This window comes from Carassius carassius, chromosome 1, assembly GCF_963082965.1.
Source record: "Carassius carassius chromosome 1, fCarCar2.1, whole genome shotgun sequence".
In the NCBI taxonomy this organism is placed as follows: domain Eukaryota; kingdom Metazoa; phylum Chordata; class Actinopteri; order Cypriniformes; family Cyprinidae; genus Carassius; species Carassius carassius.
Genome location: NC_081755.1, coordinates 28928584 through 29072762, shown reverse-complemented (window position 1 = coordinate 29072762; position 144179 = coordinate 28928584). Strand labels below are relative to the sequence as shown.

The 144179-nt window shown below is 37.6% G+C and overlaps 6 protein-coding genes and 1 pseudogene across 11 annotated transcripts in view; 5 read left to right on the top strand and 2 right to left on the bottom strand.

Annotated features, from left to right (window-relative positions):
• The first annotated feature begins 8055 nt into the window (after positions 1 to 8055).
• On the top strand, positions 8056 to 27195 carry LOC132124281 (cytosolic Fe-S cluster assembly factor nubp1-like; annotated as a pseudogene).
• A 2364-nt stretch (positions 27196 to 29559) lies between these two features.
• Positions 29560 to 44588, top strand: LOC132144377 (MHC class II transactivator-like). Of its 2 annotated transcripts, none has more exons than XM_059555126.1 (20): positions 29560 to 30137; positions 33889 to 33939; positions 34051 to 34104; positions 34191 to 34217; positions 34875 to 34952; positions 35044 to 35094; positions 35223 to 35357; positions 35444 to 35536; positions 35619 to 35669; positions 35755 to 35868; positions 39150 to 39215; positions 39295 to 40978; positions 42148 to 42327; positions 42482 to 42547; positions 42630 to 42710; positions 42808 to 42891; positions 43034 to 43117; positions 43226 to 43309; positions 43612 to 43695; positions 44044 to 44588. In XM_059555126.1, the coding sequence occupies exons 1-20, from the start codon at positions 29816 to 29818 to the stop codon at positions 44117 to 44119; spliced, it is 3465 nt and encodes a 1154-aa protein (XP_059411109.1). In that variant the 5' UTR covers positions 29560 to 29815; the 3' UTR covers positions 44120 to 44588. The 2 variants fall into 2 exon arrangements, with proteins under 2 accessions (XP_059411109.1, XP_059411110.1); XM_059555127.1 differs by lacking the exon at positions 29560 to 30137 and adding an exon at positions 33181 to 33525.
• Positions 44589 to 55099: 10511 nt separating this feature from the next.
• LOC132144361 (dexamethasone-induced protein homolog) lies at positions 55100 to 56490 on the bottom strand. The gene has a single exon (XM_059555125.1). It carries the CDS (start codon positions 56070 to 56072, stop codon positions 55815 to 55817), a length of 258 nt encoding a protein of 85 aa, XP_059411108.1. The 5' UTR covers positions 56073 to 56490; the 3' UTR covers positions 55100 to 55814.
• A 126-nt stretch (positions 56491 to 56616) lies between these two features.
• Positions 56617 to 113084, top strand: LOC132144331 (protein CLEC16A-like). 3 transcript variants are annotated; one of them, XM_059555124.1, is made up of 24 exons: positions 56617 to 56803; positions 57398 to 57526; positions 57609 to 57742; positions 57836 to 57984; positions 59824 to 59929; positions 63511 to 63634; positions 63795 to 63969; positions 64567 to 64617; positions 64720 to 64833; positions 77490 to 77721; positions 78976 to 79096; positions 87331 to 87431; positions 87983 to 88102; positions 89732 to 89841; positions 90620 to 90664; positions 92299 to 92349; positions 93118 to 93246; positions 94070 to 94190; positions 101021 to 101172; positions 102606 to 102810; positions 103179 to 103289; positions 104939 to 105064; positions 107535 to 107641; positions 111127 to 111262. In XM_059555124.1, exons 1-23 carry the CDS (start codon positions 56625 to 56627, stop codon positions 107618 to 107620), a joined length of 2871 nt encoding a protein of 956 aa, XP_059411107.1. In that variant the 5' UTR covers positions 56617 to 56624; the 3' UTR covers positions 107621 to 107641; positions 111127 to 111262. The 3 variants fall into 3 exon arrangements, with proteins under 3 accessions (XP_059411107.1, XP_059411102.1, XP_059411094.1); XM_059555119.1 differs by lacking the exon at positions 107535 to 107641 and having other exon boundaries at positions 56618 to 56803; positions 77490 to 77673; positions 111127 to 113084; XM_059555111.1 differs by lacking the exon at positions 107535 to 107641 and having other exon boundaries at positions 56618 to 56803; positions 111127 to 113084.
• Positions 113085 to 118048: 4964 nt separating this feature from the next.
• Positions 118049 to 119607, bottom strand: LOC132144320 (suppressor of cytokine signaling 1-like). Its single transcript, XM_059555101.1, has 2 exons — positions 119393 to 119607; positions 118049 to 119004 (listed from the first exon to the last, which is right to left on the bottom strand). The coding sequence occupies exon 2, from the start codon at positions 118931 to 118933 to the stop codon at positions 118328 to 118330; it is 606 nt and encodes a 201-aa protein (XP_059411084.1). The 5' UTR covers positions 118934 to 119004; positions 119393 to 119607; the 3' UTR covers positions 118049 to 118327.
• Positions 119608 to 123844: 4237 nt separating this feature from the next.
• On the top strand, positions 123845 to 131852 carry LOC132144296 (phosphatidylinositol N-acetylglucosaminyltransferase subunit Q-like). Of its 3 annotated transcripts, none has more exons than XM_059555084.1 (11): positions 123845 to 123978; positions 125172 to 125881; positions 125972 to 126103; positions 126667 to 126787; positions 127079 to 127205; positions 129050 to 129203; positions 129741 to 129852; positions 129931 to 130011; positions 131080 to 131194; positions 131410 to 131471; positions 131698 to 131852. In XM_059555084.1, exons 2-11 carry the CDS (start codon positions 125205 to 125207, stop codon positions 131848 to 131850), a joined length of 1734 nt encoding a protein of 577 aa, XP_059411067.1. In that variant the 5' UTR covers positions 123845 to 123978; positions 125172 to 125204; the 3' UTR covers positions 131851 to 131852. The 3 variants fall into 3 exon arrangements, with proteins under 3 accessions (XP_059411067.1, XP_059411073.1, XP_059411061.1); XM_059555090.1 differs by lacking the exon at positions 123845 to 123978 and adding an exon at positions 124603 to 124875; XM_059555078.1 differs by lacking the exon at positions 123845 to 123978 and adding an exon at positions 124604 to 124867.
• A 3195-nt stretch (positions 131853 to 135047) lies between these two features.
• LOC132144285 (ras-related protein Rab-40C-like) overlaps positions 135048 to 144179 on the top strand; it is a 20151-nt gene continuing 11019 nt past the window's right edge. Inside the window, exons 1-2 of the mRNA XM_059555067.1 lie at positions 135048 to 136271; positions 143591 to 143651. Of these exons, the coding sequence (XP_059411050.1) occupies positions 136130 to 136271; positions 143591 to 143651 (203 nt within the window). The 5' untranslated portion in view covers positions 135048 to 136129. The remainder of the gene's footprint in view (positions 136272 to 143590; positions 143652 to 144179) is intronic.

The window sequence follows — 144179 nt, the reverse complement described above, 5'->3', positions numbered from 1 at the left end:
TTTGTACCAAAAAACAAAGGCTGTAACAGATGTGCTTTTGAACAATTGTGAGGTTTTTTGTTTCCATATGGAGTCTGTCTCATAGTTTTGATTACAGGGGAATACTCCGCCCAGCTGAAACTGGGAAGAAACTTGTGTTTGACCCAAGAATGTCTTGTTGTTCTGCCATTTTAAGTGCTTTAGGCTGTTGCTAACACCCTCTTTTGGTTCTCAGAATGGAAGACATTTTTTCTTTTCTTTAAAATCTCTGGCTGTTTATATTTTTCCTCAGACATTTCTATTAAACCTCTTTCTGTTGGTCTGTAGACATATAGTGACATATTTTCATAATTCATCTCTAGACATGTGAAGAAATAAGATATAAGAAAGTATTTCCCTTTGGATGAACTCTGTCTTCCTCCTCCTCCTTCTCTTTAACAGAGGATAAATATCCTTTATGATAGAACTGTGCCTATATCTTAAACTTTTTTGCATTTTTCTTGTGTGTCCCAAGCTACTTTTTAAAGAAATGCTGGTGGTTTAGTAGCTGTCTGCAGAATCTTGATGAATATAGCAGCCACTTGTTTTGATGGTTGAAAATAATTGCCTGCAGCTGGGCAGTTAAAAAGTCAGGTCTTCAACAGTATTGTTGTTGTTGTTTTGAATGTTTTTGCCACCCATTAATAGCATGAACTTAATTGGAAGACAAATTTGATCAGTATTTAGGTGTTCATTTATGGTGTTGTGCCAGTCACCAGAAGGTCTGTGTATGGTTTAGGAATAGGCCTTGAACAAACAATATTTGGTTTATGATTCCAAAAACCCCAGAAGTGAACAAACTATTCAGCACTCATTAGCTTGGTTTCCGTCCATATTGTTATGGAATTGTTGTGATATTTAGGGTATCCTTTATTGGTGATAAACACTGATCTTTCTTCTGATCCTTTTTTCTCTGCATAGTCAAGTATTAAGAAGGTATATATTTATTTTGGAATTCTGGAAAGCTTTACATGTAGTATAACTTGAAAGGGATCAATAGTCATTGCCAAAAATAACATTATTTGTGTATTTGGTTTAATGCAATGTGTTTATGCGGGTTAAAGGGTTAGTTCACCCAAATATTAAAATTATGTATTGTGTTATAATTTTATAATATTAAATATATGTATAATGTATATAATGAAAACATCTTCAAAGTAGTCCATGTGACATCAGAGGGTCAGTTAGAATTTGTTGAAGCATCGAAAATACATTTTGGTCCAAAAATTACGACTTTATTCAGCATTGTCTTCTATTCCGGGTCTGTTGTGAGTGCGACTGCTTTGACTGTTGATGTACGACGCTGCTGACGTGTTTTCTGGTGCACCCAATAACAAAGATAACACGTCAGCAGCGTCATACGTCAGCAGCGTCCCTGCAGTGTTGTGAACGCGCTCACAATAGACCCGGAAGAGAAGACAATGCTGAATAAAGTCGTAATTTGTGTATGTAATTGTTGATGTTTTTCTTACCTTTCTGGACATGGACAGTATTTCGTACACACAGTTTTCAATGGAGGGACTGAGAGCTCTCGGACGAAATCTAAAATATCTTAAACTGTGTTCCAAACATAAACGGAGGTCTTACGGGTTTGGAACAACATGAGGGTAAGTTATTAATGACATAACATATAAATGACCACGTCATTTTATTAGCAAAAGCATTTGCGCCCACTTGTGTGCCCATGGGCGTGCTGGTCTAAAAAAAGAGGTGTGTTCAGGCACCTTGCTATTTTAAGGAGCTGAAAATAAACTGTGCCATAGACCAACTCAAACCTGGTCTAAAGTCTAAAGTCAATTGGCTATTGATATTGGCAATTGGCAATATTTTTTTGTTATTTAAAGAGCGCGTTGGTAGATAATGCGCCTCCTGGCGGGTCCACATATATATTTATATATATATATATATATATATATATATATATATATATATATTAACAGACTCATCGCGCGGAACTTTGGTGGATTCCTGCTTGTCCCATAGATGATCTGCTCGCAATGCTTTAACATCGCACACGAGCAGATTGGTTCAGCTTTGCCACCAACAAATTTCGCTATGTAAATAGCGATCCGCCCTGGCGCGAGCGCATCTGGCTCTTAAAGGGAATGGGAGATGACACTCTGATTGGTGTATTGCGCCCATTACACATTCGGAGAATAGGGACAACTGATTCCAAAAATGCGCCCCGGCGCACGGACCGTTTTTCCATTGTTAAAATAGCAAAAGTGGGAATATGCTTAAAAATAGCATATTAAAATAGCTTTGCATTTAGATCGTTAAAATAGGTCTGTCACGTTCGGTGATATAGGAAACAAGGAGAGATCCAATTGCAGGTATGATGTTTATTTCAGGGAAAATCCAAAGGGGTAAACAGTCCAGGCAGGGTCAAAACCAGAATATCCAAACAACATGAAAACAGACAATAACACACGGCAAGGGCAAGACTACGGAAAGCATGAAACATAGACAAGGACTCCGTGACACAGACGCAGACAGACCGGGTATAAATACACAGAAGGATGATGAGGGAACTGGAGACAGGTGGGGAACAATCAATTAACTCAACAAGGAGGAAGGTGACCAAATAAGGGAACAAGAAGTGATAAGGTGACAGACACCGTGGGAAAGGAGGACACCTAGTGGAAACCCAGGGAACACAACCCAGACACTGTGACAGTACCCCCCCTCTACGGAGCGGCTCCCAGACGCTCCACGACAGACACAGGGCGGAGCAGATGACCACCACGTCCTTGTGGTCGATGCCGGATTCCCCCAGGGCGGAGCAGAAGACCACCACACCCCTGTGGTTGAGGCCGGAGTCCCCCAGGGCGGATCAGACCTCCGTGTGGCCGGACCAGCGGAACGACAAAGCTCTGGTAATCCCCTGGTGTTTCTTCTGGACTCCAGAAGATCGGTGCTGGCCTGACTCTGCTCACGAAGATCATTGGTGACTGGCACTTGTTCATGAAGATCACCGGTGACTTGACTCAGTCCTTGAAAATCACCAGTGACTTGACACAGTCCTTGAAGATCACCAGTGACTTGACTCTGTCCTTGAAGATCACCAGTGACTTGACTCTGTCCTTGAAGATCACCAGTGACTTGACTTGACTCTGAAAGGTCAACGGTGACCAACCTTGTCTCTGGAAAGTCCATGGTACCTAGCCCTGGCTCTGGAAGGTCCTCAGTGACTAGCCCCGACTCTGGAAGGTCAGCGGTGACTAGCCCTGACTCTGGAAGGTCAGCGGTGACTAGCCCCGACTCTGGAAGGTCAGCGGTGACTAGCCCCGACTCTGAAGGGTCCACAAACATCTGATTCGACTCTGAAGAGTTCACTGTAACCTGACTCGACTCTGGAGGGTCAACTGGAACCTGACTCGACTTTGGAGGGTCAACTGGAACCTGACTCGACTCTGGAGGGTCAACTGGAACCTGACTCGACTCTGGAGGGTCAACTGGAACCTGACTCGACTCTGGAGGGTCAACTGGAACCTGACTCGACTTTGGAGGGTCAACTGGAACCTGACTCGACCCTGGAGGGTCAACTGGAACCTGACTCGACTCTGGAGGGTCAACTGGAACCTGACTCGACTCTGGAGAGTTCACTGGGACCTGACTCGACTCTGGAGAGTTCACTGGGACCTGACTCTACTCTGGAGAGTCCACTGGGACCTGACTCGACTCTGGAGAGTCCACTGGAACCTGACTCGACTCTGGAGAGTCCACTGGAACCTGACTCGACTCTGGAGATTCCACTGGAACCTGACTCGACTCTGGAGAGTCCACTGGAACCTGACTCGACTCTGGAGAGTCCACTGGAACCTGACTCGACTCTGGAGAGTCCACCGGAACCTGACTCGACTCTGGAGAGTTCACTGGAACCTGACTCGACTCTGGAACCTGACTCGACTCTGGAGAGTCCACTGGAACCTGACTCGACTCCGGAGAGTTCACTGGAACCTGACTCGACTCCGGAGAGTTCACTGGAACCTGACTCGGCTCCAGAGGGTCAGCTGTGACTGTCTTCCTGTTGCAGCGGCGCTGGGTTAGCGGCCATCTTGTGCTGTGGCGCTGGGCTGACAGCCTTCTTGTGCTGTGGCGCTGGACTGGCAACCATCTTGTGCTGTGGTTCTGGACCAGTGGCCAATTTGGGCATTGGCGCTGGGTTAGCGGCCATCTTGTGCTGTGGCGCTGGGCTGACAGCCTTCTTGTGCTGTGGCACTGGACTGGCGGCCATCTTGTGCTTTGGCTCTGGACCAGTGGCCATCTTGGGCATTGGCGCTGGGTTAGCGGCCATCTTGTGCTGTGGTACTGGGCTGGCGGCCATCTTGGGTTGTGGCGCTGGCTCAGCAGCCATGACGTGAACCGTTTTGGGAACCTCTAGGATCTTTGACAGCATATCGAAGTAATCAAGAAATGTGTCAGCGGCCATCTTGGGCGTTGGAGCTGAGCTGGCAGCCATCTTGCACCGTGGCGCTGGACTGGTGACCACTTTGTGCTGTGGCGTTGTGCTAGCTCCATATTGCCTCGTGGCGCTGGGTTGGCGGCCATCTTGTGCTGTGGCGCTGGGCTGGCGGCCGTCTTGCTTCGTGGCGCTGGGTTGGCGGCCATATTGCCTCGGGGCACTGAGCTGGCGGCCATCTTGTACGGTGGTGTGAGGCTGGCTTCCATCTTGCCTCGTGATGCGGGGTTGGTGGCCATGCACCGCAGCGGCGCTGGGTTGGCGGCCATCTTGTGCTGTGGCGCTGGACCTGCGGCCATCATGGGCAGTGGCGCTGGCTTTCTCCACCCGCCATGGTGAGACGGCGGCTCTGGTCCCTCCCACCTGAGCCCCGAGTCGAAGGGGGGCCATGGTGGAGAGCAATGTTGAGCCTCCTCTCGCCCACCTCCTCCTCGGCGACCTCCCCTGGTCCCGCGAAACACGACCAGGTGGGATCCCTCAAACCGATTGCTTCTCTCCCGCTCGGTGGGTGGGGAGTGGCTAACCCTAACCCTAAATTTCTTTTTTTCAGGAAATATCTTTTTTTTTTTTTTTTTAAATACAATTCATATACATGTCTACAGGTAAAGTAAAATTTTAAAGGGGTCATTTGACACAATTTCAGGTTTTCTTTTCTCTGTGGAGTGTTATGAAAATTTTGGCTGATACCGCTAACCGACAATTCCTTAATTTACATAATTTTTGAGAGCCTGATTACCAAAAAAGTCTCACCATTAAAAGGCATTAAACACTTCAATATAAATCAAACATAGAGCAGCCTTACAAATAAATAAAATAATGCTTAAATAATGGAAACAAATATGTTAATGCTTAACTAGTTGCTCAACTAGTTGCTGAGTCTTAGGTCTTTACTCACAAGTTGCTCAAGTTTAGGAATAGGAATGTTGTCCCTTATTGTCTAATACAGGCTTCTAGTTGCTCAACTGTCTTAGGTCTTCTTTGTTGCATCTTCCTCTTTATGATGCGGACTCGTGTCTCCAATACGCATCAATCCACAAATGACTTAAGCTGTTAACTTTTTTTAATGTGGCTGACACTTCCTCTGAGTTCAAACAAACCAATATCCCGGAGTAATTCATTTACTCAAACAGTACACTGACTGAACTGCTGTGAAAAGAGAGATGAACAACGAGCCGAGTCAGATAATGACTCGTTCACGAGTCAAGAACCGTTTCTGTCAGACGCGTCCGATTCGAGAACCGAGGAGCTGATGATACTGCGCATGTGTGAATCAAGGGCAATCATCGGCAATGACGTCATTACGTCGAGCGTAAAAGAACCGGTGAACCGTTTTCTTCAACCAGTTTATTGAATCGAACTGTCTGAAAGAACTACTGGTGATCTGAAAACTGATGCAACCGGTTCTTGACTCGTGAACGAGTCAGTCTTTTGTTCGTTATCTGGCTCGGCTCGGTGTTCATCTTCAGTTCTCTCTTCACAGCAGTTCAGTCAGTGTACTGTTTGAGTAAATGAATTACTCCGGGATATTGGTTTGTTTGAAATCAGAGGGAGTGTCAGCCACATTAAAAAAGTTTACAGCTTAAGTCATTTGTGGATTAATGCGTATTGGAGACGCGAACCGTTTAAAACGATAGAGTTTGATTTGGTGAACTGGTTCAAAAAGATCCTGTTACATCGAATGATTTGTTTGCGAACCGGATATCACAAACTGCTTTGTTTTGAACTCTCTCTCACAACAGACACGGAAGAGAAGACGATGCTGAATAAAGTCGTAGTTTTTGCTATTTTTGGACCAAAATGTATTTTCGATGCTTCAAAATATTCTAACTGACCCTCTGATGTCACATGGACTACTTTGATGATGTTTTTCTTACCTTTCTGGACATGAACAGTATACCGTACACACAGTTTCAATGGAGGGACAGAAGGCTCTCGGACTAAATCTAAAATATCTTAAACTGTGTTCCGAAGATAAACGGAGGTCTTACTGGTTTGGAACAACATGAGGGTAAGTTATTAATGACATAATTTTGCTATTTGGGTGAACTAACCCTTTAACAGCATGGGATGTAAGCCCTATACTCGCAAATTTGAATGAAAGCAAGGTTAATGTCTCTTTGCTTTTCTAGGACTAGCATATAGGCAAAATCTGCTTCTGGTCTCAAACAGGCCCGTTTGTGGATGTTCCATATTCTCTCAAGAGGTCTGTGGGATTCTTTACATTTTTGTAAAGATGTGCTTTTTCACTCCTCACTCATCATATATTTGATGAGCCCTGAGGGTTTCAGACATTGATTTAAGAAGACCAAGTAAAACACAGAAGCATGTAGATTTGTGTTTCTAGCCCAAGAAAGAGGGAAGTACTGGAAAAGAAGAGCAGTTGCCAGAAGAAATTATTCAGACTCTGGGAGGAAGTGGTGTGACTTCCCCTTTAGCTCAGTGGAAGAATCTCTGATTTATGCCACTATAGTCTTAGACTCCCTACAACCCTGCTCACTGAGCGTCCATTTCCTGAGAGAGCATGAAAGGGAGAGCGAGGTTACCTGCTTGATTCCTGTGGGACTATTAAGTGGCGTACTGTGCTCCTCCTCGTTTGCAGCTTTCACACCAAAGTATGCTTTCAGTACATTTCCTTCAGGAAGCAGAAGAACAGGGAGGGAGAAATAAACAGTGTGGCCTTACAGAGGGTGTGTTTTAAGTGCGTCCTTCTTAATTCATTATTAATTCAATTAACATTGTTTATTTCTGATCCATTTAGGTGCATGTCATGTCTTTGTTGCATCAAAAGAAAGGATCCAAAAAATCAAATCATCAGCACATCTGGAATTTTTATCATTTCCTATAATGTCCACAGATCAGTCACACTAACAAACTCTTCCTCTGGTGTGATTATCTAAACATGCTGCAGTATAATCCAATGAAGAAAGCAGCTCTCCTGAGGTCTATTGTAAGAGAAGAAATAGAGTTTTGATGGTCTTCTATACAAAAGCCAACCCTCTAAAAGATTCCCAGGTTTTTTTTTTTGTTTTTTTTTTCGTGCCTAATGACATTTGCATCTGTTTCTGTGAGGCCCTGTTGAGGTGTTTGCAGAGATAGATAGATAGATAGATAGATAGAAGCTTATTTTTTACATTTATAATGCTTCGTTTGGTACAATGTGATCCAGTCTGTTGGCAAACTCCGATAGTTTGTTTGCTATATAATCACTTTTAATGAACAGAATACATTTTAATCCCCCGGCCTGCTCTAATAGAAGTGTTCTGGATCTGTTGTCACGCATGCTGACTCAAATTGAGTGCCTGTTCTTATGTCATGGACATCTGGCCCAAAGTTCATATATAACTATTAGGTCTTGTATACACTCAACCCTCACCAAATCAAGGATGTACACTCAGAAATGAGACCACAGACGTGATGTTTTCATTCATACCACATAGGCAATGGAAAGGTTATGTTTCCCGGTCACAGCATGGTAGAAGTGAGATTCAGAGATTAGTTTAAATAGCCCAAAGATGTGTTGGAGGTGGTTGTGGTCTGTGTTTATAGAGCTGGAACTGAAGTGATGGTCTTATGTAATGACTGAGTCAGTGCTGGTCAGACTGAAGCTGTATGTGCGTCTGTGTGAGTTGCTGACTCACTAAACTGTGCCATTCTGACATCTTGTGTTAACATCATTGTACTGCGGTGGTGCAATTTTCATTTGTCTTTAAGAAACTGTTTTGTTTTGCCATGTTTAATACTGTAAATAATATGAGGAAGGTACTTGTATGAACTGACCAAATTTTCACATTTGATTTTTGCCACAGGATTTTAGATACAGTAATTGTTCGACTTAATTATTAAAGTCTGTGTAAAAGCAATTCAGAGAATTGTTTGTAAACATATTATAAATGTTAGAAATGTATTGGTGAAAACTCATTACAGAGACTGTGAATGTGAACTATGTAGTACTGTATTATGTGGTTAGACCGTTAAACCACTGTGCGGGATTTTTTTGGGGCGAGCCTGAAATTATGTCAGGATGATGCACTGTAGCCACTGAGCATGGGCCTTCCCCTAACACTATAATAACTAGAGAGCGCATTAGCATCAGTGGTTCATCTGCTCAAGCGTGGGTTACTCTCAGACTTCAGTTTGTTAGCTAGCTATGCCTTAGTCACGTAAATGTATATTTCACGTATGACTGTGCAAATCCAATTAAACTGCTAAAGGGTGCATCGTTTCAAGTATTTGACAGTTGAGAGAGGTAGCAGGTTTCCCACGAGTGGGCGTGGTTTCAGTGATTTTGATAACTCATTTTATTTACTTACCTTTTTTTCTTTATTCAAATTTGGCTGGGTGGTTAATGACACTTCCTTTGTAGTGTTATAAACTCAGAACACATTTAATATCGCTTTACACAGACTTTCAGTGTCTGGGTAAAAGGCACATCCTTATTAATCCATATCCTCAGTAAACATCCTTGTACCAGTTTCTGTGCTTGACTTTTTTTATTTTCCTCTTCCAGGTTGCACTGCTAGATGTGGACATCTGTGGGACATCTATACCAAAAATAATGGGGTTAGAGGGGGAGCAGGTATGTCGAATGTCTCTGGTTTGATTGTGCTTCTTGCTTGCGTCAGAAAGATGATTGGGAATCTCATGCTTTGCTTCGTTTCTCTGTAGGTTCATCAGGCTGGTCCCCAGTGGTGAGATCTTTTAAATCTCTCTTCTTTTGATTTGTATTTCTCAAGTATTTGGCATTTTTACATACAGGTATGTTCTCTCTGTCTAGTATGTTGAGGACAACTTGGCCGTCATGTCCATCGGCTTCCTGCTCAGTAGTCCAGATGATGCTGTTATCTGGAGAGGCCCCAAAAAGAATGGTTGGTATTGTATTTTAGCCCTGTCTTCTGTTGTACACATCAGGAATATTCAAATGTTAATTTTTTAAGTAGTTTAAATGGCCTTCCTCAAAGTCATGCAGTCATATGCACCCCTGATAGTGAAGGTCAAAACAAGATGGGCAGCCTGCACAATCCCAAAAAACCATATGACCTATTTAATTCTACCCAGAATGCTCTACTTCAGAGTTCTAGGGGAATTCAGGTACCTGATGAATAGCTACAGCCCTGACGTTCTAAACTGCCAAACATCATGAAACTTAGTTTGAATGTCTGTCCAAACCGAGAACAAAGTAGAATTTGTTAATTATTAATGAGTGAAATGAGTACGAGATTGACAGTGTTACTGATCAGTACATTCTAAGTGGTGGGAAAATTTTTTTTTTTTAAATATATAAATCTTGTCATGCAAATATATGACCATCGTTCCAAACTGTTGATTTTTATTTATTTATTTATTTTCATGTAGTGTCATAATGAAACTTACTACCCTGATATGATTATAACCATTTGTAACAATAACAAATATTAAATGACACATCATATAAAAAAGTCCCTACTAAATATATGCCCTCCTAAATAATAAATAAATGATTCATCATAAAGAAACAGTAGTCCTAATCACATTCTCAGTGTAAAGGACAACAGCCAGTGGGTGTATGAGGTGTAGGCAGCCATCATGTGATTGTTGGTTCTATGGTTAAGTATATCGTGGTGATGCATGTTTGGTTTCATGCAGCTGTTTTTAAGTGACATGTTTCCGCTTGGTTAGTCTGTTTAATCTTGCTTAAGCAATATTTCAGTATGCAGGTTTGTAAATCTCTGCCAGCTGGTGTACAGTAACTGATGCTTCTTAACAATCTCTTTGTGATTAACTTTAGTGTAATTAAATAAATAAATAAAAAAGACCTGTGTTCCAGTGGTAGCTAAAACCAGGTCAGCATTAGCTTCCTGCCACAATAAAACTCTACGAAGCAGAAGTACTGCTTTCAAAATTAAAAAAGGGTTCCTTTCTAACAGGACAACACAATGCACATATGACTATTAGCGGAACTTGGATCAAATGTTGAACAACAACAAAAAATGCATTTTATGACGTTCATCTTTCTTTGTGCACCAGACCTGAAAGTATTACTTTTTTAAAGTGTTTTATACTTTACGAAACACAAAGGAACAGAAAAACGGGTGTCATGTTCCACGGTGAGATGCTCCGATGCAATGAGAGCACATGGCTCTGTTTATCTCAAGCACTAAGTTAAGTTTCGACCGGATGGGTTTCACTTCCGTGAACCCTGTATTTTAACCACTGTCTGATATATAAGTGTCTCATCTGTGATGAGAACTGGTTTCCTTTACTGTGTGTTTCACAGGTGGCCTTGAATATAGCTTCCTTGAGAGTTGAGATAGAGCGTTGAACAAGGTGTTAAGTAGCTTCATTGATACACATACGGGAGCTGAATGACTTTTGCTGTAGAACTTCAGCTACACGGAAATATGGCAAACAATAGCCGTTTTCAAGCACATTCATCTGATAAACTTAATAAATCAGGTGGAAAGAGCTATTATTGTTGTTTTTCTTTTCTTTTCTTTTTTTAATTTCAGGAAGTACCACTGTGTGATTCAAGGCAAGTTGACGTGTTGTCTAGTGTTTTGTGAACCTCAAATCAAATGCACAGCTCGCTTTTTGTTGTTTTGGGGATGCACCTGAATACAAATGGACAGAAGGTTAAAGGAAAGGTCATAAGGCTTCAAATTCAGGACATTTTTATTTAAAAATAAAATGAAATAAACTTTTTTTTTTTATAAAATGTAAACAAGTAAATGCAAGGTTACAGTGACATTTGCATGTACCTTTTTACCCATTTAGTCCCGAGTGCTCTTTTTTTTTGGAAGACTGTAACTATGTGTTGTCATTTGGGTTGAGGGTTTGGCAGGACAGTGATTGTTATGCAACATGGATGCCTTTGTGTGATACGTTCGGTTTGGTGTATAATATTGCTGTGTTAGGTGTGTATTTACTCTGTTAGGTACTCTGTTACCTATGTGGATTCTATTTACTTTAGAGTTGTGGGAAAGGCTTATTTTAAGTTACTCTGGCCTTGTCTGCCTGGAACAGGCATCAGAAAAACAGGATTATACTCTCTAGCTCAAGACCATGACTAAAATGTATGACACAAATGGTTTCATGCATACAACAACAAACATGATGCAACCCATGATGTCTGATTCATAAACAGGCGACTCTTGTGAACAGGTACTTTTTAAAAAATTCACGCAACTGCCTCACTAGTGAGTTAATGGAATTAATCTGGCTCATTCAGTCCATAATTAATTACAAATTTAAATGGTATTAAAAAGCATTCAGATGTTTGTCACTGGACATCTGCCTTGCACCTTCTATTGTAACTTTTAAAACAATGTTGAGAACATATCTTTAATCCCAGGCATTCTAATTGATGTTTTATTGTTTTATAGGTTTTCTTGCTTGTCTTATGTTTTAACTTTGATTCTGTTCAGCACTTTGGCCTGCTTTGCTGAGATAAATGTGCTATATAAAAAAACTTTACTTACTTAATTGCCAAGGTAAAAATGGTTATTATTTAACATAAGAGGGTGTATTGTTGAATTAAGGGAAAGTTAAGGGAAATTTAGTTTTAACCATACAAGTTAATTCATTGTGGTGCACATCAAGTGTCAAAACACTAGTGTACAAAAAGAAGGATTTTAAGTTCAGAGTCCTCTTGAGTGGCAAAATGGTTCGCTTTTCTGATTTTCATCGAGATTGCATCTGACATAAGACTGGAGTGCTAGACAGTGCAGTTTTTTTGCAACATGATATTTTCATTTCCTACGAAGTTGCTTTGAAACAATACGTGTTGTGAAAAGGCCTATACAAACAAATGGGAACTAAACTGAACTGAATTCCGGGCCATGTTTGTTATGGTGCATTGTTACATTTTCAGTCTTTTGTTAATGTTTAGCCATGATAAAACAGTTTCTGAGGGATGTGGACTGGGGAGAAGTGGATTATCTGATCATAGACATGCCTCCAGGAACATCTGATGAGCATTTGTCCATCGTGTAGTATATCAGCGGCACTGGCATCGATGGAGCCGTTATCATCACCACCACACAGGTGAACAGTTACTCAAAGAAATGTGAAACGCTGTGCATGTTCCAGGAAGTTGCTTTTACATCTTGTGATATAAAAATAAAATATTAAAAAAAGATTCAAATGAAAAGATTTGCATAGAAAAAAACAGATGTATTGACGTGTGAGGAACAAGATGCTTTCACACTTTACTGAAAGTTAAAAAAAAATTGATTTCCTGCACACTATAAGTGAAGGGGAACTCAGTGGTGTGAACAATTTATAAAAAAGAAAAAAAAGTTATTTATGTCTCCACACGAGTTGCACTTCTTAGCTGTGCACAGGCTGAAAGAAGCCATCAACACATTTTTCAGAACTAAGCATTTGAGCTTTGCCGTTAATTTTTAATCGAAGAGGATAAGTGTTTTGAGGCTTCCACTGAAACTCTGTGATAGGTCACATAAATGCACTAAAACTTCCTTAAATGTATAGTTCACCCAAAAATGAAAATTTCGTATTTATCTCCTTACTCCCAGAGCATCCAAGATGTAGGTGACTTTGTTTCTTCCGTAGAACACAAACATAGATTTTTAACTCAAACTGTTGCAGTCTGTCAGTCGTATAATGTCAGTAGATGGGAATCACAGCTTTGAGAGTCCTAAAACATACACAAACCAAACCAAATGACGTGCTCAGGACAGCGGTAAAAATCAGAGGTAAAAAAAAAAAACAATATAAATACTGTTCACTGTCTTGCACAGACGATCATTTTGTGTCTTTAACCCTTGTGGAGTCTTTGGTCATTTCTGACCGTAATATTTTATGTTTTGAATAGGGGTGCACGGAAATTTCGGCCGCAATTTTCGGCCGAAATGGCATGATCAGTTTCGGGCCGAAATAAAAAAAACAGCCGAAAACGTAAACCGAAAATGAATGTCACCCGCCCCTCCCATCCGTGAGCAAGCGCTTAGGTTTCACTCACGGTCGAGCTGTTATCACGCGTCTGCCATGTCAAAGGGCTGTCACAATCAAAAAAAGCTTGTCACAAAAGCTGCACAATCGATCGGACCAACCAACACAAGTTTCGAAAACGAAAACAGGGAATCGATTTTAACGGCCTTCTCTCGGAGCGCGTCCAGCTCGTCACTATACGCTCGCAGCGAACGCGCGTCACACAGCAACTGCAGGTTCTGACACACACACACAGAACCTATTAGTGCATAATATCAATGTAGCCTTCAGTAATGTTTTTCATTGATGTTATGGCAGTCCACATTGCTGTCTTGTGCGCGTCTCAAGCGCCCTCTTTACGTTCGCCCTAATCCCTGTTTAGTTGTCGGTGGATTTGCCTATATTTGGCGTTGAAAAATGGATCAACGCCAAATATAGGCAATTTACTAACGATTCAATGAACACTTTGCCTATGTCTCAAAAATCGAACAGGATTTTTTTTTCACAAAAGTGACAGCCCTATATGAGAGGACACCAAAGTTGCAATATGTAACATTTGTTCTGCAAAAATCTCCAAAATTGTGTATTTTTTTTTGCACAATTTTTAAAAAACTATTTTATTTGATGGAACATAAAACTTGAAGAATAATTATTATTTATATTTATTGTAAAAAATATTTTATGTTTTGTTATGTAACTGTTAATAAAAGTTTGATTATTATATTGTGATTTTTCAATTCAGATCCATTAAATCCAAGCAATATATATATACGTTTTTAAAAGAAGCCATTTTCGGCTTCAGTTTCGGTTTTCGGCCAAGTGCATCCTAAATTTTCGGTTTAGGTTTCGGCGCAGAATTTTCATTTCGGTGCATCACTAGTTTTGAAATGTTAAAAATCACAGCTCCATCAGAATGATATGAAATGCAGTGACTTTTATGGCACTTGGGGTGTGAACACACAAAAAATTGAGGGCATGATTCGAACAGTCTACATGGGCGTAAAAAAAATAGTAACACTCAAGGTCTTTGGTCAAAAATGACCGACCATAGGAAATGAATGGAAAATAGACAAAAACACAACAATTCAGAGTAGGGCTGTGCGATTAATCAAAATCGAATCGAAATGGCGATTTGAGATGTTGCGATTTGCTAATCGCAAAAGACCTCCGTGAAGTTGGCACCCCATAAAAAGAAATAATCACCAAAACTATCTCAAACCAGCGCAGTTCGTTTGTGCCGATAAAACAAACACTGTATCTATTTACCTTCCATAGATACATCCAAAATATTTTCGGAGGCTGTGACGTCACTCTCCACCCCAGTTCGTCTAAATCGCACAAAACCGGTGTCATTCGTTTGTGCTCGATTTGTGCTGGTTTGTGCTGTTAAAAGAAACCCTGTAACTATGACCGTTTTTTTTATATAACAAAAATAAACTTTTTACGAACAGTGACGTCACTCTCCACCCCATGGCGTCCAAATCTCTCCAAACCGGTGTCCTTCTTTTGTGCTCGATTTGTGCTGGTTTGTTCATCATAAATTGTTCCATTCTCTAGTTTAGACATCACAAAATCTTTGGAGGAGAGGTTGACGACCTCCGTGAAGTTGGCCCCCCACCCAACGCAAAACGTCAGCAAAATAGTATCAATCGTTTCTGCTCCGTTTGTACTGCAAAATTTTTTGTTGTGCCGCTTTAGTTTTTTAGATATTAAAATGATATTTATAGGACATTCTGAGGTCACTCAGCCCCCCACATACTCCAAATCCACCCCAAATAGACTCGTTTGTTTGTGCCTAGTTTGTGCAAGTTTGTGCCAGTAATATTTTCATTTGTGAGCTTCAGTTTTTAAAATATTAGATAATGAATTATAGATGGTGGCGTCACTCAACCCCACACATGCTCCAAATGTACCCAAAATCTTCTTAGTTTGTGCTTCGTTTGTGCTGGTAATATTTTCGTTTTTGCTACTGTTTTTTTTTTTTAAGATTTTTTTTTTCTAGTCAACTAGTCCCATTTTTATATTAAATTGATTAATATAATAACCTATTAAACCATCCTTTAATGAATAGGCATTTATAGCCTATTTCACGCTCAAGCGTGCATAGTTTGCCACAAAGCACTGGAAAGTAGGCCTATTGATTGAATGCATAGGGGAAAAAGAAGACATTGTAATTATTTTGCTGACGTTTTGCGTTGGGTGGGGGGCCAACTTCACGGAGGTCGTCAACCTCTCCTCCAAAGATTTTGTGATGTCTAAACTAGAGAATGGAATAATTTATGATGGTTCTCTCTACGGCCGGTTTGGGGCGATTTGGATGGCATGGGGTGGAGAGTGACGTCACTTTCCCGAATCCAAAGTGTTATTTCAAAGGAAGAGGACAAGATACAATGTTTATCGTAACAGCACAAACCTGCACAAACGAATGACACCGTTTTGGAGAGATTTGGACGCCATGGGGTGAAGAGTGACGTCACTGTTCGTAAAAAGTTTATTTTTGTTATATAAAAAAAAACGGTCATAGTTACAGGGTTTCTTTTAACAGCACAAACCTGCACAAATCGAGCACAAACGAATGACACCGGTTTGGAGAGATTTGGACGCCATAAGGTGGAGAGTGACGTCACTGCCCAGAATTGTTTTTGTTATTTCTAAGAAGAAGAAATATATTTGAAGTTCATTTCAACAGCACAAATCGGGCACAAACGAATGACACCCATTTTGTGCGATTTAGACGAACTGGGGTGGAGAGTGATGCCACAGCCTCCGCAAATATTTTGGATGTATCTATGGAAGGAAAATAGATACAGTGTTTGTTTGAATGGCACAAATCGAGCACAAACGAACTGCGCTGGTTTGGAGTGATTTGGGTGACATGGGGTGGAGAGTGACGTCACACGGTCAAAAAAAGAATGTTTAATATCTCAAACACCAAACCAGCACAAACGCTCGTTTCTGCGGCACAAATCAGCACAAACGAATGACATAGTTTTGGTGATTATTTCTTTTTATGGGGTGCCAACTTCACGGAGGTTCGCAAAAGCCTGCGATATGGATGTGATATTACTCTGTTCCAGAGCATATGCATGACTCCCAGCCTTGAGTGACAGTCTTACTTACCAATAGAGTAAGTGCACCTTTCTCCCCAATCAGCTCTGCTCTAGCCAACTGTGTAAACGCCCACCATAAAAACAAACAAACAAACAAAATAAAAAGGAAAGCAGGAGAGAGAAAGAGTGGGATTATGGCGTCTACAGGGTCAGGACAATAGGCAAATTAAAACTAAAGAAAAACGTTATGCAACTTAAACTTTGAAAAAGACAGATAACGAACAAAAAAGATAATTTACAAGAGCTGCGTCACAATGTATATCAAGAGCATCTCTTATTGCATGTTCGCTATTCCCAGTTCAGAAGACCGCACAAAAAGCCTGTGTCTCTGAATGCTTCTCATACTCGCTCCTCTCTTCCCCACGCAGAGCAAATTTATTTATTTACTTTTTGCAGGAGCTCTGTGCCAAGAGCATAAGTAGTAAAAAAAAAAAAGGGCACAGAACAGTATGTTCCTTAAGGTCATGCATCATGTCATTCAATATTTGCTTGTCCAGGTTTTTCTCATGACCAAAGACTGTACATAAATGGAAGTCTCTCTACCCATTTTCCCCAAATCTCTCGGACAGGTGCCTGTTTGTCATTTTGCTTTCCTGCAGCTCTTGTTCTTTTGTCATCAAATCTCCCAACCCTTGACAGTTGATGGAATGTTCTCTCTCTCTCTCTCCCTCACACACACACACACACACACACAAACAAATGAACTGTAACATTTTGAGAATGTAAAATAAAATGAATAGATCAAAAGATTACATATCCAGAGTGCAAAAGATAGACATTGTATACATGTCATTGTATACATACTTGCATACACACACAGTGAGGCTGAGATTCTGTATGCAGGTAACAGTTATAGTAGTTAGTATACACAGCAGTTACATAGTAGCCCGCATAGGATAAAGTTAGAATAGTATTTATAACTCTTATTTTATTATTTCTCTTTTTATATTTACTGTTTAATTTTTTTTATGTTTCCTGTTTATTCGAGCTTGTTTGTTATTGTTGTTTCCTTTCGATTACTATTCCTTCCTTTTGTTAGTGTTCAGTGCTAAATGTTTACATAAACTGTTATGTTTGAATGAAATGCATTTTTTTAATTAAATTCTGAATAAAAAAAGGTTAACAAAATGCTTACTTGTGTTCTCTCTCTATTGTAATCAAAATGCAAAAACTTTAAAGCAAATAATGCATTAAATCATTATTTATAACAAAAAAAAAATCTAAAACTATACAAAAAATACTCTTTAGAATGTATTATTATATATTCAAGTCAACTACTTAATATGAGTAAGCAATTATGTCTAAAAACAAATTATGTCTAAATAAAGGGAATTCACAAGCCTCTCTACAGATTCCTATACTGGCAATAAGTGGTTGCACCATGCACTTACATGTTTTACTTTCTTTCCTCTGACCAGGTGGCGCTAAAAAAGTCCTAGTCTCTGTTTTAATCTGAAATACAACATTTAAAAATAACGTTGAAAAATTAGAAGAAAAAAAAAATCTTGTACTATTATGAGAAAAATTGTTCATAATTATTGCAGAAATATTCATTAATACCTTAAATATTTTTACAAAATACAAATATAAAATAAAAAAATATTCTTGAAAAAAATATATATTCCATTGATTTTACTAGGGGCCAAAAAAGTTAAATTTCAGGTGTCCGGTCACTTTTGACCGTGAAGACCCTGAGTGTGACTCCCAAATGAGGCCCGCCCAAGGGTTAAACATCAATGTATTGTCACAAACTGCTGGGTTTAATTTGGTTTTGTTTATGTATGTTTTTTCTCAAAGCCGTGATTCCCATCCACTGACATTATAGGACCGATAGACTGCAACCATTTCAGTTAAAAATCTCTGTTGGTGTTCTACTGAAGCAACAAAGTCACCTACATCTTGGGTTCTCAGGGGGTAAGCAGATAAACATCAAATTCTCATTTTTTGGGTGAGCTATCCCTTTAAGTTCAATGTTTGTAGGTGTTAGGGTCACGCTTGTTGTGGCACTTTGCTGCCATCACTGCAAATGAGGAGAAAAGTAACAGCCAACATAAACAATTTTGCTGTATTTGTAATGCGCTTATAGGAATAACATGTAATAATCCTTATTAATATGTAACTATGTTTTGACTGCGGCATAATTTTTGTTTTTTATTGTTCCCTTCTGAAATAGGAAGTATCTTTTCAGGATGTGAGAAAAGAGATACGATTCTGTAAAAAGGTCAAAATACCCATCATAGCTGTGATTGAAAACATGAGTGGCTTTGTTTGTCCTAAATGCAAGGTACAGTAAAAGAGTTTATATGCAGTATCTCACATCATATCAACACATCATACATCACTCTTGATGTTTTCTGTTTGTTAACAGTGTTGCAAGTGAATTTTGTTTGATGAAGTTTGAGATTGTCATCTTTTTGTTTTATTTCTATCAACATTATTTTCTCACAAATTGAGATATTTTAAAGATTTTAAAGGCCCAATTATCTTTTTTTTCTCTTTTTATTTATTTTTTTTTTTTACCAGGCAGATACATTTAATAGGGACTAGAGCTATTAAGCTTCAAAGAGGATGCGAAAGCACCATTAAGTATCAGGACAGAAGTCAGTTGGAGTTAATTGATCATATGATGATTTGTGACTAGATTGTATACTTAGTTTGCAGTCAGCAAGGTATTTTATTGAAAACAATACTTTCATTCATCAAGGATGCATCAAATTAGTTGAAAGACATTTATAATGTTACAAACGATTACTATTTCAAATAAATGCTGTTCTTTTGAACTTTCCATTCTTTAAAGAATACAAAAAAATAAATACAGTTTCTACAGCAATATTAAGCGGCACAACTGTTTTGAACATTGCTAATGATAATAAATGTTTTCTGAAGGATCATGTGACACTGAAGACTGAAATAATGATGCTGGAACTTCAGCTTTGCCATCACAGGAATAATTGACATTTTTTAAAGTATATAACAATAGAAAAGTTATTTTAGTTTTTCATATTTCAAAATATATTTTTTTGTTTTTTACTGTGTTTTTTTATCAAATAAATGCGTAAGAGACTATTTTCAAGAACATTTTGAAAAATCTTACAGACCCCAGACCTTTATATGTGATTATAAGTTGTTATTTACAGATATTATCGTAATTATTCTTTTTGTAGCATCCTTAAAATGAATCTGTTTTTACAGTTCATAAAAACACATGAATAATTAATTCATAAATCTGAATAATCTGGTTATAGAGTTCTGACAGCCAATGGAAAGGAAAGGTCATGGAACAACATATTAAATTCTGTCCTCTTTGCCACATGAAGCTGTTGTACAACATAATTACAGTCGTGGCCAAACGTTTTGAGAATTACATAAATATTGGAAATTGGAAAAGTTGCAGCTTAAGTTTTTATAATAGCAATTTGCATATACTCCAGAATGTTATGAAGAGTGATCAGAAGAATTGCATAGTCCTTCTTTGCCATGAAAATTAACTTAATCCCAAAAATCCCTTTCCACTGCATTTCATTGCTGTCATTAAAGGACCTGCTGAGATTATTTCAGTAATCGTCTTGTTAACTCAGGTGAGAATGTTGACGAGCACAAGGCTGGAGATCATTATGTCAGGCTGATTGGGTTAGAATGGCAGACTTGACATGTTAAAAGGAGGGTGATGCTTGACATCATTGTTCTTCCATGGTGACCTGCAAAGAACTAGTGAATATGTATAGTGGACTGCTGAGGACTGGGGCAAAGTCATATTCTCCGATGAAGCCCCTTTCCGATTGTTTGGGGCATCTGGAAAAAGGCTTGTCCGGAGAAGAAAAGGTCAGCGCTACCATCAGTCCTGTGTCATGCCAACAGTAAAGCATCCTGACACCATTCATGTGTGGGGTTGCTTCTCATCCAAGGGAGTGGGCTCACTCACAATTCTGCCCAAAAACACAGCCATGAATAAAGAATGGTACCAAAACACCCTCCAACAGCAACTTCTTCCAACAATCCAACAACAGTTTGGTGAAGAACAATGCATTTTCCAGCACGATGGAGCACCGTGCCATAAGGCAAAAGTGAGAACTAAGTGGCTCGGGGACCAGAATGTTGAAATTTTGGGTCCATGGCCTGGAAACTCCCCAGATCTTAATCCCATTGAGAACTTGTGGTCAATCCTCAAGAGGCGGGTGGACAAACAAAAACCCACTAATTCTGACAAACTCCAAGAAGTGATTATGAAAGAATGGGTTGCTATCAGTCAGGATTTGGCCCAGAAGTTGATTGAGAGCATGCCCAGTCGAATTGCAGAGGTCCTGAAAAAGAAGGGCCAACACTGCAAATACTGACTCTTTGCATAAATGTCATGTAATTGTGGATAAAAGCCTTTGAAACGTATGAAGTGCTTGTAATTATATTTCAGTACATCACAGAAACAACTGAAACAAAGATCTAAAAGCAGTTTAGCAGCAAACTTTTTGAAAACTAATATTTATGTAATTCTCAAAACTTTTGGCCACGACTGTAGACTTGAGTTGTGTGGGCTGCTTTGATGATCCCTTTGCATTATTTTTTAAGCTTGTATATTCCATTGTATTTGTATGGGAAAGAGCAATTAAATTTTCTGTTGAAAACAGAAGTCATTAGAGCAAGGAACAACACAAGTGTGACGAAATAAAATATTGCATTGTGTAATGACCTGCCACATCATATACTGTTTTTTGAAATGCCTTCACTTTCTGTTGACAGAATACATCACAGATATTTCCTCTGACCACATGAGGAGCACAGAGAATGTGTGAAGAGCTAAATCTCCCTCTTTTGGGCAGAGTACCCCTGGATCCACAGATAGGTACAGAGAGCTTTAATATTTTACCATTCACAAGGAAGTGATTGTTTTAAACCAGATTAAATACAACAGCAAAATATCATTCTACATTTGTTCCGCATTAAGTGGTCAGGACATTAGGAAGTTTAACAATTCACATTATGTGAGAGTGTTTCCTTGTTTTCATAGTATTTACAGCGTGTAGTCAGTGAATCAAGTGTCAAAAACTCCCTATAGTGGTTCTTATAAAGCGTCTGAAGGAAAGTCTGCAGCCAGCAGTTTCTAGTTCTCTAATTGCACTTCTGTATTTTGCTTTTCAAGGGAGAAGCTGTGACGAGGGAAGGTCTTTCCGAACTGAAGTTCCAGACTCTCCTGCTGCAGTGGCCTATCAGAATATTGTCCAGAGTAAGTCATCCAAACCCCAGCAGGCATCTCTAAAACAGACCTGCCTCAAACATAAGCTGATAAATTGCCATTACTAACCATTCTGGTAATGCTGCTTTAGTGTGTTACCTAACAGTCTCAAGTACTGGTTTGACAAACCAAGAATAGCAAGTTTTGCCCGAGGTGAAGAGACAGTGTGAACTAAATAAAGGTTAGGAGACACATGACACTAAAGGAAAACAACTGCAAAGACAGCAGACGTTAAGACATTAAATATATTTACACTTTGATTGAGCTCTTTGATTTCCCCATTCCTTTTATGAAGAACCAGTTTTTTTATGGTTTTCAGTGAATCAAGAAACTCATTGGGCATAAGATATTTAATCTTGATTTGAGTGTCAAGAATACCCAAAATAGCTTTCTGAGAACTTCTGTATACAGATCTTTTCTTCCCCTTTTTTGTTCCTTGTAGGGTTAGTTCACCCTAAAAAGAAAATTTGGTTGTTTTACTTAACCCTGAGGCTTCCTAGGTGTATATGACTTTCTTCTTTCAGACTAATCCAGTCTGAGTTATTTAAAAATGGTCTTTGATCTTTCATGCTGGAACGCAGCAGGTGTTGCAGTGCTTCAGTCCAAAAGAAGTTACAACCCGAATTCCGGAAAAGTTGGGACGTTTTTTAAATTTTAATAAAATGAAAACTAAAGGAATTTCAAATCACATGAGCCAATATTTTATTCACAATAGAACATAGATAACGTAGCAAATGTTTAAACTGAGAAAGTTTACACTTTTATCCACTTAATTAGCTCATTTAAAATTTAATGCCTGCTACAGGTCTCAAAAAAGTTGGCACGGGGGCAACAAATGGCTAAAAAAGCAAGCAGTTTTGAAAAGATTCAGCTGGGAAAACATCTAGTGATTAATTAAGTTAATTGATATCAGGTCTGTAACATGATTAGCTATAAAAGCTTTGTCTTAGAGAAGCAGAGTCTCTCAGAAGTAAAGATGGGCAGAGGCTCTCCAATCTGTGAAAGACTGCGTAAAAAAATTGTGGAAAACTTTAAAAACAATGTTCCTCAACATCAAATTGCAAAGGCTTTGCAAATCTCATCATCTACAGTGCATAACATCATCAAAAGATTCAGAGAAACTGGAGAAATCTCTGTGCGTAAGGGACAAGGCCGGAGACCTTTATTGGATGCCCGTGGTCTTCGGGCTCTCAGACGACACTGCATCACTCATCGGCATGATTGTGTCAATGACATTACTAAATGGGCCCAGGAATACTTTCAGAAATCACTGTCGGTAAACACAATCCGCCGTGCCATCAGCAGATGCCAACTAAAGCTCTATCATGCAAAAAGGAAGCCATATGTGAACATGGTCCAGAAGCGCCGTCGTGTCCTGTGGGCCAAGGCTCATTTAAAATGGACTATTTCAAAGTGGAATAGTGTTTTATGGTCCGACGAGTCCAAATTTGACATTCTTGTTGGAAATCACGGACGCCGTGTCCTCCGGGCTAAAGAGGAGGGAGACCTTCCAGCATGTTATCAGCGTTCAGTTCAAAAGCCAGCATCTCTGATGGTATGGGGGTGCATAAGTGCATACGGTATGGGCAGCTTGCATGTTTTGGAAGGCTCTGTGAATGCTGAAAGGTATATAAAGGTTTTAGAGCAACATATGCTTCCCTCCAAACAACGTCTATTTCAGGGAAGGCCTTGTTTATTTCAGCAGGACAATACAAAACCACATACTGCAGCTATAACAACAGCATGGCTTCGTCGAAGAAGAGTCCGGTTGCTAACCTGGCCTGCCTGCAGTCCAGATCTTTCACCTATAGAGAACATTTGGCGCATCATTAAACGAAAAATACGTCAAAGACGACCACGAACTCTTCAGCAGCTGGAAATCTATATAAGGCAAGAATGGGACCAAATTCCAACAGCAAAGCTCCAGCAACTCATAGCCTCAATGCCCAGACGTCTTCAAACTGTTTTGAAAAGAAAAGGAGATGCTACACCATGGTAAACATGCCCCGTCTCAACTATTTTGAGACCTGTAGCAGAAATCGAAATTGAAATGAGCTCATTTTGTGCATAAAATTGTAAACTTTCTCAGTTTAAACATTTGCTATGTTATCTATGTTCTATTGTGAATAAAATATTGGCTCATGTGATTTGAAAGTCTTTTAGTTTTCATTTTATTAAAATTTAAAAAACGTCCCAACTTTTCCGGAATTCGGGTTGTAAATAAAAAGCACCCATCCATAAAAAAAGCGTCTCACACGGCTCCAGGGGGTGAACAAAGGCCTCCTGTTGCAAATGGATGCGTTTTTGTAAGAAAGATATCCATATTCAAAACGTAATAATCACTTTAATCTAGCTCAAGCTCACTGTTGTACATGGAAGCAGTTCTGGCCGGATGATGTACTTTATGAGGTCAGCTCTGTGCATGCGCTGTTCAGAAGTGACGAATGCAGAATCACATCGATGAGAGCAAAACAAAACAACGGTCGCTAATTAGAAGTACAAAACGAGGATTTGCAAAGAAAAATGTCAGATGATTTTTTCGAGAATGCCAAGAGGAGACTTTGCTTCCTTTGATCTTGTAACCAAATGTTGGATTTCAGTAGACTCACCTGCGCATGCGCAACGCTGACCCTATGTGTCATCTGCCGAAAGCTGCTTCTGTGAACAACTGTTGTCGCAAGCTACATTAAAGGGATGGTTACGTTTTGAATATGGGTATTTTTCTTATAAAAATGCATTGAGGAGGCAGGAGGCCTTTGTTCACCCCCCCGGAGCTGTGTGAGACAATTAATTTTTTTTATGGATGGGCGCTTTTTATTTCACTTCTTTTGGACTGATGAACTGCAACACCTACCTAACTGCAGTGATAGAGCTTGGAAATGCCAGGTCCATTTTTAATATAACTCTGACTGGAAGTCACAGACACCTAGGATGTAAAACACAGCTTAATTTTCATTTTTGGGTGAACTAACCCTTTAAAGACATGGCACTTAGTATATTTCTCTTTATTTGTATACACGGATGTGCCACTAGGTGTATTTGTTGTTTAATGACATCTTCAGATCATGTGGTATAAACTCATACGTACAGCTGCTTTAAGGGGTCAGGAACTGGAAATCAAAATTTCCTATTTATAAATAAACATCCTGCAAGTTTCAGAACTCAAAGCTTTCTCATTAGTCTAAAAACAGCTTATGTTAAAGACAGTCTGCCAAATGACAGATTGTGGAATGTACCACTGTAGTACACTAGTATGTCATACACACCGCTTCCACAGAAGAAGATCAATGTCTGCTTCTAAATCGCTGCCTGTTTAGCCCACCCACCGGTTTGCGCATGTAGTACTGTAGGCAAATGATAAGAGAGAAAAACACAGGTCTACACAGAACCTAACGATAAACTTGATTTGATGAACCGCATCAGTAAGAACTTGGTCTTTTGTTCACTTAATTTTATCTTGAGTCTACTGTACAATCCACCACACATATTCAAACAGAGTGTTCTGATGAGGGGGCCAAAACAGGACAGAAAATAGCCTATTACTTCTAAATTGAATTTTGATGTAAAAAAAAAAAAAATTCTTGATTTGTAAATTGTTAGTGGACTTCAGAGAACTTTAAATCAAAAATGATAATAGGGGAAAAAATGTGATCTGAGTGATTTTACTCACTGCACAGATGCACAACTGTAAGAACTGTAGTTTAGAACTTAAGGAGAATGCAAAAAAAAAATAATATAAATGAATGAAAATTAATAAAAAATGTATTATGATGTAGCTATTAAAATTTACAAATAACAACAATTTATGTATTTGTGCTTTTTAGAAAACTGATTGTCAACCGTGGAATTTCATAATATTTTATAAGTTTTAAAACCCTCATCTGACCTGTTTTTTCTTTAAGAATATTTGTTGAATATTTGTTAAATGATGAACTCAAATGCAGCAACATAAAATTTGTGGAAAAAAAAGGGATCCGTTTATTTTTGTAATGATGTAAAAGTATTAAATATCACTTTTCATGCTGGGTTAATTGTTAATAATATTCACTGTAGCCAGGTTTTGTACATTTTGCCCTTTTGCTGGATGACCAGGTACTGTCAGTCACTATGGTGATAAGAGGAAAATCCTGCTAGATGTGTGCTGAAGTACTTGCAGATTTCTTCACAGACATATCTAACACATCCTTCAATCAAGCTACAGTGTATATCTCATAAGAGAATAATTGTTGAAATATAGACAAAATACTACACTACCAGCCAAATACAGGACAATTTTTATATTGTGGAATATTAGTATGATATAAAATAATATTTTTCTATTTTAATATACATTAAAATCTAATTTATTCCTGTGATGCAAAGCTGAATTTTCAGCATCATAGCTCCAGTCTTCAGTGTCACATGATCTTCAGAAATCACTCTAATGTGATGATTTATTTTCTGTGCTGGAAAATGTTGTGCTGCTTAAAAAAAGTTCAGAACCTGTGATACTTTTTTTCAGGATTCTTTGATGAATGAAATGTTAAAAAGCAGAGAATTAAAAAAAAAAAAAAAAATATATATATATATATATATATATATAATTTTTTTTCTCTAACAATATACACTACCGTTCAAAGGTTTGAGGTCAGTACATTTTTATTCTTTCTTTTTTTGAAAGAAATTAAATGTGTTAAATTGTTAAGAGGTGATAGCAAAGATTTATATTGTTAGAAAAATTTATATTTTGAATAAATGCTGTTCTTTTTAACTTTTTATTCATCAAAAAATCCTTAAAAAGTATCGCATGTTTACAAAAAAAAATTTTGGCAGCAGAACAGTTTCAACATTGATAATTCGAATAATAAATCAGCATATGAAAATGATCTCTTAAGGATCATGTGACACTTTATACTGGAGTAATGGCTATTAGAAATTCAGCTTTGCATCACAGAAATAAATTAGTTTTTAAAGTACATTGAAATAGAAACTATAATTTTATATTCTAATAACATTTTGCAAAATTACTGTTTTCTTCTCTATTTTTGATCAAATAAATGGAGTCTTGATGAGCAGAAGAGACTTCTTTAAAAAACATTACAAGTCTTACTGATCCCAAACTTTTGAGCGGCAGTGTATGTTCACAGAAATCTAATCTCAAGAAAATAATGCGTAGCTTGTGAGAATCCCCCCAATCCCGCCTCCCCCACTTTTTTTAAATTTATTTAGAAGCAGATTACAGAAGTGAGTATTCGGTAGAATCCGGATATCTTGTTATTTTTACTCCAATGTTGTAACACAAAATGGACTTTGGCCTTCACTTGTGCTGACAATAACAAAAAAAATATATATATATACATATAATTTTTTTTTTTTTCACAGAAATCAGAGATTACTGTTCTTCCCATTCTACACCAGATGATCCTTGTTGACGCAGAAATGTACATCAGATCTTTTTCCAGCCAACTGGGGTGCTTTCTGCTCAACACACTTGCTCACCTTTATAAACTAATTTACAGAGCAAATGGAAAATATTATCTAAATTCCTGGGTTCCCTTCAAATCACAGATTTAAGATTTGAAAAATAATTTGTTATAATACATCAAAAATAGAATTCATGTTGTACATTAAAAGTGCAGATCACAAGTCACCATCCAATCCAAGAATCCAAATTTGTAAATTGTAAAGGATGAAACTGAAACCAAAATATAATTATTACCATAAAGACAATGGGCATGTTTCAGCAGGCCAGGAGAAATTATGTCTATTATCAGAAAAGGTAATAATGTGGTCCATATAGTGGCTTTTTCCGTCACTTAAGATAACAATTTCTAAATCCAGTCTGCACTAAATCTGTTTTTTTGTTTTCTGATGAATAAAAAGCAAGAACACCTGTTTTATGTGTTACACATACACACATAATGTATACACTTGCACCTTTTTTGTGTTGTTTCTTGTTATATTGTATGTCAAACCAACGAATCCTTTCTGATATACTTCAGAGTATTTATATTATTCTTCATAAAATATTCATAATGCTACCATAAGTGCTAAATTTCAGGGGATTTCCACTTTCAGTTTACGAAGGCGTTTGCCTGCCAGAGCAGAGTCATTGTGAGGTTTTCAAGGGTCTTTATACAGGATCAAATATGTTTTTTGAGCTGCATCCAAAAGTAAAGGCTGCTGTCTGATGAACAGTGTGGTAGTGTTTCGTTTTCATTTGGCTGCAAACTTACTTTCACTATTAGACGAGCCACTGGCACAGTTCACCTCAAAGCATCTGCCACACTTTAACTCACAGCTGCCATTTTGGGCAAAATAACTGACATTTATGAATTAAATTCTCTTTTCGGCTTCTCCATCGCATGCCATTTATGCTTGTTACAGTCGTGGCCAAAAGTTTTGAGAATTACATAAATATTAGTTTTCAAAAAGTTTGCTGCGAAACTGCTTTTAGATCTTTGTTTCAGTTGTTTCTGTGATGTACTGAAATATAATTACAAGCACTTCATACTTTTCAAAGGCTTTTATCCACAATTACATGACATTTATGCAAAGAGTCAGTATTTGCAGTGTTTGGCCCTTCTTTTTCAGGACCTCTGCAATTCGACTGGGCATGCTCTCAATCAACTTCTGGGCCAAATCCTGACTGATAGCAACCCATTCTTTCATAATCACTTCTTGGAGTTTGTCAGAATTAGTGGGTTTTTGTTTGTCCACCCGCCTCTTGAGGATTGACCACAAGTTCTCAATGGGATTAAGATCTGGGGAGTTTCCAGGCCATGGACCCAAAATTTCAACATTCTGGTCCCCGAGCCACTTAGTTTTCACTTTTGCCTTATGGCACGGTGCTCCATCGTGCTGGAAAATGCATTGTTCTTCACCAAACTGTTGTTGGATTGTTGGAAGAAGTTGCTGTTGGAGGGTGTTTTGGTACCATTCTTTATTCATGGCTGTGTTTTTGGGCAGAATTGTGAGTGAGCCCACTCCCTTGGATGAGAAGCAACCCCACACATGAATGGTGTCAGGATGCTTTACTGTTGGCATGACACAGGACTGATGGTAGCGCTCACCTTTTCTTCTCCGGACAAGTCTTTTTCCAGATGCCCCAAACAATCGGAAAGGGGCTTCATCACAGAATATGACTTTGCCCCAGTCCTCAGCAGTCCACTATACATATTCACTAGTTCTTTGCAGGTCACCATGGTTAACAATGGAAGAACAATGATTTCAAGCATCACCCTCCTTTTAACATGTCAAGTCTGCCATTCTAACCCAATCAGCCTGACATAATGATCTCCAGCCTTGTGCTCGTCAACATTCTCACCTGAGTTAACAAGACGATTACTGAAATGATCTCATCAGGTCCTTTAATGACAGCAATGAGATGCAGTGGAAAGGTTTTTTTGGGATTAAGTTAATTTTCATGGCAAAGAAGGACTATGCAATTCATCTGATCACTCTTCATAACATTCTGGAGTATATGCAAATTGCTATTATAAAAACTTAAGCAGCAACTTTTCCAATTTCCAATATTTATGTAACTCTCAAAACTTTTGGCCACGACTGTACAGTAACTTCAGATCTGCACAGTCAGTAGAGCGTTGTTATGCGAATATTGTGTCTTGGTGTCTTCCTACCTCCATATAAGGCTTGCAAAATCAATGTTTTTTGTTGGGTTTTTTTTTTCAGATGTATGTCAAAATCTACATTTCATTAGTGGAGTAGAACACATTGTGCTCAGTATAAGGAAGCATTTCACTTATGGTAGTATACTAGAGGTAGGGGTAGGGATCTGTTAGTGGCATGTATATATATGTAATCTCTTCCATATTATTTCCTAGTAACAAAGGAGAAGTGAGATGGAGATGTGGTCTCTTGATTTGTCCAAGCACAGCACATTAGCGCCATTAGTTTTCTTCTGGAAAATTACATGCGAAACTGTCCTCACCTGACCTGGCTAAAACTGGTTGTCCTTGAACACAGCGTAGAATTAATCAGACAAATGGAGTCTGCTGAGGGGATTTTTTTTATCCAGGAACAAAAGCACAGATAATTGGCTTTGGTGTGACAAGGAGGAAATGAAGCATTGAAATGAGCTGGTCTCGCGGCTGCTGTCCAGTCATGGTTCCATTTGAGGAGGTACTGTTTCAGGTGAGAAAAGCTTTACAGGTCAGCCCAAGCCTACTGCACCAGCTTCTCAGAGAGCTACACGAGGCCAACGTCTTCTCTACCCAGTATTACCAGTCTCTCTACAAGGATGGGGACATTGGAAAGCAGCGTCTGTGTGAAATCTTTCTCAACAATGGAGAAGATCTGGCCAGAAGACTCTCTTTGCCAATCTGGCAAAACTGGGACATCAGCCAAAGCATCTTGGATTTGGCACTCTCCAAAGAGGAAGATTTGGTTCCTTCTGGTGAGTTAAATATTTTTTATTTACACATTCTTTGTCTACTCATGATAATGTATAATATTTTACACTAACTTGTTATAAATGTTTTTTTGTTGTTGTTGTTGTTGCATTTATTGTTCTGTCAATCTGTGGATGCTTTTCATTCCACAACATTTTCTTTATAGTGGAAAAAGGTTCTTTAGACTGTTAAAATGTTCTTAACACTAAGAAATAGACGTTTTGAGAACTGTTCACTGAAAGGTTCTTTGCAGAAGCGAAAATAGTTCTTCCATGGCATCGCCGCAAAAAGCCACTTTTGGAAACTGAATTTTTGAGAAATATATGAACATTTAGCTTTTCAAACAACAATATGAATATTAATTAGTTGTTTGTATTAAATCAAACACAGCTGCCATTTTGGAGCAAAAGCTTAATTGAATAATTAATGGCCAATATAAAAAAATGGCTTTATTAATGAAGAATTTTCCATAATTTACTCCCAAAAAAAAAAAAAAGAGCACAATGGTTGGCACCGATAGCCTTGTGTTTAGCGTGCTGGGATACAGCGCAACTTCACTCGTGGTGGCCCGAGTTCGAATCCCGTCTCGTGCTCCTTTGCTGATCCCGCTCCCCTCTTTCTCCACTCAGTTATTTCCTGACTGCTCTCTACTGTCCTGTCCCAATTAAGGCATAAAAAAGCCCCAAAATAAAGAGCAAAGTGTACTGTATTAATATGAAGGAATTTCCCGATTTTATTATATTTTTTTACAGGTGTTTTTGCTGGTTTTTGAATTTTGCACTGCATTATGTTGTGTTTTAGCGTCACAGAAATGTTAATGTGTATCATGTGTATTATATTATGAAGTGTAAATGTAGTCATCGTCTGTCATTTAAAATTCACTTAAAAGTTCTTAGTATTAAAATGCAGATCACTTTCTCATGTGCATTTCTCAGTCACAGACAGCTGTACTTTATTCACAATGTTCACTCTCACAGACAGTTAGGCTGTATATGATGATGGACCCTGTTTGTCAGAACACTGTCCACAGAAACAGTGCACAATAGTGTCACTGACTGAGAGGTGGCACATCTTACCCCAGTGCCAGCACAGTTTCCCAACTTCATTGCCAGTTCTGCCAACGTAAAGACTAGATAAAATGCATCAAATGTCTTACAGTATGAGAACTTGAGGATAAAATGCTTGATTGTTTTATATGAATAATAATTAAGTTATAAGGATAGTTCAACCAAAAATGAAAATTTGTTCAAATGTACTCATTCTTAGGCCATCTGAAATATAGATGGCTTTGCTTCTTCACAGATTTAGTGTTATTTAGCAATTCATCAATTGCTCATAAAATGGATCCTCTGCAGTGAATGGGTGCCGTCAGATCAATGGATCAAATAACTGATAAAAACATCACAATAATCCACAAGTAATCCATGGGATTTAAGTCCATCAATGAATGTCCTGTGAAGTGAAAACCTGTGTGTTTGTAAGAAACAGATTCATCATGGCGTTTAACTTTAAACTCCCGCTATTGGCCAAAATATCAGTCCAGAATCCAACACCTTCTCCAGTGAAAGTTTTCTCCTTTAGTCCTCTCGCATCAAAATCCACCTTCATATTTGTTCAGGACTTTTTTGAATTTTTATCACATGTAAACTTTGCTTAATCTGTGCATATTTCTCTCCTGATTCAGATGAGATTGCGTTTTCACTGGAGAGGTAGTGGCAATGTTTGTTAGGTAAAAACATCTTAATCTTGGATTTGTATATGAAGGACATTCAGCTTTTGGCTTCATTTATGTAACCTCCTTTGACCCTTTGCACAAAGAAAGACATCTCTAGAACGGCAGTGCAACAAGAGGGTGTGAAAATAACATTTAAAACAACACTGCAGCATACTAGCCCAGCAGTGAAACTCAAATGTACATGTAAATACTGTCCACATTTACTTTACCTGTTTAATATTGCTTTGTTGCAGCTCACAAACCGCAAGTGCGTAACACTGCCTGACAGAATACACATGTAATCGGATCTCTCACAGACACTAGAGTTGCTTTCTAAGCACGCTGTGTGTTAGTCACTGAAGTATTTATTTATTTTATTTTTTTGTGGAGATTGCTGATCAGAATGCAAGAGGACACTGAACGATGTCAGAGTGAAACCCAAAAGGTGCCACTAAAACTTCTAATGGTAGACACTCTTCCTCTGTATAACACATGACTTGACTGTGAGATATCGTGTGGTAAATTAGGGTGAATGTGATGTCACCAGCAAGCTATGCCGCTTGGCAAGACAGATTAGGGTATGGGCACAGTTAATACAAAACTCAAAGTCAACAAACAACTTGTCGTTCCAGTCTGTGATACCTGCACAATATTTTTGTTTCACTTTAGGAAGAGGCAGGGTGGCATCAGATGTTTTTTTTTTAACTTGGAACTTGTGTAAATGACTTATTTTAGTATTTTTTCTGACTGGTTGGTTGGTTTTGGAAAGTCAAATATTATTGACATTATAAAAGCATAAATGTTTGTCGTATATAAAACCAGTCCATTTAAAATAAAGGGCACAGTAGAAAATGAAAAATACCTGCCACTCCTATGTATGTGCATTTCCGCATAGGAGTGCCTAGCTCATATATAAAATAGGGATCAACATGATTTTCTTTTCTTTATTTTTTTTCTTTTTTTTGGCAGCTTCTTAAACAATAAAATAAAAAAAAATAAGTGCTATCAATAAATACTCTATATATTTTAGAGTTCCTTACGGTTAGATTATATACTAGCCTATATCAACCTGTTGTAGCATTTAAGATCTATTTGTTACTGTAAAATGTAGGCTACTGACATTAACTCTTGGTAAAATTAAAGGACGTGATGATCACGTGGCAATTCAGTAAACATTACTTTTTGTATTTCTTAAAACGTCTCTCTTTACAACAATTTACTGTAAAAATACATGTATTGTCTTTTAAAATCATTTATATTATCCGCCACCATTTGAATAATACCAGAACTGGAACAGAAAAAAAGATAATAATACAAATAAATAATTATAATTATATATGCAATGTGTCGGTTCATCTCCATCATCTCAGAAATATGCAAAGATTATCCACACGACGCAGAATGCATGTCCTCTGTGAGAAAACAGATTTGCTAAACGGCCGAGTCTGGCAGAGTTTGGTTTATTCAGAGCCAAACCAACTCCCTTCACATACTGAAAGTAAAAGCAAGCTGTGAGGTGTAGCCAGTTTGGTGTTTGCCAGACAGAATGCCTGAACCTGCGTAATCCGAGGACACGTCGAGCGCTTATTACAGGATAAAACTTTTTTTGCTTCACAACTTTAATGTAGCCTAATGGATTCATAATTCTTCAGTAAACATGGAATATCTCTGTGAAACAGGTAATGTTCAAAGATATTTCAATTAATTAGACCGTTTTATATTTGTAATGCGTTTTGCGTCATAATACAATTTATTTTACTTCGATAAAACATTTATATGCATTTATATTTATAGGCATTTATATAAAAGGTCCAAAAGAACATTATAATTTGATTAGTCAGATAATTATTTCTATGAAACGGGCTTTCCCCCTCGCTCTTTTTTATGTTTTTTTTTTATCTCACAGCAATGGAGCGCGCGCTTCACAGCATCTTGCACGTCCACGCTATGAGCGGTTACTAACAACACTATTAGTTTTCACATTTATGTCTCGAATTAAAAAATATGTATATGTAATGTAATGTGTCTCTATATTACAACAGATGCTGAATGGCAAGATATTGTCCCGGACTTAATGTCTGAACTCTTACCTGGTGAGTAATAGATGCAGCCTACTACTTTATATTTTAAATGCCAACTACTCTGTAGTTGGCATTTGAGTTTTAAAATGAAAGATTTCACTTTTGTTACTATTTTTTTCGCAGATAATGTCATCTTAAAATATCTCGAGTCGCCTGAGTCTATTGAAGATGATTTTGGTCAGTTTCACTCTTTGCTCTTTGCTCAGTCTCACTCTTTGTGTTTATTTTTTAAGGCTATAAATAATTTCCTTGTGTCTTGGCAGATCCCACCGTCCTTGATAACTTTCCAGGTAAGACTGTAAAATAATATATTATTAATAAGAAATATTCAATAGGTTCATACTTACATTGAAGATAAAGAGGAACCAGTGACATTTGCATATTTTTTCATGAGTATTTCACCTCTTAAATTACTACACTACTTGTGCAGTTCTATAATGGCACAATTTACTCAGACTGATGACTTTAAAATTAATTTTCGAATAGGTAATTGTACATAAATAGGTTAAGCAAAACAAATGTGATTATTTCTGATAACTTTTTAGGCAGACACTATGATACAGTACAAATATTTTGAGCTTCCCCTATTCTGTCCCTTATTTTCTAATAAAGAATCACAAGTGTCCCTTATTTTCCATTTCTGAAGTCAATTGGCAGCCCTAATTATGACGTAATTATCTTTTAACTTTCCAGACAGAGGCACCTTGCTAAAAAAAACATGAGTTGTTCAAAATATGTGAGCAAAAATTCAATGAATTACAAGGATGTAGGAAACAGTTCACTATTGCAGACGTGGGCCTATAACTGAGGTTTTAATTACATTATTTGAATAGGCCTATAGTAAGTCATGAACTAAAGTGTCAGCTGGTCTAAAGCATGAAACTCAAGGGCTGAAAATGAGTCCCACTTCCACCCTGAGTCTTTTATGTCTGCTTTGCAAACAACAGGTGACATAGGCACGACCTGCACGCCAATACCAGAAGATGCTACTTTCCTAGATGGAGTGCCACCCAAAAAGCCAAAAGGTAATGCTATTTTCTCTTAGATGTTCTCTAATAAAAGATCTGCATTGAATTCAATAAGTAACAGGTGTGTTTTCTGTCGATCTGTCAATAGTTGTACACAAACGCCGCAGAAAACGTGGTAATTCAACTGCTAATAGAAAAGGTAATAGAACTGTCTACTTGTTTATAAAAAAAGGGAAGGAAGCATATATTTGTGATAACTGAATATCTCAGTCTAATAAACCAAAAGTAAAATGAAACATTGCTAAAAGAAAGCCTAATGTATTGCAGCTACAGTGTACCCAGAAAGTCCCTCAAACGGAAGCACGCCCACCATTGCCCCTGAGAGTAGTTTCCATCTAAGCTCAACCCCGTTCCAGCATGTGTTACGTATTCCCTTCAGCCCTCCTCTTCTGCCCCCTAATGGTGAGTAGCTGTTTCAATAATGTATTTGCATTTCAAGAAACTATGCCTTGTCTTGACCTTTGACTATGAGTCTTTGAATACCTCAGGAGGTTCACCACTACAAATAATCCAGACAATTGGCCCTTATACGCCGCCTCTGTTCGGCACTGTGGTTCCAACAGGGTCTACATACGTGATTGGTGAGTCAACTGTAAAAGTATCATTAATCTGCTCTTTTAATGTTATGCACTGTATTTCTAATTTCACATTTAATATCTGCAGTATCGCCCCAGTGTGTGAGTCCGGGTGCTCAGATACTTCCTCTTTCACCTGGTAAGTTAAAAAAGGATCATGAATGGTTATGCTTTTAGGGTTAGCAGTATTGTGATGTGTGTTAATTCAAATCTTCATCTTCCAGCCACTGGCACAGTTGCGCCACCAGAACTCACTGGTTCAGTACTTCCTGTTGGCTCATCCTCAGACAGCGCATGCCAGGGCTCGCCAACATTAGACCCACAATCCCCTTCAAAAGGTGAGCTCAGGGTTTGATGACAGCAAATATGTGTCTTTGGTAGGTTTTAATCAAGTGTATATAGATACAAGGCCTACAAACAATAGAATCTGTTCAAAAACACATTTTTATTTTTATTTTCAGTGCCTCTATTATTAAAGTATGTTATCTGGCAGCACTAGAGTCATCAGTTGGAATAGTAAAAATAATGGCAGATTTGTACAGAGACCCTAATGAGACAAATATGTGAGATGGAAGAAATTCTATTTAGGATCAAATGTGTTTATATTTGAATGCTTTTTTTTGAGTAAACACTATATTTCAGTGCTTTTGTGAGCGAATGCAAAGTTTCTCAGGGGAAATGCAAAAGTTTTACGAGCCAACAATACTAAAACATTGAAATACAATTTGAAATATAATTTTTCTTTCCATCTCTCTTTTTAACCATCAGAACGTTCATAGATATGCACTTGTGGGGCAAATTATTCTATACCGGTAAATGGATTACTTCTGAATAGAAAAAGAAAACACAAATAACCATATAACCATTCTTACAAAGCATTACACACATCCAAACAGGTGCTTTGTGCTTTGAACACTTTTAGAGTAGAGGTTAATAAAAAATGGGTTTTTAAATTGCCAATGTGGGCATCTAGAAAGAAAGCAGGTCAATATAATGATTATATTGTTGTGTGAGCACGTGAGGCACCGGGGCGATCACTGGATTGTTTTCCCAACTGTTCTATGGTCAGACTAATGCTGGTTGGTCATACAGATAGAAGCAAGCCATCATTCAAAACTGTAGCTTTTGAAAAGTAAAGAAAACTGAAAAGCTTTCATTTGTTATTTGTTTATCTGTTAAGTTATTATTATTATTACCTCTGAGTCCAGCTCAATTTTCACATTTTTATCCTATCTTGCATTCAGAGTAGCTGGATATTGTCTCCAGTTTAAGATCTACCACTTGCTCTCTTCGTGTTATTTCAGCTATGCATGAGGAAGAGTCTGACTCTGCACCTAATATTGTCTCTGATATCAATAGTTCTCTAAAAATATTTCTGTTCCATCCTGTTTTAAACATATGGTGGTTCATCTGATGCTTTAAAAAGCCAATCTGGATCAATTTGACCTTAACAATTATAGACCCTTTTCATATTTGTATTAAGGATTTCATATTTGTATTAAGTATTGGAGAAGGCCATTTTAAATCAGTTGCTTGTTGATTTTATTTGCCTTATACATGCTCCCTCTTCACGTCTGTGAAGATTGCATATCACATTTATGCAGATCACACCCAAGTATACTTGCTGATAAAACGCTGATAAATGGCATATTTTTTGCTGAAATTAAATTGTTTGGTCACACTTTATTTTAAGGTCCAATTCTCATTATTATCTAACTATTAACTATGACATCTCTCTTGCTTTATATGTACTAATAAACAGCCACATGTTTAAATATTTGAATTATCTATTGACTGTAGGTGTCTATTTTTTTGGGACATGACACAAGAGAGTTAGCACTTTATCATCTAATTGAGCATGATCTCAAAAGGCCTATTAGTCTAATAATTGACCAAATGAATGGTATATAAGTTACTCTTATACAGGGCCAGAGTGGAACTCATTTTCAACCCTTGAATTTCATGCTTTAGACCTGCACACTTTAGTTCACGACTTACTATAGGCCTAAAATAATGTAATTAAAATCTCAGTATATAAATCTATGTCTGCAATAGTGAACTGTTTCCTACAGCCCTGTAATTCATTGTATTTCTGCTCACATATATTCAACAACTGATGTTTTTTTTTAGCAAGGTGCCTCTGTCAGGGAAGTTAAAAGATAATTATGTCATCATTAGGGCTGCCAATTGATTTCAGAAATGGAAAATAAGGGACACTTGTGATTATTTATTAGAAAATAAGGGACAGAATAAAGGAAGCTCAAACTATTTGTACTGTAACAAAATGTCTGCCTAAAAAGTTCTCAGAAATAAATCGCATTTGTTTTGCTTAACCTATTTACCTATTCTAAAAAAGTACCATAGTAATTTAGGAGGTGGCAATACTGTGAAATTACATGCATACGAATTGCGTGAAAATTTGAAACCATAACAACTGATCGTCTATGAAACATCAGCCTTTTTTTATTTTTATTTTTTACAATTGCACATACATTTTTGACCAAACATTTTATTGCCATCATATAGCCTATGAATGAAAGAAAATGCATGTTTTTCAGTTAAAGAAAACTTAGAGAGTGGGCTACTTCTGGTCCTTGGATTTGTACTTGGGTCCAGTTTTAAGAATACACAAAGTACATTTTTATTCAGTTTTTTTCTCTATTGAACAGTAATTAATTACAATAAAAGACATCTTCCCTCAGGCTGATTAAATGTTTTCCTGCCTTGCTGGATGTTAGGCTAATGATCAATAAGTTGTTTCCATTCTCCCAAAATTATTTGGCAAAATCTAAACGCAGATGGTGGAAGGGAATTGCAGTCCTGCTCACTGTGAAGGGACGCTTCTTTGATGCCTTAAATACAGGACGATTCCGTATTATACGGTGTAATGATAAAACCTTTCATATTCATCCGGAAGAAGGAGGCGGGAACCGGCGGACAATCAAAACAACATTTTAATAATAACAAAATAAACACAAAACAGCGCACCAGCCCCTCACGGACGACTGGTGCGCGCAAATAAAAACCAAAACACAACTAAAAGCCCAGGCCTGGTCCTCTCTCGTCCTTCACTGTCGTCGCTCCAGTTTTATATCCTTCCATCTCCTCCGTGGGCCTCGAGACCGGTGGGACGAACAGGTGTAGCTCATCTCCAATCACTCCACCGGCCTCGCTCCCATGTCCCTCGGCCCCGCCCCACTCGTCACATACGGGACGAAAGGCAACCCTGTGAGTAGGGCTGTGAGAAAATAATAAATGAAAAGAGTGGGGCTGCTTTGAGTGGATGCCTAGGACAGCATATCTCAACCCCAGTGGCATGACAACAAAAAACAGACCAGCCCACCGAAAATTCTCCCGGTCCTCCCGATTAGCCAATCCAGACCTGCTCATATAGAATAGTAGAGAGATTGATTAGCCTTTCATTCAGTCTGGTATTTCTTTACTCCAAGCTTAATTGTTTGAGGAAAATTAATATTACTTGCAAACTGTGGCTTTTTTACAATTCACAATTCAAGTGTTACATTATTACATTTGTATGGTAGTGCTGTGCATATACTAACACATTTGAATGTGAATTAATAGTAACAGATTGACTGCTTGTCTGTTTTGCAAATTACAGACCTACAAAAACACAATGATTCCACATCTCCGAAAACCGAAAAGAAAATCCGCCCAGCAGCACCAGGTGAGAAACCAATTTAAACATCATGTAAGTTTAAATTACTTTATTAGATTGTGAAACATGACACATGTTTGTTTTACAGAATGTGTGAAGGACTACATACATCACACACAATCCTACATGAGAGATGTCTGCTGCTCAATGCGTGGGAACATGGGAATGGAGTCACACTACGTGGACGCACATCTGGTCCAAAGAAAACTCCTTATCAAATCTGGTAAAAATGCAAACAAGTGTCTGGAGAAGGAACTGGTCGTCCTTAGTGATTCAGAGCGAAAGAAAGCAAAGCTGTACAGAAGCCAGTTGTTTCATAACAGTGATTCCAAACCGAAACAGTCATTTGCTCTCTTGGGAAAAGCCGGAGCGGGGAAAACCACGTTCATTCAGCGTTTATGCTTGGACTGGGCGAGTGGCAGCCTGTCTCAATTTCAGTTTGTTTTTTTGTTGAACTGTAAAATTTTAGACCTCACAAAATCAACCTACAGCTTGAAAGGTTTACTGTTGGATTTGTCTGTGTCTCCTCACTGCGAGGACTCAGACTCTGTGTTCAAACACATTCTGTCCTGCCCTGATGAAGTTCTCATTATCTTCGACAGCTTTGATCACATTAAAGACTTTGAAGGGCTTCTCCAGTCCCCTGCCAAATCGCACACAAACACTAAATACACAATCAAACAGCTATTTTCCGGTTTGTTCCAAAAGGAAATCCTCTCGGGCTGCACGCTTCTCATCGCCACGAGGCCTAAAGACGTTTTAAACCAGGTGCTGCGAAAAATGGACAGCCTTTTGGAGCTTTGTGGCTTCTCTCCTGAGGACATTGAGTTGTACACGTCAAAATATTTTGGGGATAATACTTCCCTCCAAGAAAGTGCACTAAAACAGATTAAGAATGACAGATACATATTCAGTTTATGCTCCAACCCGCTGCTTTGTTGGACTACCTGTTTCCTGCTTGAGCACCAAGAAAGCTGCAGTGATTTGCCTTCAACCCTCACGGATTTGTACCAAAGAGTGACCTCAAGGCATCTGCAACTAGCTAGCCTTGAAAATAGCTCATTGTGTAAAAACAGAAAACATCTGGACATCCCACAGTTATGCAAAATGGCATGGGAGGGATTTAAGAATCATGATACACATCTAAACCCTGCCAGTTCTGCGGAGCTGCTGGACTGCGCTCTTAAAAGTGGCATACTTACATCCTACAAAACGTCTGAAGGTCAGGAAAACCACTTTGCAGACCTTTTCACTCAGAACCTCCTGAGCGCTGTGCATCTGGTACAGTCTAAACAGGTGAACGAAAAAATGGTGGTAGCAAACAGCGTAGTCCATCAGAAGAAGCGAAAGGTTCAGGGAGAGTCGCAGGACGTGCTGCAGAGGTTTGTCACTGGCTTGGTCTTCCAGAAGGCCCCTGATGGAGTCAGCATCCTGGACAGCAGTGTCAACATTAAAGCCAAAAAAAAGGCTGTCGAAACCCATCTGGAGAGCATGAAGCCTAATGATTTGGTTCCTGCCAGGTTACTAGAACTGTTTCATTGCGTTTACGAGACCGGCAGCGCCAAGTTTGCCAAACTGCTGTTGAAGAACCTGCCTGACAGTCTGTCATTCTATGGGACGCAGCTTTGCCCATCGGATGTGTATGTTATATGTCACCTCCTTCAATATGCCAGTGCACTGAAGCGGACCTTCTCCATTAACCTGCAAGATACATGCATTCCCATCAGTGGCCTGAAAGAGCTTGTGGGACTCAAATGCATCAAAGCATTCTGGTGAGAAGCTGTCAAAATGCATTGCTCAAAGAATAGCTCACTTTAAGGGTTAGTTCATCCAAATAGCAAAATTATGTTATTAATAACTTACCCTCGTTGTTTCAAACCCGTAAGACCTCCGTTTATCTTCGGAACACAGTTTAAGATATTTTAGATTTAGTCCGAGAGCCTTCTGTCCCTCCATTGAAACTGTGTGTACGGTATACTGTTCATGTCCAGAAAGGTAAGAAAAACATCATCAAAGTAGTCCATGTGACATCAGAGGGTCAGTTAGAATTTTTTGAAGCACCGAGAAATATATTTTGGTCCAAAAATAGCAAAAACGACGACTTTATTCAGTATTGTTTTCTCTTCTGTGTCTGTTGTGTGAGAGAGTTCAAATCAAAGCAGTTTGGATATCCGGTTCGCGAACGAATCATTCATTTCATCAAATCGAACTGAATCGTTTTAAACGGTTCGCATCTCTAATACGCATTAATCCACAAATGACTTAAGCTGTTAACTTTTTTAATGTGGCTGACACTCCCTCTGAGTTCAAACCAACCAATATCTCGGAGTAATTCATTTACTCAAACAGTACACTGACTGAACTGCTGTGAAGAGAGAACTGAAGGTGAACACCTTTAAAAATTTAATCATCATTTAAACATTGAGTTCATAACCTGAATGACTTATATAATTGACTTGTCTTCAGTGAAATACAAAATTTTTATATTTTAAGACATTTTAACAGTGAAGGGAAGATTTGAGCTTCAAAAAAGATGTAAAGGCATCATAAAAGTACCATGAAATTTAAATGGTTATTCACTGAACAAATGATTCATGTAAAAGATTCGACTCATTAGTGAACCAGGTTAAGTGGCTCAAAATAATGGTTAGTTCATGAAACAAACATTGATGAATGAATCATTCTTTTGAGCTGTTTATCAACTAATTAACAGGAAGACTAATTGGATTCATTAGTTCACTACTTTTTTTTTCTTTAACATGGAAATGAAAGGATGTCAAGACTGTCAGTGAATAATGCCAAACAAATAACAATGATTCTGGAAAATTGTATTTACAACTTTTATGATAATTTGTGTCCTTTTTTAAAAAATTAATTGTAATTGCATGGAAATAATAAGCATGATGTTTGTTTACCATATTATTGTTTGTTTTCCCATTAGGGCACATACAGCAGACACCATTGGCTTATGGGAGGACTTGCATCAAAGCAATGATGAACTGAACCTGAAAAGTGCCATTGAGAAATTCACCTTGCACCCATTCAAGGCAACAGAAGGGTATCACATAGAGAGCCTGCCTGTCCTTGTCCAAATTCACAGAGAGAAGAAGCTACCAATGAGGTACAGCGTACAATTTGTGTTGGATAGGAAGTCTGATGACTATAAAAATATAGCTAATATTTATAGCTGACCGATGTCATTCCCATTCATGTTCTTCACTTCAAACTGTAGCATAAAATGATGCTGTTGATAAGGAGTATGATTGTACTTTCAGTGAATCTGTGTCAGCACTGGATGAAGGTGTGCCAGCCCTCCGGCATCTTCAGAGACTGGAATTTGAGTAAGGTTTCGGTTTCTGTTTCTGTGTCCTTGTAAACATTCAGTGTTGGTTTTAGAATAATTGCTGGTGTTCTGCATTGCAGGCTTGGAGTCCAGAACGGTCCTGAACTTTTCCCTAAACTCGTAGAGGTCCTGCCTTCTCTGAAGTCTCTCCAACATCTGGAGTGAGTATTCACTGGTGGATATCATATGGTTTCACGACAATGATTTGATTGAAAAAAAATCCTTCAAGTTTTTTTAAGATTTTTGTTTGTCTTTTAGCCTTGAGAAAAACCAAATAGGAGACTCTGGAGCTGAGAAGCTAGCTGGCGTTTTACATTTTTTGGAATGTCTGAAATTGCTGAAGTAAGTTTTGAAACATCTGTGGCCTTATTTATTAAACACGGGTACTTAGTAGTCTCTGGAAAACGGTGTTTTTCCAAGTAAATTCAACTTGTAAAGGAACAACTGTGTCATAACTGAGCTGTCCAATGTTTCCACCATACAGTCTGTCTCAAAACCTCATTGGAGATGCAGGAGTAGAGAAACTAGCTAAAGCTTTGGTAACAGTCCCTTCTCTACAGAGCCTTAGGTACAACCTCGAAATATATTTATCATCACTAAGTAAAATGTGTATTTTGGAAGTGTTTATAAGACCTCACTGTTTTGTCAAAATGATGCCACATTCCTCACTTTTTAGCCTTTATGGAAATGCAATTGCTGACATTGGAGCTGAACATCTGGCCTTGGCTTTACCGGACATGAATTTCCTGCTGGACCTGAAGTAAGTATTTATTAAAATCACATTAAATCAACAATGTGCAAAAATTAACAAGATTAATTTAGTTTAATTAAAAAAAAAATAATTAAGTGTCTTACATTTTCTTTTCTATTCTCTTCTAATGCTATAGATTATATTATATTATATTATATTATATTATATTATATTATATTATATTATATTATATTATATTATATTATATTATATTATATTATATTATATTATATTATATTATATTATATTATATTATATTATATTATATTATATTATATTATATCAATGCATTTCTTGTTATTTACTTTCAGCGTTGCGTTCAACAAGTTCACAGACCTTGGAGCTACAAAGCTTGGTGCTGCTCTGAAAAACTGCACAGGAATGAAGTCCCTGGAGTGAGTCTCCATTTTACCATCTACCATCCTTTTGGACATGAAATGTAGTGGTTTGATATGCCAGCACATTAGCTTTTATTTGGATAACTTTTCCTTGTAATAAGGTATCAGACACTAGCACCTCAAGACTATGAACAAAATTTGAGCTAGTTTAAACATTGAAAATAAGAGATATTGCTACAATCAGCCAACACAGTCAGGTGAACAGGAAGACGTTTATCTCTGCAATCTGACCACAGTCACTAAGAATATGAATTGTCCATTATTGTACATGCATTTAGTATCATTATATAACATAACCATTTTTCCTGATATGCTAATTTTCTTGTTTTCCTTCTCCCTCATTAGGCTGTGGAATGACTGCATCCCATATGGAGTTTTTGAACACCTGCGTCTTCAAGATCCACGGATAAGATCACTTTGACGCACATTATATAATGGCCACATACTGGATACTGTTACAAGTTTTTTATGTTGTTGTTGTTTTTACAAAAGCACAATTAACCAAAAAGTTCATCAACATTTGTCAACAAAGACACTAAACTGCTTTAGAATGTTGTTTCACTTTCTCATTGAAATGACTGTACATGTGACTGCTATTATGACTGACTCGCACTTTCTGACACTTTTGTGGATATACTCTTCCTCAGCACTAAAAGTACTTTTTTATACTATTTTTTTATATACATATAAATAAATACAAGTTCTGTGAGTCTGCTTTTCTGATTGTGACCGTTACAGATGTCAGATACATCAGATGTTTAGTTGCTTCTGTAATTTATTATAATTTGACTTAAACATTAGTTAATACTGCTGCTCTGATTATCTGTTCAGTTTTCAGGGTTTTAGAAAAATGTACAATAAAATGAAATGCATACATACTGTAACTTGAACCTCTCACCCTTTCTATGATGAGCAGCTGGATTTATATCAAAATTAGAGAGCAACCTATAATTTCCTAATTTTCAAGGCCACTGCTAAGTCCTATTTGAAGTTAGCCTAACAGGAGTAGGAGGGCAGTTTTTAAACATATTTCATAAATTAATTGTAATCTATTTGAAAAAGAACTCTGATCAAAATGAGAGAGCACTTCGAGATACCTCCACGTTATCTGTGTCAATCTAGCACTGGTGCTTATTTTCTAAATTATCTGAAAACCCCTATTTAGCTGGCAGCATTCCTCCAATTTTCACTGGGATTGTAAGATCACAGGCTGCTCTAAGGTGACTGAAAAAACCCTGTAGCGCTCCATTGATTATTCCCAACTTTGAGAAGCTCCGCTCGCCGGAGTCATTGGACACCATCATGCACAGATAGATGGGCAACCCAATTTCGACATTTGGAAATGTCTGAGAAAGATTCAACGATGACAAAAGCTCGTACAAGCTCTGCTGATTCGTTCACAGTCACCGGCTTCTGAGTGCGCATGAATGCAGCAAACTGTATCAGCTAATTTTGACCAATTAATCAACGGTTTAAAAAGTCATTTATTTATTTTCAATAAATTATCAAAATATTCAAAAATCCTGTGCATCCATTCTGTGATGGTTGAGCTAAAAAATAAAGATGGCATCTGAAAGTTGCGTTTGGTAGTCAGTTTGAAATAGTGAGAAATCAGTACTATTAAATATTAGTTTAGCTATCATAAAAACTTGTTCTGTTTTGTAGTAGATCATTAAACATTTATGCTGCCTCAGAAGCCTGTTCGATATCAGTTTCATGAGGCAAAAAGTAATTGCCTCATACAGCAGCAAGTCAGCTACCTAAGTTTCCAGATGCAGCCTAAATATGAGCACTGCAAGTTTAAAGTCAGGTGCTGGGCTGCTTTGTTTACTGTGGTTAAGGGGGAATATTCATGGCAAAAAGTGCCACATTCTGGCAGAAGATGAATTAGCATTTTTCAATAAGCCATTCTGCTCTTTGTTTAGACCAGGGGTGCCCAAACTCGGTCCTGGAGGGCCGGTGACATGCAAATATTACATTATAAGTAATGGTTAAATGATTACAGAAATTGTATTCATTTAAAGGGTTTATAGTCTTGTTGAACATTATTTATTCTTTGAAATGAGTTGGCAGCAGAAATCACAGAACAGAACGAATTATCATTTCAGCAAATTAGTAAACTTCAGTGAATTTTTGTATAACTCATTCTTTTAAATTATATTATGCCTTAAAGTTCTGCATAATTAAGGGCATGACCACTTGACAGATGGATCGCTGCTGTCACTGCCGTCGGGCTAGGTGGGTGTGGTTTCAGCAACCAGCTCCCTCCTTTTTGCCCATTTTCATTTCAATTATCGGGGAGTGACGCACTGCCAAGATGGCGCCGGCCCATTCTGCCCACTTTGTGCTTCAAATACGCTCTTCAGAAATCTATGGGTGACCTCACAGACACTATGTCCATGTTTTCATACAGTCTATGGTTTAGATGCTGTAAATACATCACTGGCCTTGCCAAAAGGGAGTCAGTCCCATAGACTCCCCATGTTAAACTGTCTAACTTTACAGCAGAAAAATAAAACATATTTACAGCCTGGTTCAAAAAATGATTTTGGTCTATATAGCTAATTTTGCCCTTCGTTACAACTGTGAGGGGGGTAAAAAAAATGTATAACTCATGCATTTAAATTATATTAAACCTTAAAGTTGTGCATAATTAAGGGCGTGGCCACTCGAGTGACAGGTGGATTGCCACTGCCTTCGAGCTAGGTGGACATGGCTTCAGTAACCATCTCCCCCCTTTTTGCCAATTTTCTATTATCCTTGGAGTGATGCGCTGCCAGGATGGTGACGGCCCATTCTGCTCACTTTCACCTGACTACTAATCACCTGTTGTACAGCACTGTCTGCGCTGCCTCAAAAAAAATGCCTGCACGCGAGCCCTCCTGACGACGAAAACTACGTAGTGCAGACAGTGTGCGGACATGGACGGGCGAAGTTTACTTTGGCCTTTACAATCTATAAAGAGTCTATGAGACCGTGGGGGGTCCCATTAGTCATTTTAGCGTTCAAAAGGGTGCTCGCGAGTGCCCCCTTTGCAGCCGTTATTACCCTTGATCTGCACTTCTGCTGAGTCCACAGCAGACTTCTACCCGACAATCAAAGCGGCATTACATCATGAAAGTGCAGCATCGGAGGAAGACCGCGAGGGTTTAGGGTGCCATTTGGGACAGGGCCAGTATCATAGCCTACATTTAAGTGTCTGCGCAAACGAAGGATAAGTAAATGTAGCTACGTTTTGTAGAACCACAATTGTATGTAAATTACATATACAAAAAATACAAACATGAGATCACGTTGGAAATGTGCTAGGCTAAATAAACAACCTTGCCTAAACCATATGGTGTTTATTAGGCTAATATTGCCATTACTACTTGTGGAATTACACTGTAACCATGAGTTTAATGGTATATTGATATTTGTTTTAGGTTATCTGTTAAATATTTGTTTTGTATCTGTGTAAATACTCCTTTTCGGGATGATATGACACATGAAATCTGATCTCTGCCTAGGACTTTTTGACAAAAATGACAAAGTAATTAACTGTGACTGTTTCGTAAACACTAGATTGTAATGAGATGTCCAATGTACACAAACGTTTCCAACATGTTTTGATGTAGGCTAAAGCGGTGTAAGTTTAGGTATTTAGTTGTAATTTGATTTTATCCCAAGGATACATACTGTACCAGGTTTTTGTGTTGGGTGTTGCAAAGTGGACAAACCAGTTCTGGGTTGGCTAGGGTAGTTAAATGTGTGATTGCAAGATGTAAATGTCCTGGTTAGATTAAAGCCATTAACAGTGTGAATGCAAGGTGTATGAGATTCAGACGAGGCTGCAGACTGATGCTGTGTCCTTTTCGGTAACCTTAAAACCTATTCCTTTGTTCCTATGTTTTCCTTATGTATCATGTGAGGTACTGGAGCAGTTTTAATGCAGCAGTAACTTCCATGCATGGTAAAACAGTGGAGAATTGCGAGAACTTCCTCTGCTACCGGGTTAACAATACACGTAAACAATCATGTTTTTTCCGCCGGTGTCCTGCCAACATGGCGGAGAGGGTGATATCAGGGGGAGGGGCTCTGTACTGTGATGACAACTCCTCAGTCTCGTAGAGTGGGGGAAAACCAGAGGGGCAGGGTTTCATATTTTTTTGAAGCACCCCTGGGCGCCACCTTTGGCTAGCGGACCCCCACCTGCTGTTAGCATTCCATTGACTCCCATTCATTTTGGCGTAACTTTGACAGCGAATAACTTTACATCTGAGGTATTTAAATACTCCAACCCCAACGGGGTTGCTGTGTTCATTTCTTTTACTGTCTATTGGGAAAACGCCCCCTTAAGGAAATTAAGTGACATTACAGACAGTGAAACAAAACATAAATGTAACTAAAATTGCCATCCCGGTTTTGAGTGACTATGGCAGGAGTTATTCACCAAATATTAAAATTGCTCAGCCTTCATAATTCATTAGTATTTTGACTGAAAATATTTTTGTACAAAGGGGGCCTTTTGCCCTAGCGGTGGGGTAAAACACCCCCCAAGGTGGGGTAAAATGCCCCCTTTCTTACCAACCAGTTTGCTTCATAGATCAACATCAAAATGAACAGACTAGTTTTTAATCTCTAAAAGTAAAAAGGCAAGTAATGTATCAACATGTATAGGCCTATATATATTAATATTTATTTGAGGAATGTCCAACACATTTTTTACATTTAAATTTATACATATAACTAAGTCATGCTAACAAATATGTTGTATAAATAAATAAATAAATAAATAAATACATAAATAAACATTAATTCATTAGCCATTTAACATTTATATTTATACATATAACTAAGCCATTCAAACAAATATGTTGTAATAAATAAATAAATACATAAATAAATAAAAAAAATTAATTCATTAGCCATTCAATGTTCATCCATGCACATTTCACAGATGAATTCCCCTCGAATCTCATTGGAACAATCTACATGTGCCCTTTTTTGGCACACCTTATAAAAGCCCCCCCCCCACTAATTGAAAATAACTCCCCACAGTAGAGGCATACTGTATCATCTTTCTTCTTATCCTTCACTTCAGTTGTGCTTTTGCATTTAACTTTTTTTTTTGTGGGCCTTTGTTTTGTGCAGCTATTTTTGTCCTCCAACATTTTTTTTATATGGCGAGGAGGTCAGCACAGCTGAAGATTCACATGCCCTCTTTCGTGGCCTCTTGTTTTTTTATTCTTGGCTTAGGGGACAGCTCTTCTAGAATCGAGGAGGGGGACTGACTCGGTCCTTTAAAAAGGAATAAAAAATGCATTAGAATACAGAAACCCACTGGGGCCTGTCAAAAGAACACACACACACACACACATACAAACACAAACTTTAGTGATGAATAAGATAATGACGATGACAGTAGCCTAACAGAAATAGAGGTTGTAATACAGATTAAATGACTAGCTAGAGTGTGTTTTCAAGTGACTGGAAGACAAATTATAGTAAGCTCTTTAAAATACATAGTTTTTCTTACCATGTTCAGCTGACATCTGGAGATTTGTCCCAGGCTGTGGTTGGGAGTGGGCGCTAGTGCTGGGGACCACGGATGATCCACTGGGGCCGTCAAGAGAACACACACACACAATTTAGTGATGATGAAGATGACAATGACACTAGCCTTATAGTAATAGTAGTTGTAATTGTTTACCAGCACTTACCTCCTCCTCAATCTCCCTGCTGTCCTCGAAGGGTTGGATCTGGCTCCTCAGTTACTTCGGCTCCTTCAAAGTCTTCATCTTTGTAGACGGTCTTGTCAACAGGCCACATCCCACAGGCCTTGAAACCCTTTTGGCCCTTCCCCACACACGCTGAAGCTGAGTAGGCTTTATCGAAAAGCCCACACACAGCATAAATATCTATTCGTTGTCTGCAGCAGTGTTGTATTTTGCCTTAAAAGACTTGAAAAAGGTGCGATCTAATGGCTGCATCTTGTGGCTGCAGTGGGGTGGGATGGTAATCATTATCACCCCACGCTCTCTCGCAAGCAACACAGCCTCAGGGGTCTTATGCAAGTGGTGGCCATCCAATATCAGAATGTGAGGCCACTGAGAAGTGCATTCAATGGTGTCACAAAAATGTCTCAGCCACTGGAGTGTACTGTCCATCCACCCAGTGTCAGTCACTCCACCAATCGATCCTGCTGGGGCACCACACAGCAGGCGCTCATTCATTCTTTTTTTGGAAAAATGAACAGTGGTGGTACAAACTGCCCACCGGCGTTCATGGAACAGGCAGCAGTGACAGTAAAGCCTCTTTCCGCACTTGTGACTCTTGCCACCTGCCTCTTCCTTTTGAAGCAACACTTTTGTTTGGCTTCTGTACATTCTGGACACCCACCTCATCCATATTCCACAGACGGGTGGGGTCAACGTTTTCGCCAAGCCTATGGAGCTCATCCTCATAAATACGGAAGAACAGGTCCACCTTCGTTCTTTTGAACCCCACCATCCTAGAAATGCTCATCGCCTGTGGAGTCCTGACAGACAGGGTTCCTTGTCTTCTCAGAAAATTATAGAATCAGTCTTTCCCTGCCATCTTGCGCTCTGAATTAAAACAATGGTTCAAGCCTAACCTCTCTGCCAGGTCATAGGCCAGCCTCCTTCCATCAATCGTTGAAAGCCCAAACAATGCCCTCTCCATTGATTGAATGTGGTCAGTTAACTGGAGCTCGAATGATGACATAAAAACTGTTTTGCGGCCTAAACACTTTGATCCAGGCTCCAAAACTTATCTCTATGCCGCCTCAAGGTCTTTAGGGGGAATCCAAATTGATGGAAATTGCAGCCTTCAAAGCAGTTCCCTCTTCAATCGATCTGATGGCATTTTGTAGAGCTTGCTCTGTATAAGCACCACGGTTACTTTTTCTTTTATATGTCCGCATCTATATGGAGAGAAAAAAATATTAATGAGGTTGAGATTTTCACACAAGGCCTATGGTGTCGATAATTGATGTATTTGTTCACCACTATCACCAAGACAAACAGAAAACCCTAAATAAATATTAAACTTATAATTTTTTATATTTGTGTAGTGAAATATATTCAATAAATGCATTAAAAGTCACTATGTTTTATCATTGGGCTTACTTAAATAAAGTCGAGGCGGTCCGACTGAGTTGCCCAATAGATACAGTCGGCATCTAGTCATAGCTGGGGGCGTGGCAAGGGCGGAGTCGGTGTGGGGGAAAACACTGCGAACATCGTGTGTATTTGAATGACAAAAATGCACATATTGAGCACTCATTCCCAGAGACACGTAGAACAATTGTAGTCTCTTTTAACTTTAATATTCATATACACTAGTCCATATCGATATTTGATTCATTTTACAGCCCTAATGTAGATATATTCATTCAAAAATAGCCAAAATCCTTGACGTTCTGCTTTATACAGCAAGTTCTATTTTTGACTGGATTCCGCGATTCAATCACTTCGTAAACACAGACGGGATGAATTTATGAATGACATTGTAAAAGTTTTTTCGTGTCCACACGCTTTTTTAAGTGGGTTTATTTTCGACACTAGGCTAACGTTACATAGTTTTGCTTCAGGTAGAATGATAAGGCTAATTATATATACATGTCACTTTCTGCGTTAATAGCGTTAATAATGAACACGATGTTAATATAGCCTGCCTGTGATGAATGCCGACTGCACACATACACATGTGTGGGGGTGGGGGGGGGGGGTGCTGAAGCTATCGTCGAACTCGTCTTCGGGCGGGGGAGGGCCCACCAGCGGCTCGCTGGCAGTAGTGGGCCTCAACCCCGCTGCTGTCCGAGCAACTTCTCTCCCGTCTCTGATGGCGCGCACTGGCAGCTCTGCACAGTAGGTGCACGTGTCGTCCGTGAGTGCGAGAGCCCCTCGATATGGGCGAGGCCCAGTTAGGTGACACAGAACTGGTGAAGGTCGGGCGGGTCAATGGGACCCGCGCAAATCTGGCATGTAGCAGCCATCGGATGTGGAGAGGAAAAAGAGAGGTGAGTAGTCCTCTAATGCAACTTCCACGATGACTTCGATAAGACTTCTAGCGTGAAGAAAGAGATTCTGACGTAATTTTCGCGTCCATGCATTTTATACTGTCTACTGACCTGTCAGTATTTGCATGATTCGCGTCAATTGGCCATCTGTCCCCAGCTGGCGTTAGCCCATAAGATTTCAGCAAAAGTGGAGAAGGGAGGAGTTCCCATACACGTCTTAGCTGACTGTTGAGTTATCACCTTGAATCTGATCTAGGATCTATCTATCTATCTATCTATCTATCTATCTATCTATCTATCTATCTATCTATCTATCTATCTATCTATCTATCTATCTATCTATCTGTGTGTGTGTACAGTACATTAACATTTATATGGGAGCATCTGTGAGCAATATATACTTAATAAAGGATCAAACATTATGAATATTAGATTTATCTTTGTCTTAATTTCTAAAAATATTTGTATGAATTAATATATAGCCATATATTGTCAATGCATATATTGCTGTATATTGAAAAATATAAGCACTAGTTTCCAATATATGGAAATGTCATGTAATGTATGGCATTACATTTTGCAGTATATTCCCATATATTTTTTGTTCCGTAAGGGCATGTCCACTAACAAACTCTCCACAAACCAGGTAAGATTGTTTATCTACAGTTGCAATCAAAATTATTCAACCCCCTTGACCTGCAAGACATATTGCTGCGGAGAACGAAATTTTATGAAATCAGTTCAACAAATGCATCAGTAAAGTATTAGAGAAAGTTTGTTAATACACTTTTGAGTGATTCTGAGAATGGAACATTGATGAATCATGATAAAATTCAAATTGACCCTAAACATTCATGTTCAAAATTATTCAATAAAATTATTCAATATATTATATTTGTGCAGAATCTTTTATTCTTTAAAATCGCCAATAAGCGCTGTCTGTAAGTGTTTAGAAGTTTCTGTCACCTCTCTACTACAGTCTTGGCCCATTCCTCGCCTGAAAAAGCTTCCTGATCACTGATAATCTTTGGTTTCCACATTGCCACTGCTTTCTTTAAATTCAACCAGATATTTGAAATGAGAATTAAGCCTGAAGACTAAACAGGTCACTCAAGTACATTCCATGACTGATCCCTGAACTAAGCAGTAGATTTGGATGTGTACTTTGGGATGACTGTCCTGCAGGAAAGTCCACTGATCATCAGCTTCAGTCTTTGCACCAAAGGCATCACAATTCTTGTCAAATGGCCTGATACTTCAAAGAATCCATGATGTCCTTCATACAGTCATGATTTCCACTTCCTGCTAGTAAAGAAACCCCATAAATGGACTGATCCACCTCCAAGTTTGATGATGGAGATGGTGTTCTTCTGCTTATGAGCATTGCCTGTTTTGCAGCAGACATACCGCTGATCCATGGGTCCAAAAAGTTCCAGTTTGGTCACATCACTCCACAAAACATTCCTCCAGAGCTTCACAGGTCCACACAAATGAATTTTATCAAGTTCCAGTTGGCCTTTTGTTCTTCTTGATCAAGAGTGGTATTCTGCAGGATGTCTCACCCTGAAGGCCATGCTTATCTAGTGTTCTTCTTACACACTGCATTCAAATGGTTTTCCTCCTTTCATCGGGTCATCTTGCAAGTCTTTGTCTGTCGATTGCAGGTTTTTCTCAGTTGCTCTGATTAAACATTTAATGATGTTGTGCTTTTTCCTTCAACACCCTCAAAGGTTTTCTTGTAAAACACACTTTAAGCTAAGGAATAAGGCTGAGAATTGTGTCTCTAGGAACTTTCAATGTCTATGACATAGCAGTATTATTAAAAAATCTTATAACTCAAAAATATTACATCATATATTGACAATATCACTTTTAATATGCCAGTGAACTGTTATAGATGGTATTTTTATTTTATCCTGGATCTTCAGAAAAGCTTGTATTTGTAAAGTACTGCAGGGGTTGAGTAATTTTGATTGCTACTGTATATAGTGTAAAACAAATAAATTCAATGTCTCAATCATATTTATTCTGTATTTCTCTCAGATAATGTATCTTTTTTTTAATTATATCCAACACTCAAGACTGCGTCAAACTAATCTTCAGAGATTATAACAGAAGTAACAGAAGGTTTTGCAATGTTTTACTGTCCACTTTTGTATTGTTTTACCTATTTAATTAAATAGTTACTAAACATTTTTTTATGTCTTGTAGGTATCCTGCAAAATTTATAATGAGGCTAAGAAGAAGAAGATAATTTCATCCCGGGAAGGCCCAACTAAAACAGCCAATCAAAAAAAAAAAAAAAAAAAAAAAAAAAAAACGAAGAGATGACAAACAGTGAGTTTGCAAACTGACATGATCTAACTCTTCTAAAATAGGCTATTAGTTTAGTATGTACACTGGTAACATTACTGTTGTTTTGCAGTTGCTGGAGATGAGGTCAGCAGAGACTAACACAGGAAGAGCATTGTGAACAGAAATGTTGGAGTTCAGTATAAGAGGAAGTTGCTATTGATATGGGTTCACGCAGGAGCTACAGAGGACTGCAGTTGGATGGAACTGATCATTTCATGTGTTGTTTACTGCCTTTGTTTGAAATCTTTAAGTGGATGATGTATTTTTAAATGTTGCTTTCTAGAATAAGATTTACCTTCCAGGAAACTATCCTATCTTTACATAAAATAATCTCCATATAAGTATCCTCCAACTCAGTCACTTGCATTTATCAATCTTTTGCATTTTATCCATTCATTGTATCAATTTAGTAGTTGTTAGTTACTCTTTTCTATCCCTTTGGTAACAAGCCCCCTTTTATTACACTTGTGTCTTCCTTGTGTTGATAATACAGTAAGGTGGCTCTAAAAATATCTCACAAATCCTTCAAATTAGCCAAGAGTGCAACTTCCTATAATTTATTTTTTGACTATTTATTCGGAAATCTTCCAAGATTGTTCTTTACGGTCAAGGTGAAATTGTTGGCTGGTGCCTCGTAAAATAGTATGGCCAAAACTAAACATTAATATTAATATTAAAGCCCAATGTCATTACACTGCTGGTGCTACTTAAATCTAAAATCCCTACATTTAGCAGTATCCAACAATGTTTTCACTACTTGCGCATTACTTTTTACTTGATGAGCACATGCCACATGATTCACTAAACTGAAACCTTTCTTAAAAATTTGATAAATGTTGTTCAAAACTCAACTAACATAATTATAAAAAGCACATTTCTATGAAATCAACACATGTTTTAAACTAGATCTTGGTCACTGACTTTATCTTTTCAGCAAACAACTTCGTTGTGATGGAAGTCAGATGTTACACAAGAAGGCACCGGATATTTGAAAGGCAAAAATGACACCATGGCAACACAAAGTGAAAGTTATCATTTATTAAATATATATTGAGTGGATAAACGAACCTCAGTCGAATATATCATTCTCTGGCTGTCACAAATATGCGGTTCATAAAGTAGACTTAAAAAAAAAAAAAAAAAAACACTTATTCAGACACTCGGTTTGTCTCATGACTTATTGCTCATTTAAATAGTATTAAAGGGAGTGAAAACATGCCGAGGCGGACCATGTATAAGGCTTCTGCATAATAACAAGCCCTTGCAGGGCTGACACAGAATCCTGCATGAGTGCTAAACAGCAAACTAAAAATAAAGAGGCTAATGTAATATTTATATCCACAGTAGTGGTTAGTGCCTGAATGTGATCTCTGAAGAGACAATGGCTGGCTGTGCCATGGAAAACCCCACGGTCCGTTTGGCTTATCTGTTCCAGGTAAATATTCCAGGTGGCACGATGGCTTGCTTGCAGGTCAGTCCTCTTGAGCCGGGACAGCCTGTGGAGACACCACACTTAATCCACATGTATATTTTTGAGTATGAATCATCATTAAAAAACGGACTACTTACGTATTCATGAGAGTCACTTTTATATAAGGTGACCTTTGCAGCATATTTTATGTCTGCAGAGATCATATGTAGTTCCCTTTGACGATGGTTCTCCAGTAACCAAATGAATCGGCCAGAAGACAACTTCCCCGCGAAAGCTTCGGCTGGAAGTGTCATATTCATGGTTTGTTTATTCCAGATATCCTTCAAAAACATCCAGCTCTGTGTCTGTGTCGTATGGAAGCGAGGCTGGGTCAGAAAGTACCCCCAAATCCACCAGTGCCTGGTCCATATCCTCTGGCAAGAACACTATCCCTACATTAAGGACTATGTATTCCATTAAAAAGGCATAGTAGAGAATTAAGACATTGACAAAAAACAGGCCGAGATAAAACATATATGGGAGCTCGCTGATGAGCGATTCCGCTGGATCTAATGAGTTTGTCATAGACTCCGAAACATATGTTTCAGCCTCACTGAGCAGATTGGGCGAATTAAAAGCATTTAACCATACTTTGTATGAGACGGGTCAGTCTGGAAGCGTCAATCCATCCATTTCACTCAAACACGCGGTGAAGCAACTACCTTTTCAGCAGTATTTCCCCTGCAATCCGTTCGACGCGAGTATGTTTCCATTGACTTATACATCAAATAAGTAAGTGAAGAAAAGCACGTTTGATTGTTCCAAGGCAACGTGCTGCTATTTGACATTTAGGACTATCCCGTTTACCTCTTAAAAGCCCTGCGACGAAGAAAAGGCATACATAAAAATCATCTGAAGGCTCGGCGGAGCTTTATAACGCGTGAAAAACAGAAACAAACGGCGCTTTCTCATGACTTCACCAAAACCGTTGTATTCGCACGGAACTCTGGGACATCGAGTCCATAATGGTAGGGTGACTTGGTTCGAACGCACTGCAATGACTTCAATAATAAACTACAAGTCCCATAATGACTTAGAGCCGGGGGTTCTGCTGTCATGAGCGATAGGTCGACAGGTATGTTTTCATATGAGGATTCTGGGCCTTCACTTCAGCGGATATGGGTCAATCGCTTGGCAAATCGTGTTAAAAACATACATACTGCGAAACAGAACCAGCGAAAAATGTTCGGCCGTTCAAGGAGCTGGGTCGGAGGGCAGGGGAAATCCAAAAACATTCATTCTTTGGACCATTTGAAGTAAGCTTTTACAGACCTTTTGCAGCTAATTCGCTAGCCAGCTCGGCTCGTGCAGTTTAAGGTTTTTAAACTCAGTCGGTGTTTGTCATTGCTTGTGTAAAGTCACCAGTAGTCGGTTTAGAAATGTTAACATTTATATTACTTACTGCGGGATTTATTTGCGATGTAAAACTGAGAACATCAGTTCTCAGTTCATACACAGCAAAACTGTGTGTGAACCATTAGGCTGGGTGTCAAAACCTAATGAGCTGCCTACCAAGACAACATTTTAGTAGACATATACTGTACTACATTCGGACATGTGATGCCCAAAAAATGATGCCTAGGTAGTCAGTTCACTATGTTTTTAGCCACGTTAACATACAATTGTATGAAATGATGTGTTTGTATCTTAAAAGCAGCCACAGTGTCTTATTAAATGTCACTTACACTAATTTCTAATATGCAAAAACCATTTATGGTCCATTATATAACCATTTATCAAATAAATTATAATTATTTATAAGTTGTGCTCTTAATATGAAATGCATTGTGTCATATAAGTAGTATTTATTTTTTATCATTACTATTTTTTATTATTATTATTTTTTTTAGGTACATGTACCATGTCCTAACAAAGAACACAACAGTGACTGATCACAACAGAAATCTGCTGGTGGAAACTATCCGCTCCATCACTGAGATTCTCATCTGGGGCGATCAGAATGACAGCTCTGTCTTCGAGTGAGTTTCACCTTCAGTTTTGACAGTGTTTCCACACATACATAAAATTTGCAAAAACCAAAATCCCGCTCTCTTTTTGTAGCTTCTTTTTGGAAAAGAACATGCTTGCATTTTTCCTCAACATACTACGGCAGAAGTCCGGACGGTATGTGTGTGTCCAGCTTCTGCAAACCCTCAACATCCTGTTTGAAAACATCAGTCATGAGACCTCTCTTTGTGAGTACACGCCTGGACAAGGTTCAGATTTGATGGTTTTTTCATTATATGTTTATGTCCTGAACATATTATATGTTGTCTTTCCTTTTCTAGATTATTTGCTGTCCAATAATCATGTTAATTCCATCATTGTGCATAAATTTGACTTCTCTGATGAGGAGATTATGGCCTACTATATCTCCTTTTTGAAAACTTTATCTCTGAAGCTCAACAACCACACGGTGCACTTCTTCTACAACGAGGTAAGGTGCATTTACTGGGACAACTGCCGTTTTTCAAATGACAGTTTATAGACGGAAAGCAGAAGGGGGCTTTTATCTGTGGGCTCAGATGCATTCTGTGTGTAACAGACTGTAGCGCACTTCCAGGAAGAGTCAACAGCTCACAGTGACTGTGTAAAACCATGTTTCCTGTGTTCTTGCAACTTGAGCAGTTATTTTCTTTCATTTTGGACAAATGTAGTCCAGCTGTAAGTTTACAACTGTTTTATGTGGATTGGAAGGTGAAGGAAATGTTTGGGGGCTTCTTTGTATAGGGGGAAGTTATTGGTGTACTGTCAATGGCTGTATTTAACCGTCATGTGTTCTTTATTCTGTGGCACCTCTGATGCTGTTAATCGTTGGTGTCAGGAATAGAGAGGGCCTGCATGGAAGGATTTGCTCTATGAGAGATCTGATGCTGCACTGATTGACTTTCTCTTAATGTAAAATGTAAACCAGTGCATATTAAGACGAGCCTTTTACAGAAATATACTAAAACTACTGTTTAATCTGTTAAAGACTTATGAGGCATCTGAAAACAAGGTCAGAGTAATATAACTGAGATGAATTAGTTTTATAGACACATTGACAAAGTGACGTGTTGGGAGTGACCGCTGCATTGCTTGAAGAGACATATGAGTCTCATAAGAACTCATTATAATTGTTATAATAACCATAATAACATTCTGGAACCTTGTGGGAAACAAAAAAAGATTGAACTAGAATTGCTGACCAAACTATTATTAGCAAATGTAGACATATGCTCAGTAAATGAATTATCTAAATCTTATATCACACCATAAATATTTTATATCACTTAATAAAGGAGTGATAATGAATAGTTCCATCTCTAAATTGTTATTGGATGAGCCACATTGAAAATTGTTCTGCAAATATCGACAAAATAATAATACAATTGAATAGCTAGTTTGTAATTTGTCTAAATTTTCACAATACCTTCATATTTGTTCTTTATTCAAATGGTTAACATAAGGAGCCCTTCCACTGATAACTATGAATATGTTTTTACCACAGCATAATAACAAAATGTATATAATATATGGGGATGATTTTTGGTTATAATTAAGTTATTTTGTTTATTGCGGGTGCATTAAATTGATCAAAAGTGACAGTAAATGCTTTTACATTACTACTTTCTATTCATCAAAGTATGCTGAAAAAAAATGTATCATGATTTCCACAAAAATATGAATTGATAATAATAAGAAATGTTTCTTGAGCAGCAAATCAGCATATGATTTCTGAAGGACTGTGTGTCAGTGAAGACTGGAGTAATGACTGCTGACAATTCAGCTTCACTTCCATCACAGGAATGAATTGCAATTTTCAAAATATATTGAAGTAAATGACAGTTATTTTGTAATGATATTTCACAATATTAATGTTTCTTTTGATCAAATGCAGCAGCCTAGTTAGGCATAAGACACTTCTTTTAAAAACGTACCGACCTCGAACTTTTGACCGGTACTATACATACAAAAAATAAATACACCCTACTCTACAGCTGAAAAGAGGAGAAGAGTGACAACTTTATCGAGGTGCGGTGTGTGTATGAACTATATATAACAAGAATTTTAATTAGATACCCATCTGAATTCGATTACCTAGCTGCACTGCGTTCACAACACTTTTTCAGTGTCAGTGATGTTATGTGCCTATTTCTTCTGCTCTGTAGACATACTGGATTCACATTCGAGAATAAAAGTGCAGGTCTTTTTTCACATCACCAGTTGCAGCTCTCCTCTCTCTGAGCTAATCCTCCTCGCTGATGGCCTCACTCTCTGTCTCCCATGCTTCTAGCACACTAATGATTTTGCCCTGTACACGGAGGCCATTAAGTTTTTCAACCACCCAGAGAGCATGGTCAGGATCGCGGTCAGGACTATCACTCTCAATGTGTACAAAGGTGAGTAGAGCCCTGACTTGGCTGCTGCTTCTGCCTGATCCTCCTCTCTTCTGTCAATCGCTCTGTCATGCCTCTGATGCATGGGCATGCTGACGCTGCTCTCTTCCATCCATGAGTAACACACACTTACATTTAGTGATCGCTGCTGACTCCACACACATGCACGGGCAGACTGGGGTTTCACTTGGGTATGGTGACGTGCAGAAGACTGAAGGGCTTTCACTGATCTGTTTCTCTGGCTTGAGCTTGTATATAAGTCCTTCTTCCCTTCTTGAATAACCGACTTAACCTTTCTGCCTATCTGCTTGGCTCTTGCCTTTGAATTGCGGTCCTTCTTATAACTAATCAGTTGTTCGTTAAAGTCACTGAAGTCTGCCATTAGTGCATGTTACTGACGTTAATGTGCATTCATTGGCCCTAAATAATATTTGGAGATTCATACAAAACACTTAAAAGTTTTTATATGTCATTGCATTGATAAACAACCTTTTACAAGTCTTAAAAAAAAAATTAATAATAAAATATCTTATAGGGATGCTCCTACATGGATGCAATTCTACATTTTGCCAGATTCATTACAAAAAATTGCTCATATTAAAAGTTCAGCAGTGGAACATTGCATCATTGAACTAATGTAGGCATGTTATGGATCATTAGTAAACAGGTTGTACAGTCGTGGCCAAAAGTTTTGAGAATTACATAAATATTAGTTTTCAAAAAGTTTGCTGCTAAACTGCTTTTAGATCTTTGTTTCAGTTGTTTCTGTGATGTACTGAAATATAATTACAAGCACTTCATACGTTTCAAAGGCTTTTATCCACAATTACATGACATTTATGCAAAGAGTCAGTATTTGCAGTGTTGGCCCTTCTTTTTCAGGACCTCTGCAATTCGACTGGGCATGCTCTCAATCAACTTCTGGGCCAAATCCTGACTGATAGCAACCCATTCTTTCATAATCACTTCTTGGAGTTTGTCAGAATTAGTGGGTTTTTGTTTGTCCACCCGCCTCTTGAGGATTGACCACAAGTTCTCAATGGGATTAAGATCTGGGGAGTTTCCAGGCCATGGACCCAAAATTTCAACATTCTGGTCCCCGAGCCACTTAGTTCTCACTTTTGCCTTATGGCACGGTGCTCCATCGTGCTGGAAAATGCATTGTTCTTCACCAAACTGTTGTTGGATTGTTGGAAGAAGTTGCTGTTGGAGGGTGTTTTGGTACCATTCTTTATTCATGGCTGTGTTTTTGGGCAGAATTGTGAGTGAGCCCACTCCCTTGGATGAGAAGCAACCCCACACATGAATGGTGTCAGGATGCTTTACTGTTGGCATGACACAGGACTGATGGTAGCGCTCACCTTTTCTTCTCCGGACAAGCCTTTTTCCAGATGCCCCAAACAATCAGAAAGGGGCTTCATCAGAGAATATGACTTTGCCCCAGTCCTCAGCAGTCCATTCACTATCCTTTCTGCAGAAGATCAATCTGTCCCTGATGTTTTGTTTTGGAGAGAAGTGGCTTCTTTGCTCTCCTTCTTGACACCAGGCCATCTTCCAAAAGTCTTGGCCTCACTGTGCGTGCAGATGGCTCACACCTGCCTGCTGCCATTCCTGAGCAAGCTCTGCACTGGTGGCACTCCGATCCCGCAGCTGAATCCTCTTTAGGAGACGATCCTGGCGCTTGCTGGACTTTCTTGGACGCCCTGAAGCCTTCTTTACAAGAATTGAACCTCTTTCCTTGAAGTTCTTGATGATCCTATAAATTGTTGATTTAGGTGCAATCTTAGTAGCCACAATATCCTTGCCTGTGAAGCCATTTTTATGCAACGCAATGATGGCTGCACGCGTTTCTTTGGAGGTCACCATGGTTAACAATGGAAGAACAATGATTTCAAGCATCACCCTCCTTTTAACATGTCAAGTCTGCCATTCTAACCCAATCAGCCTGACATAATGATTTCCAGCCTTGTGCTCGTCAACATTCTCACCTGAGTTAACAAGACGATTACTGAAATGATCTCAGCAGGTCCTTTAATGACAGCAATCAAATGCAGTGGAAAGGTTTTTTTGGGATTATTGCTTTTTTAAATAGCAATTAAAAAATTGCTATTATAAAAACTTAAGCAGCAACTTTTCCAATTTCCAATATTTATGTAATTCTCAAAACCTTTGGCCACGACTGTACATACCTACAATACAACAATACAGTACAGATGTTATTTCTGTAGCACATTTAAAGTGCTTTCCAGCATAGAGACAATAGATACAGTAGTTTTGCTATATTCACCTAAAAACACAAAAAATTGGTTTTTACTTACTGCCAGCTTACTCTTATCAATGTTAAAAAGAAAATATAACTTCTAAAATAAAGATTAAAAAACAACAAAGAAAAAGTGTCAAAAAATCTTGAAGTAACATCCAAACATCTATTTTATTTGCTTTATCTGTGGCTTTGTTGATATGGCAGATCGCACGGCTAATTACAATATAAATGCACTGAATTAACTGCTAAAATGCAGGTAAAATACCTGATTGTCAGAAAAAGTAGTCGGGTGGTATGCTTTGCTTTTTAGTATGTCCCTGCAGCTTTATGGATCTGGACGATATGTCTGTTGTTTTAGGCTGTTCTTGCTTCCAGATGCTCTCTTGTACAGGTTTAGTAGCAGCCACTAGGTGGTGTGATGGTTTCATCTTTTGGCCTGTAGGGCCCAGAGCTCCTGTTTAACCCTTTGTCTGTTCTTCCCCTCTCCCTCTATGGTGACTCCTGTGTGCCTTATTCCAGTGTCATGTAAGTTGGTTAAATTCAGAACTTTGTACTTGTATTGCATGTACTCTTGAACAGTGTTTTTTTTTCTCTTTCACAGTTGTTTCTTTTGTTTGTGTGTAGACAGGTTTACAATTCACAAACTGATAGTAGTTAACAAATACACTTATATGCACATTGGTGCCTTTATTTAAACCCTCTTGTTTGACTTTATTTTTGCCAGTATCAGTTGTATGTGTGTGTTTTAGTAAAATTGTTTTTTTTTTTTTTAAAGATGCTGGAGGTTCATTGATCATTTATTATTATAATATCTACAGTGCTAGATACAGATCAACCTTCATTATGATCAACCCATCAACGCCTAAATTAATCTTTACCTGACAAGACAAACATAAACATCCCCATTTTTTTTTCATATTATGTGTATTAGTGGCACATTGCAAAGGACCTTTGAGACCAGTTAGATCCCTATTTATTTGTTACTATTTATTACATAGTCAGCCTTTATAAGTTTAGGTACATTTCACAGCATCTAATTCTTTCAGCATGCTCTGTAAAGGACTTGTTTATTGCATAGGATCAAATATACTGCAGCCTAGCTTCATTTAGCAACTCTGGCATTTAACATAACCCTCCAACATCTGACCGATCACATTGCACATTGCTCTGTAATTAACCCCTATTGCTTTTTTAATACCATTTGCCGTCAGTAAGTCTTGGCGCTGCTGTGTTATTAGTTACAATACACCTAACAGTTCTTTTACCATGTCACTGTGGCTGTCTGTGAGTAACCGTGTTTCATTTTGGTCCTGCTCCGCAGTGGACAACCAGCACATGCTACACTACATCCGGGACAAAACAGCCGTGCCGTACTTCTCCAATTTGGTCTGGTTCATAGGTAGCCATGTCATCGAGCTGGACAAGTGTGTGCAGACTGATGAAGAGTAAGGTTTTCGTGACACCTTTTTATGTGCAGTTCACCACTAGGTGTCACTACAGACCACATTTGAGCACTGAAGCTCTGAATTCACAGAATAGCCTGATTATTATTTTTTCATGATTAAAATATTGCACTTTCTTTCTATTTAAATCCTTTCTCATCAGACATAAAAACAGAGGAAAACTCAGCGATCTGGTAGCTGAGCACCTGGACCATCTTCACTATCTGAACGACATCCTCATCATCAACTGTGAGTTTCTCAATGACGTGCTGACCGACCACCTGCTCAACCGCCTCTTCCTTCCCCTCTACGTGTACTCTCTGGTCAGTCAGGAGCAGGTGAGGACACAACCGCACATGTCTAAAAATCAGCTAGCATACATCTAGTAGGCAAGTGTTTCCAGGCTAACTTTGCGTAACCATTGGAGTCGAGGGAATAAAATCTATACACTACTTTATCTCAAAACCCTTTCAATAAAAAAATCACTATATTGACTTGAGTTATTATTTTTCTTTCCCCTGTTGTGCTTTTATGACACTTTTCTTTTAAATCAAATTATGTTGAATAGAAAAATAAACCAAATGCAGTCTTCAGTGTCACATGATCCTTCAGAAATCATTCTGATATTATGATTTCCTGCTCAAGAAACATTTCTTAATTTAATTATCAGTGTTTAAAACAGTTTTTGTGGAAACCATAACCAATTGGAAAAGTAATAGCATTTATTTAAATTATAAATATTGGTAAAAAATATAATTCTTTACCGTGACTTCTGATCAGTTTGACTCACCTTTGAAGAATAACGTGTGTGTGTATATATATATATATATATAAAACTGACCTCAAACTTTTGAATGGTAGTGTATGCTTGATGTCATTTTACACCCTAAGTAACTCTTGTTTTCATCCCACATGATAAAATTTTGTTTTTCCAGTCTGAAGAGCGCAAGATCAACCCTCAGGTGTCTCTATACCTGCTGTCACAGGTACAGTGCTTCAGTTTTGTTAAAACTTGAAGTAGAATAGCCACCATACACACAGTGTGAGCTGAGGTCAGGTGGCAACATATGCTGTCCTGCTCTCTCTAGGTGTTTCTGATCATCCACTACCAGCCGCTTGTCCACTCTCTGGCTGATGTCATTCTGAACGGAGACCTGTCAGTGTTCACCCTGCAGACTGAGCAGAGCGCTCACAAGAGTTCAGTGAGTACATTCGCCAGTTGGCCTCTTCATTTGGATGTGCATGCAATAGGGAACCAGAAGGATGCTGGACTCATCCCCACAAGGAGCCATGAACCATTTATTAGGGTTTCATGGAAACAAGTGGCTCCTAGTTGATAAAAATGTTGCTCTAAATGGCCTTCCACGTGACCTTGACACTGTGTTGTGACGTCACGCTTAAAGTTACATCAAACTAAAGTAATATCATTGTGTTTGCAGTTGCTATTTTTACCAATAATTTTGCACACTTACTGCTTCCTTGTGTACAAGTTTGCCATCACGTCAAAAGTGCCGTGTAAAGTCCTTATGTGAAAGGTCTTTTAGTTTAAAGGGCATTTATTTCTGTTCCACAGTTACAGGTACTTGGTAGATCTTCCTGTCTTGAGGTTTATTGGCCTCTAGTTGATATTTACTTGATGTCAAATGAGTTGACATGGCTAAATCAAGCTGGCCAAACTTTCCCCTACCTCAAGGAAGATTCAATCAGTGTGTCAGTTTTACAGTGACGCATGTGTCCAGTCCACTTAGCTTGCCAAATGTCATCACGTCTGTTGATCAACTAAAAGATGTCTGTCGAGCGCTACTGTCTCACCATGCCCTTTTTTAATATAAGATGCGTATCGGCCGCAAATAAATTTCTCAGAAAAGAGGTAGTTACAAAACGCCACTGCTCCAGTCTGTGGATGAGATGCTTGAGGAGGAGTATTCTTCTTTGCGGTTTGCCTCTGCCCTTGTTATTTTCATGAGGGTATTTACACTGAGGTAAGGCAGGCAGATAAGAGCACTGCGATATCAATGGTGTTAATGGGCTACTTTGATGTTTTTTCTCCACAGCAGACAGCACTGCAGCGTGTAGGTGGATGTGAGACTGATTGTGTAGTGCAGCCTGTAACACATAACTTGTTTTTGCTTTTCTTTTCTTTTTTATTGTCTGGATGTCAGAATCCGGGCCAGGCCGTGCATATGCACTTATGCAAATATTTAGCAATGAAAGCGTCCCGAATGTTTAGCTGGTTGAGTTGTTAGCTTGCACCTGGCAAAAACTAAATCACGTAAATGTCAGATTTGTTTCTGAGAGGAGAATGTCATTCATGCTTGAACTGTATGTTTCCACTCTTTTGAGACTCCTCATTTGAGAAGTGTATCAGTTAGTAGTATTTATATGTTTTTTGCGATGACATAAAAGTTGCAACACGAATTATGTAATGCCAGCAGATAGTTGGCAGATTAATTTGGTAACACTTTAGAATAGGGAACACTTACTCACTATTAACTACAACTTTTCCCTCAATAAGTTCCTTATTTGCTGCTTATTAATAGTTAGTAAGGATAGTTGTTAAGTTTAGGTATTGGGTAGGATTAGGGATTTAAAATAGGGACATGTAGAATAAGACGTATGTACTTAATTAGTAATAATAAATGGCTAATATTCCAGTAATATGCATGCTTATAAGCAACTAGATAAGAGAGCCTAAAATAAAGTGTTACCATTCATTTTTGCCATTGCTCATACTTTGATGTGCAATTCTCTAGCAACCTATCTACATGTGCACTTGGAATATCTTAGTAACAAGCTGATGTAATTTCCTTTGTAAAGTATAATATATATTTTTTAATGACTTATGATCACTAGTGGTCCTTGATTATTTGAAGCTATACAGTTTTAGCTGATTCAAACCAACACATATAGAAAGTAGCACAGCTGCTTTATTTATGGGGTTTCCAGGGTAATGGCTGCATTTTCTGCAGTTTAGTGTAGAGATCGACCAATATGGGTTTTTCTATAGCCGATGCCGATGTTTAGAGGTCAGGGTCAGCCGATGGCCGGTATGTGCTGCCGATTTTTAGGGCCGATATCTTGAAGTTTTCCCCTTCGTTTGCATGCTAAAATGTTACACTAATAATAAGTGGATGCACAACATTTCTAAACTTATCATCATTTATTGAGCACTGACTTGAACCATCTCTCGAATCTTAATTTTGTGCACTGCACGGTATTAAAATAAAAAATGTATCCAAAGTTAATCAAACAAATCAATAAACTGACCAAGTATTAAATATATAAAACAGGTAAAAGTCAATCATTTACATAAAAGTTTTAGAGCAAGTTTGTTGGAACATAAATGTAAACTTAAATATACATTAAAATAAATAAAATTTTATAAATAAAAATCAATTAAACTGAAAAATACAAAAAATAAAATATATAAACAATAAATAATAGTAGTGCTGCAAACACATTAGCAACCAGCAACATTTGTGTTTGGTATAAATGACAAAGAACATCTAAAGTGCATTCTAATTTCAAACTTACATCGTCTGTTCATTATTAAAATAAAGTACAGTCAACCAAACATATAAAAGGTTACACTGGTCAGTTTAAATAGACCATAGTATACCAGTTCACTCTGCTGTTATGCCAAGGACGTTTTTGCTCATGTGAAGAGGATGATCTTTTCCGTCTAGTTTACATAAAAAATATATATATTATAGTTTAACATTCAGATACATTGCGAACATGGAAACATTTGATTATGTGCAGAACGAGACATGAGCAATAACTTCTAAATACATCTGGCCAAACCCATGCTCGCTCGTCCTCGTATGCAAGCACGCATGCACTGTCACGATCTAATGCACTGTAAATGCCGGATTTTTTAAAACAAATAGGCCTAATGGAATGCAAAAATTTAGCAGAACAGGATCAAATAAAGTACTGGTCATAATACTTGCATAAAATGTTTGAGGTGAAAAAAGCGGTTCACTGACTGCGCAGCACAGCCACAAGCGCCACAGTTAAATTTGGGAAAATTTTATTTTTAACCCTTGTGGATTGTTCAAATTCACTACCCTTTCGGTATGTTCGGGATGAAAACATCCACTCAATTAAACTATATATATATATATATATATATATATATATATATATATATATATATATACATATATACAGTGTTGGGGAGTAACTAGTTACATGTAACGGCGTTACGTAATTTAATTACAAAATTATTGTAACTGTAATTAGTTACAGTTACTACGAAAAAATGAGTAATTAAATTACAGTTACTTATGAAATTTTTAACGATTACAAAGGGGATTACATTTGAATTTTTACACGCATCCACATACAGATTTAACTGATTTCTTTCCCAAATTGCACTGACTATTCTGAGACATACCGCCCTAATAATTTCCGGGATGCGGAAATAGGCTACAGTCTGGTTCGTAGAATCCAGTCATAAAAACGGAATGCCTAACGCGGATGGAATATGCCACATTTTGGATGACTAAATCAAAAGTAGGTCAGTACACTTGAATCAAAACATGACATGGACTAGTGTCTGTGAATATTAAGCCCCAAAAGTGCAATATATGACTTGCACATTCTGCGTGTCCGTGGAAATCAGGCGCGGACTGGACACCGGGAGAACCGGTGTTCTGTCGATTTGTGCTGCCTTGTCGAAAAATGCTACCTCCCATTAAAACCAATGGTAGCATAATTCGATAGCGAAAAGTGTTACCTATCAGATTTTGCTTCATGCATGATATTAATAAGGTGTGAGGCTTTATTAACATGTACACCTACCCCAACCCTAAACCTACCCTTACAGTATGATAAATACAGTGTTGGTAGCATAATCTGATAGGTAGCATTATTTGTCAGAACACCGGGACAATTCCCGGTGACCTGGCAGCCGATTTTGCCCAACTATTTAATATCATTATTGTATAATTGCCTGCCGAATGTACTAAAGCGATCATTTGCGAATTGGCCATTTGATAATTAAATCTCTAATAAATCATGAAGTGTTAGTCATGACTCGCGCGCTCTCCGCGGCTCCGCCAAACGGTTTGGATCAGACTCCGAGTAATCAATGCGAGAGAGAGAGAGAGAGAGAGAGAGACAGAGAGAGAGAGAGAGAGAGAGAGAGAGAGAGAGAGAGAGAGAGAGTAGAGTGGACTGCTGGAGCAGAGAAGCAGAACTACTGTTCAGGGTTTCAGGTCAGTTTCATCTGTAAAGATGCTTTTTTGTCTTTGTTTTTTTATTTTATTTAATCAAGCAGCAGCACGTTGCTCATCATTCATCACTCAAAATACTATATAAAGGACATAATTATTATCTGTTGTAATGTTACAGTAGTAATTTAGCTGAAAAAAAAAATCAGATTTTTTTATAGGTTTAGGGGGAGCTACGACAGACAACAACACAACCCTTACGAAAATTAACATTTTAATCTTTAACTATAAATCCAGAAAAAATGGTTACTATTGTTTAACTGTGATAACCAAAAATGTAAAATTATTTTACAAATGTATTTATTTAAAAATAAATACAAATCCATTTGCAAAAAAAAAAAAAAATTAAACAAGGTTATTTTACTTTTATATAGGCTAATAAAAGCATGGTTAATTTTTGTAAGGGAAAAATATGACTCGTGTACAGTATTAGGATTTTTCTATAAAGATATTGTAGTATTGTAGAGTATTGTATTGTAAAGTATAGTTTTGTTCAATCTTGAGTATTAAAGTCATGAGAGAGATGCATAACAGGGCAAAATAAAGAAACTGAAGAGAAAAATGAAAGTGAAGGTGCAGTTCAGGAGAGAACTTTTAATTATTTTGCATGTCCCCAAATTAAAGATTAAAAATAGATAAAAAATAGTTTTGTCCATGAATTTGTTTGTATGAGTTTGAATTTTCCAGTCTGATTTTTTTTCCCAGTCCGCCCCTCCTGTAAATTAATGGCAAAGAAATGGTTTCATTTTCTACACATAGGCCTACTGAAGCTCGCAGTGTTTTCAACCTCTGCCGCCTCAATATAGGAGTAAACGAGCACATAAACATAATTTCTAGAACTGCTCTGTGTCACGTCATGTGCATTTTACTTATTTTGAGAAAACTATCATCATATACAGAGATACAGCAGTTAAAAAAAACACCAATGTTTCAGGAGTTTATTACACAGAATATGTCACATGCTTATTAGATAACTGTATTTAAGTTGATGTATATGCTTTTATTTATTATTCTTTAATTTTCACAAATTTAGAAAAGTAATCAAAAAGTACTCAAAAGTAATTAGTTACATTACTTTAATAAAGTAATTGAAAAAGTTACACTACTATTACATTTTAAACAGGGTAACTTGTAATCTGTAACCTATTACATTTCCAAAGTAACCTTCCCAACACTGCATATATATATATACATATATACATATATATACATATATACATATATATATATATATATATATATATATATATATATATATATATATATATATATATATATATATATATATACATATATATATATACATATACATATACATATATATATGTATGTATATACATATTTGTGTATATGTGTGTGTGTGTGTGTGTGTGTGTGTATATGTATATGTGACCCTGGACCACAAATCCAGTCTTAAGTAGCATAGGTATATTTGTAAATGAGTGTTTTTTTACATTCAGCATGCACGTGCTGTCTACTGAATGAAAACAACGCTCATTATGTGGATTACGTTCTGAGGTACTCTCTGAAATGGTGGAAGACTGTAACTTGGGGAAAAGAATAGCTGAATAAATTGTTATTATTGTTTTCTTTGTGTACATACAAAATTACGGTTGAACCCTGATGTCACATGGACTATTTTAACAATGTCTTTGCTATGTTTCTGTGCATTGATCGTACGGTAATATCCTTGCTGTCTATGGAGGGTCAGAGAGCGCTCAGATTTTTATTCCAAAGATGAACTTACAGGTCTTACAGGTTTGGAACGACATGATGGTGAGTAATTAATGACACAATTTTAAATTTTGGGTGAGCTATCCCTTTAACTTAAACTTTAAAAGGCAATTTTCTCAATATTTAGATTTTTTTTTTTGCACCCTCAGATTCCAGATTTTTAAATAGTTGTATCTCAGCTAGATATTTTCCTATCCTAACTAACCATACAATGGAAAGCTTATTTATTCATTTATTATTAAATCTCAGTTTAAAAAAATCGACCCTAATGTCTGGTTTTGTGGTCCTGGGTCATATTGGGTCTTATTGTTAAAAAAATTGTTTTTGTTTTTTTTGCTTTAAAAACTAGACAGATAATTAAAATAATTCTAATTTTGGCAGTTGATGATGTTATCGCATATATATTCCTAGAATAGTTATTAATAAGTGCTCTGGTAATAGTAAGCCAGCTTCAGTACACCATCATGTATTGTTCTGATAAACGTATGTTTATCATCAGCAAAAAAAAAAATAAAGAAAGAAAGGGGCAGTCTGGCAGCGTTTTCAAGGAAATGGTCTGTGTTCTCATATGTGTCGGTATTATCAAAAGCCATTTCCTCTTTCCCGTTCTCTGGCTTTTTCTGTGGTCTGTTTCTCTGTCTCACCTCTCAGGCTTAACCACAGCCTGCTCTTCTAGACCCTTTTTTACAAGCTGATAGTAATCTGTCAAACCTAGCTTCCCTAAACCTGTACGACTGCGATTTCAGATCATTTTAAGAAAAGGGTACATTTAAACAAAAATGCTTTGTTCAAAACAGCACCACAAATTGCAAATGTTTATGTTCTAAATGAAACAACTGAGTATGTAAACATGTACTGTAGATCATATAAACTGCACTGTGTTGAAGATAAATAGACCATGACAGCGACATTAAGTTTGAATTCAGTGCTGTGAATTAAAATAATGAAGTTATTTTGCTGACTGCTACATTTGCTTTGGTTTGCACGAAACCGTTGACGGCATGCATATTCGTGCAGCCATGTACTGTAAACAAAACTCTGTCTTCCTCTGCAAAACTCAGCACATCATTATGTTGTAAGGTCCTGAATTGTATTGTATTTCTTGGGAGAAAATGATGTTAATAGTATATAATGAATGTAGAATGTGAGAATATGTATGTGCACATATTGATATGCATAAGTGTGTGGATTAAGTTAGCTTCAAATGGTTAAATGTAGGGTTATCAGTATACAACAACATGATCATTTTTCAGATTTAAATACAATTACCTCCAAAAAATACCTAAGTGACAACAAAAACGCTATTCAAAATTAGTTGGCAAAATTTTTTCAAAAGGGGTCATGAACTGCCTTTTTTATTATTATTTTGTGCTGTTTTTGGAGGTCCCCTAATAATGTTTCATTTTTACATCAAAAAAACAAACATTTTGAAATTTCTGTCATGTTTTCACCCCCTCATTAGAACAAATTGTCATAGTGGATTGTAGACTCTAAAGTTGGGATGTCCCAAATAGGGTTGGTCATCGATTGGGTTTTTTATGATACAGATACCATATCGATACTTTTAAAACGGTACCAGTGCCTAAACCGATACTTCAAAAAAAAAAAAAAAGTCACAAAAAACTATGGATAATATTAAAGAACATTACAAATATTTAAAATAAATGTATAGCTTTCACACGCTCCTTGCTCCATGCTCTCATTTCCCAAGCTTCCCTTACTCTAAGGCTAATAAATGTATTTCATGATCTGGGTCATTACACAAAACCACACATTGTTTCTTTGTCAATCACTCTGATATTTAGTTAAACTAAGTGCTGTCTGTCACTGTGTTTAAACAATTCTGTGAATGACTGTATGGTCATTCTTTATAAAGTAACAGTGTCATTTGTAAAGTACAGTACTTCGCAAAAGTCTTAGTCACATAGGTATTTTCACCCCAAAAAGGGTTTTAAGCCAGTTATTTTAAATCTTTTGCTGTTGTGTGTCAGTAGGAAATATGTTTACATTTCCAAACATAAATTTTTCCATTAATTTTAATAATAATCTAATGAGATTTTTGAATGCGCTAGCAGTCTGACAACAGCCGGTGCTCCATATGGAGATCTGATCTCACCATCATTGAATCTGTCTGTTGTTACATGAAGAACAGATGAAACTGACAACACACTAAATCAAGAAGAACTGTGGTCGAAGAAGTTTAACATGAATATTAACTCAGATAGGAAGTTCAACCAATTATGGCAAAATTGGTATCAATGTTGTCGGCATGATCCACAGAATCTATTAACATCAGCCTCATTACAATAGGCTAATAAAAACAAAAGTTATTAGCATTTTTAGAAATTTTATTATAACTTTTGACCACAAGGTGGCACTGCCCCCAAACGTTTTGAGTACCATCAGAGCATGACGTCGAAGGTGCATACTGAGTTTCGTAACAATACGTCAATTTGTTTGTAAATTATAGCATTTTATGACAAAATTCAAAATGGCCAACACCCAAAATGGCTGACCTGGGAAAATACAGTTTGACTCCGCATGACCCACCAAATCTAAAGAGACCAGTTTTGTGATTTTTGGTCAAACCATTCAGAAGTTATAAGCAAAAATATGCATTTTTCATATCTCCTCACCACTAGGTGGCACTGCGCCGAACCACTGCAGGTAGTCTCAGGTCATGCTTGTTATAACACACACCAAGTTTGGTCTCAATACACGGCCCAATGACCTAGTACGAGTAAGAAAAATAGTTCATAAACATGAGTGAAACTTTGGACAGGTGGTGGCACTAGAGAGTTTGAGTTAGAGACTTCAAATTTGCTACGGTTAGTGTTGACACTGTCCTCTGGGCTGCCATTAACTCAAGAGCGGAAGAAGAAACAGAAGAAGAAGAATAACGCCAACGGATATAATAATACCAACGTACCTTAGGTACTTGGCCCCTAATAAGAAATGTGTGTGCGTGACACATGAGAACCAGTGAGGTCTGTTCTAGCACCTCACACACAACTTTGAGCTTCCGCGTTCGGTGTATTTGATGCCCACTCTTAAAATGATCGCTCATTCATTTATCGGTTATATTTATCTGCTTTCAGACTCATCATCTTGAGACGTCACTGCCATAACGTATTGCTATGGGCTGCGTGCTTGCTTTGGATTTGACTGACAAACTGGCATACCGAAATTGCGAGCATCATGTTTTCTAACCATGTCTCCAATTTTTTATCTTTGTTGCAATTAATTTCCTCATTTTATATATATCGTATTTTTCGGACTATAAGTCGCACCTGAGTATAAGTCGCATCAGTCCAAAAATACATCATGATGAGGAAAAAAACATATATAAGTCGCACCGGACTATAAGTCGCATTTATTTAGAACCAAGAACCAAAAGAAAATATTACCGTCTACAGCCGCGAGAGGGCGCTCTATGTTTTCAGTGTAGACTACAGGAGCACTGAGCAGCATAGAGCGCCCTCTCGCGGCTGTAGACGGTAATGTTTTCTCTTGGTTCATGTGTCTCGGTTCATTTCTCTCGGTTCATGTCAAATGAATTTTGATAAGTCACACCTGACTAGAAGTCGCAGGACCAGCCAAACTATGAAAAAAAGTGTGACTTATAGTCCGGAAAATACGGTAAAATACAAGACGTTTACATAGTCAACAAAGCATTGTCTTTTAGTTTCAATCTTTCTGAAAATCCCGTGTCGAATTGTGCCTTGTTTGTAAACTGTCTTTTGTTCACTTAATTTTAACATAAATTAAAGTTCTTAGTGATGCATTCTGGAACTAAAAATATAGTTCATCCACTCTTTCGTAACTTTGGGATCAGAAGGAAGGTTTTCCACAACTTGGCACTGCATAGCATCTTGTTTTCTTCGGAGCCATCTTTATCATTTGGTTTCTGTGTAGACCCGTGTTTTCCTCTCTCTTTATTTGCACTAAATGCGTGATTTGGTGGGCGGGGCTAAACAGGCAGTGATGTAGAAGCAGACATCGATCTTCTCCTGTGGAGGCGGAGTTTAGCCACACTGTTACATCATAGAGTTGAACATACCACAACCTGTCAGATTGGCTTCAAGCTGTTTTTAGACTGAGAAAGTTTTGAGTTCTGAAACTTACAGGATGTTTTTATAGTACAATGATCACTTCTATGCCAAAAGATCAAAGGAATTTTGGTTTCTCAGTTGACCCTTTAAATATGTTGTTTAAATGTATTACATTTGCTAGTGTTACTGATTTATTCTGTGATTTATCAATAAATCAAATCTAGATGGGTAATATTTTGCAAAAGTAAAGTCATTTACTCTCTTTGAATGGCAGAATTCTATAATTAAAGCGCAGTAAGTACAAAAAATAAAACAATGAATACAATGAATAATGAATATCATTAGATGACCGTGTCAATAATGTCTGACAAAATCTCTCCCACTGCAAAGACTGCACTGTTTAGGAAACACTGATATGCAATATCAAGATTTCATATTGAAGCTCTTTATTGACTTTGTACTGGTATGACAGGTTTTTTTGCAAATATATTTCACTATGCAAGCCAACACCTTTTATTCCCCCCGATGATCTGAATGCATCAGCTACAAAATAGTTACGAGATCAATCACAAATTATTAATATTAAATTATTGAAACCGCACAAGTTTCATGTTTATGTTTCCAGTTCTTGCTAAAATTCTGAATTTATGCCAAAAATGAGGTTAGCCAAAGTTTGGTTACTTAGCAAACATCAGTGTTTCAATTTATAGTAAGCACGCAGTCTGTTGTAGGACTGTGTTGTGTTGTGAAGAGCTCATTTTAGGAAGGCAGTGGGAATCCTTATGTAAATGCAAAGTTCTGGTCTATCTTTGTTGTGGCTGTCGTTGCTCTGATGTACAGCGATTTGCTTTACACCATCACCGCACTGCCTCTAACCTACTTTCCCTTTCCCGTAAAGCCTGTGAAATAGATTCTAGTACCTGTGTGTTACCAGCAAGCCTCTGCTACCCAAACACACATACACACGCACATCACATGACCTTCCTTTACCACAAGCCACAGCTAGAGGATGAGCACAGAAGGGACCAGGCAGAGATAGCGGGTGCGTAGATCAGGATTTCAAACAGGTCCTTACGCAGATGACAGGAAGTATGAAGTTTATGTAGTGCAGAGATGAAGGGCTAAACCGCCACCGTATTAGAAGCTTCCCCTGTTTTCTCATTATACGATTTACATTCTGCATGATGAGCAGGGTGCATGTGTTAGCAGACGCACACCTGCTGCTACGCAGTTTGCTGGAAACGCACCTGTAGCCTGGTGGCACGCTTTAGCGACCCCATTTCGGGAGATTAAACGAGCACAATACAGCATTTCGGCAAATGCAACTTGATCATTTGAGTGGGCTGAGGTGACTGGGACTCTCACAGCAGTGCAACATACATCAGCCTGATGTCACAAATCTGTTGTTTTGATTCAAAAAATTATGTCACAAATATATGAGGGGATTCAATGCATGTCAGATGACCACATTTTAGCCTTTAGTAAACCTCTAGTTGTGTGTTTTTTATGTTGTCTGTTTTATATATATATATATATATATATATATATATATATATATATATATATATATATATATATATATATATATATTGGCTTATCTTGACAGCAGAGGCAATGAGTGAGATCATCACAAATGCAGATCAGCTGCCTGTTATCTCTTTGGTCCTTTCTCGTAAGTAGCTCAGTCTTGACGATATACTTTGCACTTTGAATAGAATTTACTCATTAAGCTTGTGACCACAAGCAAGACCACAGATGACTTTTTTTTTGCAAGTGTGGCGTCCTACTGAGTGCTCCACTTCTCAACTGCGAGCGCATGTTCTTCGCACCGTGTCACTGTGAGCTGTTGTGGTCCTGTTTTTTGTCGAGAGCCGTTTTTACCTCTTGTGCTACCTTAGGTTCCTTAAAGCTGCTTTCTGAACTTAAAGAGAAACTTTAGATGGAGAACATAATTACACGTATCGAAACAGTAGAGGTGGGTTCTTTGAATCCTCACAGGCGTTCTTTGAAAAGCAGACCGAGTGGTTCAGAGTGCAATAGTGCAACTGTGAGACCACGAGCAGGTGATTGTTCACAGTGTTTTCCTGCTGTTCTAAGAATGAACGTCTTATCTCTTGTGTGGTTGTTGAAAATGAGGTTGGGGGTCCTTTAGTGTCATGCCCAGAAGCACTGCCTAGAGCTTGTCATGCTGTGTGAGTTATTGGAGCTCCTTGCAAACATCACCTCTGTCCGTGCTGCAGTTACCATTTGTGTCCTTGACTGTTTGGCAGCTGTTTCCTGTCTTAGCGGGTTCTTGTTTCTGAGAAGCCAGAGACTGTTTTCCTTTCACTGCTTCTTTTAGTTCTGCAGACGCTGTAAAAGCAGCTATTGCTGTTATCCGAGATGGTTTATGTGTGAAAATGTTGTGCAAATACCAAGCAGCAATAGGTTTATTATTTGTATTTATGTTTTATAGGGAAGTATTTGAAAACATTTTATAGAATTTTTTTACATAGCAAAGTTATAGGTGATTTTATTCATATTTAAATATCTGTTAAAGCTTAATGTTTAAAGGACAGTAAGCTCTTGTTTTCCTTCAGATTGTGCCATTTGCATTTTATGTACTTTCTCTAGTTGGCCTAGAAAAAGTAATAAATAAATATAAAAGCAAATTCTGTATAACATGACAAGTAACATAAAAGATTCTAAGAAACAAATAAACATAATTAATAATGTGATTGTAATACTATTATTGGTGTTGTTGTTATTGTTGTTGTTATTATTATTAAGAAGGATACCTTTTTATGACCCTCAAAAAGTGTACATGCGCCTCATCCATTGGCAATTTCATTTCAGAGCAATGCTGGTGTTCGTCGCTTCACCAAGCCCACAGAAAGTCTGGAGCGTTCCCTGGAGTTGAGTCGACACCGTGGGAGGAAGAGGGCCCAGAAAAGACCCAACTACAAGAATGTGGGCGAGGAAGAGGAGGAGGAGCGGGGATCAGAGGAAGGGCCGGATGAAGAGAAGGAAAAGGCTAAAGGTACAGAGGCTAGTTCAAAGGCCAGCAGGACAAGTGGGGACAAGGAAGGTGAGTAGCACTAGATGAATGTCCCAGCATGACTGACTGACCCTCCATTCTTTGGATCACACCACACTTCGGCTGTGGCTCTGCTCTCAAAACTGACCGAACAGCTGCACCCATTTGAGTTTGCAGAAAGTCCCACATTAGCACTCTGTACCAATCTATGGTGAGGTTTACTGGGAAGTTTCACCTGAAAATGAGAACCGTGTCATCATGTACTGGCCCTCATGTTGTTCCAAACCCATATGACTGACTTCTTTCCCTAGAATACAAATGGATACATTTTATTGGGATTTACCCAAGTAGGACATATGGATTGGAGCAATTATCCCATCAAACAATCAGATTTTAGGTTTAGATTGGGATTAATGATTTGAACAATGTTCTGATAATTAAGGAATTTAGGTTTGGTCTTTGGATTGTTTCTTAGCATTGTTGTTCCAGGACCAATAATGATGACTGTGTTGACCCAGCAACACGTCCTACTTGGCTAAATCATGTTTTGCCAGTTGCGAGAGCACTCCACCTTCTCACATCATTTGTGTGTTATGACTAGGTCACTTTGGTCCACATTCATTCTGTGCTCCCCACCTCTCCGATTGGGCAAAATCTCACCCCCACCCTCTCCCTCTTCTACCGTGGAAGACATTTTTGTGTCTGGGAGTTGCCAGACTTAAGAGGGAAAGTGAGCTAAGCTCTGTCTCCTGTCGTATTCACTCCTCTATGTGATTCATTCTTTCAGTCGTCCTCCCCACGTCTGACACACAGACACTTATACAATGTTCATTTAATTAACTTTTTGCACTTTTGCAAGTTCAGGCATTAGAATAGATTCATTTTTTGTGGTCTCTCAACCAATCAGTTGTGTAAACAGTTGTATGAATATTTATTTACATAATCTATAATCTATTTATAAACTGTTCTTCGGAACTCTGCAGAATTTTCTCTTACGATCACTGCCAAATATGTTTTAAATATTAAATCCAGCGGTCACTTGCTATAATAAAATTCTAGAAAACGTTCCCTTGTGGCTTGGGTTGTTAGGTTCAGTTCTGAAAGTTATTAACTGCACCCAAGCGGTTTCCCTTTTTGAGATAAATGTCCGCTGGCATATAATAATTTCATGGGAAATCCATTAGTGTAACTTTAGACAGCTTAGATTAGTTTAATGCAGGGATCTTCCACGGCTGACATCTAACATAGACAATGCCAAAATCCAGCTTTGCTGTTATACTCTCGGTAATGTGTTGGTATTTGCAGAAATTGAGATGGTGGTAATGGAAAAATGTAGGATCTCTGAAGTGTCCACTTTGACGGAACAGAACATTACCGATGAGGAAAAGAGCGCGGCAGCGGCACGATCTGAAGGACAGAAGAGCAGGTACACAAGCAACCACAACCTTAACCACAGACCTAGTAGAAAAAATTTAGCTCTTTTTAGGCTTAGAAAATATATTCACAAACAATTTTAAGAATGTCCACAAATCATTTTTGTCAGATTAAGCTAGAAAATTTTATTTCATTAATTTTATTTCACAATAAAGATATATATCCCAATTATAGTTATTTTTGGTGTAAACAAGGTCTTTGCGATATTAAAGTTTTTAAAACAGTAGAAATTTCATAATTCTTGTTACCAGTGTAAAAAATAATATATATATATATATATAAAACCCAATTATAGTTCTTTTACAAGCAATGGGACAAAAAACTACAGTAAAACAAATAAATAAGAAATGCTACATGCTTTGTATAAAGTAGTCAAATATAAAACACTGCATATTCTTTACTGTTTACATTTTTCACTATATATTAATTATATATATATATATATATATATATATATATATATATATATATATATATATATATATATATATATATATATATATATATATATATATATATATATATATATATATATATATATATATATATATATATAAAATAAAACAAAAAAGAATAAGAAATAAAATACTGCTGCAAAGTTCTCCACTAAATAAAATACTCTGTCTCAAACCAATATCACATAATAAAATATAATGAAAAATATAAATAAATAACTATGATTACAGTGCAGCATTACCAATCCCAGCTTTTAGGCCTGCTCATATTTAAAAAAAAATATATATGTATAACTTTTCCAAAGTGTAAAGTGCACCAACAACAGTTTCAGTTTTTAGACCTGCTCAGAGTTCGTTATAGCATTGGCCCGATCGGAATTAAGAGCAAAGGTCTGTTTAAATGCCGACAGGAGCTGCATTTGAATTACAGTCATTTTTTTTTCTAGTTGTAGTGATGTTCACATTCGCGTGATGCCTTTTGAAAACTTTAGAATCAGCTGCAGTGTGGGATTTGCGCTAAACACGGAGACTTCCGCCACTTAATATGTTCGTTTGGAAACACGAATATGTACCTATGTTCCGCACACAAAATATTGCATTCTGTCTTTCGGTACACAGGTGCACCGTACCGAAAGCCCTGTACCGAAACGGTCTGGTACGAATACATGTACCGTTACACCCCTAATATACAGTGCCCTCCACTATTATTGGCACCCTTGGTAAATATTAGTAAAATCGACTTAAAATGTTTTTCCCCAAAGCATGTTGGCCACAATTATTGGCACCCCTAGAAATTTTATAAAATATAGTAAAATATCTCTGAAGTATATTCCCATTCATATTTACATTTTTTTAGCACACCAGAGTGACTTTGAGCATGAAATTGTCCAGCCATGACTTTCTGTTCCACTGGATTATAAATATGAGGAACACAAAGGCCAAATTTCATCCATCACAAGTAGTAAAACCAAAGAATATAGTTCTAATGTGTAGATCAAGATTGTTGAGCTTGATAAAATAGAAAGTGGCTATAAGAAAAGAGCTAAAGCATTGACAATCCCCATTTCCACCATCAGGGCAATAATTAAGAAGTTCCAATCAACTAAAGATGATACAAATCTGCCGGGAAGAGTATGTGTCTATGGCTACGTTCACACTGCAGGACTTAATGCTCAAAAATTCAATTTTTTTCGCAAGGCCGTTCACATTTCCAATTAAATGTGATCTTTTGTGATCTCCTGTGTGAACGTGAAATGACCCAGAAGTGACCCGCATGCGCAGAAGAGTACTCAACCCTCAACGACGTCACTCGTTGTTTGCGGAAGTAGCTAACGTTAAACATGAATGTCAACAACAGTGTAGTCAACAGCGGAGCTCTTTTTGCAATATTAAAGTTATTTTCCCAACGGAGCCAGCACAATTACAATCTTCTCGTTTTAAGAAGAAAATTAAAAAGAAGGAGGAGAGCAAGGTTTTTGGCCATGGCGTTTTGTGGAGCAGTGTTAGCAACGTCGGTACAGAGAAACGTGTGGGTGCGGAGTCGCAGCCAGGAGTGGTGGGATACTGATGTGAGTGGCTTCACTAATACATAATTCATCAGTTTATCTTCTCGTTCCCGCCTCGTTCAACGCAGAATTATGACGTTTGTAGCGTATCAATGACGTACGGGTTGGATACATGTGGCCTGGCCGTTCAGACGGAGGTCGCATTTCAAAAGATCGGATAAGTATCGGATTCAAGACCACATACCCAAGTGGCCTGGGTCACATTTGAAATGATCGGATCTGTGTCGTTCAGACTGTCATGAAAAGATCAGATACAGGTCGCATAGGGGCAAAAAAATCGGAATTAGGTCGTTTCAGCCTGCAGTGTGAACGTAGCCTATATCGTCCTAATGCATGGTGAAGAGGAGAGTTTGAGTGGCCAAAGACTCTCCAGGGATCACAGCTGGAGTATTGCAGAGATTAGTTGAGACTAGGGGTCAGAAAGCGTAAAATAAAATAAAATGACCCCTACATCACCCCATGTTGTTTGGGAGGGTTTCAAGAAATATTCTCCCCGCTCATCCAAAAACAAACTCCAGCATATTCAGTTTTCAGATACGGCTGGAACTTCAAATGGCACTGGCTTCCATGGTCAGATGAAACTAAAAAAGATCAGATGGGTTTAGTACAAACAGTGAAATACCCCATGTCCAGGGTTAAATATACTGCTGGATCTTTAGTGTTGTGAGCCTGTTTTTCTGTGGGAGGTCCTGGACATCTTGTTCAAATGCATGGCATCATCAAAAAGGAAAACAATGCAAATGTATTTTTACAGCAGCCTTTGCTCATATTTTCCAAGAGTGCCAATATTAGTAGACGGCACTGTGTGTGTGTGTGTGTTAGTGCTGGGCAACGATTAATTTTTTAACATCATGATTAATCGCATGATTGTTTGCAATTAATCGCATTGTTATGCACATTATTCAATGATGCATTCAAAAGTAGTGCACTTTTCATTTAAAAGTACTGCAATATGAACACAAGTACAGTAACATCTGGTTTGCAAACACTTGCTGGCCGAGTGTGAGATGGGTAGAGACTCGTGTGTGCGGGATGCAGGTGAATAAGGGTGTACTCACACTAGGCAGTCTTAACCATGCCCAAGCAAGTTTGACCCCCAAAGTCCGGTTCGTTTGACTAGTGTGATACTGTGCTCGGTTGGAAGAGGTGTGCCAGAGCGTGGTTCAGTAATATATAGATCAGTGAGTGTGAGCGCTTCTTATACGTGCTTCATGATTGCATGAACTTTTCTGAGTGGCAAGAGTGATAGATCTGTAAAGCAATATATTGTGAAGAGGGCCGTGTGTTACCATGTCTCAAACAACTCAAAATAATAAACCACAAAGTTAACAAAACTATGCACCACTGTGCTGAGCAAGAGTGCTTCTCTGCTGTCTTCACGTGCTATTGAAAACTTCTGAAACGTTGCATTCTCTTCTGTTAAAAATCAATTAAAGCCCAGCCCTAATATATATATATATATATATTAGGGGTGTAACGGTTCACAAAATTCACGGTTCGGTTCGATACGATACACTGGTGTCACGGTTCGGTACGTTTTAGATACAGCAAAAAGAAAAAATTGGCAGATAAATTTCCTTGATTTTTAAAAAATGTTTTATTTATTAAAACTAACAAAGTACAGTAAAGTTTTTTTACATTGAACAATGATGGAGCTATTCTTTACCCATCTTTAGTGTTTTCTTAGCGGCATACTGTATAAAACAAAAACAGCTCCTTATAAAAAAATGAAAATGTTATATTATTGTAGTAGTTATGAAAAAATACAAAGATGTAACTTTTTATATGGAACTCTATAACTCTTTATATTGAGTGTGTTTTTACTCAATTGGTTCTCTATAGGGCTTATGTTTTTTGGAACAAAGCAGGAATTACAGTCTGTCTGAAATGGGCTCGTGAAGGAATATTGTAACGGGGCTCAATTACATTAAGCATGTTCTTAAAACCTACGTTTTCCACTACAGAGTGGGCCTTTCACACAGGACGCGGTATGCGCAGCGCTTGCCGCTGGGTTCAGCGTTGCCCTTCAGATACAACGCGATTTGCGCTGCGCTATGGCGTAGGCGGAGTTTTAAAAACTTTTAGCAGGAGCTCTATCATAGTCTGTTGTTCCTTGAATGGAGATATGTCTACATGACACAGCTTTCCTGACGATGTCCCTATACTACCTCAAACTTGTATCGTATGGCTCAGGAAATTCTGACACACACAGTACTGTACTAGCCGTTCATTCATTTTGATTTCCGTGCTTGTTTTGGATCCTATTGGTCGCGCTGGTAATCGTCACAGAGCGCAGTGGCAAAAGTTGAACTATTTTGAATTTTGACCGCGGCGTGCGCGCAAGCACGCAAATGATGCGCACCACGATTTGGTCGACGCAGCAACAAAACGTCCTTGCGCGGAGCAAGCCATTGAGATGAATGGGTTTTATAGCGCAGCGCCGCGCATACCGCGTCCTGTGTGAAAGGCCCATAAAGGCGCTCGCTCACTTACAGGGAATCCAAAGTGCACCCAAACACCAGACCTGTTGGTTATTGGAGGATCTTCTATTTCTGGTCTGTTAAACGCATTGGCCATTTTGCAACGAGCTTTCAGCGCGTACTGAGTGAGCGTGCGCCTGACTGAGTAGCCTAACATAAACTTATAAGTTGGTGTTTTTTTCTTCTTCGGGGGTGTCAGGGGCATTGCCTGTTACGTCGTTTGGGTTATTGGGCTACCTTGTTGAACGCATATCATTATATTTCACAATTTTTTTTTTTTTTTCCAAATATAATTAATTAGTCCAACGAACCGTTCGGTCCATAATGCGGACCGCGTACCTAACCGAAAGCCTCGTACCGAACGGTTCAATGCGAATACGCGTATCATTACACCCCTAATATATATATTAATATTAATTAATATTGATATATATATTATCCCTAATATTAATATATATATTATCAGCAAATATCATTGCTGTGATTTATTTTAAAATCGGGACAACATTCTAATCATATAACACACTAATAAATGAACATATGAACAGCATATATGTTAAACATTTGAACAAAATATGAAATATCAAAATATAAAAAATACATTAGAGCAATTACATTCAAGGTAAAGAAAGAATAAATTTAGCAGCATTATCTCAGTTATTTAAAAGAAACATAAGAGTAATAAATTTATCTTGATTCTGAACTTTGAATAAAAATATGAAGAGCGATTATATTAAACAATGTTTCTGAACTCAGAAGATTAAATGTCAAAGGATAAATAATATCAATTTAAGCAATAACATTCAAGTAAAAAAAAAAAAAAAAGCAAATAAAATTTAGCAGCAATATCTGAGATATTGTAACTTATTCTGTCAGTTGTGCAACCAGTAGGGATGGGAACTGAAAACCGGTTCTTATTCAGAACCGGTTTTGTTCTTTGAAAAGAACCGGAACCGTGAGCAATTTCTAAGTTTCGGTTCCGAAAACGGTTCTGGTGCAACACGTGACCAAGCGCTGTGAGCAGCCTTGCGCCGGTGTTCTGAGTATTCGGCGTTTCCCGTAAAGGATATCACGAACCGAATAACAGACACACCTCCCTGTCTCTTTAATTACTGAGCACATTGATTCCAATGACATGCATTCCACAGACTCGTTGCGCTGTCGCGTCTTTAATTGCCAAACACATGTAATTCCCCACGACTGTATGTGCACTCGCGCCTTTGATAACTGCACGTCGTTTTGTTTGACTGTACATCTAACAGCAGCGTGCTGCACCTGCCGCCACTAAATTACATTATATTTGTCCCATATTGTCATTAATATACATACTGGTTACAACTTGGACTACTAAATAAATAGACTGCTATTGTTATGCAAGTAATGAGGGTTAGATTATTTAGTGTACAGGTCATTTCAAGAGTGATAAACAAAGTGATAGAAAATATTTATTTTAATGCATTTTAAATGTTCAAAAATGTGGAAACCACTCATTGCATCACACCATCTCCTGACTGCATTATTATTTGTAAAATAGGGACTTTATGGAGAGTGTGTATACATGTTTAAGTTTAACCGTTTATATTTGATTAATTAAGGGAAATAAACAAGTATCTAAGCCCTCAAGGGACTATTTGGCCAACCAGCTTATTCCTGCTTGAAAAGCAAAACGTTATTGATAGTGTAAAAAACATCAACTTTGAAACACATGCTGATTGATGGACTAGCATTACTCAACATTACTTACTACCTTCCAGCAACACTACATTCAGTAAAGGTAAAATAGTAAAAAAAAAACATAATAATAGTTCATTTAAATGGAACCAGAAGCCGAACCGGAAAATTTATAAAAATACCCAACCCTACTTATGAAGATCTGTACACTGTAATATATGTTGCATTTTGACATTGCCAACCTTTAAATTAAGTTGACAGTAAGTAATAAACAGTATTGAGCATTGAGTAGTTGAGTATTGTGCATTTTTCCTTACCACTATTTCTTAATAATTGCTTAATGATTTTAATGGAACCGGAATCAGAACCGGAACCGTTATGTGGAAACTGGAATCGGAACCGGAACCGGAAAATTTCTGACGATTCCCAACCCTAGCAACCAGTGAGCTTTTTTGAGCGTCATCTTTTTCTTCCAGTCGTGGACCGGCGGCCACAGTATCACTTGTGCTCGCACATGCAGCCTAGTGATGCGCGGGTCTGGTTTTTTTCCAATCCGCGGGTCCCGCTTTTATGAAATTACTTGGCCTGCCCCAGCCCGCAAATAAAGTAAAATTTCTTTACCCACCCTGACCCGTGCATCGGGGACATCACGGAAGATACATTGCTACTTAGACATTCGATTTGTAACCTTATCAAAGAACCTAATAAAATATGAAAATATATATTCCAAATATTTAATATAGGCTATATGAAATTGCACTAGTGATGGTTCGTCTGTGAACGAATCTTTTAGGTTAATGAATCGTTCCCGTTCAGGTAATCCACTGACTCATATTTCTCGTTCACTGAAGTTCCTCCCTCCACAGCAGCGCGTGAGCACGGCGCTTATAGCAGCGCATGCGCAGCTCGTGAACAACTCTGTGAACTGCTTTCATCCTGTCAAAGAGTTACTCAAGATGTGACGGAGCATGTGATTTGTTGAATGTAGTGAACGAATCCGCCCTTCACTGCACGAGATCGATAGATCTTCTCATTTGTGAACGAGCTGAATGAACTGATATCTCGTGAGGAGAAAAAACACAGGCATGCATCCATAGGGAGGCACTAGAAGCGTGCGTTGCACACACCAACATGAAATACGTCTCTTACAAATCTGGAACGCAGTCATTCTTTGAAGTATCGATACTAATACATTTAGGAATCGTGACGTTTTTAATTTCCGAGAATCGCGATACTTTTGAAGTATCGGTGCACCGTGCAACACTACAGCAATGTCACATTAGGGTGTGACCGTGATGGAGACGCTACTCCAGAGGTTAATTCTAAAGGTTAATTGTGTCGACCGGTAAATCACCCACCCCTACTTCTGTGACATATTTTCATTAAGGGTCAGAATCATCTACAGTATACTGCTCCACCTTTTAGTTTAGAATCAACAGTTCAGTACTTCCATTAAAACTGCATTGTAGTGCAAAATTGTGCTTTATGAACCATTAAGTATTTTCAGCATTGTTAAAGGGCAATTAACATTGAACCGATGACCATGCAATTGGCTTTTTATGCTCCATTCATTAAAGTGCAGCAAAGCTCCCCTATTTAGATTGGCGTGCTCCAGAGAAAGAGGGCCCAGGACATGTTCAGACTATTCCCCAAGCCTTTCCAAAGCAATCTTTATGTGTTTTTGCTTTCCCAAGGAGTACATTACTTGCCTGTAAAAAAAAAAAAGCAGTGTTCTTAAGTATCAAATCAAGTCCATGCAGAGTATTCCTAAGAAGAAGAGTTTACACATGTGGAGAATATTTTTAGTTTGAGAAGGAGGGAGGTAACTACAGTTTAGTCTGGATATAAGTGCTTTTCAAAGCCGGTCTAAGTTCATCTTGATTTATAGACAATAGCTCACGTAGTAAATGCCATTTGCAACACTCAAACAATGCAGTTTGTGCTTAGAAACTACACAATGCAGTTTGCACACATAGTTCTGTAGTTCATATTTTTGCATGTTTTCTAGACAGTAGAATGAAAGAATAGCTGTTATCATCTTGTTTGTTGTTCTAGGCCCTTCCTGGACATGTTGTATAACGCACTGGACTGTGACACAGAGGATTACCAGGCTCTGTTTGTGCTTTGTCTCCTGTATGCCGTGTCTCACAGTAAAGGTATTTGATCCAGTCTCGAATAAAGCATTTTAAATAAAGGGATAATTATGGTAAAAGTTGTGAAAAGGTTTCTATATAAAATATATAAATAAAAATCAATTGTAAATAAATATTACAAAAGAAACTATGTAGACACTAATAATATGACACTGATAACAATCTGAAGTGTTTCTTGAGCACCAAATCAGCATATTAGAATAATTTATCATGTGACTGACTGAAGTAATAATGCTAAAGATTCAGCATTTCATGAATCTTTCATCAATTTCATGAAATTCATCAAATTTATTTAAAAAGAGAGCAGGGGTTGTAAATTTTTGAATAATTCACAATATAATGTTTCCTATATTTTAAAAACCAGCCATTAAAAATGCTTACATATAACATGTTTGCTTACTTGATTACGTAATACAGTATTTAATACTGTAATACAATAGTTATATGGTCACATGATTTAAAAAATCTTTAGACAGCTTTATAGTGTCAACATCATGCTCCAGCATTCTGTTTCTTTATCTCTTGTTGGTTTATGTGTGCGTGTTCATGTGAAGGTATAAACCCGGAGCTCTTAGAGAGGATCCAGCTACCTGTGCCAAATCAAGAGAGGAGCTCTTACAGTCAGGTGTTGGTGGAAAGAGTGATCCGAATCATTAGCCAGGCTGCTCAGCCAGGTACACACACACACACACAGCATGTTCTCACCCTACTGTACTTTACAGACAGATTCCAAATATAATCCTTCACCTGCTTAGACACGCTCATTAAATATTACCCGCTGCAGATTCCATTAATGTGCCTGAACTTGACCGTGTAGACCAAAGCACTCACTGTTCATTCAGGGTACAGTGATTGTGCTACGTTTTTTTGCGCACATACAATTTCTTTTTTGAGGTACTTCATAAATATATCTGATTTCAATGTGTGTGATTCATCAGTACAAATTATTCTAGACAGTTTCTTTCATAATCAAATAATAACTTTCTTGGACTCTGAACCAGTGTAATTATTAGTATTATTTAGTACTTTTTTTATTTTTTAGGTTTTGTTTCGTTTTTGACTTTTTATTTTAACTTTATGTTTGCTTTTGTGCTTTTGGGAACACTTTAGAATAGGAAGTTTTCCCTGAAAGAAAAAAAAACTCCTAATCTGTGGTGTATTGATAGGAGTGCTGAGATAAAAATCCTCCCTGTGTTCAATATCCTGTTTCAGTTGGAAATATGTCACCATAGTGAAATGCAGTCAGCTGCAACTTCGGGTTCACATGGACTTTAAGTTTTGGTATAGGGTAGGATGAAGGCATCTAAAATATGATCAAGTAGAATAAGTCATTAATATGTGCTTTATAAATACCGTACTAACAAACAGACAATATTTTAGTAATATTCATGCTAATAAGCAGCTATTTAATAGTGAGAATTGGTCCTTGAAATAAAGAGTTAACGTGCTTTTTTGTTTTGATTTTCTTAGTAATTTGATTTATTTTATCTCAGTTATTTCCCAATTTATTTAAAATGTTTATATTTCATTTCATTTCCGCTTTTCAAATAATTTTTAATTGTTTTAATATTAAGTCTTAATTAATCATTTCAAGAAAAAGAATAAAAGAATAACATTAATTAATACATAACAGAATTTTCTAAAAATCTTGCAGTTTGCAGAGATCTCCAGTTTATGGCTGTGGGATGTTTTGTAAAGCTTTAGCAACAGTTATTGTGAGTAACCGTAACCCAGGGGGCTAAAGTGCAATGAAGTGTCACTTGTTATTGATGCATGTTTCTTTAGCTCTGTACCATTTACCACAGCCTTGAGTAACACAAATTGCAACCGATTTCCTCTGACCGTTGATCTCTTTCACCTTTGTATAGAGGAATTGTAGCTGATTTCTCCTTTCGGGGCTCCTGTGTGTGACATTTGAATGCTGACTTGCTTCACATGCTCTCTATACTTAGGATTAAAACGTAGAACTGACTGAGTCCACAATATACACGATGAGCTGTTATCCTCATGTGTTATGATTCATTCTTCATCGTGACACTAGCATGACAAGAAGCCAAACTTCTCTTTCCCCAAGATCCACAGATTTTCTTCTTCATTTGTGACATTTTTGTCTGCCGTGATTCCACGTCACATCTGAGTTATTCTAATGTCACACACTTCCCTTTTTAAGTCATTTTTTTCATTTTTAGGTCTACTTTTAAGTAATACCACTTTAAGTTTTTCAGTTTTAAAATTAGCACAATTGCACCTTTTGTGTTTGATCTCCATCATCACAACTTGGCGTGCATGTTTGTGTGTTTCAGATGGAAAGGTGCGTCTTGCCACCTTGGAGTTGAGCTGTCTGCTTCTGAAACAGTCAGTGTTGTCTGGATCTCAATGCATTATAAAGGACATTCATTTAGCCTGTTTGGAGGTAAGAGTCTTAACGCAGAACCAAAAAGCACTTCACTTTACTGTTACACGTTCTGCATTTCATGTATGCCAGCAACTGTCATGTCTTTGCCAGAATAATTATTTTTTTAAGCTCATGGTGCATAAGGTTCAAGTGTACCAATAGGGATTGGTGAAATCCATGAATATTTTTATATATATAAAATTTTGAGGGAAAATAATGACGCAAACAGGAATAAGGTGATAAAATGAATGAGGGAAAATTTTGATCAAAGACATTTATGGACATCAAAGAATAGTAATCATTTATTTGTATAAATAAACTTCCATAAATATGAATATTAAATTATGATAGACAATGTTAGCAAACTTATAAGACAAATTATAGAGCCATCAAATTGAAGTCATTCTGAATGGCGTTGGTTTTATTGCCAAATCCATGATGGCATTATGTTGTGGTCACTGTTTCAGCAATGAATACACATATTGCTTATTTGTTATCTTTCACAATAATTGAAAAAAATGAATTATGACACCAAGTTAAAAAAGATGAAGTGATTTTTGCTGATTAGCTTATCAGCCATTGCATAGGAGACGATTTAAAACTGGTTGCTACATATTTCTAATTAATGCAATATGCACACTTAGGTTTTTCCCAGTAATTTTTTTCTTACATTGGGTAACGGTAGCTTTTGTTCTTATTTTGAAACTAGACCGATTTACAGGAAGTAGGACATTTAACTTGTTTATATTGCGCAACCCAATCACACCATTGCTGTGATGATATTTTCTTTTTTTAGGGTGCCCGAGAAGAGAGTCTTCATCTTCTGAGGCGGTTTTATAAGGCAAGATGGTCTTTTATTTTATTTTATTTCGGATCACACGAAAGTCACCAGTTGGTTCAGGTACTTACTGGAACCCAGAGAGTTCAAGGCAGCCGACGTTCATACTAATAATTCTCATAATTACCACCTAGTCACTTGTGTTTGATTTCCTTTAAAGTCTGAGGGAGAATTAAGCTCAGCTCATCCTAAAGACTTTGTTGTTGCGATATTTGGGAAAATCCCAGCAGCTTCCTGTTGAAACTTGTACGCGCTCTTGGTGGCTTATTCACATTGAGGCATTTCGGTGAAAGCAAATTACAATTAAACAGAATAGAGTACACTGATTCCAGCAAGATAACAAAGTACACTAGTGCGTTCAACTTTTGCTCTGGCCACTTTGTCATTTTCCTTGACGTTGAAGGACATGTTTTCCAGCTTTTACTGCAGCCTGCAGCACTTTTTTGTTTGTTTGTTTGTTAGTATTCCCTGAAGTCATGTTCACTCATGAAATTGGAGTGCTCTGGTGTTTATTGTACGTGAGAACAGCAGCCGGTTTTGCTTTCACAATTCAAAGAAAGATCTCTTCCGGAATGCACTGTGCAGGCTGCACATTATCCCAACCCTTTGTTTCTGTGTGTGAAGACTGTATGTAAATATTCACTGTACTGAATGTTCTGTTCTGGGACTGTGGAGGGAGGACCCGTGTTTTGGTATCTCATCTGCATTTCCTGTATGCATAATCGATCAGCGTGTCCCTGCTCTTCCAAGAAACTGGGCAGACGCGTACAGCAGCAAATCACGGGTTTAGACACACCTACTGTTCCTTTATCGTTTCTGTCGTCTGCACTATAGCATAATAGTGAAGTCAAAACTACGAAATAACAGAAGTGAAAGCATGGGAATTATGCAGTGTCCAAAAATGACTTGTACTGTAAAGATTAAAGAGTCAGACTGTTCTGAATAATTGAACTCGCTTTAGCTCATTTTCTCTTTAATTCTGTATATTAGCAGCTTTTCTCATAATGTCCCTCCCTTCATCCTTCCCGTGGGGATTTTCATGGAATGGTAATGCTGATTCATGTTAACAGCTGCTTTTTTGACTGTACCGGCGTCAGATGGTAACACAAGTCGAGTAACTTAATAATAATTCATTTTTAAGAATGTGAAATAGCTGTGTTTTTTTTTTTTTTTTTAGCTTTCCCTGAGGTATGGTGGGATTTGGTTTTTACTTACCTTTTTTTATTTTAACTTGCACCACCCTTACAATTTTTTGTTTTTCAAATGTTCAATAAATAAGTAATTCGAGCTTACCAAGGCTGCATTTATTTAAACCAAAATACAGTAAAAAATGTAATATTGTAAAATATTTTAATGTGCTTTTAAAAATACATATATCTTTTTTATTCCAGTATAATTAAAAAAATATGTATTTTGAAGAATAGTCAGTTCTAAATTTAAATAAACCGCATTTATTTGAAATTCTGAACCTTTGTAACATTTTAAATGTCTTTGTGGTCACTTTTGATCAATTTAATATGTCCTTACTGCATTAATCTGCTTTAATCTAAATCTTACTGACCCCAATGCTTTGAAGTGCATTGTGTCTTGTTTTCTGCTATGGTAATTTTTTCCATGTAATGTTCCTCTTCCTGCAGGGGGAGGAGATTTTCCTGGACATGTTTGAGGATGAGTACAGGAGCATGATGGTAAGCTGCCTTACTAAACATACAAAAGCTGTCTTTTTGCAACCTCACAGTTATTGTCTGTTATAACCTGATGATACAGGCAACACATCCTGCTTCTGGGTGAGAGGAAATCTCTTATCTATCAGACATTTACTGGATGAGGAGTGGCTAATGCACCCTACGTTGATCTACTTCCACTTACAAAAAAATTGTTTCCTGGGAGTATTGTTTTTCTTAAAGGATTATCTTAGCTTGAATGAAAATATTGCCATTTACTCGTCATCGAACACAAAGGAATAAAAAAAAGTTAAACAAAAATGTAGTTGCGCACTCATTTTCCTGCAATTATAAATAATGTGGGCTTGAGCTTTCAACACAAAAGCCAACATGACTCTTCTGTATTAGTTTCTAGAAGAAAACAGACCATATGGACCATAAAATAGTATGGAATTTAAGTCATATTGTCTAGTTTAATATACTTTTTGATGTGGAGCTTGTCTTGTAGCTTATATTGAAAAGAGTGGCCAGGATATTCTTTAAAAATTAACCTTTAGTGTTTTTTTTTTTTTTTTTTTACAGAAAAAAAGTCATTTGTTTTTGGAATGACATGAGAATGGAATGTTGTGTTGTGAAACTTAACTATCATGTTCACACTGAACCACCGACAAACGCCAAGAGGCTGTTTGTCCAGCAAAATAAATGTTTGTGTTTGTTGGACCAGGATCAACAAGCTCATAGAGCGATTAATGTTCTTGCATTTTGTCTTTGTTTATGTGTACTGTGTGATAGAATAAGCCCCTAAACGTGGAGTATCTTATGATGGATGCATCCATTTTACTTCCTCCCACTGGCACCCCACTTACCGGCATTGATTTTGTGAAGCGATTGCCCTGTGGAGATGTCGAGAGGACACGCAGGGTAGGTGATGAACATATGCACTAATGCTGAAAGATCTCAGATTGTATTTTATGGGTAGATCGTGTGGCCTTTTGTCTAACATTTTGGCTTTTCTTGTGAAACATCCTCCAAACCTTTTCTCATGATCTGTGAAAATGTGTTTCTTGGCCGGTGTGTACACCGTTTGTCTTCTGGGAACCCATTCAAAGATTTTGGAAATTGATTTCATGTGCTTCAGATACATAACAATGCCAGGCTTTCTGCTATATTGGTAATCGACTTAATTTGGTCTAAATCAAAAGCTGCTGATTTTGAATATACACATGCTTATTTGGGGATGCAGCTGTGCACATGAACAAATGCATTTATTGGTTAAACGTGAACACAAATTTAGGCTTTATTTACAGAGCAAATTCTCAGTAAAACATTAATTAGTGCTATTATATCTATGTCTATGATTCAGTGAAGACTTGTAGCAGGACTTTAAGTAATGTTATTTTATATTTGATATGTACATAGAAAACTTTAAACACTGTTTACTTAAGTAAGCAGTTTTTTTTATTAATATTTAACTTTCTGCTTAAAGGATTGTTTAATATTGTATTAGTTTTGAAAGGAGTGCCAAGAGTTGTACTTCACAGGTGTCAGCACTGAAACGTTGATATCATGACTCGGGTGTCACCCAAGACACTCCGTTACATTGATCTTTTTTTCTTTTCTTTTTTTTGAGATGCATTGAAAATATTTGAAAGAGTATTTAGAACATTTAGCACTCATGTTGGACATAAATTCCAGGAAGATTCATTGATGTTGTGTGTGTGTGTGTGTGTGTGTATGTCTGCAGGCTATCCGTGTGTTCTTCATGCTGCGCTCGCTGTCCCTACAGCTGCAGGGAGAACCAGAAACTCAACTTCCTCTCACCCGACCAGAAGATCTCATCAAGACTGATGATGTGCTTGACCTCAGTAAGGCCTTTACAGTCACATAAACCTGATGCTGAAGAAGTTGGTTTTGCAAACCAAACATTTTCCAGTATTCAAATATCAGCTGTAAGGATTTTTTTTCTGCTCATTCAGGTTTTTGTTTGCTTTGCCAAAATTTTTTTTTTTTTAATCACCATCAACAAGTAGTTTCAAACCTGCATACATTTCTTCTAATGAACACAAAAGAAGATATTTTGAAGAATGTTGATGACCAAACAGTTTCTGGTCATCATTGACTTCCATAGTATTTTTTCTTTCTATTCTATGGAAGTCAGTGGCTACCAACAACTGTTGGTTACCGACATTCTTCAAAATATTTTGTTCAACATAAGAAAGAAGGTCATAAGGGTTTGGAACAACTTGAGGGTGTGGAAATGACAACAGATTTTTCATTTTTGGCTGAACTCACAACAACAACAGAAAAATAATACATTTAAGAACAGATAAATGTTATTAATATACTTAGTATGTTTTATGTGTGCCAGAAAATAGATATTTTTTATTTTTTATTTAAATTGCCATAATACCTGGGTTTTGCAATTTTAATGCATTACCTGGATAATTACTGTAATGTAACTCATAATTAAATTACAGTTTTGATGTCAAAAATAAAACATGGCATATGATTTTCCAATGATTTTCACATGACAACAATGTTCAGTTAATCACAGAAAACCGATGTTTAGGCCTACAAGGATTAAAAGGGTCCTATTATATCCTTTTACAAAGTCTTGATTTAGTTTTTAGGGTGTACTAGAATTCATTTTCATCCTTGATTGTTCCTAAAACGTATAATTTTTCACACATTTTTTGTTATTGCAGCACCTCACTTCCCAGTCTGTCTCGAATGCGCTGGTTAGTTCCTGTTTCACTGAAACCCCTCCTTCCAAAATATGAAAAGTGCTCTGATTGGTTAGCTGGCTCAGTGCTTTGTGATTAAAGAATTGCTGAGAGCCTGTTCTGGAAAACTCATGCCCCTTACCATAACTGTGAATTTACATCTGCTCAGCTGTAAATAGTAACAATAGCATTGTTTTTATTATATTTTTTGTTTTTCAATTTTGCCAGACCAATTGAGTTTTTATTTTTTAGTCTGTGGTCTCTAGTGAACCTCTACCAGGCCTCGCCTGTTTTTTTGCATGTTCCGTGAGCAGAAGTTATTTAAATTACTTCATTTGTGACTTCACAATATCTGGAAGAAGCACACTATAGTCCAAACTTGTTGTAGTTGTAAGAGAATACCTCCCTATGTAGCTGACTTTGACCTTGCAGATCTTTTTTTTATATTTAAACGGCAACATTACACTTTAACTGAAGTGGAAAAAGTGAAAAAGCATAAAAGGACCACTTTATAATAGATGTACATGTCCAGTGAATGTAAGATTCAGTGACCTCACATCCCCCAATGTGACCCGATGGCGTTGTTGATAAGTCCTGGTTTTCTTAGCATTTATGCTCTCCCAGATCTGCTTTACAAAAATAGATTTTGGTTGCTTTTATGATTTTGGAGCTGAAATCTTACAAATCCTGCCTCGCTCATAACATCCTGCCTTATCATCAAGGACTACTACTCAGTTTCATGTGAATCTTTGCGATTACTTGATATCAAACATCTACAGCTGATTCACATAAACTGAGTTGTGTGCTAGCTCTTGTTTCTGTGGTATCAGATAAAGTGCAGTTAGATAAAGATGAAATTGCAGCCCTCGGTTGAGTTTTAATAGAAAAAGTAAAAAAAAAATATGTAGAATCGATTTATTTCTCATAAACTGCGACCATCTCCTTGGTTTTGAGTTCCGTGTTAAGACCTTCCTCGTTGTATCTCGCACTCAGTCGTGAAGTGTTTACCACACATGATGAAATCGCTCTCTAGTCGCCTATGCAGCTCTTTTATGCAATCTGTGGGTTTGCACTGTTAACCGATTCTCACTTCACCCCTGATGTGTTGCATAGAGGCCCTTGGTCTCAGCACCTTCAGCTCAGTTCTTGTGTCCAGGTGTCCTGGTTAACTCAGGTCGTCTCACTTTGACAGGTAAGAGGGGGTGTGTGCAAAGACAACTGACTCAGACCTTCCACTGTCGCTGAGGCCTTTGCTAGAGATGGTGCAGCTGTTGTGGGCAGCAGCCTTGAGCTCTTCCAGTATATCTAACGTCTAACAGTAAGGCTGCTTGAGAAGCACCTACAGCCTGGGTCAGAGAGTGGGCAGAACGAGCCCTGGAAGTGTGAGCAGGTGGGAGGAAGCTCAGATTTTGCTGCCAAAATCAACCCACTGCAGCTTCCTGTCTCACAGCCGGTTGTGCATGAAAGGGTTAATGCACAAGGCATGACATCGGCTGACTGTTTTCTCTCTGGGTTTGAACCGGTTTCATTTGTGAAGAGACATATTTAAGGTCAAGTCGATAAAGATTTAAGTCTGACATTAAACGTAGTTTTACAGGGTTGCATTACAAGTACAGTAGGGTTCAAATCAAAACTTTTACAAGTTGTTTGAACTGAAATGTGTTGGTAGTGTGTACACACAACCACCCCATTATGATAAAAAAAAAAGTATCAACTAAAATCTTTACCCCTTTCTAAAATCGAGCGGATCTCAGATGCCCGTCTTTGTGACATCACACAGACAGGCCCCTCCCACAACAGTTTGATTTACAGGAGCGTTTCAGCACAGACTGGGCTGGGTCTTACCTGCTCATCAGTCCACCATTGTTTCACTGCCGGAGCAGATGTAGATAAGAATGACTCCTAAGTGATCGAGGTTTTCTGTTGTTGGATGTAGTAATGAACATAGCAGTCATCATTTAATCCCAACATCTGAGCCGCTGAAGACACAGTAGATTACGTGTGTTTCTGAAAGGAATGTGCCCCCGATCTACATAAATATGTCTATTTTTGCACAAATCATTCGTGGTCCAGCTTCACCTACATAAGTATACGTTTTTTTTTTTGTTTTGTTTTTAATCTTTGCAAATCGCCTTTCCTTTCGCTTTAAGTTTCATGATAAATGCGGCTAAAGTAAACAATCTCTCTGAGAGCAGCTAGGAAGACAGGGGCGGGGTCAGCGGAGCTCATTAACATTTAAAGGAAAATGCTATAAAACGACTTGCTCTGAAAAGAGCTGTTTTTGACAGGGTAAAAAAAAAGGTGTTTTTTACACTACCATTGAGAAATTTTAACCAAACTATGTACTTTTTTTATGTACTCGTGGAAATGTGCATCTGATGACCCCTTTAAAAATCTAATTTAAATGTAAAATGAAAGAAAGTTTTTTGTTTTGATTTTAATTCCCAAAAATTCTGAACTAATCCAGTGAATCATTCAGATGAATTTTTGGACCATTTCTTTGCATTGAAATTTTCAAAATCCTAAAAATGTTATGACATAAGATTTATTCTTGCTGGATAAGATGATCATCAGATTTTATACAAATTTGTGGAGCTAATGGAGCTCAGATCCTACTGTAAATAAAGCAAAATAGGTAAAAAACTAATATTAAAATCTTAACTTGTCACACTAATTATTGTTCTGGTAATATAATTTATAATGAAAAAAGTATTAAGTATTAGGAGTATTAATAAAATACAATTTTCTCTAGTGATTTTAGACTTTTGGACCCCACTATATCTCTGCAAAGCATGTTAACATAAAATCATCTTGCACCATCATAATTTGTGACAACATTGGCCTTTTCTGTTCTTTTTTTATTGTGCATCCTGGAATGGGTCATCAGTAAATGGATGGAACAAGCTTCTCACTATCAAATGACGAGAGAGACAGATAGACAGACAGATCGACCTGAGAACCTGACGTGCCACTGATCTGTGTTATTTTTAGATGTGCAGGAAATGATGCATGCGCACAACACAGTAGACGCATCACAGTGCATTGTGTGAACTTTGTGTGAACATGAGTTCTTGCTGAATATTTTCCACGCTTTGCAGCTGTTGTTTTTTTTTTCAGAAGACATTAACTGAAACATTGAGCTGAGTTGCAACTACGTGTTCAAATGTATTTTGTGCACTTGTTTCCTTTTTTGCATGCATACACAAATGATGCACATGGCATGTGAACAGTTTCTGAGGAAGTTCTCAGAAAAAGTTTCTCACTTTAAACACTTAGTCACATGGTACTTTTGCATGTAACACCCCACCCCCACTTTGGTTGAGAGCTGAAATCTCTTCTGTTAATTGGGGTTTGTTAAAATAGACATGCACTTTACATTTTCTCATGAAATTACACAGGATGTAACTGTATATCGGTTTAGCTGGTGGTGTCTTATTCAGTTACTCATCCAGGGTTAGAGTGAGCGATTTGTCCTAAGTTATTGTTTAGTTGCTTCAGGATTCCTCATTGGAATATAAGGGAATTTTTGTTTTTTTGTTTAATGTTTTTCTGGCAACAGCTTCTTAAAGGGATAGTTCACACAAAAATGAATATTATGTCATCGTTTACTCATCTGTAAGTTTCTCGAAACCTGTATGAGGTTTGTTATTCTATTTTTAAAAGATATATTCCTAACCAAACAGTTGACTTGTAGCCATTGACCTCCATAATATTTTTGCCATGCAGTGGAAGTCAGTCTATTTTAACGACCATCAGCTGTTTGGTTACCAAACATTCTTCTAAACAATCTCCTCGTGCGTTAAACAGAGGAAAAAAAAGAAATTTGTACTGGTTTGGTGAGTTTTTTATTTTAATTATTATTTTCAATTATTCAATTCAAAAAACAAATTGATTATTCAGAGCAGTATACATATCAGCACTGGTCTTTCATACCTTAGATTTGGAAAAGACTCCAGAAATGGGCATGTAAATCTGGGGAAAAGTGAAGTGTAGAGCAGAGAAAACAACCAATAATACACAGGCTTACAACACTCATTGTACAGACACATGTATTTAAAATAGGAAGAATAAAGGCATAGTTACTTTTTGTTTACTTTTCTTTCGGTCTCTATCATTGTTTGCTGTTTATCACGATAATCTGTCTTGTCATAGCATTCATGATCAGACGTACCGCTGTATCAGTGCCTTTATTTGCGTGTATTTTATCTGAAGAAGAAATGATATGTGGGCATACATGGTGTTGGTGATATGAACATATCATACTTTCAGAGAATATGAAATATGTCTACAAAAAATTGAAAGACGTTTGCTCCGGTCCATATGTGTACTGCGATCCCCACAGAAAGATCCCCGCAGAAACTGCTCTCTCGTGCATGTTCCACGTGTTGTTACATATTAAATATTGTTATGGTTATGTTTACAGAGGTTTGATGTTTAATGAGATTTGAATTTTCTGCTGTAAGATAACCTCATGCATAATACAGTGCTGGGATTGGGTCAGAAGAGTTCATTCTCATGAATAATACTGAGAAAAGCTCGGAAAACTGAAGACAGAGCAGTTTCTTCGGCCAGAGCTGCCAATCACCACTCCAAATGAATACATATACATCATTTTTTTGTTATGTTGGTTCAACTTTGCTTTTTGAACCAGAAGAAATTAAAAATGATACGCATAATCACTTTTTCCTTAAAAATAGACTTAACGAGTGCTATTGTTGTTTTTGCTGATGTGCACACTGTATATGTTAACATCTCCAAAAAATCTGTTTTAGGGTTTCATGACCCTTTAACTATTGCTTTGTGATGCTGATTGCAAAACAGGTTCTTCAGAGAAGATTCCTTCTCCTAAATTGATCAAACTGGTTCACCAGTATGAATGATTCATTACATTCATTGGAATGAAGTCACCCAGCTTCTACATAAACCCACTGCCATTTATAGACACCAAAGTGGAGACTCTTTGTTCTGTTTCCTTTTTTTTAAATACAACTTCTTCATGAATCAACCAACACAACCACATGTAACCACCATGAAGTGTCTCCCGATTGCCCTTAGGATAGGAGATTCCACAGAGCTGAGGTGTATTATGGTATTTGTGGCTTTAAAAATGGCGTGCTTCTGTGCCTCAGCTGTCTGCTTAACTAGTCAGACGGTGTGTATTCTTTGGTGTAAGAGCAGGTCATTTTCCACAGAGGCAACACAATTCTCTGTCATCACTGTCGGCTGCGAGTTAAAAGGAAGAGCAGTGCTTGCTCTTTCAGTTCTGAAGTAATTCCTCAACCCATCAGTTTGACTTCTTAGGAAGTTCAGAGAGAAACTGGTACAAAGTCATAGTACCTCAGTTGTGACGATGCTGTTTCTGTTATTAGTGTAGTTTGTCTACCTGAAACCAACTTCAAACGTTCATGACCTGCCTCTCTTGTTTACCCCTCCCCTTCTTCCCCCACCCCCCTCTCCACCCACCTGCGAGTAGCTGCGATGTACTGAGCAGGTCATGACTCACTGGAGTGTTTTGAAAACTCCCGCACGTCTGAGTACAATCTGATTTCATGCCAGTTTAACACTCACTCAGTTACTGAGTCTTTCTTTAATGTGATTGAATTCACCCTGCACTGACATTTTCTCAACACTTTATAATAGGAAGTGCATGAGTATATTTAGTTGTGCAAGGCCTACGGTTTCTTTGGAAATGGATTAGGTGGTTGAATTGAAATTTGAATGCTACATTTCCTGACGCGTCTGATCAGAGGCTACTAATGCAATGTAGTAATGTCGAAATCCTAATGCAATGGTCAGATCTGGACTTGCACGTTTGTACAAATTTTTCACTTTGGTTTTAGTTGTTACACAGTGTTCCCACCCACAGTCAAAAACTTAGACCTTTATGGCTTGTTTTTTACTGATTTGTATAAGTTTGTGGAAGGACCCTTGGAATTAACTATCAATTATTCAATGTTATTCTTCCCTTGTAGATAACAGTGATCTTATTGCTTGCATGGTGGTGAGTAAAGACGGGGTTCAAGCTCAGCGCTTCCTGGCCGTGGATGTTTACCAGATGAGTCTTGTGGAGCCGGATTCAAAACGTCTCGGCTGGGGTGTTGTAAAGTTTGCTGGCCTTCTACAGGTCTGCTTCATTCCCACTCCTACACTGCAAACATAACACTCAAAAAAAAAAAAGTGCACTTTGGTCACATTCTTGACTCTGATCTTCAGTTCAAAAGTGAAGTCCTCTGTCAGATTTTAAAGTTAATGCATGTAACAAAGGAGAGTATTTAAAGGCTTCGGCCAAGCGAGCAAAAACATGCTTTATATCAGACCTGTACAGCGCACAAAAAAACAAAAAATAAAAAAGGGTAATTTTTAACATTTATATGCTATTAATATTTTATTTGACCCTTGATGTAACAAAATGATACATATTTTAATTTACCGGAGACAACATTTATACAGTGAAAGAAAACAGTTCACTTCTTTATAATAATATAATCAAATTAAATGTATTTCAGTAATATGAAAAAAATGAAGCAGTTATTGTGCATTAATTCCCTAATGTCAGTTATTTATTAGGCGTATTATATATATATATATATATATATATATATATATATATATATATATATATATATATATATATATGATATAATAAAAAAAATTGAGTAAGCATTTTACAAAATTAATTAACATGAATTTTTACTTTTATCTTAACATCTTGACATCCCTATGCACACTACTGCACCAGTTTAAAACTGTAAATGTCTTGAGTTTTGTTACTGTTCTGCAGCCATCAGCTGCTATTTCCACCACTTCTCTTCTTTCAAACATGATGTTTTATTTCACGTCATATGTTTGGATGCTCTCGTGTCGTGCCCTTGTATTTCGTCTGCAGCAATTAAAGTAATAGATTTCCACATCTGGCACACAGCATCCTCTTTCCATGAAACCTGTATACTACCTTTACCAGTTCTAATTCTAGAGCAGAACCAATTCTAAAGCGGTTTGCCTGAGCATTGCGATTATTTCACGTTTACTAGAATTTCAATCAAGTGGCGTTCCAAACTAATTTCTGTGTGTGTCCTGTGCATGGCATATTATTTCTTCTGTGTGGCTGCGTACGAGGGAACATTGCTTACTAATGTGTTGCTTCAAAACCCTCTTTAAGCATCCTGCTAACTTAAGATTCATGAGCAAACCTAATAAGAAACTAAAATTATCACATGGGAATGCTTTTGCCAACATATTTGCAGAAAATGAATCCTAGTTAGGCATTTTACAAATCTTTCTCTTTAGCCAAACTTGGACTTTAGTGATTCCTTTCAGCTACTTGTCAGAGCAACAATTAAATCGTTAGGTGCAGCTATTTGATGACACAAGTAATTATTATTATGGGGACTGATTTCTCAGAAGACATTTCCATAAAGACACTGGACGTGTTATAGGAAAGAATAAAAAAGAAAACAAAATGAATTCTTAAAAAAAGAAACAAATTATTTTCAAACAAATTGTTCCACTTAACATCTGAGAAACCGGCAGAGTTTAATTGAATGCTTATGTTCACAGGACATGCAGGTTTCAGGTGTAGAAGATGACAGCAGGGCCCTGAACATCATCATACACAAGCCCACGTCTAACCCTCACGCCAAGCCGGTGCCCATCCTGCAGGCTAATTTCATTTTTGCAGACCATATTCGCTGCATTATCGCCAAACAGCGACTAGCCAAGGGCCGCATCCAGGCCAGACGCATGAAAATGCAGCGGATAGCAGGTCAGGTCTTGACGGCTTACCAGTTGTAAATTGCCTTGAACCCAGTGTTTTTACAGCAGCTTGAATCTTCTGTTTATAAATGATACTTTCTCAGACCTCCCAGCTGTTGTGCAACATTCAGGGTTCGGTTGAGTTGAACTTTAGTTATACTTTAACCTACCAGCATTTTGAATGGATCCCAGGTGCCATAAATGTCATTGTACTGATTCCCAGTCACATGGAATTTCCCTCTAGCTTGGATTGGTATCCTGCTACGATTTAGTGTTAATGTGTAGCAGGACAAATTTATTCATATTTCTGTCAGACTTTATTTTTGCTCATGTTATCTTTTGTTTTTTTCCCTTCTTCCATAAATATTCATCCTGCAGCTCTATTGGACCTCCCTGTTCAGCCTTGCACAGAGGTGCTGGGCTTCAGCCAACCATCTGTTGCTTCATCTCTGCCTTTTCGCTTCTATGACCAGTCCAGGCGCGTTCCAGGTAGATGTGTGAACGATTAAGGGATTAAAGGGATACTACACCCCAAAATAAAAGTTTTGTCATTAATCACCTATCCCCATGTCATTCCAATCCCATAAATGCTTTGTTTATCATCGGAACACAATTTTAGATATTTTGGATGAAAACCGGGAGGCTTGAGACTGTCCCATAGACTGCCAAGTAAAATAACACTCTCAAGGTCCAAAAAAAGTATGATAGACATCGTCAAAATAGTCCATCTGCCAACAGTGGTTCAGCTGTAACATTATGAAGCAAAGTTTGGAACGACATGGTGACACTGAAGACTAGAGTAATGGCTGATAAAAATCAGCTTTGCATCACATGAATAAATTACATTTTTTAAATATATTAACCCCTAACTTTTTAACAATATTTTATTTTATAATTGTACACTTTTATTGAAAGTGCCATTTTAGAGCAAGCTGCTGCATACTTTCTTATGGATGATTTGGTGGTAGATGAGTTCTGTGTCTTCTTGTAAGATTTCTGTTTGAAAGGAAAGTGCTCACAACATTAGAGGTTCCTGTTTCTGTTGCAGTAGAAGATATATTTAATAAATGTTGTGAAACATTTACCTCTTTTGAATATTTTTTTTGTCTTTCTGAAAGGGACTTGCTCACTCACTTCTCTCTCTCTGTGGAGATTTGCACAGAAATTTGACTTATTCTTAACTATTGCACATCCTAATTTGGTTTCCCCCAGCATTTCTCTAGTGCTCTTCTAAGTTACGGTTCTGTTTTGCCTGGAACAGGTTTCTAGGTAATGCTTCCTCTGTACCAGCTGCGATTCTGAGCAGTCATGGTGTTCAACCCATATTTAGACTTTTGGTTCCAGACAAGTGGGTCATTTACAAAGTAATGTGGTTTAATGTGCATGTAAGTGTGATGACTTTATATGTATATATATATATATATATATATACATGTGCGTGTGTGTGTGTCTACATATAGTACACACTATGTGCATATATATGTATACATCTAGCCACCTAAACCACTGCTTAGCCAAATACAGCAAAATCTATAAAGAAAAAATAATAAGTAAAAAACATCCTCCAAATCTCTCAATATTTACAGAATGTAGTCAAAACATTCTGATTTCGGTAGGATTGTGGTGGTTCTTAATTTCACAAAAGTGAGTTCTCAGTATAGGGAAATGGATGACTAATAGCTGTCTCTCAGTCCCTTTTGATGACGTGTTGATGGTTCAGGTAAAAGAGATTGTGGTTCCCAGAACTCTTGGTTGGATGCCAGGTGCTTTGAAAACCCTGATCTGTTTATTGCTTGCCATTGGATCACATTACCAAGTCGTTTGGTAATTAAGATTATTTGTACCAAAATTGTACCAAAATGTAGGAATGCAATCAATTAGTGTTTCAATAATCTGCAAGTAAGGGTGTGTATTTGTGAGGGTATATCTTTATTTTTATTATTTTCTAAGTGGATGGAGACCGGTCATTATTTATTAGAGAGGACTAATGGTCAGACTGGAATCTTCACTTTAAGCCGTTGTTCCAGCTTGTTTTTGTTAGCAATTAAGTTTGATCCAGAAAGTATACCAGGACTTTCAGTGATACCAGGTTTGTCAGTGTTTAAGTGATTTGCATGTGCCGTGTGTTTGCTTTCCAGGTTTTGCAGTTGCTCACGTTGCTCAGCACAACCCCCCCTCACCCCCTTCCAGTGGCCCCACCGGCCCCGCTGACTCTGTCACAGCCAGCAGCGCATCCACACACACAGTCACACAGAATCAAACAGGTAACAAACACACACACATATACAACTCTCTCTTCTACATTTGCTGAACCAACCCTACCTTTCTACCAACTGAAACACCAAAAGTCTTTAAACGCGCTGGCAGAAAAACACCCTCTTTGCAAAGATGCAGATTGCGCAATCCTTTTTTTTTTTTTAATTTCTCACAGTAGATCAGACTATCCAGGGATATCTAGGGTCCAAGATTAATTCGTTTCCCACACTCGTCAATGACGTGAGATGTTTTACTCATTTTCTTCAATGAGAATTGTCTTTGCTGCCCATGAAAACAATTTTTTGTCATTTCACTTTGTATATTTGCAGCAAACAGTGCAGGTCATCTGTTTTTTTACGCATTTCAACAGATCTGGAATCAGACCAGACGTTTTATTAATTATTGCATTGTGATTTACATTTATATGGCAGATGCTATTATCTGGAGCGACCTACATTGCATTCAAGGTACACATTTTAGCAGTTCATGCATTCCCTGGGAATCGAACCCCTGACTTTAGTATCGCTAGCGCATGCTTCACTGTTCGTTTTTTATTAAATCTTCTAAGCCAATTTGTACTTTCATTTAGCGCTTGGCAAGGGTTAATTTTGGATCCTGCCAATATCACAGTCCCACTTTTACAGTGTCAATTTTATTGTTGCGGTCATATAAATGTAGATTACGAACTGCTGCTGCAGTATTACAGCTGTAGCACATGATTATACATAGATTAAAGACCAGTACACACTAGGGATGATAACTATTCCAATAACTATGAATATAACATTTTAACAATCCTTCTAATTCTAGAGAAAGGGGAAGTCGACTCCACAGCTATAACAGTAATGATACAGAGAAACAATATAGTTGGAATTACTTTCAGAATGCTTTTTTTACAGCTGAGCAATAAACTTTTTTTTTTTTAAAAAGGAAGCTAATCAGAGTTGACTTACTTTTAAAGCAGCAGATAACGTGACTGCAGCGTTTGCTTCACATGATGTTAATGTTGTTTCTAGACACCACTTGTGTTAAGACCATGCTCAAAGCCTCACAGCCCATACACTCTAGTTCTTTTTAATCTTCAAGTGCATGTAAACATGGTTGAATGTGTCATTTCATGTTGGCATTGGCCTTTTGAGCACTTGTCAGGCAGCCAGTTTCACCGAATTTAGCAAGACACAAATTCCTTGGTAAGCTGTGGTCAAGTAGTTGTTTAAATGGAAGACTATTTTATGACTACCAGCTAAATATTCCTCCAAAAGGCCTCTTAAGAATTGGGTAGAACAAGAACCCCTGAGGGACTTTGTTCATGTCTAAAGGTCTGTAAAGCCTATGGCTGCTCTATGTATCTCTGCCTACTACACTGCATCTGTTAGCAGTGATCAGTGGTGGTCAGGTGTGGTTTTGGAAAAACCTGAAAGCTCAAGAAGTCTTCACACCACAAGAGCCCAGGAACCAATCTGATGAATGATTCTCTGAATAGAGCAGTGGAGTCTTGTGGCCTCTGTGAAGTCTCCTACAGATTTCTGTTTTGTGGCGGGGGCGTTTAACTAATACGGTCATGGGCTTTTTTTTTGTTTCTTTCATTATGTATCTCAGTTCCTTCTAATCTCTGAATCACTATGATGATCTGTTTTGAAATACAGTGACCTTTTGGGGTTGTCTGAGGTGACACGGTCCATATAATTTAATAATCTCTTAAAGTTTTTTTTTTTTTTTCAAAGAGTCTTCTGAAGTGACTCAAGTTGTTTGAATGAGAGCAGTCACAAATACCCGAGTGCAGCAGTGTGAGTTGACCACATTGATTCATTAGTCAATGCCTCGTGGGGTGGCACATCTTTGTAGATTAGTTTTTAGAAACAGCAGCGGTAGTAGCAGATTGTTTTGAAGGTGTGGATTTGTGGTGAGACGTCCATTTCTCCCTCTCTGTCATAATAGTGGTTGCATGTATTCAACCAGCATAGTATTAAAGTCAACAGGAAATCCATCTGACCCTGTTTATCTTCTAAAGCACGTTACTAGTCTCATAAAGTGCTACAGTAGGGTTCCAGTAGTAAAAACGTATAAGCCGTAAAACGTATACAATCAAAATAATAAACATACTCCGCCTCTCAAATGTCTTGTCCCTCCTTGCTTTATGTCCCATTACTGAAGTAAAACAGGTTGAGGGAATAGGAGGAATAAGATCAAGACATTTTGCAGTCTAGAGTCGAACCCAGATCACTGGCATAAGCATCAGTGCTCAACATGCCGGTTAGATAGCCAGTGCACTTCAGTCAACTGTTGTGATTAAATCAAGCCGACGCCATAATCCTGCTTTGTTATTTTTCTGTGTAGATATAAAATAGTGTGCTTTGCATGTTAAGCTAATTGATAATATCCCTTGGCTGTAGGTTTTGCTTAATGTATGCTTCAGATTAGATGATTAATGCATTTGTGTCAGTAGGATGGGTTCTGATCTGTCCCTCTGTTCTCTAGTCTCTCTAGTCATGTCGGGCAGGGAAGGCCGAAGGTGCGTGTTTTCTCTGTCAGAGGATGACAGGCACGGTGGAGAGTGGGTTTAGAGTTCCATGCACATGAAACAGGCATGTCTGTGTGAAGTTTTTACATAGATTGACTATGCAGAGTGGTAGTTTCCAGGGACTTGCATTGTGCTACTAAAACTAAAGGTGTGTGTGTGTTTGTGTGTGTGTGTGTGTGTGTGTGTGTGTGCGCACTTGGTAAACCTAATTTAATCCAACTGCTCAGGAAATGTTTGAGTTTAGTTGATAATCAAAAATAGCTGATCTTGTTACGTCTGTATGAGTCAAAGTGTTGCAGCTGAAGAGCAATACAATTTGAAAAACGTAAGCTTTGAAATGCATTTATCTGAAGTGACTAGTGAAGTGATGAGTGTTAATAAATAAATACATCATTGTAGAAACTATGAAACCTCACTCTAAAAGTGCATGGTATTAGCAAGAGTGGCTTAGCTGATAAAATCCAAAGGCTCTGTGAAATAATGCCACCCCAAAGTGAGAAAGCGCTGTATTCAGTTTTTCTGCTTCACCCTTTTTTATCTTCAAGCTATCACTTCCATGGCTCTCTGCCATTCCGGTTCGTCCATGTACATTCATACTCGTATTCTTGGCAGAGAGCTTCTTAATAGAGAGACCTTTCACACATCTGACTCACTGTCTCACATGTCTGGTGCCCCTCCCACTTCCCTCCTAGGCTTACTTCAGCATTATAGCATGAAATCAGTTATCTACACACCTCACATTATTATCTACACACCTCACATTGTCAGTTACTACCGTATCTATAATCTTACCTTTGTTTAATTTATTGTTTGACAGCAACATTTTCTATATGAATGTCTTTCTATCAGTCTAGCCATCTGCCTGTCTTATCTGTCTAACTATCTATATGTATCTAGTAGTGCTGGGCAATATACTTATTCAAACAGTAAACCAATTGAATTACATGGTATGAATAAAAAAAAAAAACTGTCATATCAGTAAAGTGGCTATGCAACATAGATAGCGTCATGAATTGAGAGGAGATGCCTGTTAACACTTTTGACTAGGGGTGTAATGGTACACAAACACGACTGTTCAATACTTACCTTGGTTTTGACATCATGGTTTGATATGGTTTCCGTACAGCTGGAGGAAAAAAATACTACATATATAATTTTTTTTTTTAGTTAATCAATGTTTACTGAACAAATGTATCTTTCTTTAAATTCAAATAGAATACTTTTTTAAATCTACGTCATAAAATACAAAAATCTATAAAAATCTACCTCTGCTGTAAACTATAGGGAGCCCTTTTACATTAGGCCTTCTATAAGGTTACAGTTAACAACCAAGCCCAAACTTAAATTTAATTACTGTTTATTTTTACCTACAATAATCAAGACTCAAATTAAAAAAAAAAAGTATGCAAACATATTAATCGCACACAATGTGGTTTTTAAATTAACTTCTAAATTCTAAAATTTCTATTTGTTGTTGAAATAGCCTATAATCATTTACACAGTGACTGTCATAACTTGTTTCATGAATTATTTATTTAAATATAGCTTACATTAAATAGTTAAGACAGCACTAACCGGTAAAGTAAAATGAATAGATAATGAGTATATAAAGTGTATATATCGCAAAATGCTCTTCTTTAATCTGAATTTTTCTGGTGAACTGATGAGCTGTGGACACTGATGATTTGCCTGAGGTAATGAAATGCTACAGAACATTTTGTTTACAAGCAGTTTTAATCTCATCTTTTCGCGAGTGAAACACTGTGCGATTACATGAGGAATGAGATGTTATTTCATGTTTATTTTATATTAAAGGCAGTATAAAAGAGGAAGAGATGATCGCACTCACTCGCGCGCCATGCTGCTGTCAGAGGCTTTTACACTGCGATCTGTCACACTACATCAAAGAGCACCAAAACGGCATTTGTCTGAATTTCATGAAAAAAAATTTTAATGATTTGTTTGGTAGATGTACGTACCAAACCTAAAGACCCGTACCGAAAGTTATATGTAATTATGTGTACGGTTACACCCCTATTTCTGACTAATGGTTAGAGAACTATTAATAAAACATAACTAATTCTTTAACTGGGCAAATAAACCAACTGTAAACAGCCAATAACAGAAGCCAGAGACCCTAAAGACGAAAGCAAAGAGGAGAAAATACTGCATCAGCCACTGCAAGTTTGCACATGATGCACAAAATATTGGAAGAAAATAATTAAATTGGAAACTGATTTCAGAAACGTTTAGATGGGGTTTACCGCCATATAATGCATATTAATGTTTTTGTTTACAGCAGTAACCAAGGAAACGTTCTATTGCTGCTGTTCCATAAGCACCACCTGCTTTCAGAGAAAGAATTTGAGTTTAATGCAGCCCGCCTGCTGTTTCTGTTTCATGCAGATGTTTTAGTTAGCATCATTTCACAAAGCTAAGGTCAGACCATTCTCGTTTTGCTTTAAAGTGCTCCTATCATGGGTAATGAAAGTTTAATATATTGGTTTTGGGGGTACCCAACAACAGGTTGCCATGCATGCAAGGTCAAAAAACACTTTCATTGTCTTATAGTATGCATTTATTTTTTACCTTGCTCAATGACTCCCAAACGACACACTCAATGATTCATTTTCCCAAACCCCGAAATCGGGGCTAAATCGGGCTAAAACTCCTGTAGTTTGAGCCAGGCTTACACACTGCATGAAAGGTAATTATCAAAAATCCATAATAGGGGCACTTTAAATTTTGAAATGATACAATCTAATTTACATTAAAAACTGCTCATACTATCTAGCTTTTTCTTCCGGTAAGAGGGGATTTGGCCATTTGTTAATAAGTCCATGGGTCTAGCTTCCTGTCTCATCTGCGTCCATTTTTAGCTTTTCAAAAACGGCCCATTATGCTGCTTTATATTAAATATAGGTGTGTATTACCATACTATTTTAATGCATTATCTTGAATATAAACACACTATTTGTAGTGCAAACAGTTTTACCACTTAATGCACATTGTTATTCTTCTTGTTACATCCCTATAGCGACTAATGAACCGGAAGTTTCACCCATAGGCTTACTTCCGCGTTGATGAAAAAGGTTGATAGTACAGAATGTTTGTTTGGATTGTGATTAAAATGCAGTATTTCTGCAACCATTTCATGCAATCTGATTCATATAAAGGCTTAGTCAGGAAAAAAAAAAAAAAAACATGCTAAACCATGAAACCACCAGAATCCGAAAAAAACGGGATACAGATTTTTGGTCAAACTGCCCAGCACTAGTATCTAGCCATCTATCAATCCACCCTATCCGTCTGCCAAACATCTCTGCAAAACTACTAAACTCTCAGATTTATCGCATACATTTGTCTATGTATCACAAGCACACACATATGTAACAAAGCTGACATTCTCTTCCTCGGCACTGCATGCAGTTCTCCCATTGTCTGGTTCGTATGTTCAGTATGAATTGTCATTTTTGCACATGTGAAATTCCCACCCCCTTCTCCATAAGTCATGTGCAGAACTCACTGGCCCTGCTCTCCCTGTTTCAGGACTCGCCCTGGCGCCTAGCCTCACCCCTGCACCTCAACCCACCATCTCCCTCCTGTCTAACGATGATGCCGAAACGCTGAGCGTGGACTCACTGACCCTGCTGCCCCCCGCCGACCCGCCTCGCCTGCGCTCCTTCAGCACCCAGTCCTCCATCCAGGATGACGCCTCTGCAGATGGAGAAGAGACGGCGGTTGCCTGCCGAAAGGAAGACGACGACACGGGAGCAAGGGATGCACAGGCTCAAGACGACAGGAAGGACATTTCAATCATTCCAGAGGAAGATGAGCCATCTCCTGAGTCTGGGCCATTGCTTAGTGCAGAAACTGAGGATTTGATGCAGATACAGAGGGAGGAACCTGTGACTCAGCCCGAGACGGACACAATAGGCGTCACGGCCGACCAAGAGGACAATCCAGACCTGGAGGAGGAAACCGCGATAGACTGATACATCTAAACTAAAATCTACCAAGAAAATTAGGGCCAGGTTACTAAAGCAAGAACCCATGTTAATGTTGATTACTCAATGTGAGCATGATCGATTCTGGTTTTGCGCAAGCTACTTAAGCTAGTCAGCACATGCTTTCAGCTTTAGTGATTCAGGCCCTCAGTTGTGTCCATGTCTATTTGCAAACTGTGTCAACACAGAAGTTACCGGTACTTCTCCTTATATCAAGATCATGATGCATTTCATAGGAAAACGGCACACTTACAACAATAACATAATAGTTTGTCAGGAGTGAGTGCTGCTTAAAGCACAGTCTTTTTTTTGTCGTACGTGAGTTGATCCAGCTGTTTCTCTGCATGTGCGACTGTTTTGTGATTTGTGTGCGACTGTTGGACTGTGCGCGAGAATGGTTTTATGATACCGAGCAGATGGAGAGGAGGAGAGGGCGTTTGTATAAATCTGTATCTGAGTTGGTCAGTGGGGAAAGCCCGCTTGATTTTACCAGTCTTAACACTGAGGAATGTACAAAGACTTCTGGGCCTATCCAGCGGTGCTCTTTTCTGATGGTATATTTAGTTTGGGCTGAACATTCGTTTTCACTTCAGCGTTTTGAAAAAAGCCCTTTTGTGTCATCCTTTGGCGATTGTAAGGAACGGATATGAATTGAACTAACCCGTTTTAATTTGTCGCTGCATTTAAGATCATACAACCCATGAACTCTTGCACCATCCAGCCTTTTTGTACAAAAACCGCTGATTCACTTATATCAGTCACGTTATTTCATCAGGTGAACAAACCTGATGTCACAGAGTTTCATTCCTAAGCGATTATGTCACTGCCGTACCTGCATGCATTTGTTTTCTTTTTTAAAACTATTTGAAATCTGGAAGAATTAATTCATGTAGTTACTTCTTTAGGTACCACTAAAGTGGTCTCTTCCCTTTTCAAAGCTGAGGCAACTTATCTGTATTTTTAGGTGCGTTTAAAGGTTCTTTAACACTTGATATTCTAGAGGTCATCAAGAGCTTGTGCTGGACACACGTAATCAAAGCTGGGTGTGATGTATTTGTGGTTTAATTTTTACTTTGGTGTGCAATAACAGTAATTGAAAACTCATTTATTTCACTTACAGATTGAAGTAGATGGACTACCGTCAGTAATGGACTGAAGTGGAAAATTAATTTTCGGTTTATAGACTGCAGCACATAGAAGGGATCCACACACTCTTGCGGTGTGGCACAGATGCAAATGTGTGGCAACCGTGACTGGGCGCTTTTCTTTCCAAAGAAAGCACTCCTATTTAAGCTTTATCGGCGCAGAGATTGTAAAGTATTACCTTTAAAGCAATACGATTAATTCTTCGTATATATCAGTATTTTGAGGTTCAATTCATTGTGGAGAAGGGGGGCATCATAGTTTGTACACAGTGTCAAGATTTGTTTTGATCTAATGTTCTAATTAATTTACCAACTGGAGCTATCAAAGTCATGCAATAAATTATTCTGATGTAAATTTTGGTCGTCGTTTTTTTTTTAACCATTTATAATGAAGTGTCATCTCGTAAAGCATTGTTCTGCTTTAAAATCTTTCCTCTCACAAGGTTTATTTGTAGATCAAAATACATCTGCAAAAGTTTCCTGTTCTTGTGAAATATCAACAAGTCTATTTAATTCCCGATAGTCATCGTTTCCTAGAATAGGTGGGTTTCTCAGTGTTTGGGTCTCTTGATGATTAAGGGGAACTCTGGCAGAGTCCAGTTCTGCTTCTTGTGATTGGTTAAAACCTTTTTTCAATTAAAAACAAATTATATATTAGCAGTTTTGTAACTAACACGTGCATATATTATTACTGTGATGAAAAAGCCGCATTCCTGTGGGTGGGGACATCGCAAATATAAAAATTACATTTTTGAGGTTATTTTCCTACTTACTGTGTAAAGTAGGCTGCTTATTCAGATGTTATTTCTCTTAGTCAATTTTTCATACATTCTAAACACACCCGTAATATTTTTAAGTGCTTATCCAAACACCAGTTATGGATCTGTTAGATACTGAGAAAAAAAAAGGGATTTCTATACTAATAAAAGTATAATTTTACCAATGGCTAAATGGGAAAACTGGCTTCTGGAAAGAAATCTGTGGTAATATGTTTTCTGTGACTAGCAATACAAACCTACAACTAATACAGCACAAGATACATCACAGGACTCACATCACTCAAAGGATTTTTTTTTTAAATGGGTCTAAGCGACAGATATTTGCTCACAATGCACACTGGGTAGCACCGATGACTATTTGCATGCCACATGGACTTGCCAACCTGTTCATTCATTTTGGATATCAGCGACCGTTAAACTTTCTATCATTATGGGCTGTAGGATTCTTCTGTCTCCATCTCTTTGTTTACTGGGTAAAACCACAGAAATTGATAATCATCTGATTAAATATAAAAATACCCTCTTCATCTCTCTGGAACTGGTCTAAACTGGAAATAAAAAAAATAAAAATAAAAAAAGGTATACATATCAACCACTGGACTAACCTTCTTATAGAATATATATTCATTAGAAAAAAATAACACACACAAATAAGAAAAATATATTTACGGACATCTGGAAAGAATTTCTGACTTATTTCAATATACATCAGAATCCTGGCACCGGACCCACGCACTCTCCCAACAACAATTTACAAACATATAGTTAGAAAAGATGAATAATATATAGATCTAGGAGCAGATATAGAAATAATTTGTATCTATGTGTACGTGTTTAAGCATTTCTATATGCACTAATGTATACGTATATGTTTAGGCATGTCTACTTGTACCGATGTATTCTATTGACATAATGTATACTTTTATTATTATATATTTTATTTGTACTATTATAATACTACCCCTGAATATATTAATATGCCTCCCCTTTCATTTGTTCACTTTCTTATTTATTAATTCATTCTTTCATTTATTCATTCATTCTCAATTTCTTTTCTTTCTTTATTATTAATATTATTTTCTTCTTTTATTTGATTGTTATTATTATTTGTGCAAATGTGGGGGGATACAAGGTTCGACCACATCACTAGTGCTCCTTTGTAGGAGTGAACATGTCGAAATAGATTAAATGCGCATGCAACTGGATTCACTCCTAAATAAACTGATTCCCCCCTCAGGGCTTGGGAAAGGTTTTGAAGGAGACTGGGTAGTAAACCTTTAGTCAAACTCTTTTTCTTTCAATTCACTATCAGTGAATCGCTTTCAGTGAAAAATTTAGGCTGTGATGTCAGTCTCAAGTATGTCGGTTTTGATAAAAGCATCTGTTAAATGAAGAAATGCGACCTTTATCTTCAGTGTGGTTGTTCTGGATGGTAGAAACAGGTTGATGCGAAGCTTATTAAAAGTGACCATAAATGGATGCATGCAGAGAGTCTCATGAGAGACTCAGTGGCATTTTCTCTAGAGGTCTTGTTCCTGGAGCCCGTGCTGATAGTGTCTCATGCTTTCTGCTGAAAGATGCATCACAAGGGTGTTATTTCTGAAGAACACACACACTAGCTTGTGGTTTGCATTATACGGCATTTACCTGAGAACAGCCATATGACTTGCCACAATACAGCGCCCTGTATTTCACTGTAAATAGATGGTGAGATTGCTGCAGGCGCTATGTTTAAGTCTTTAAAATGATTTTCCTTGATGAGCTGTATACTGGAATATTTTAATTTTAAATACTGCATTTGAATGTTGCATGAAATAATGAAGCATGTACATTTGGTTGAAATTGCCTCAAATGGATTTTTTTTTTAATTTGCTTTCTTTTTCTGCCAAAATCAGGTGAAATAGGTGTTATTGGGCCCCCGTTAGTACCTCTACAGAGGCCATAGGGGGCCACAAACCCCATAGGGACCTTATGTGTGAACTACTAAATTTTTTTTTTTTTTGACTAATACTCAAACCATCTAAAACCCACCTGTTTATTTATGGAAAAGGGGTTGAGGAGATGACAGAATGGTGGTCTTTGTGTTCGGTTCGCATGAAGCGCATTTATCTTTGTGAATCAGTAAATTTGAAGTCCTGCCCACATGTTCTCAGTGGAGGCCATGGGGACCTTCTACCTTGATGTGGGATGGCAAGAGATGAGTGTTGTCATAGTAACCATTATGTGGGTAGCCCTATCACTTGCTTCCTGGAATATAGCTTTGTGGTCTGAAACATTTTTCATTTTACAAAAACCACTCCCAGGGGGCTTCAGCATCAGAACTATGATTAGATTTTAAAATGTACAGTTTGGTCACGGCTAATAATTTTCCAGACCAACATCTAGTTAGTCAACAAGTTAGCTACTTTTCATTTAGAAATCAGTTCAGTCAAAGAAAATTTTGATTTTCTCAAAAATGTATTATTTACCACAAATGGTTAGTTTGTTTTGTTTTTTCCCCATTTTCTTTAAAAACCTGTATTATTTGTAACTTATTTTCAAAAAAAGTTCATTTCCACAAATATTAACTTTTTATTTTATGTACAAATACTGCATTTTTTGTCACAAATATTATATATATATATATACTGTATGTTTCCATGCCACATATACAGTATACCTTTTTTATTATTACCAACAGACTCTAAAAACTCTTCTTTTTTATTATTATTATCCACAAATGTAAACTCTTTTTACAATGTATAAGCTATTACGATTTAATTATAATTATTATTTGCATTCATTTTATTGTAGTCTTTGAAAGTCAGCTCAGCTCAGTGCTACTTCTCTGCATGGATGGGTTGAGTCTGAGCACTCAAAGCACAAGCCAGGGCCGTTTCTATGAACAGATTACCCACACGGGCTTGTGTTTATATCTGTCATTTTGGAGAGGAGCGTTGTGGTTCCAAAAGGAAATACACGGCTCAGGAGTGTGTACACATGTATGTTTGTGTAAGTTGAGGCCAGATGCAGTGGAGATTAGGGGCTCTTCAGGGAAACACAACTGTCTCTTTTCCTGGAAGTGACTGCGCTTTCATGTGTATTAATCACTACGAGCGAGCGAGCGAGCGAGGGAAGATAGACCGATCAACCCTCCACCACATCGACCAGTTTACGCAGTCAACCTCAGCGCCCTATCTAACCTTATCAAACAAGGCTTCTCCGTTCCACTTTCTGAGTAAATAGTTCCTATTTGTGTCAGAATAACATGTGAATTAAATGTACAAAGTTAATCGATAATCTGCGTTGAGATTGGTGAAGGGAAACCCCTTGATAAATACGCCAGCTGGGCGCATCGAATGATTTCCCTCTCACTTCCACATTATGATAACATGAATTCATTAGAATCAGGAAGCCACTCACCCCCCCCCCCCCCCAAAAGATAAGCTTACTTGTAACAAAGCTCTTCCTTTTGAACTTTGACATGTTTATATCCACTGTTTGGCTAATGATTGATTCGAACCTCTACATGTAGCCAGAGAACAGCTCATTCCCATTGTTCTATCAAGGAGGATCACTCAGAACGGGGTCTGACACAGAATAAAACACAATCTGAGTCTTTCGACATCTCGTCATAGTCTTATCTGATGACTGAACAGTGCAGATCACTTCCTTCAGCCGCGAATGGAATTCCAAGCAGTGATCTAAAGTTTACGTGAACCCTAGTGCCGAGTATTGTCTTGTTCTTAGTCATTTTTCTGTGTAAGCCTGTAAGAAGTGTCGCAGAGTTTTATTGATAATGTGTACGAGCATCTCTGGAGATCACAGGCTCCTCCCCGTCACACTCCATCAGTCCTCACTACCCACTTCATTTCTTGTAAATGTCTGTCTGAGCCATAGGCAGTTTACGGTCACCACAGCTCCGCCCCTCATCCACGCTACTACCTAGATTAATCAGCCAGGTTCAGTGCAGAATGTCTGGCCTGACCTTCCTATAAGTCCCTGTCTGAATGTCATTTCAGGAATCCAGGTACACAAAGCCCGTAATCTAGTAAAATACACCGTAGCTTGAACATGACCTGTCAGATTCGAAGAAAAAGGCGGGTTTCATGGGCAGGGATTAGGCTAAGATATGAATCTTGAATCTTGTTAGACATGGGTGAGGCTCAGTTTGGAAACTTCTTGCCTGTAGTCTATTTCAGCACTTTTGAGTATCATCTGAAATGTCATCTGGCCGTTATTTAACGCATGTTGTTTAGATGAAAGCTAATAGCAGTACTGAAAGAAAAGTTCTTGCCTACATAGATCATTTTTTTTAGATATGTAAACCTTCATTTGAATATAATTTAAAAACCTTTTATTTAAATATAACTAGTATTTTTGGTAGCCATTCATTTGAATTCACTAAGCCTTTAATTGAAATGTAATAGTTAGGAACGACTCTATTTGATGACTGCCTTTTTCTAAATCTAATAATAATAATAAAAACAGAAATCAAGCATTTCCATTCAGGTCTCCGAGTCTTTGAATCCCCCAACACATAAAGTAAAAAATTGAGATGTTTTAAGTTGATTCCAAATACATTTATTATTTTTATAAAAAGTATTATTTTGAAATAAATCTTTCTGCATAGCAGAAATATAATCGAAGGAACACAATATTCCTGTATAGTGTAAACATTCACAAACAATGTAAACTTTCATTGTGCAGTGTTCAAGTCTGATATTCCAGAATGTGCTACAGTATGATTCCTGCGTCCTAAAACAGAGCAGGACCACGAGGAGTCCATCAAGTATCTCCAGAATATTCCAGCAGCGCTTTAATGCAATGAGTCTGATCTTCATAGCGGATGAGGGAAGGCATGGAGGAAGTCTTTGAGGATCGGGTGCACAGGGATGCGGTCGATGTCTTTTCCACTGCATGTTTCGATAATCCTTCTGCGGCACAGCTGCTGCAGGGATTGCACCGGTTCTTTCCTGTAGGGCCTGACGAGACCCTTCTTCGGGGAACTGATGTAGTGCTCCAGCAGTTTGAAAAGACAGTCAAAAGATTCCTTGCTGCCAGTCAGACTGAATTTGGAATTCTTGAAGGTAATCCGGACACTGACGGGACCGTTCTGTGCCGTGTAACTCAGTGTAAAGAAAACGTCGCTCTGCCGACTGTCCCGGATCAGGAAAGTTCCCACTGGCTCCTTCTTCAGCTTCTGATGTGCTTCCTCCACAGTCATGGGACCCCAATAGAAGCCACTCTCCTCTAGCATTGAGGTGGTCTTCGCGATGGTCTTGAAGTCCCTGGCATAGTTGAAGGGCCTGAAATGTGTCTGGATAACCGCTGCCAGTTGGCTTGGCCTGGGTGTTTGGGATTGGGAGAACTTTGGGGAGGCTTCTGTCCTCGCTTGGGGTTCTTCTGTGCCTTGATTCCCTTCCACTGAACTGTGCGCCACCATCCTACAGGAAAGACCAACCAGTGTGGTCTTCCATGCCGTACCACAGGAAGGTCATCTAGAGACTCATCTGTCTGTTGGAGAGCAAGTGAAGAACACAGTTAATCAGTGGCCTTTCCGAAATCGACTCCCAGTCAATCTACATGGTGTAAGTTACTGACAAACGCCACACAGGCAATAAATTCATCTGTATTCACTCATCTGACTAATCCTTCATTATCAGGGCATTAGGTGTTTAAGATTATTTGATAAAACTTCTATTCAAAAGTTTATTTCATACATCTTTATATTTTAACATTGCTACAGTAGCAATACAAAATATCTTGCAAGTTAACTTGATGTGTGTTATTATAAGCGTTGCATTACAACGTAAATAAACAAAACAAATCGCAGAATTAAACATTTCAATCGAAAACAGTCCGTGAAACTGTTTTAACAGTAGCCTCAAAACTAGAATCTTACCGTTTTAGCGAATGTGAACTCCAAGAGCAGTCAGTACAACTCTGCCTTTGACAAACTCTCGTCGCCGTTTCCAAAATCAGGCGTGTTTGAACTCCCATTGATTTATTCCACCGTTATATCTCGATAGAGATCTCCTCAGCGCGAGACAGAATCTTCTGCTCGTTCTAATGTCAGAATGAACTGACAGCGCTGTGAAAGCTCTACATATAAAGGCGAACAGCTCCGCCCATTTCCCGGAATCCTTTTACTCTTAGGCTTTCTCTGAAATCAATTCAGGATTAGCCACTCCTACCCGAACGAGATCATAGTAACGCGTCTTCTTTCACTTCTCTTATAAAAATTTAAGCATTTCCAAATAAAGTTCCCTTTTTTCTTCTTCTTTTTTTAACCAAAGAATAGATACCAAGAAAAGTATCTGAATGGACAATGATCAACTAAGGTTAATGGCCACATAATACCCTAATGTGTGTGTGTGTGTGTGTGTGTGTGTGTGTGTTCTTTATGATAAATTCAAAATCGCAGAACTTCTGGAATAGTTACAATTATTTGTGGTTGCAACTGGCAGATTTGTAACTAAATATTAAAAGAAAAGAACACTGAGAACATCTAAACAAAGAGTTTATATATATATATATATATATATATATATATATATATATATATATATATATATATATATATTAAGTTCATGAATCTAAGGGTTAAACATGCTCATCTTACTGTTACGGTTGTTGTGAATTATGCATGCTGACAGATCAGTTCAGATCCACAGTGGTTTAGATCCGTAAAGCATTAGCCGTAAATGAAACTGAATTCTGCAGTAAATCCACATCTGCGGACCATGCAAGCATGTATCCATAAGTTTCTTATTCTTATACATGAGTTTCCATTTCTTACACACCCTGATAGAGTTTAGATTGCATGACAGCATGCATATTAAAAGCACTCAGACATGCACTGCACAGAAGTTCTGCTTATTAGACATCATTTGTGCTAAAGTTATTTTACAAAAAAAGAACGTTTAAAAGTTTTGCATGCAATTTCAGGGGATTCAAAAATCTATTGTCTGCATGAGCTTTTAGTCTTCATGGCCCAGTCAATGAGATTTACATGTGAATAAGCCATATCTGAAACCCCATTTAACAAGAAGAATGACATCAGCCTGTACAACAAAATATATTTTAAATGAAATGAACTCTTCTGACTCTGTGATTCGTTTAAATGATATCATTGTGAAACTGAAATTCCAGTCATGCAAATTAGAGGGTGTATTTTCTTTACAATGATATGTTTGCCTTTCAGTTACTGGTTATACTTTCGTTTCTCTGTATTTCTCAGAAAGGCACATATTTACAGTAGGAGGACAACTAGCGGAGAATAACGTGCTTGCACTTCCACACATAAGGAAGAGAATCTAAACAAACCGGCATGTGTCAATTATCAGAGCTTTTCCCTGAAACAACCTTCTTTATCAGATTGAGCAACTGCTTGAACATGTTAGGCGCATTTTTATTCGATGACATTTTGGTGCAATGCCATCATCACCTACATCACCATCTGTCTGGGTTCGTGTCTTCTCTAGATGCCTCCGCAGATATTTACAGTGTGTGATGACAGGTCTATTTATTATTATTATTATTAATTTCATCACACACGCTAATGCATATTTCCAAACGCGCACTGTGTTACGGATGCCGCCAACAGAAATCAGTTGCATATTTTTGCACATCTGTTTCGTTCACAAAGCCAGATTAATTGAAAAAAATCATAAAATCTGACTCAGTCAGCCACCTCTCTCTTAAACAGCAAAGTCACAGTACAGGAGAAATCTATAAAATGCTTTCATCATTACTACCTGTTAACATAATTACGTACATGAAATGATCCTTACCTTGTTCCTTCACGGCTGACATGTGTTGTTTGCTATTCAAAACACATCTGCCTTTTTTTTTTATCTTTAACCTACCGCATACTCCAAGTGCTTTACGGGAAAACGAAAGTGAAAGCAGCTAGGAGGCCTGCTCCCATGGTGGCTATAATTCACTATAGATGGTGCTGTTTCTCGTAAAAAAACTGCAATTGTTCGAATCATGCTATTCGTGGAAAATGGGGAATAGGCCTACTTCTTGAGATAGGGAATCCAACAATACAATCACCTAATTCTAAAACACGTAGAAACTATATGTTAAGATGAGCTGAACTTCACTTTCTCATTCTTTGCCTCCTTAGGAATTTGACCTGTCCTCCCGTCACATAAAGTTGGCTACGTTATCACAAAAGCAATGCTGTTAAGCATCAGATAAAGAAAATAAACTCTGGTCACTTTCGGTGTGAAGTTTATTTTTTTTTTTAAGTCACGTGATCCAGAGGCCACATCACTGAATTCCAAACCACGTAAACAAAGCCTCGTGAGGTTTCCTAGAATAGTAGCCTATGTTTAGAAAAGCTTCTTCCCTATACGTTTTATCTTTTATTTTTTTGTATGAAACCATTTGTTATCGCGACCCCATTTTTGCTTTGCATCAATATATTTTTCCAGTTTTTTTTTTTTTTCTCACACAATTTACATAGCGACTTACAAATTACTAAGCAAACGTATCATCTACTTCTAAATCTTCGGTGCTTTTTTTAAATAAATAATAATAATAAACATTATAAATAACAAAAACAACAACGAATGATGATGAAGATGCATGTAATGGGCATGAATCATTATGAAGTTATTGGGAATTCATGAAAACGAGACAAAAAAATCCCTTGCATTCAGAAGCGTCACGTGCGTGGCGCCAGGCTTTACAAGAAAAGCTCGTCTTTGTGCTAAAGAACTTTGCTCACTGAAGAGGCGTGTATGTAGGACACAGGTGTAGCCTACTGTTACATAATCAGGAGCCAGGTTTGTGGACAGGTGCTACAGGATTACTCTTAACTGAAATAATATAAATCTATTTTTTATGGGACATTGTACGTAGAAGTGCTTTAATCAAATGTTGAAAACTATTGTTATTCTGTATTTGAACAAGACGGAATACACATTGTGGTAGGCTACTTTGTGGCACAATTAAACAGTTTCAGTTCCCATTGACTGCATTTATTTGTCCACACAGCGACAGTGAATATTAAATATTTCTTATGTTCTGCAGATGAAATATATTTATTTATGTCGACTATCCCTTTAGAAATCTGCTGGCTAAGGTTAACTGTTGAACTGTTCTGAACTCAACATCTGATTTACATTACAGCTGCAGGAAATAAAGGAACGGTTTTCCTTTAATTCATTTTCTCCTCAACGGATGTTTGTACCTTGATAAGCAAATAGTGATTAATCATGTGAGTATGTATGTTTTGTCTTAAAGCTTTTGTATGTCTGTATTGAATTTCGTTTTATTGCGGTTTAGCAAACTCCTCCTGTTATTCCTGTTATTCCCATTTAAGTTTCATTTCAACATCCTGGATATTGAAGTTGGAGTTCATGACTCCATCATTGTTAATGCAATTCTAGCGCCATCTTCTGGAAACTATACTATTTCTACCTCTATCACATCAGTGTTGGGCTCCTTATTCCGAATATGTCATTTATTACTCATTACTAGTTACTCATTTTATATTATTGCTTTATGTATTACTTTCTGGCAACATTCCTACAGGCAAAGGTTATTACAAACACTCTTTTTTAATTTCTCTTTACCCATATATGATTATGCTTCATAATGTATTTTATCAAAAGAAATACATTTGTAAGATTTTTAATCATAGTAATATCATTTATATGTGGATCAAAGGAGGGGCAAGCCATGCAATGCAATGCCATAACTTACACATCGGTGTTCAGAACATTTTTTTTTTGTCCTGACAAAATCAATACAATGTCAATATTTCCATTCGCTGAATGTAAGCTTTTTCATATTTCAAGCTTGCTTGATGCACTACTGACTTCATGTGAATTATGAAAATAAATCTAGGTATTGTTGGATGTTAAATCAGCAGGGGTTAAGGCATCAATATAACCAAAGAGCTGTTTTATGGATGGTAAATGTAATATTCTAAAAAAAAATCTTATTAGTAATTAGTTACACTACTAGGTACTGTAAAAAGTAATATTATTAGTTGCTTAAAACTAGTTACTGCCCAACACTGGTTAACACTTTATTTGAAATTGAGAACAGGCAAATAATGTTGCTAATAATGAACAGTGCAGACGGATTTGGGCTGTTTTATTATATTTTTTTATTTTCCAACATACTTTTGTCAAGGATCATTAAACATTTTAGTGCAGATGGTATTATATGAATTTTAAAAAGTTCTGCACCACTTTAAAAAAAGGGGTGAAAAAATAAAAAAGACAAGTTAAATTTGCGGAGTGACTTAAACGTTCATCCACAGCTCATGTTCATATTTGCTTCAGTTCCCTCCTGAAATTCAAGTGTTATCATGTGTGAAGCTGTTATCAGGAAAGAAAGGCTGGTTGTTTAGAGGACCCTTTTTTTTGTCTTGAATGTTAAGATAGCTAACGTTTCAGTTAGGATAAGTCCCATTCAGACACATTCAGCCATCGGCAGTTCATGTGACTCTTCTGGCTTTTAAACAAGGCAAGTTTCTTTAGCACATTTCATTATGCTAATAAGTGCTTTAAATGAAATCTTTTAAGTAATCATAACAGATGCCTAAAAATAAAATAAAAATAAAACAAGGGATAAGAATAGCTACATAAGATGATACAGAGCAGTCAGAAGGACTCGGCGCTCATTCAGTAAACAGATGTGTTTTAGTCTGGATTTATATGTGAAGTCTGTTGTAGTAGCCTATCTGATCTCTTCTGGAAGCTGCTTCCTTCTAGCTGACTTGTTTTGAATGAAACCTTTGTTTTTCTAACTAACTTGGTCCTAATGATCCGAATGGTCTGTTAGGTTTAGGCCTGTAAGACAAAGACTATAGCATGCAAATGAAAAATTGTGTTTAAGAACGAGATTAACACACAATTATAATGGTGTGTAGAAAATAAAAGAACACACTAAAATGCAATGATTGTTATGAATTATTTAATCGCCTTTGCTTCAAAATTGTCATATGAGCATTGAGCAATATTTATCTCTTCATATAACGTATGAATGTATTCTATGTACATCGGGGTTAAACCTGCAGGCGTATAATAAAGTCGAATAAATCAAGCGCTACTTGATTATTATTTCTGTCGGAACTGAAAGTGTCCCTTGAGTTCACCCGACCGACATTCAGTGACGGACTATCAACAATACGAATGTTTAGTTTTGTCTACTTCTACGGTAAACCCGTTTTAGTCAGTTTAGCAGGAGTCACAACCGGACTATTATCCCGGCTGCTGTTTTCTCATGATTTCATTTTTAATTTGTTGGGAGCATGCTAGCGTTGGTTATCGCACACAGTAGAGTTAACCTGCACGTTGTCGGTTACAAGATAAGAGCAACTTCTCAGAAGTCCTTGCCCTTTAAATCACACAAGGTAAATTTGTGAGTACTTAACTAATATTTACAACATGGAGTAGCATGTCCCTGCATTTGGTAACATTAAAAGTGCGAATTAAATCTATATGAGTTTTGCCCGGAGCGTGTAGTTTCCACAGAAACGACCCAAATTCATGTTCAATTGATTTGTAAGGGGACGAGTAACGTTACAGCAGATCTGTTCTCTCTCGATCTGTGGGGGCTTCTGAGCAAACTGCATGTTTGTCTTTGACTTGACAACTCAAAACTTTCCATTATAGGAACTGTATGCATATTTACAAAATTTATTTTTGCCTATACAGGAGTGTATCGTTTGGACTTTATAGCACACCACAATGGTGCTGAAGATCTTCTTTCCCCAGTGCTGTAACACTGCTGACAGCGGCCTGCTGGTGGGGCGCTGGATCCCGGGGCACACTTCTGCTGTGGTGCTGGCTGTCGTTCACTACCCCTTCATACCGGGACAGGTGAAGAAGTACCTGAGTGAGCTGCAGAGCCAGACTCAGGTGGAGCTGACCGTCCTGGGCTCCTGGAGTATGCCCAAAGAAGGCCAAGAAGGAATGGAAAGCTTCCTAAAAGACCTGAGTACCATCTTTCCTCAGAAATGTTGGCTGCAGTTGAGCCGTGAGATTGGCAAAAGAGGCTTTACGTGTCAGGTGGTCCGAAACAATGGGATACATCTGCAGGAGCAGAAGAACGGCGATGATAAGATCGTCCTCATTCATTACGATCAGAGGAAGGTGATGCTGTCCCAGCTTCACCCGGTACAGGATGTCAGCCAGAAGTCTGATGTTGAGCCCTCAGAGCTGCGCTTGGTCTTCCAGACAGTTGATCAAAGTCAGCCTCTCTTTTTCCTCGACAAATATGACGATGGGCCGCTCAAGCTCACCCACTGGCAGTCTGAAGGCAGGGAGGCTAGTATTATTGCAGAGCTTCTGAAACAAGCGTCGGTCCCGCTCTGCATCTTCCTGACATGGCTGCTGTCTCTGTGGCACTGGTTGTGCAGTTTCAGGTGAGTTGATGTGTCTCGGCTTGAACCTGTTCAGTCGAGACTGTAGAGTGATGATGACAATTCATACTCTGATCTTTTGGTATTTTACAGGATTTTACATTTGAGTCCAGTGCTGTTCATCTCAAGCAAGCTGTCCACCTGTGTTCAGTCGGGATACAGAGCAGTTCATTTCAAGACTGTTTTCTCTCCTAAAAAAGCTGCCACACACATGGAATTCATGAGGTACAGTACTTGGGTCGGTGACAAACAAGAGCATCATTGATAACAAAAAGACAAAGATTTGGTTTAGAATACATGTGCCAACTTCTTAGAAATGTACTCTTTGAATTCATTTGAATTGGTTTCATTAGTTTTTAAAAACGCTTCACTAATTTTGAGAAAAGTTGTAATATTAGGACATTTGTAGCGTAACATCAATGATAAATGTTTTTCAATGAATGTATAAAATAAGAGTTTTTACATCTCTCTTTCTCTCTTTATCTGTGTGTACTGTGTGTGTATATATATATATATATATATATATATATATATATATATATATTACAAATTATCATGAGTTATTAATTGCTAAATATCATTACATTAAACTTGCCTTGTCATAAAAAGGTTAAAAAAAAAAAAAAATCCGATATTCAGACTTTTACACAGTAAATACCGTATGTTACTTATTTTTAAAAACACATATTGAGACAAAGCATTGTGTTATTGATCCATGCATCATGTTGTTCTTGTGTTATTAAAAATAAGTCATATTCTCACACCCTTCTTTTTTTGATCCTTTGCAGAAAAGCAAACATTTTTGTGTCTTTTCTTGTGGACATAGCCCTTGGTTTGCTGCTTATCTCATGGCTTTATAGGGAGAATCGTATCAGCAAATTAGCAGATACTTTGGTACCTGTGGCTGATGTAAGTATGACACATATTATATCACACTTGTGGAAAAGTCTGGAATCAGTAAGATTTACTAATATTTTTGGAAGTCTTGTATGCTTGACAAAGCTGCATTTATTTGTTGAAATGTTTGCATTTGTTTGCTGTCAATTGTGATAATTTTACTTGCTGAATAAAAATATTAATGTGTTCTAAAAAAATAAATAAATAATAATCGTTCTAACCCCAAACAAAGATTTAAAGGGTAGTGTGTATATATAAATGTGTAGTCCGATGTCTTTCTGACAATCTTGAGTTATCTGGCAGCGTGTGGCTAAAGAGCTGCAGGAGCTGTTAGAATGGCTGATGGGAGCTCCTGCTGGACTCAAGATGAACAGAGCTCTTGACCAGGTCCTGGGGAGATTCTTTCTCTACCACATTCATCTGTGGATCAGTAAGTAGATCTTCAGGTCAAGCATTCTCATAGTGTTAAATTTACATTAAGTCATTTAGCAGACACTTTTATCCAAAGCAACTTACAAATGATGGCAATGGAAGCAATCAAAAACAACAAAAAGAGCAACGAAATGCAAGTGTTATAACAAGTCTCAGTTAAATTAACGTACTACACGTAGCAAGGTTTTATTTTTATTATTTGCAAAAAACTGCTTAAGTAGGGTCTACTTTTATTTGTGTGTACTCACAATATCAACAAAACGTTGTGATTTTATAAAATAAAGAAAACAAAAATGATGCATTTTCTGCAATCTCGTCTTTAACAGGAGTACAAAAATGAACCGAAGCTCAGCAAAAACATGTCTTATAGATATGATAAACATCTATAGAAAGATTTAAATGACTACTTAATGAAATAAAACAAATTGAAAACAAAAACTCTTTCATTATAATCATAATCTGTAAAGATGCACTTCTCTCTAAAGGCACCTCTAATGTGGATCGGCAACTTAATCCTTGCGACACAGACTCAGAAAACACTAGTTTATTAGTAAATATAACTCAAATATCTCCTTACTATTTCTCTGTCACATTTATGGTAATTACTTTTACTGGTGCTTTGCGACTGGCTTAAGCCTATTGCGTGTACATTTGACGCCATGCACCATACTGCTGCTGGTTGGATAGTAAACACTGGCGAGCCACTCTTGACAGTCGGGGTAGCACGGTCTCGTGTTGTTTCCACCAGCGCTGCAATTATTTTTTTCATCACTAACTGATGGATGTCTAAACTAAAAAAATAAGCAGGAAGCCTACGAGGCCCGGCCTGTGTCTGAACTATGACGTGAAAATTGGCCCGAGGGGCCCAGGCTGAAATGCAGGGCTCTAAGAACAAGAGCTTGAAGAAGGAGTTGTGAAGCATGTTTCGAAAGAAAGGGCCTGATCTTCTTGATATTAAATAAAGTAAATCTGCAGGACCAGACAGTTTTAGCAATGTGGTCTGAGAAAGTCAGCTGATCATCAATCATAACTTGAGAGGTGGAGTTAATTGTCCTCAGCATAGCAGTGATATGATAAGCCATGTTTCTGAATGACAGAGCCTAATGATGCCGTGTAGACAGAGAAGAGAAATGGTCCAAGACCTGAGCCCTGAGGCACCCCAGTAGTTAGATGTTGTGACACCTCACCTCTCCAAGATACCTTGAAGGACCCATCTGAGAGATAAGACTCAAACCATTGGAGTGCGGTTCCTGAAATGCCCTTTGCCAATAGGGTTGACAGGAGGATCTGGAGGTTAAACATGTCAAAAGCAGCGGACAGATCCAGCAAGAGAAGTATTGAAAATTTCCTCTCTTGCCAGTCTTTGGGCTTCTGAGAGCAAGGCAATCTTGGTTGAATGTCAACCGAGACTGGTTGCTGTCAAGGAGGTTGTTCTGTGTGAGAAAGGCAGAGACTTGGTTGAACACAGCACATTTAAGTGTTTTTGCAATGAAAGGAAGAAGGGAAACCGGTCTGTAGTTCTCTGAAAGAGGGTGTTTTTTTAGTAGTGGGGTTATACGAGCCTGTCTAAATGCTGAGGGAAAAGCACCAGTGTGAAGGAATGTTTTGATGAGTGAGTGCAGGTACAACTGCAGGAGAAATGGCTTGAAGGAGATGAGATGGAATAGGATCAAGCAGACGAGTATTAGGATGATTAGAAAGGATGAGTTTGGAGATTTCTTCCTCATAGAGTGAAGAGAAGGATGTGAAATGAGTGCATGTTCGCTGGTAAGATGTGCTTAATGATTAGTGTCCCATGCTTTACGAATGACTCGCATCTGTGTTTTGTGATCGTGTCTGCAGGTTACATCCACCTGATGTCTCCTTTCATTGAGAGGATCCTGTGGTATGTTGGGCTCTCAGCCTGCTTGGGATTGACCTTTGCTTTTTCCATATTGTCTGACATTGTGGCCCTCCTCACTTTCCACATCTACTGTTTTTATGTGTACGGGGCAAGGTGAGATTTGGTTTTGTTGTAACTTACTGTCATCTTTGTGCATTTCCAGTAGAGGGCAATATCAACCTTTATATTTGCGCCTCTTAAAGGGATAGTTCACCCAGAAATAAATATTATTTACTCATTCACTTTGTCATTGTAAACCTGTATGACTTTCTGATTTCACAAAATGTCCAATGTCCAGGCTGATTTTTAACATATTATACAAGTGGATAGGAATCATGGACCACCAAGGTCACTGTTCCCTTTCATTGATTGAAATAAAAGTGATTTTTATGTTCCATTCTAGAAAGAACATTACACAGGTTGGGAAAGACATGAGAGAACATAAACCATGACAGAATTTTAGGAGTACTATCTCTTTAAGTTTCTATCTCAGATTTTTCTGGGCAGTTACTTGTCATTTATATTTACAGTCTTGCATCTTTTGTTTACATATTAACCTTGACACAAAATTCCAGGGACTTTAATCTTTTCTGAGAACTGCAGTACAGTTTCTTTGTTTTGTGAAGTGTACTTTCCCATCTCTGCTGTCAGACTCTACTGTCTGAAGATCTATGGTCTCTCCGCCCTGTGGCGGCTCTTCAGGGGAAAGAAATGGAATGTATTGAGGCAGAGGGTTGACTCGTGCTCCTATGACCTGGACCAGGTACACGTCCTACACAACTGCCATCTATTTAGCACATCCCTACAGAACACATCTGACACTGCTCTGTTTCCTTTGCAGTTGTTCATTGGCACTTTGCTCTTTACGATTCTGCTGTTCCTGCTTCCCACCACTGCCCTGTATTACCTCGTCTTTACTCTGGTGAGTCTAGTTTCACACTTTTTCCATCTCAACAGTTTTTTTAAATGTTACATCGGTCCAGAAGTCCAGAAGCTACATTTCTTTGCCTCTAGATGTGACCCTAGACCACAAAACCAGTCATAAGGGTCATTTTAAAAGTAGAAAGTGGAGTAAAAGAAAGCTGGAAGCTGAATTAATAAGTTTTCATTCATGTATGGTTTGTTAGGACAAGACAAAATTTAGCTGAGGTACAACTATTTGAATATCTGGAATCGGAGGGGGAAAAAAATCCAAAAAATCTAAATATTTATAAAATCGCTTTTAAAGTTGTCCTAAGCAATGCATGTTACTAATAAAAAATTAAGTTTTGATATATTTACGGTAGGAAATTTATAAAATATCTTCACGGAACATAATCTTTACTTAATATCCTAATGATTTTTGGCATAAAATAAATTATTTTTACCCATACAATGTATTGTCGTCTATGGCTACAAATATACCTGTGCTACTTATGACTGGTTTTGTTTTTATTTTCATTTTCGGGGGGCATTATGAATTTGGTCATTATGAAAATTATTAAATCATTATATGGTCATTATCATGTTTTAGCTACTGACTCTTGATGATTTTATTGCTTGCAATGGCCTATTTAGTACTGTTCAAAGGTCGAGGGTATGTGTGAATTTTTTTATTTTATTAGTTACGTATATAATATAGTTAAGTCTTTTATACTTGCCATCACTGCATATATTGGATCAAAAATGCAATAAAAAATAGGAATATTGTAAAATAATATTACAATTTAAAATAACAGTTTTCTAATGTAATATATTTTAACATGTAATATATTCACGTGATAGCAAAGCTGAATTTTCAGCAGTCATTACAGTGTCACATGATCCTTTAGAAATCGTTCTAATATGCTGATCTGCAAGAAACGTTTCTTATTATCGATGTTGAAAAGAGTTGTGTTGCTTAATACTATTGTGGAAATCATAATGCTGTTTTTTTTTTAAGATTCATAAAAATCATGAATATTTGAATTTATATATTGCTAACATAAGCATCTTGTTTCTGTGTTTCTAGCTGCGGCTGGTGGTGGTGCTGTTTCAGGGAGTGATTCATCTTAGTGTGGACTTCATCAACTCCTTGCCCCTGTTTGCCATCGGCCTACGGATCTGCAGACCATACAGACTGGCAGGTGAGCCATACTATACCACACACTGAAATCAATCAAAAAACGCCATACTTCTTGTAACTTTCTCTTCTTATGTAACACTTGATGATAGAGATGAAACTCTGAGTATACTTCTAGGCCATGTACTGCAGTCATATACTGACCTCCTGTGAAAACTGCTTGCTTAATTATGTGTTTATACAACTGATAAGTACTTTACGGATCTCTTTGTATTCCAGAGGGCGTTAAATTCAATGTGCTTTGTCAGGAGCCAGGAACTCCTCTTCACCTGATGATGGAGGTAGGTTGATTGTTGCTAAAACAGCTTGTCGTCCCATGGTTTATTTATGCTTGGGTTTCATTTGTGGTTTGGGTTTGACCTGTTGATTTTGTGGGATGGATGTGAGGGTTATTGACTACCTTTGTTTGGCTCACTGTGCAGTGCAAACATTGGACATCCTTTACTTGTCTCTGTACCAGATGAGCAAACATGAATGAAAAATGTATTTTCTTTTCTCCAACTTCAGATCAACCCACTGAAATGCAGCTCTGTACTGCAGTGTTACCGGATGCCCACTTATAGCTGTAACCCTAAGGATTCCTGGGTCGCATTGTGCAAGAAGCTGTTTGTAGGAGAACTCATTTACCCCTGGAAACAAAAGACTGACAAGACTGACTAACTCTGGGACCTGCAGCCAGACACATGGACACTGGGAGAAAGTTGGAGTCCAGTGACGCTCAAAATAGTCTTACTTAAATAGTCTTACTTAGGTTTTTAACAGAAGTAGATATTCCTTCATTGTAGATTAAAATCATGATCTTTCCTTTTCTGAACACTTTGATTTAAACTGATTTTTTTATTTTTTATTTTAAAGCTACTTTTTATAACACTGAAGATTATTACATACAGTATATTATAACTTTGATATTTAAAAACTTGTGGCTCATTCACAACCATAATTGAATGAAGATCACTTGAACCGGAGTTGACACTGTTGACATCTCAGTTTTTTTGCTGTCTCTCATGATGGGCAGATAGAAAGAGAATGACTGGTAAAAGTAAGCTATAAAATGTTAGACAGTTATGAGTCTAATCTATCTGATTAATGTGTACTGACTCTGAATGTTGAATGTAATGCAGATTAGTGTAAATTAGTTGACCATGAACCACTTACAGTATGTCAGTGTTGCCAAATTGTTGTTTTGTAGCTATTATTAATATTATTATTATTGTTATAATGTTAATGATTTAATAAAATCAAGATCTTTATAAATGCAGTTGATCATGATGTAAAAATGCATTTGTGCTGTTAATTTTCAAAATCTAAATGTACCTCAATAAAGTTAATTTAAAACCTTTTTGTAGACTGCAGTGTCATTGTCCATCTTAGATCATATATTTCATGTTTGGACTAGAAATAGTTGCTATTTAAATTTTACCCATTTTCTGAGACGTGCTAGTGTATAACTAGTCTTGCATCTTTTGTTTGGGAGAACAGCCTGTGAAGAATGTGCTCTGGACTGAGCACAACACAGAAATGATGGGCTTCTGACTATTTAATGAAAATCCAAAACACAAGAAAAACATCTGAACTGGGGATTCACCTTCAAGAGCAAAATAACATTGTGTATATCTGACACAGATGTGTAGTCGAAAACGGAAATATATATATGTTATTCCTAGCATAGCTGTAACTCCAACTCTCTTTCTGTCTCTCTATATATGATTTTTCGTTTTATTTTTTACAATAAATGTTATTAAATTATTTATTAAATTAATCAAAAGACAAATAGTGTTACAAAATATTTATATTTCAAGTAAATGCTGTTTTTTTATGAATCAAAAAATCATGAAAACAAATGCATTGTTTCCACATAAATATTAAGATATGAAATGTTTCTTGAGCAGCAAATCATATCAGAATGATTTCTGATTAATCATGTGAATCTGAAGAATGGAGTAATGATGCTGAACACTCAGCTTTGCCATCACAGGAATAAATTACATTTTAAAATATATTCAAATTACATTCTACTGTATTTGAGTGTTATAATTTATATTTTATTATTAGTTTGTGTTTTACAGTGCATATAATCAGTTTATAGTCATTTATTGGAAGTTCTCTATATATGACTGTAAAAACTGAAATGTGCAGAATTCTATTTAAACGACTGTCTCACATCTCATCCTAGGAGAACAAGTCATATTATGCATGTGTTGAGGGAGAGCGTTTATGTTTTTTAATGGCTGGGATAGAAGATGAAGCAGGGTCCAGATGTCCCCTTGTCTCCCTTGAGACCCTCGTGTAGCTGTAGTCTCGATGGGCAGACACAAAGACTTCATACAGAAATTAGCATTTTAATCTATTCAGGGGGAGGGGAATTATCTTCTTGTGATCCCTGAAAGTGCAGAGACCTCTGGCTTGTGCCCAACACATGAACCCTCCTGCATCTGCCACACAACCAGCAACCTGGAATATAAATACTGGAAACAGAAGGTGAAAACAATACATTTAGATTTTTTTACGATATATTTAAAGGGATAGTTCACCCAAAAATCATTATTTACTCACATTATGAATGCAGAACATTAAGTACTGACAGCCTCAGTCACCATTCACTTTCACAGCATTAAAAAAATGAATTAGTACCAACTGTCCCTCAGCTTAAACAGCTACATAATTATAAAAGAAAGTTTGTTGGACATATACATAACCTGTCTTTATATACACACAAAATCATTCAGCCAGTAGCCCGTGGGTTGTGCTGTGTATACTGAACGGCTGTGTCTCAAAACTTAGTATGCTGCCTACCTAGCCAAGGCACGAAACATTTATACAAAACACAACTAAAGATTTTTCTTAATGCTCATTCATTGGTTAAATGTTTATATTATTTATTTATTTGATGAATTATTTATGTAAGTATTATCTAACTTTATTAGATAGTATTACATGATTCTCTCAAGAACAATTTGTCCTTAGAAGAATTGTGTGTATTTTGTCAAAATATTTTAATTATACTTTATATTATATAATTTGCATTATTTATTTATTATTAATTTACTGTATATCACAATATTTTAATTATACTTGTATTATTTATATAAACATTTTAATTATTTTTATATTAAATTATTAACAGTTCATATCACAATATTTGCTATTTATTTATTACAATTTAAGTATATAAGTTTATATTCCTTTTATATAAATATTTTAATTATTTTTTTTCAAAATATTAAAAAAATATAAACATATTTAATAACATTTTATATGAAATACTTAACATAGCTTTATTAGCTACTGTCCCCTTATTTTATTTATTTGTTTGTTTTTGGCCCTGTTTGTGATTTTAATGTGTGTATTGATAAGCAAAAATAACTACATTAAAAATAACTACAGAACTATGATGTTCAAAACTGTTGTCTAGGTAGGCACCTCTCTCTCTCTCTCTCTCTCTCTCTCTCTGTGTGTGTATGTGTGTGTGTGTGTGTGTGTGCGTGTGTGTGTACTTGTTTATGCTACATTGTGGGGACCCAACAGGGTAGTAAAACATGATTATTTTTTTTTACATATTCTTGGGGACCGGCCTGAGGTCCCCACAAAGGGAAAAATATAAAAAATAGTCTATTAAAAATCTGAAAGTGTAACGATGTAAACAGGTTTTCTGTAAGGGGTAGGGGATAGAAAATATCGTTTGGTCAGAATGAAAACAATAGAAGTCAATAGAACAATATGGAAAGTCCCCACAATTTACAGAAACAAACGTGTGTGTGTGTGTGTGTGTGTGTGTGTGTGTGTGTGTGTGTGTGTGTGTGTGTGTGTGTGTGTGTGTGTGTGCACGCGCGCGCGTGTGTGTGTGTGTGTAGGGGGAGGTACAGTCAGTCAGCAGAGCAGAGGTGAAAGCTCTGAGTGACAGTGTGTGTAATCTCTGTGAGAGAACATGAGACGAATTTGGATATCCGAGAGCATTTACAGCACAAGCAATAATATCCAGCGGCTCGGATTAGTTTTTAATAATCCCTCACCTCGCGCGCCTCGCCCCAGAGCCGCCTGATAACGTGCGCAGATCCCGCGACGCGACGCGCGAGCCTTCATCAATCTTTGTTATTCAGAGGAAAACAGAAAAGGAGCCATGACGCGCTAGCATAGGCTGCTCGAGCTAACCCAAGCGCGACTGTGCACATCCTTCTCGATTCCGTCAGCCTAACGTTTCTTTGTCACATTTCATCAGGAATATATTGTAATCGGCAGGAGTTTATGCTGGCCTAGAGCATTATGGTATGAAATCAATGTTATGCGCCTGTTGTTGACTCGCCAGGCTAGTAGCGTTAGCCGATGCTGTGTTACTTACTAACTTACGTCTGACTACAACGGATCTTCTTAATTGGATTTTAATTAGTTTTACGATAACAAATACACATTCTTATTAGTAATTTTGTCATAACCGTGCAGGTGGTTACTAACGTTAGATAAAATGGTAATGAGATTTTTTCTTTGTGTTGACAGTTTGGCATGCGCATGCTAACAGTGCACTAGCTCGATAACTCAGTTGCTTTTCTGTCACAGCAATAACTTGCCATGATGAGATAAACGTCTTTTTTGTTTTGTTTTTTTTACACGTCTTCTCTTCGTTTTTTATAATAACGATGATTTGAGCTCGTGTGAAGAAATGTAAACAACCTAGCTGTTCAGTTAGCCAGCCATTGAAGCATCTGTAGACTGATGTTATTTTAAGACTGAAAGCGTGAATACGACTGGACATTTTAAAGATTAAAAACACTTTTGGGTCTGGAATGGAAGGGAGGGAAATGGTTTGATTTGGCCTGTCTGCACCCTTTCAAAGATAGACCTGACACAAGATACTCGTAGAGCCCCAGAGCTCTGGAGGACTCCGAGAGGGACACACAGGTGTCTCCTGTCCTTTGCTCGGACTCTGGCTCTAATGTGAGCAGTCATGGGCACCCAGGGCAGCCCTGTCAAGAGCTACGACTACCTGCTCAAGTTCCTCCTGGTGGGAGATAGCGATGTGGGGAAAGGAGAGATCCTGGACAGCCTTCAAGACGGATCTGCTGAGTCTCCATATGCCTACAGCAGCGGTGAGTTAGTCAACACTTCCCACGCATAATTATCTTTATCTTTTGAAGGATGGTGTAGTGTTCACTATTGCCCAGTTAGATTGTTATATAAAAGCTGCACGTTTCCTGCTCAGTGGTTGTGACATACACTTCAGGTTTATTAGAAGAGATCCGATAATCGGTTTGAACAGTTTTTTTTATATTTTTTAACAGTATTAACCAACTTCAGTTTAATTGGCTATTGGTCCACAAATAAGTGGCACAGGGACGTTTTTAATTACTAGCCATTCATTTTCATGCAATGATTTATGCAAATTAAGTTTGCTTTATCACAAGTAAATCCGAAATTATTAGTAATAAAATATTTATTATGTAAATGATTGTTGTAGTACAATGATCAGTAAGTCATAATTTTGTAAAACGTATTAAATCATTAAAATCAAGTCATTGGATTAACCCATATTGTTTTTTTAATGAATGATAAGTACCCAATAACCAAATACTGTGTCTTGCTTGAGAATAAATGAAAGTGTTATTTAAAGAGTTGAGCAATTATCCAGTTATGATTATTATAATACATTCGGTAACCTCAAATCTGAATGCTGTTATTATTAAAGGTGTTCCCTTATTCAAATGGTACCTTTTTTATTTAGGTAACCTTTTTTACTCAAAAAATTTGAGATGAATATTGGTCAAACCTGTTATCAGTAGCTGTCTGTAGTTCTATGACGCTATCAAAAATAATATGTATTAGTATTGGTCATAAAGTCAATATTGATTGACTTAATTATTCCTCAATCTTTTCTGTATTAGTCAAGATTGTACAAGATGTTTTTGGTGAGTGTTGCAGTGCAGTGCAGCAGTCCCCCTCAGGATACAAGACACACAAAGTAAATATAACTTGGAGTGTGTTTGTATGTCTGATTTCTTTGAACAGGTCAGTACAGCACACCGTCAAGACCGGTTAAGCTCAAGCTTCTTTTGATTTGATTTATTTCACAGCTTTCCATTTGCTGTAATGAGATCATCCATGCTCTGTCATTAGGCTGAAGCCAGCGAGGGTATAGACCAATTATAGACCGATATGTCTTTCATATCCAAATGAGCCTTGTGTGTGCAGCGAACAGGAGCTGGGTTGCTCTTGTTCTGTCACATATGGGCTGCTGTTTATCTTGTCAGTTGAAACTTTAAGGGTACAGTGTGTGTTTTATGGGTGTGGGAGATCTCAGTGATGGCTCTTCTCTGAGATCTCCTGAGGGAGCTTGCTGGTCGTGCTTCAGAAGAGTAGCCTTGTACCATCACTCCGAATCAACACAGATGGCTCCACGATCTGTCCGTGGTTTCAGTGATGGTGAATTATCCTGCAGGCATATATATTTCCCAGAGGGAGATGCCATCCTGACGTGCTCAGATGGCTAAAATGTTGAAAGGCTTTTTTTAAAAAAAAAATGAATTATACATATAGGTTGTGTAGAGGAATTGGCAGTGTGCAAGGAGGAATATTAAAGCCTGATGAATAGAAAAGCTTCCTTTTTTGGTTTAACCTTCGTCTCATTCTATAAAACTGCGTTTACAATTTTTTTCCTTTTTTTAAGGAGGACGTGTGGTTTGTGTTAAGGATCTAGACTGGCAACCCCAAAGGTCATGGGCGTTTAACCCCAGTTCGTCTCAAGGGGACTGTCCCTATAATAAGTGTACTGTAACTTGCTTTAGATAAACGCATCTGCTAGATTACATTTCATTTTCGATTTCTTTCGAGTTCAGAGAAGCCTTGTTAAACTGCCTTATGCTGTCGTTTTAGATTGTGCAGTTTGTATTCACATAAATTGGGTCTTAGGTTGTTTGCGCTGGCTTTGAGTGGACGTCTGTAAATATTTAGAATCTAAAGTTGCAGATGCAGACATCTTGTTTGGCTGCTAGTGATCGGCAGACGGATTTGGCACAGACAAGCACAGTGGTAAAAACATGACCAGAGAGTGTTTTCCCTTTAGACAGTATTTTTCCTTTCCTTATTTATCTGTTCTGTTCTGATTGAGTCACTGACATGATAATGAAATAAATGTAAAATGCGACAAACTATATAATTGTGTATTGTTAGGACAGCATAATAAATGGGCGTGTTGACCTTTAAAAAGGAGGAGATGTTTCATTTATGCATTTAGCAGACGCTTTTATCCAAAGCGACTTACAGTGCATTCAGGCTAACATTAATATTAATATAAAATATTAATATTTTAATTCAGAAAGGACACTTCAAATTGATAGTGACAGTAAAGATATTGTTACAAAAAATATATTTCAAATATGTTCATTGTTCCTTTCATTTTTTTTTAATTATCAAGGAATCATGAAAAAATATATATCATGATTTCCACAAAAATATTCTCATATTAGAATGGTTGCTGAAAATTCAGCTTTATCATCACAGGAATAAATTACATTAATTCATTTTATATATATATTAAAATAGAAAACAGATATTTTAAATTGCAATAATTATTTACAGTTATACTATACTGTATTTTGATCAAATAAATGCAAACTTGGTGAGCATTAGAACTATAAAATATATATATATTTTGATGAGTAGTATACAGATCTTGATATTCTGCACGTGTACTAGGAGATGTATATACCTTCCCATATCCTCTTTGCTTTGTTTGGTTAATTATTGCTGACAGGACCATGAAACCTTTTAAAGTCATCATAGAGACAATTAGAAACCAGAATTTAAATGTTTCCATTTCAGCTTATGTCATGTTGATCATTTAGTATATTAATGGATTTTTGTGGTTGGTAGTTATTTTTGGTAGCCACCTGGTGTCAATATTAAATTAAGGATGGGTCATGGTGGTTGGCTGCAGACAGTCAGTTGATTAGTGAGTAACTCCATTATTTACGGGAAGTCGTGGCCTAATGGTTAGAGAGTCGGACTCCCAATCGAAAGGTTGTGAGTTTGAGTCCCGGGCCGGCAGGAATTGTGGGTGGGGAGAGTGCATGTACAGTTCTCTCTCCACCTTCAATACCACGACTTAGGTGCCCTTGAGCAAGGCATCGAACCCCCGACTGCTCCCCGGGCGCCGCAGCATAAATGGCTGCCCACTGCTCCGGGTGTGTGCTCACTGTGTGTGTGTGTGTTCACTGCTCTGTGTGTGTGCATTTCGGATGGGTTAAATGCAGAGCACGAATTCTGAGTATGGGTCACCATACTTGGCTGAATGTCACTTCACTATCTTGGGTTTTGACATCTTTAGTGGCAGTGCTTTATTTAGTATGCTGGTAGCGTACTTTAGTTGTTTAGACTCTCACAGAAATGTGCTTTTTTTAAAAAAAAGTGTTTTTTAGGACTTCATGTCAAGTTAAATTGTCCAACTTTTAAAAATGCATCTCGAGATTAATTTTTTTTGCTCTGTGACTAAATGTTTATGAATCTAGGAACCTTGCGTGTTTTATTTATGATAGTTTATTTTTCCCCCAAAAAATCTCACGTTAGACTAGGCTGCTTATATTTGATCAAAAATATTTTAAAATGAATATTATTACAATTTGAAATAACTGTTTTATGTATTGATATATTTTAAAATGTAATATATTTCTATTAAAATACAGTGACTTGGAGTTTAAGTAACATTTCTTATAAATGTTTTTTGTCAAAACTTTGATACATTTTTTCAGGATTCTTTGATGAATACAATGATCAAGAGATCAATGCTTATTTGAAATAGAAATATTTTGCAACATAAATGTCTTTAATGTCACTTGACTTTTCATCAATTCAATGCATCGCTGTAAGAAACGTGTCTAATAGCAATCAACTTGATAGCAGACTGCTCAGAAAGGGCTTCCTTAAAGGGATAGTTCAGCCAAAAATGAGAATTGCCATCATTTACTTATCCTCATGTCATTCCAAACCTCTATGACTTACTGTAATCTGTGGAACATAAAAAGACATTTTGAAAAATGTCTGTTTTTTTTTGTTGTTGTTGTTGTTTTTAGTCCACAAAGTGGAAGTCAACATTCAAACGTCTTATTTTTGTACAGAAGAAAGACAGTCATACAGGTTTGGAACAACACAAACAATAAATTATATCGGAATTGTAATTATTGGAAACTATTCCTTTAAGACCAATTAGTTGTCCATTTTGAAAATATGTAGCACTGCCCTAGTCCAGGTACAAAACCACTGCTATAGACTTCCCCCTCATTGTAGTTATAGTCAGAGTTTCCATTAGTACTTTAACCAGAATGAGGCCTAAAGTCTCAGCCTTGAAGTTAAACCCAAAAGTTATTTGGAATGTGTTATTTTGAACCAAACCTTTAAACCCTCAAAAAGACATCATGACACTGCTCTCACTTAGTGAAAAGCCAGCATTCACAGTTGATTGATTGATTGATGTTTATTTCAAACCTGCATTCTAATTTTCTCACAAGTTCTTCTCCTTCTGATGACTGATAAAGTGCTGATCAGATATGGAAGTCAGAGTTATGTTGTATGCAGTTTAAACACACACACAAGCTCATGTTGAAATGCATGGTCTCAGTGAAACCAGCTTTTCTACCTTTCTCAGCCTCAGGCATGTTTGTTTCATTGCTCTCATATGCTTGCAGTCTTTGAAAAATTTCCCTCAAAATCAGACGCACCCTGTTCTAGCTCACCAGCGTAGCTTGGCACGTTGCAATTTACAGCGTCTAAATATGTCATAAAATAAACCCAACAATGAGACACAAAGACATGCTCTGAAAGCAAAGGCCTCCTGCAATGCAAAAAATCTAACGTCACTACATTCTCCAATTGAAAACATTTTTTGTTTCCTCTGTCCATTGATAATAGGCTATTTAAATCAAGTTAAACATGCCCATACATGTCCCTGTCCACTTGGTCCCTCTCAGGTGTCCTCAAGTTCTGGAACCTGAGATGATAATTACACCGTAATGCCCTTGTCAGGCCGTGTATCCAAGCCATCTGCCCATACAATTACCCAGAACGAAGGAGGAGAGATGCTAGAGGAAGAAAGTGTGATGCTCCCTTGGCTTGATGTGCTGTCCTGCTTGAGAGCAAAGCTTTTGCAGAATGGAGAGCAGCAGGAAATCAGCCCCAGTGGTTCTTTTTAAGTGCGAGCCATTTTCCCTCTTGTTACATTCTCTTGTAGATGTTTAATAATGGAGGGCCGCAGAAGTCTGAGGGCTCAGAAACGGCTGACATTCACTAGTCAGGAGATCTTATGCTGCCTGTGTAGCTTAGCTTGAGAGACGTGTTCTGTTTCAGAGTCATCAAAGCTTTACGAAGTATCTTGGCCGTCCCATCTTTCCCCTTCCTTTTCTCTATTTAAAGCCACAATTAATCAAAATAATGAAAGACTGAAAAGGCTCCAAGCTTTCTTATTCGTTTTGCTAATAAACATTCTACCTTTTTTTAATATGGTTTCACAGTGAGAAATTGCAATAGTAATACTTGCTTTAATTTTTATTTAGTAAAAGCATTATAACCACATTGATTTTCAATCGTTATTTTTATGGTAAATATTGTGATTCGTTCTCTTCCCTAATTCATGCAGCCCTACTGTGTCCCCTCTTTTATGACATGGCAGGAAGAAAACAGCAGATATTGTAATGGAATAGACAACAGAAGGGTGCGACTTTGTTTTGGCCTCTAATCAGAGAGGAACAAAGTTGATTTCCTTTTTAGAACTGATGTTCCAGAGGAAGCAATGGCCAAAACCACTCTTGTTATGATGAATAAACTCTCCCCACTACTGTTATTGTTGCTTAGTAAGATTTTTATGAATTTATACAAGGCATGTGACAGTGTGATACGTGCATCTTCCCAAATTAGTAATGAGAATCATTTATAAATCTGCTGCTGTCAACAAAAAGAAGTACTGAGGACTCCCTGTGGGTTTCCGTCAAGATAAAAGCTCCATCAACATTTAGAAATGTTAGTATTGTTATTTTACTGTAAGTAAGTCGATAATAATGATGATAACAAGTACAATAGCTCTATTAATACATTTATTGTAACATTCACACAGTGTTCAGACTGGGATCTGTAATATTTTCTAATGTTTTAAAAGAATTCCCTTCTGCTCAGAAAGGCTGCATTTATTTGCATGCCTGGTTCAAGAAGGGGGTCTCAGAAATGACCTCAATATTGTTTTACTAACTTATTGATTTGAAGTTAAATAGTTCTTTGTTGGTATAATGTCTGCTAGAATGTTAAAAACTGTTCAGTGTTAAATAAATATTTTTAAATTATTGTTTTGTATTAGTGTACAATGTTTAAAAATAATAATTCTTTATTCAATGTAGTGCCCATTTCATTCATTTAACATTTAATATTAGAGGCATATAAGTTATTTGACCTTTTTTTTTTTCTTTAAGTGACGCAATAGTTACTTTCCCTGGTAATTGGTTACTTTTATAATGATGTAACTCAGTTACTATTTGTGAGAAGTAACTATTAACTATAACTTACAGTTACTAGTAACTTGCCCAACACTGCACTACAATGCTGCTTCTGCCGCCTCGTACAATAGATTTACACTTTGAATTAGGTAGTCTGTCATCAATGACAGTAGCTCATTGAAAAATGATGGAAAATGCCCTTCATTGTGTTTGCACTAATAAATGCTGCTGCCTGCCAGCTGCAATCATCAATAAAACGTTGTTCCATGTTTCTTTCTCTATCCTCATAAATATAATTATTGCAAAAATTCTTGAAATATCGTGATATAATTTTGAGGTTATATCACCCACCCCTAGTGCCAAAAGATGATCCACTGAGACAAGTGCTTTTGGCATGGTAGATATTACAGGCACTGGCCTGTATGAAAAGAGACGCTGTGAGCCTTTGTTAGAGACAGAGCTGTGTATTAAAATGCAAAAGAGGCTTGAATGCTGACCTGCTGTGAAGCGCCCGAAAATGCAGATATTTCAATTCAGTTGATAGAGCCCGTACTGTGTTGATCTTTTTCGTTTTATGAATGATAAATGTAGATAAGCAGTCAAGGTAATCGCCTTATGGGAAGCGTCCTGGACACATTTCAGCTATGATAGCATTAGGTAACAGCAGATTGGTTGCAGCTGTCAAGCTTTCCACTGAATGTGCACAGTCACTATCAAGATGGTCATTTCAGCTTTAGTGCCTTCTAATGAATGGAAGAATTGGCTGAGAATTAAATTAGGTAGTACACCAAATGCAGTCACGCTGACAGCCGAAGCTTTTCGAGTTCCCGATCCTGTCCAGAGTATTTTTCTTTTCAGTAGACAGCTTTGTGTGATGTCTGATGGCAGACAGACTGTTATGTGTTTTATCTAAGTGTTCTCGGTCTCTCATTCTGTAGGAATCGACTACAAGACCACCACAATCCTGTTGGATGGGCGGAGGGTGAAACTAGAGCTTTGGTAAGTGGATCACAACTGCTGTTTTGTTGTTCCCCTCAAGACATAACAGTGCCTCACGGTCTTAAAGCACGAATCCGTCACTATTAAAGGGTTAGTTCACCCAAAAATTTAAATTAGCCCATAAATTACTCTCAAGTCATCCTAGGTGTATTTGACTTTCTTCTTTTCCAGTCATCAGGAAACATAATATAGGAAAATCATACATTTAAGATTTATTTTCTAAATCATTTCTAGATCTTATTATAAAATTATGTTTCTATTATGTTTGTTGTTGAAATATAATTTACACAGTGGCTGTAAAAGCTTTTCATAAAAGATTTATATAAACATAATAGACATTGTACTAGACATAATTACATGAACATTACAGGTTAAGCAAAATATAAGGAATACCTAGGCTATACGGTATAATACAGTGCATAGATTGAACAAAAAACTCTTCTCTAGATGTTATTCCTCTCACAAACTGATGAACTGTGGATGCTGAATGACTTTCTGAGGTAAATGTGACTCTTTTCCACGGTTGAG

Bases quoted from the DNA above. Each gene is read 5' to 3' on its own strand.
- LOC132144296 (XM_059555084.1), top strand. From the start codon at position 125,205: ATGGTGCTGAAGATCTTCTTTCCCCAGTGCTGTAACACTGCTGACAGC. The intron at 126,788-127,078 runs GTAAGTATGACA...GTTATCTGGCAG, and splicing joins CTTTGGTACCTGTGGCTGAT to CGTGTGGCTAAAGAGCTGCA. The intron at 130,012-131,079 runs GTGAGTCTAGTT...CTGTGTTTCTAG, and splicing joins ATTACCTCGTCTTTACTCTG to CTGCGGCTGGTGGTGGTGCT.
- LOC132144377 (XM_059555126.1), top strand. From the start codon at position 29,816: ATGAGCTGGTCTCGCGGCTGCTGTCCAGTCATGGTTCCATTTGAGGAG. The intron at 30,138-33,888 runs GTGAGTTAAATA...ATATTACAACAG, and splicing joins GGAAGATTTGGTTCCTTCTG to ATGCTGAATGGCAAGATATT. The intron at 42,548-42,629 runs GTAAGGTTTCGG...TCTGCATTGCAG, and splicing joins CTTCAGAGACTGGAATTTGA to GCTTGGAGTCCAGAACGGTC.
- LOC132144361 (XM_059555125.1), bottom strand. From the start codon at position 56,072: ATGACAAACTCATTAGATCCAGCGGAATCGCTCATCAGCGAGCTCCCA.
- LOC132144320 (XM_059555101.1), bottom strand. From the start codon at position 118,933: ATGGTGGCGCACAGTTCAGTGGAAGGGAATCAAGGCACAGAAGAACCC.
- LOC132144331 (XM_059555111.1), top strand. From the start codon at position 56,625: ATGTTTTCATATGAGGATTCTGGGCCTTCACTTCAGCGGATATGGGTC. The intron at 56,804-57,397 runs GTAAGCTTTTAC...TATTTTTTTTAG, and splicing joins CATTCTTTGGACCATTTGAA to GTACATGTACCATGTCCTAA. The intron at 57,743-57,835 runs GTGAGTACACGC...TTCCTTTTCTAG, and splicing joins CAGTCATGAGACCTCTCTTT to ATTATTTGCTGTCCAATAAT.